The sequence below is a fragment of the Pipra filicauda genome, unplaced genomic scaffold (assembly GCF_003945595.2).
Source record: "Pipra filicauda isolate LSUMZ 115617 unplaced genomic scaffold, ASM394559v2 scaffold761_size107259_pilon, whole genome shotgun sequence".
In the NCBI taxonomy this organism is placed as follows: domain Eukaryota; kingdom Metazoa; phylum Chordata; class Aves; order Passeriformes; family Pipridae; genus Pipra; species Pipra filicauda.
Window position 1 is genome coordinate 1 of NW_024104933.1, and position 107,232 is coordinate 107,232.

At 60.5% G+C, this 107,232-nt stretch overlaps 7 protein-coding genes across 9 annotated transcripts; 4 read left to right on the plus strand and 3 right to left on the minus strand.

Moving 5' to 3' along the window:
- Positions 1 to 1,391: 1,391 nt before the first annotated feature.
- COL2A1 (collagen type II alpha 1 chain) lies at positions 1,392 to 21,979 on the plus strand (the record flags this gene model as incomplete). Its single annotated transcript, XM_039389735.1, has 52 exons — positions 1,392 to 1,533; positions 1,781 to 1,813; positions 1,908 to 1,940; positions 2,096 to 2,149; positions 2,281 to 2,382; positions 2,468 to 2,545; positions 2,717 to 2,761; positions 2,886 to 2,939; positions 3,027 to 3,080; positions 3,174 to 3,227; positions 3,365 to 3,418; positions 3,505 to 3,558; positions 4,360 to 4,404; positions 4,512 to 4,565; positions 4,699 to 4,743; positions 4,864 to 4,917; positions 5,044 to 5,142; positions 5,272 to 5,316; positions 6,320 to 6,418; positions 7,614 to 7,667; positions 8,081 to 8,188; positions 8,285 to 8,338; positions 8,452 to 8,550; positions 10,023 to 10,076; positions 10,186 to 10,284; positions 11,397 to 11,450; positions 11,604 to 11,657; positions 11,868 to 11,921; positions 12,051 to 12,104; positions 12,212 to 12,256; positions 13,084 to 13,182; positions 13,305 to 13,412; positions 14,012 to 14,065; positions 14,186 to 14,239; positions 14,328 to 14,381; positions 15,068 to 15,121; positions 15,288 to 15,395; positions 15,529 to 15,582; positions 15,661 to 15,714; positions 16,308 to 16,469; positions 16,565 to 16,672; positions 17,372 to 17,479; positions 17,648 to 17,701; positions 17,784 to 17,891; positions 18,291 to 18,344; positions 18,453 to 18,560; positions 18,710 to 18,763; positions 18,944 to 19,051; positions 19,144 to 19,432; positions 20,074 to 20,261; positions 20,562 to 20,804; positions 21,736 to 21,979. Coding segments are annotated over 52 exons (4,297 nt in total), but the record flags the coding sequence as incomplete, so codon positions are not given.
- A 2,778-nt stretch (positions 21,980 to 24,757) lies between these two features.
- TMEM106C (transmembrane protein 106C) lies at positions 24,758 to 29,113 on the minus strand. The gene is made up of 8 exons (XM_039389736.1): positions 29,100 to 29,113; positions 27,994 to 28,214; positions 27,777 to 27,840; positions 27,161 to 27,320; positions 26,917 to 27,057; positions 26,662 to 26,711; positions 26,292 to 26,345; positions 24,758 to 25,915 (listed from the first exon to the last, which is right to left on the minus strand). The coding sequence occupies exons 2-8, from the start codon at positions 28,184 to 28,186 to the stop codon at positions 25,801 to 25,803; spliced, it is 777 nt and encodes a 258-aa protein (XP_039245670.1). The 5' UTR covers positions 28,187 to 28,214; positions 29,100 to 29,113; the 3' UTR covers positions 24,758 to 25,800.
- A 6,374-nt stretch (positions 29,114 to 35,487) lies between these two features.
- VDR (vitamin D receptor) lies at positions 35,488 to 64,567 on the plus strand. 2 transcript variants are annotated; one of them, XM_027737317.2, is made up of 11 exons: positions 35,488 to 35,506; positions 37,929 to 37,995; positions 49,436 to 49,513; positions 51,007 to 51,157; positions 55,684 to 55,814; positions 60,976 to 61,160; positions 61,331 to 61,454; positions 61,606 to 61,777; positions 62,256 to 62,407; positions 62,670 to 62,786; positions 63,319 to 64,567. In XM_027737317.2, the coding sequence occupies exons 3-11, from the start codon at positions 49,450 to 49,452 to the stop codon at positions 63,576 to 63,578; spliced, it is 1,356 nt and encodes a 451-aa protein (XP_027593118.1). In that variant the 5' UTR covers positions 35,488 to 35,506; positions 37,929 to 37,995; positions 49,436 to 49,449; the 3' UTR covers positions 63,579 to 64,567. The 2 variants fall into 2 exon arrangements, with proteins under 2 accessions (XP_027593118.1, XP_039245671.1); XM_039389737.1 differs by lacking the exon at positions 37,929 to 37,995 and having other exon boundaries at positions 35,492 to 35,506.
- Positions 64,568 to 65,595: 1,028 nt separating this feature from the next.
- Positions 65,596 to 68,388, plus strand: MYG1 (MYG1 exonuclease). Its single transcript, XM_027737315.2, has 7 exons — positions 65,596 to 65,832; positions 66,170 to 66,282; positions 66,361 to 66,520; positions 66,871 to 67,020; positions 67,154 to 67,276; positions 67,580 to 67,761; positions 68,121 to 68,388. Exons 1-7 carry the CDS (start codon positions 65,596 to 65,598, stop codon positions 68,299 to 68,301), a joined length of 1,146 nt encoding a protein of 381 aa, XP_027593116.1. The 3' UTR covers positions 68,302 to 68,388.
- Positions 68,389 to 69,938: 1,550 nt separating this feature from the next.
- On the minus strand, positions 69,939 to 76,088 carry AAAS (aladin WD repeat nucleoporin). Of its 2 annotated transcripts, none has more exons than XM_027737313.2 (17): positions 76,075 to 76,088; positions 75,672 to 75,801; positions 75,265 to 75,392; positions 75,102 to 75,157; positions 74,880 to 74,971; positions 74,555 to 74,601; positions 74,004 to 74,102; positions 73,151 to 73,294; positions 72,898 to 73,018; positions 72,530 to 72,654; positions 72,254 to 72,314; positions 71,552 to 71,642; positions 71,097 to 71,190; positions 70,908 to 70,975; positions 70,717 to 70,798; positions 70,319 to 70,403; positions 69,939 to 70,215 (listed from the first exon to the last, which is right to left on the minus strand). In XM_027737313.2, exons 2-17 carry the CDS (start codon positions 75,792 to 75,794, stop codon positions 70,081 to 70,083), a joined length of 1,551 nt encoding a protein of 516 aa, XP_027593114.1. In that variant the 5' UTR covers positions 75,795 to 75,801; positions 76,075 to 76,088; the 3' UTR covers positions 69,939 to 70,080. The 2 variants fall into 2 exon arrangements, with proteins under 2 accessions (XP_027593114.1, XP_027593113.1); XM_027737312.2 differs by lacking the exon at positions 76,075 to 76,088 and adding an exon at positions 75,996 to 76,057.
- A 3,202-nt stretch (positions 76,089 to 79,290) lies between these two features.
- SP7 (Sp7 transcription factor) lies at positions 79,291 to 82,651 on the minus strand. Its single transcript, XM_027737311.2, has 2 exons — positions 82,598 to 82,651; positions 79,291 to 80,431 (listed from the first exon to the last, which is right to left on the minus strand). Exon 2 carries the CDS (start codon positions 80,319 to 80,321, stop codon positions 79,326 to 79,328), a length of 996 nt encoding a protein of 331 aa, XP_027593112.1. The 5' UTR covers positions 80,322 to 80,431; positions 82,598 to 82,651; the 3' UTR covers positions 79,291 to 79,325.
- A 7,307-nt stretch (positions 82,652 to 89,958) lies between these two features.
- Positions 89,959 to 102,692, plus strand: SP1 (Sp1 transcription factor). Its single transcript, XM_027737308.1, has 6 exons — positions 89,959 to 90,052; positions 91,149 to 91,243; positions 91,899 to 93,399; positions 100,360 to 100,528; positions 101,290 to 101,489; positions 102,218 to 102,692. Exons 1-6 carry the CDS (start codon positions 90,046 to 90,048, stop codon positions 102,532 to 102,534), a joined length of 2,289 nt encoding a protein of 762 aa, XP_027593109.1. The 5' UTR covers positions 89,959 to 90,045; the 3' UTR covers positions 102,535 to 102,692.
- The last annotated feature ends 4,540 nt before the right edge of the window (positions 102,693 to 107,232 follow it).

The window sequence follows — 107,232 nt, forward strand, 5'->3', positions numbered from 1 at the left end:
AATAAATTAATAAAAAATAAATTAATAAATAAATATCTTTATTAACGACAGGGGGATATATAGACATATTACATATATAGGTATATATATACATATATATATATATTTATATATCCCCTCGTCGTTAATAAATAAGTTTCCCACCCATGGATGGGCCCGGGAAGGGGGAACATCCATGGGGGAAGTGCAGGGAAAAGGCAACTTGATGCCCCCCCAGTCCCAACCCCCTGTGAGAGGGTTAAAAAAAAAATCACCTCGAGCAGTGGGGAAAAAAAATTCCTTTTTTATCCCAAAACCTGCAGGGGTTTGGGGTGGGGTTTGTTTGGGAAGGGGGAAAGGTGATTTTTTGGGGGGGGAAAGGGGTAAAGTGGTTTTTTAGTGTTTTTTGTAAGGGGTGGATTTTGGGAGGGAAAAGGGGATAAAGTGGTTTTTTAGTGTTTTTTGTAAGGGGTGGATTTTTTGGGGAAAAAGGGGATAAAGTGGTTTTTTAGTGTTTTTTGTAAGGGGTGGATTTTGGGAGGGAAAAGGGGATAAAGTGGTTTTTTAGTGTTTTTTGTAAGGGGTGGATTTTTGGAGGGAAAAGGGGTAAGGTTGGGGGTTTTTTTGGTGTTTTTTTGGGAAAGGGGTAAAGTGTTTTTTAGTGTTTTTTGTAAGGGGTGTGGTTTTTTCTGGGAAAGGTGTGAGGTGATTTTTTTAGTAGGTTTTTTTGTAAGGGGTAGGGTTTTTTTGGGGGGAAAAGGGGTAAAGTGGTTTTTTAGCTTTTTTTTTTAAGGAGTGGGTTTTTTGGGGGGGAAAAGGGGTAAGGAGGTTTTTTTGGTGTTTTTTTTTAAAGGGTGGATTTTTGGGGGAAAAGGGATAAAGTGTTTTTTTAGTGTTTTCTGTAAGGGGTGTGGTTTTTTTCTGCGAAAGGTGTAAGGTGGTTTTTTTGGTGTTTTTTGTAAGGGATGGGGGTTTTTTTTGGGGGGAAAAAGGGGGTAAGGAGGTTTGTTTGGCGGCTTTTGTAAGGGTTGGGGTTTTCTTGGGCGAGGGTTTTTTGGGTGTGGGGTGCAGGGGGTGATGCTGGGGAGGGGGTGGAGGGGATAACTTTGGACATCCAAAGGCTGTTCCTCACCCCAAAACTCACAGAAAACCTCCCCCCCAAGCCCCCTCCCCAAAAGAGCCACGACCCCAAACCCCCCAAACCTCCCCCAAAACCAAAAGTTGCCTTTTTTTTAACCCTTCCCCGCCCCAGCTGGAGGGGTGGGAAGGGTTGAGCCCCCACCCAGCTGCCCCCCTCACCCCAAAAATACCCCTCAGAGCCCCCCTCCCGCGTGCTGGCCCCGCTGCACCCCCAAAACACGCCCTGCCAGCGCTTCGGGGGAGCCCCCCGGGCCCCCCTTTTGGCCCCACAGCCCCCCCCCAAGGAGCACCAGCACCCCCCCGGGATGGAGAAGTCTCGTGTGTCCCCCCCCCGACCCCCCCAGCCCCCAAACCCCCCCAGCACTAATTTCTCTTTATTTCTTTGTTTTCCCCACAGGGCAGCCCGGCCCCAAGGTGAGGGGATCCCGGGGGGGCTCGCCCCAAAATTCGGGGGAGGGCTCGAGGCAGGGGGGGGGTTCTGGGGGGGGGGGGGGTGAGCCCCTCGGGGGGGTCGTCACCTGCTGGGGGGGGGTTGTCACCTCCCGGGGGGGGGTTTGTCACCTCCTGGGAGGGGGGATTGTCACCCCTTTGGGGGGAGTTGTGGGGGGACAGAGGGATTTTGGAGGGGGGGTCTTGTCTCACCCCCTGCTTTGCCTTGCAGGGGCAGAAGGGTGAACCCGGTGACATTAAAGATGTGAGTGTGGGAGACAGCCCCAAAATTTGGGGAGGGGGAGGGAAGGGGAAGGTCTCGTGTCTCACCCCAACCTTGTGTCCCCCCCTTCCCACAGGTCGTAGGACCCCGAGGGCCTCCGGGACCGCAGGTGGGAGCGTTTCCCGCATTGCTGGAATATTTGTGGGGTTGGGGGGGGGGGGTTGAGGGGTGGGAGGAGGGGGCGTGGGGGGAGATCTTACCCCCCTCCTCCTCCTCCTCCTCCTCCTCCTCCTCCTCCTCCTCCTCCTCCTCCTCCCCCCCCAGGGCCCGGCAGGCGAGCAGGGACAACGAGGGGACCGCGGCGAGAAGGGGGAGAAGGTGAGAGTGTCCCCCCACCCCCAGCAGCGCCCCCACCCCACCCCCCCGGAGCTGTGGGGGGCTGCAGAGAACTGTCCCGCTGTCCCACTCACCGCACGGATGACACCCACCCCCTTTTTTATCCCCCTCAGGGTCCTCCCGGTCCCCGGGGCAGGGATGGAGAGCCCGGCACCCCCGGCAATCCCGGCCCCCCCGGCCCTCCCGGCCCTCCCGGCCCCGCCGGGCTCGGTGGGGTGAGTATGGAGGGGTTTTTGGGGCGGGAGGAGGGGATTTTGGGGGTCCCGGCGCGCTCAGCCCCCCTCCCCTCCCCTCCCGCAGAACTTCGCGGCGCAGATGGCGGGGGGCTTCGACGAGAAGGCTGGAGGGGCTCAGCTGGGCGTCATGCAGGGACCCATGGTAAGGCCCCCCCGGCTCCACAGGACCCCCCGAAACCCCCCCTGCACCCCCTCACACACATCAGCGATGGTGGGGACCACCCCCAGTTTGGGGGATCCCCCTGCTGTGGCAGGTGATGGGGGGTGACCCCCCCCTCTGTGACACTGTTTTTTCTCCCCCCCACCCCCCCAGGGCCCTATGGGACCCCGTGGCCCCCCCGGACCCTCCGGCTCTCCCGTAAGTAACCCCCTCCCCACCGGGTTTTGGGGTCTCTGGGTGGGCACCCCGCCCCCCCACCCCCTCCCACCGATGTCACCACCTCTTCCCTCCCCCCCCCCGCTGATGCCACCGTCTCTTCCAGGGGCCCCAAGGATTTCAAGGCAACCCCGGTGAGCCCGGCGAGCCCGGCGCTGCTGTGAGTGCCCCCATCACCCCCCCCTTCCCCCCAGGGACCTGCCACCCCCCAACTGCCACTCACCCGCTGTCTCTCTGTCCCCTTTAGGGTCCCATGGGTCCCCGGGGACCACCAGGACCTCCTGGAAAACCCGGAGACGACGTGAGTGCAAACCCCGGCTGAGAACGGGCAGCTCGTTGCAGCAGTGGCCATAAAAGGTGGTTTTTATTCCCCTCAAATCTCGTTTCCCTGCAGGGTGAGACCGGCAAACCCGGCAAATCCGGCGAGCGTGGCCCCCCCGGCCCCCAGGTGAGTCTGGATCCGGCCCCCCCATGACAGGGACCCCCCGTGTGTCCCCCCGGGACAGGGACCCCCCATGTGTCCCCCCCGGGACAGGGACCCCCCGTGTGTCCCCCCCTTCACCCCCAATTCTCTTCCTCTCACAGGGCGCTCGTGGCTTCCCCGGGACCCCCGGGCTCCCCGGAGTGAAGGGTCACAGGGTAAGTGAGTGTCCCCCCCCTTGGGCCCCCAGTGCCCCCCTCACCCGGGGGCACGGAGGGTGATCCCCCCCTTTCCGTGTGCCCAGGGATACCCCGGCTTGGACGGCGCCAAAGGAGAGGCGGGAGCTCCTGGAGCCAAGGTGGGTGTGGGGTGACCACCCCCGTGGTGTTGGGGCTGGGCAGGTGACCGGCCAGGTGACCAGCCAGGTGACCAGCCAGGTGACCGGCCAGGTGACCATCCCTGTGGCATCAGGGCTGGCCAGGTGACCATCCTGGTGACCATCCCAGTGGTGTTGGGGCTGATGGAGTGACCATCCCCATGACATCAGGGCTGGCCAGGTGACCATCCCGGTGACCATCCCAGTGGTGTTGGGGCTGATGGAGTGACCATCCAAGTGGCCAATGGAGTGACCATCCTCATGGCGCTGGGGCTGAGGGAGTGACCATCCCAGTGGTGTTGGGGCTGATGGAGTGACCATCCCAGTGGTGTTGGGGCTGAGGGAGTGACCATCCCAGTGGCTGATGGAGTGACCATCCCCATGGCCCTGGAGCTGATGGAGTGACCATCCCAGTGGCTGATGGAGTGACCATCCTCATGGCACTGGGGCTGAGGGAGTGACCATCCCAGTGGTGTTGGGGCTGATGGAGTGACCATCCCAGTGGTTGATGGAGTGACCATCCCCATGGCCCTGGAGCTGATGGAGTGACCATCCCAGTGGCCTCAGGGCTGATGGAGTGACCATCTCTGTGGCCTCAGGGCTGGGGGAGTGACCATCCCAGTGGCTGATGGAGTGACCATCCCTGTGGTGTTGGTGCTGATGGAGTGACCATCCCCATGGCCCTGGAGCTGACGGAGTGACCATCCCCGTGGCCTCAGGGCCGACGCAGTGCCCACCCCCTCGGTCACCCCCGGCACTCACCCCCTCTGTCCCTCCCCGCAGGGCGAATCCGGCTCCCCCGGCGAGAACGGCTCCCCCGGCCCCATGGTGAGTCCTCGGGCTGCACAAAGGGGAAACTGAGGCACGAGGGGGGTGGAAATTGGGGGTGGGGGGTACAGCCCCCCCGAGCCTGACCAGCCCCCGTGTCCCCCCAGGGTCCCCGCGGGCTGCCCGGAGAGAGAGGACGTCCCGGCCCCTCCGGTGCCGCTGTGAGTGTGACGCTGCCCGTGCCCCCGGTGGCACCTCGGTGGCACCCTGGTGACACCCCCATGTCCCCCCCGCCGGCAGGGGGGTCCCCCCGCGGTGCCCCCCGTGCCTCACACCACCACCATCTCCCCCCAGGGCGCTCGTGGCAACGACGGTCTCCCCGGTCCCGCCGGACCCCCCGTAAGTCAAGGGCTGCTCGGGCCCTCCCCGGACCCCGTGTCACCCCACGGGGGGCACAGCGGGGTCCCCCAGGCCCCCCCCCAAAGCCTGGGCAGACCCTCACACTCCTCTCGCCTCCAGGGACCCGTCGGCCCAGCTGGAGCTCCCGGCTTTCCCGGCGCCCCCGGCTCGAAGGTAACGGGGACGGGGCTGACCCCGGGGATGGAGGGGGGGGGAAACTCGAGGCACAGCACCCGCTGTGACCCCTCACCCCTCATTCCTCCCCCCAGTGACCCCTCACCCCCTCGTTCCTCCCCCCAGGGTGAAGCTGGTCCCACTGGAGCCCGAGGTCCCGAGGGTGCCCAGGGCCCCCGCGGCGAATCCGGCACCCCCGGCTCCCCCGGCCCCGCCGGCGCCCCCGTAAGTGCCACGTCCCACGTCCCCTCCCTGGTGGCTTCGTCCCGGCGTTGTCCCCTGCCCCGGGAGCTGTCCCTGGAAGGGGATTCGGGGGAACTGAGGCACGAGGAGCTCAGCGGTGTCTCCTTTTAGGGTAACCCGGGCACGGACGGCATCCCCGGAGCCAAGGGCTCGGCGGTGAGCGGGGTTTGGGGACAGGGGTGGGGAGGGGAGGGGTGTTCAGAGACCCCCGGAGAGGTGCAGGGTGAGGAGGGGCTGCTGAGGGTTTGGGGGTTTGGGGTTGGGATCTGGGGGACACAAAGGATTTGGGGTCGTGGGGCACCTACGGGGGCAGGAGTTCGCTGGGGGCTGGGGGGAAATGGGGTGGTGGGCTGGGGGGTGCTGGGGGCTGGGGGACACTGGGGGGGCACTGGGGGGGCACTTGGGGGTGCTGGGGGATGTGGAGATGTTGGGGGACACAGGGGGGATGCTGGAGGACATGGGGATAGTGGAGTGACCCTTGGGGGATGCTGGAGGACACTGGGGGGACACTGGAGGACACTGGGGGGACGTGGGGATGCTGGGTGGCACTGGGGGGATGCTGAGGGACACTGGGAGACACTGGGGGGATGTGGGGATGCTGGGTGGCACGGGGGGGATGCTGGGGGACACTGGGGGGATGCTGGAGGACACTGGGAAGATGCTGAGGGACACTGGGGGGATGCTGGGGGACACTGGGAAGATGCTGGGGGACACTGGGAAGATGCTGGGGGACACTGGAGGATGCTGGGGTACACCGGGGGACATTGGGGAGATGCTGGGAGACACTGGGGGGCATGGGGATGTTGGGGGACACTGGGAGAATACTGGGGGACACTGGGAAGATGCTGGGGGACTCTGGGGGACACTGGAGGACATTGGGGAAATGCTGGGAGACACTGGGGGACACGGGGATGTTGGGGGACACTGGGGGACACTGGGGGACACTGGGGGACACCGGGGGCTGCAGGGACAGTGTGGGATGTGAGCTGCTGGGGGACAGGAGGACGCTGGCAGGGGGACAGTGGGGAGGGACAGGGAGAGGACAGGGAGGACAGGGGGCCATGGGGGGACACTGGGGAGGGACAGGGGGAGGACGGGGAGGACAGGGGGCCGCAGGGGGGACACGGCCGTGCCCCCTGACGGTGCCCACTGCCCTCAGGGTGCCCCGGGCATCGCTGGTGCTCCAGGTTTCCCCGGCCCCCGTGGCCCCCCCGGCCCCCAAGGAGCCACCGGCCCCCTGGGCCCCAAGGGACAGACGGTGAGACAGAGACCCTTCGGGTTTTGACCATTTCCTTCCTGGTCTTTTACCCCTTTTCCCCATTATTTTCCCGGTTCTCCTCATTTTCCCCAATTTTTTCCCCTTTAATCCACATTTCCCCCCTTTTTCCCCTCTTTTATTTCCATTCTCCCCCTTGCTTTTTCCCCTTCCACCACTTTTTTTCCCTATTTCCCCCTCTTTTGTTCCCACTTCTCCCCTTTTCCCTTTTCCTCTCTTTTCCCTCATTTTCCCACTTTTTTCCCCTTTCCCTCCATTTTCCCCCTTTTTTTCCTATTCTGCTTCCCTCCCCTTTTCCCCTTTTATTCCCATTTCCCTTCCTTTTTTCCCTTTCCGCCCCTATTTCCCATTTTCCCACAGGTGGGATGGGATGGGGATGGGAACATGTGAGAGGACTGGGATGAAGATGGAGATGAGGAAAGGGATGTGGACAAGGCCTGGAGAACACACCAGGGATGGGGAGAGGAACTGGAAAACACACACCAGGGATGGGGACAGGAGCTGGATTACACACCAGAGATGGAGATAGGAGCTGGAAAACACACCAGGGATGGAGAGACAGGAGCTGGAAAACACACCAGGGATGGAGAGACAGGAGCTGGAGAACACACCAGGAATGGGAACAGGACCTGGATTCCACAGCAGGGATGGAGGATAGGAGCTGGAGAATGAAGACAGGAGCTGGAGAATGGAGATAGGAGCTGGAGAATGGAGATAGGAGCTGGAGAATGGAGATAGGAGCTGGATTCCACAGCAGGGATGGAGGATAGGAGCTGGAGAATGAAGACAGGAGCTGGAGAATGGAGATAGGAGCTGGATTCCACAGCAGGGATGGAGGACAGGTCCTGGAGAATGGAGGCAGGAGCTGGAGAACACAGCTGGAGAACACAGGGATGGGGACAGGAGCTGGATTCCAGAGCAGGGATGAAGGACAGGAGCTGGAGAACACACCAGGGATGGGAACAGGAGCTGGAGAACACAGGGATGGGGACAGAACCTGGATTCCATAGCAGGGATGGAGGATAGGACCTGGAGAACGCAGGGATGGGGACAGGAGCTGGATTCCACAGCAGGGATGGAGGATAGGACCTGGAGAACGCAGGGATGGGGACAGGAGCTGGATTCCACAGCAGGGACAGGGACACTGGCACCTTGTCCAAACCCCCTCTCTCCACAGGGAGAACCGGGAATCGCGGGCTTCAAAGGCGAGCAGGGACCCAAGGGTGAGACGGTGAGTCCAGCACCGAGGGGGGGCCGCACCCGGGACCCCCCACCCCGGGCGGGGACTGGGGCTCGTCCCCGTCCCCATCCCCGTCCCCGTCCCCGTCCCCGTCCCCGTCCCCGCGGCGTCTCCTCGGCGTCTGCCGGGGCCCGTCCCCCTCGGGAGGCCCCTCGAGGGGCAGCGTCCCCCTCCCGCGGGGGGACAAAGGGCCGCTGTGTGCGCGCCCCGTCCCCCCCCCGCGGGGACATTCCCCCCTCGCTTCATTAACCACCCTCAATGCCGGGGCTCCGCGGGGCCCCGGCGCCGCCGGGGCTGGGGGGGGCACGTCGGGGGGCTCCTGCCCGGGAGGGGGGGGGGGACGGCTATGGGGGGAGGAAGGCTCCCGGTGACCCCCTTGTCCCTCCTCTCCCTCCCCCCCGCAGGGCCCCGCGGGACCCCAAGGTGCCCCCGGGCCGGCGGGCGAGGAAGGCAAGAGAGGAGCCCGCGGCGAACCCGGCGCTGCCGGTCCTTTGGGACCCCCGGGAGAAAGGGTGAGTGTGTGTCCCCCCTATCCCGCCCCGAAACCTCCCCAAAAATCCTCCCCTGACTCCCATCCTCCTCCTCCTCCTCCTCCTCTTCCTCCACAGGGCGCTCCCGGCAACCGCGGCTTCCCGGGACAGGACGGGCTGGCCGGACCCAAGGTGGGGGGGTCGCGGTGGGGGGTGGGCGGGGGTCACGGGGGTCAAGGGGGGGGGGGTTTCCAGGGCGGGGAACACCCCCTTGGACCCCCGGAGTCACCCCCAACCCCTCGCAGGGCGCTCCGGGCGAGCGCGGCCCCGCCGGGCTGGCGGGTCCCAAAGGAGCCACCGGCGACCCCGGACGGCCCGGAGAGCCCGGACTGCCCGGAGCCAGGGTGAGAAACGGGGGGGCCACGGGGGTGGGGGGCACTGGGGGGGAAGCAGGGGGGACAGGGGACAGTGGGGACAGTGGGGACGCCAGTGGGACCCGCTGGGTCAGCAAGGGGGGGCTTCGGGGTCAGTGAGGTGCTTTTGGGGTCCATAAGGTGCTTTTAGGGTTAAGATGCTTCTGGGGTCAATGAGGTGCTTTTGGGGTCAATGAGGTGCTTTTGGGGTCAATGAGGTGCTTTTAGGGTTGATAAGGTGCCTTTAGGGTCGATAAGGTGCTTTTAGGGTTGATAAGGTGCTTTTAGGGTCGATAAGGTGCTTTTAGGGTCGATAAGGTGCTTTTAGGGTTAAGATGCTTCTGGGGTTAATAAGGTGCTTCTGGGATTAATAAGGTGCTTTTGGGGTCGATAGGGCACTTTTAGGGTTGATAAGGCACTTTTAGGGTCGATAAGGTGCTTTTAGGGTTAAGATGCTTCTGGGGTCAATGAGGTGCTTTCGGGGTCAATGAGGTACTTCTGGGGTCAATGAGATGCTTCCAGGGTTGATAAGGTGTTTTTAGGGTCGATAAGGTGCTTTTAGGGTTAAGAGTCAATCATGTGCTTTTGGGGTCAGTAAGGTGCTTTTGGGGTTGTCTGAGGTGCTTCTGGGGTCAACTAGGTGCTTTTGGGGTCGATAAAGTGCCTTTGGGGTTAATAAGATGCCTTTAGGGTTGTCTGAGGTGCTTTTGGAGTCAAAGAGGTGATTTTAGGGTTGTTTAAGATGCTTTTGGGGTCAATGCAGTGCTTTTGGCCTTGGCCATGGTGCTCTTTGGCATTAAGGTGTTTTCTGGGGTTGGGTCAGTTGCTCTCTGGTGCTAACCAAGAAATCCTTTGGGGTTAATTAAGATGCTCTTCGCTAATTAAGATGCCTTCTGGGGTTAAGACACACTTGGGGTTCACAAAGATGCTCTTTGGGGTTGGATTCTTTTTGGGGTCGGGTGCTCTTTGGGGTCAGATCCTTATTGGGGTCAGATCCTTTTGGGGATTGGACACTCTTTGGGGTTGAATCCTTTTTGGGGTTGGATCCTTTTTGGGGTTGGATCCTTTTTGGGGTTGGATCCTTTTTGGGGTTGGGTGCTCTTTGGGGTCAGACGCTCTTGGGGTTGGATCCATTTTGGGGTCAGATCATTTTGGGGTTGGGTGCTCTGTGGGGTGGGACACTCTTTGGGGTGGGACACTCTTTGGGGTCAGATCCTTTTTGGGATTGGGTGCTCTTTGGGGTCAGACACACTTTGGGATTGGATCCTTTTTGGGATTGGGTGCTCTTTGGGGTCAGACACACTTTGGGATTGGATCCTTTTTGGGACTGGGTGCTCTTTGGGGTCGGGCGCTCTTCGGGGTGAGCAAAGACGCTCTCTGGGGTGGTGGGGGTTGGGTAGACCCTTGTGCCCCCCCCATGAGGGGTGCCCAGCCCCCCCCCAGAGCTCCCCTGTCCCCTGCAGGGCCTCACGGGCCGCCCCGGTGACGCCGGTCCCCAAGGCAAAGTCGGCCCCACCGTAAGTGAAGCTGCAGGTGGGGGTGTTGGGGGGTGGGCAGGGGGCTGGGTGGGGTGTGGGGGTCTGGCACAGGCGCCCCCTGACACCCCCTCCCCTCCCCTCCCCACAGGGTGCCCCCGGCGAGGACGGGCGCCCCGGCCCCCCTGGCCCGCAGGGTGCCCGTGGCCAGCCCGGTGTGATGGGATTCCCCGGCCCCAAAGGTGCCAACGTGAGTACTGAGCCCTGTGCCCACCCAAAAATGAGCACTGAGACCTGTGCCCACCCAAAAATGAGCACCGCCACCCCTTCCCACCCAAAAATGAGCACTGAGCCCTGTGCCCACCCAAAAATGAGCACTGAGCCCTGTGCCCACCCAAAAATGAGCACTGAGCCCTGTGCCCACCCAAAAATGAGCACTGAGACCTGTGCCCACCCAAAAATGAGCACTGAGACCTGTGCCCACCCAAAAATGAGCACTGAGACCTGTGCCCACCCAAAAATGAGCACTGAGACCTGTGCCCACCCAAAAATGAGCACCGCCACCCCTTCCCACCCAAAAATGAGCACTGAGCCCTGTGCCCACCCAAAAATGAGCACTGAGCCCTGTGCCCACCCAAAAATGAGCACTGAGCCCTGTGCCCACCCAAAAATGAGCACTGAGACCTGTGCCCACCCAAAAAAAAAAAATCGAGCAACTGAGTAACCCTTGTGGCCCACCCAAACTATGATCACTGAGGACCTGGTTTTCCCCACCCAAAAAAAATGAGCACTCCACCCTTTTCCTCCCAACACAAAAAAAATGGAGCACTGCCACCATTTCCTTCCCCAAAAAAAAAATGAGCACTGCCACCCATTCCCTCCAAAAAAATGAGCACTGCCACCCATCCCTCCCCAAAAATGAGCACTGCCACCCATCCCTCCCCAAAAATGAGCATTGCCACCCATCCCTCCCCAAAAATGAGCACTGAGACCTGTTGCCACCCAAAAATGAGCACTGCCACCCCTTCCCACCCAAAAATGAGCACTGCCACCTGTTCCCACCCAAAAATGAGCACCGCCACCCATCCCTCCCCAAAAATGAGCACTGCCACCCCTTCCTCCCCAAAAATGAGTATTGCCACCCATTCCCACCCAAAAATAAGTACTGTGACCTGTTCCTCCCCAAAAATGAGTATTGCCACCTATTCCCACCCAAAAATGAGCACTGCCACCCATCCCTCCCCAAAAATGAGTGCTGCCACCCATTCCCACCCAAAAATGAGCGCTACCACCCATTCCCACCCAAAACCGGGGCCGCAGGGGCACAGAGACCCCCTCGGTGCCACCTCTGCCTCTCCCTAGGGCGAGCCTGGCAAAGCTGGTGAGAAGGGCCTGCCCGGTGCCCCGGGGCTGCGGGTGAGTTGTGTTCCCTCCCTCCTTCCCTCCCTCCCTCCCTCCCTCAATTTTGGGGGGCTGCAGCTCCCCGAGGCCTCTGCAGTGCCCCGGGGGGGGAAGCCGAGGCAGCAGCTCCGTGCCCGGAGCTCAGGGGGGGTTTTCCCTCCTCTGCAGGGGCTCCCTGGCAAGGACGGTGAGACAGGAGCTGCCGGACCCCCGGGACCCGCCGTGAGTGAAACGGGGGGAGATCGGGGGGCTGAACCCCCCCCAGAGCTGGGCAAAGGACCCCCCCGGCTCTGCTGGGGGTGAAGCCTCTGCAGTCGCTGCCCTTGGGGGTTTTGGGGCCCTCCACGCCCCCGGCTCTGCCCAAAAGCTGGGGGGGGGGGAAGCCCCGAGCCCGAGGGGTTCGGGGGTCCCTCAGCACCGTCCTTCCCGCAGGGCCCCGCGGGAGAGAGGGGAGAGCAGGGAGCCCCCGGACCCTCCGGCTTCCAGGTGAGCACGTGGGAGGGGGGGCTCTGGGGGGGCTGGGGGTGGGGTGATGCTCGTGGGTGGCCCCGAGCCCCCCGTCCCTGGTGGTCTCGCTGCCCCCCCCGTGCTCACAGGGCTGCTCTCCTCTCCCAGGGGCTGCCCGGGCCACCAGGTCCCCCCGGAGAGAGCGGCAAACCCGGAGATCAGGTGAGACCCCCCCTTTTCCTCCTCTCAGGCTGCAAAGGGGGGGGGGTCAGAGCCCCCCAGCACCCGCCAGGCCTGACCCCCCAATGCTTGTTCCCCTCCTGCCACAGGGTGTTCCTGGAGAAGCCGGAGCGCCCGGTCTGGTTGGTCCCAGAGTAAGTGTCACCCCCCCTCCTGGCTGGGGGGGACTGGATCCATCCCATGGGGGGCTTTGGGGGTCTCCAGGGGGTTGTCAGGCCCTGGTTGCTCCCTTCCAACCCTGGTTACATCCTCCCAGTGTGCCCCAGCACCCCCCCAATGTCCCCCAACATCCCCATGTCCCCCAGTGTCCTTCAGCATCCTCCCAATGTCCCCTTGTCCCCCACCATCCCCAGCATCCCCCTCAATATCCCCCAACATTCCCTTGTCCCCCAGTGTCCCTCAGTATCTCCCCAATGTCCCCCAGTGTCCCCCAACATTCCCATGTCCCCCAGTGTCCCCCAATATCCCCCCACTGTCCCCGACCACATCCATGTCCCCCAGTGCCCCCCAGCATCCCTCCAGTGTCCCCCAATATCCCCCCAATGTCTCCCAGCACATCCATGTCCCCCAGTGTCCCCCAGCATCTCTCCCATGTTCCCCAGCATCCCCCCAGTGTCCCCCAACATTCCCATGTCCCCCAGTGTCCCCCAATATCCCCCCAGTGTCCCCCAGCACGTCCATGTCCCCCAGTGTCCCCCAGCATCCCTCCAGTGTCCCCCAATATCCCCCCAATGTCTCCCAGTACGTCCATGTCCCCCAGTGTCCCCCAGCATCCCCAGCACCCCCCAGTGCCCCCCAACATCCCCCCCCACGTCCCTTCCACGGCCTCCAGCTCCCCCCCATCCTGGTGGCCGGTCCCCCTGGGGGCACCGCGGGCTGGTGGCCCGCCCGCCCTCCGCGGGGTCAGCGCGTTGTCACCTTTCCCTTCCCCTTCCTCACACCCTCCCCCCCCTCCCGGCAGGGCGAGCGCGGCTTCCCCGGCGAGCGCGGCTCTCCCGGTGCCCAAGGGCTGCAGGGACCCCGCGGGCTGCCCGGGACCCCCGGCACCGACGGGCCCAAGGTGGGTGACAGCGGGGACAGCGCCCGGTGCCGCCGGCAGGGCTGTGGCACCGGGGTGGGGGGTGTTTGTCAGCTCGGGGCGGGCTCGGCACCCCAAAAACCGCCCCCTCCGCTCTGCTTTAGGGTGCCACCGGCCCCGCCGGCCCCAACGGCGCCCAGGGACCCCCCGGGCTGCAGGGGATGCCCGGGGAGAGAGGAGCGGCCGGAATCGCCGGTCCCAAGGGAGACAGGGTGAGTGGGGATGCCGAAAACGAGCTGAGGGGAAAAAAAAACAACAACTCCAAAACAATTTAACTGGAGATGAGACAAGAAAAAAAGGATTTAACCCAGTTACAAGACACGCACCCCTCTGTTTATAATACTGCCTGGCCAATCCCAGATTTTTCCACCCTCTGGCTTTTGCCCTGGTCCCACCCCTTGGGAATTAGGGCTGGGGTCTTTAAAACCCTTTTCTTCATCATCTTTGTCATCTTCGGGGTACAGGGGGCACATGGTCACCCCGTTCTTGACTGTACTCTTGTGATTCAGGCCAGGATTAGATATCCTCAAACAGGAGAGGTCTGTCTTAAGGAGAGACTAAACATTTCTATTGGAATTCAGGGGTATTGATACGGGGAATTGGGGTAAAAGGGTTGTGGTTACTGTGCTAAGGGTAAGGGAATAAATGCTGCTGCTTCTAAAATCTGCCTCTGCTGTGTAACTGCTTATAAAAATCAGAAAAATCAAAAATCAGATGGACCTTAAGGCATCAGTGCTGGGCGCTGGGAGGGGTGTGATGAGTGCTGTCGGGTCTCGGCTCATCTCACCCTGCCCCCCGTGTCACCCCACAGGGAGACGTCGGCGAGAAGGGCCCCGAGGGAGCCCCCGGCAAGGACGGCGCCCGCGTGAGTGGGACTGGGACGGGGTGGCGGCGGGAGAGGGGTGGCACAGGGGTGGGACGGGGGGGTGGCTGCTGGGGGATGCTCCGGGGGCCTCACTCACCCTCCTCTCCCTCCCCCCCGCAGGGTCTGACGGGTCCCATCGGCCCCCCCGGCCCCGCCGGCCCCAACGGCGAGAAGGTGAGAGAGCCCGGGCAGCCCCTCGGCTGCCCCCGAGCCCGGGAGACCCCGCCCGGACCCCCCCGACTCTCTGTCCTTTCTTTCCCAGGGTGAATCCGGCCCTCCCGGCCCCTCTGGTGCTGCCGGTGCCCGCGGTGCCCCCGTAAGTGCCACCCTGTCACAGCCCCCCCGGCTGCTGGTCTTTGTCCCTCATTTACCCCTCATTTACCTCATTTACCCCCTCACTTACCCCTTCATTTACCCCCTCATTTACCCCACCATTTACCCCATCATTTACCTCATTTACCCCACCATTTACCCCATCATTTACCCCCTCATTTACCTCATTTACCCCACCATTTACCCCCTCATTTACCCCACCATTTACCCCATCATTTACCCCACATTTACCCCACCATTTACCCCATCATTTACCTCATTTACCCCACCATTTACCCCCTCATTTACCCCCCTCATTTGCCTCATTTACCCCACCATTTACCCCCTCATTTACCCCCCTCATTTGCCTCATTTACCCCACCATTTACCCCCTCATTTACCCCCCTCATTTACCTCATTTACCCCACCATTTACCCCCTCATTTACCCCCCTCATTTGCCTCATTTACCCCATCATTTACCTCCTTACCTCATTTACCCCCTTTACCCCCTCATTTACCCCCCTCATTTACCTCATTTACCCCATCATTTCCCCCCCTTATTTACCCCCTTTACCCCCTCATTTACCCCCTTTACCCCCTCATTTACCCTCCTTTACCCCCCTTTACCTCCTCATTTACCCCCCTCACTGACCTCCTCCCCCTCACCCACCTCCCGTCCCTCCACACAGGGGGAGCGTGGAGAGCCCGGAGCCCCCGGTCCCGCTGGATTTGCCGGACCCCCGGTGAGTATTTGGTCCTGGTGCCCCCAGTTTGGGTCCCAATACCCCAGTTTGGGTCCCAGTGCCCCAGTTTGGGTCCCAATACCCCAGTTTGGGTCCCGGTGGCCCAGTCTGGGTCCCGGTGCCCCCAGCTTCAGCTCCCCCCTCTGAGAGCAGCCCCTTCCCCCAGGGCGCCGACGGGCAACCGGGTGCCAAAGGCGAGCAGGGAGAGCCCGGGCAGAAGGGTGACGCCGGTGCCCCTGGTCCCCAAGGCCCCTCTGGGGCCCCTGGCCCACAGGTGGGTACAGCCAGAGCCCCCCGAAACGGGGGTGAACCCCCTGGGGGTCCCTTTCCCCTTGAAATTTGGGGAACCCCAAATTTCACCCCCCACCCCCTCCCGTGTCTCTCACTGGTTTTCCTCCTCTTCCCAGGGTCCAACTGGTGTAACTGGTCCCAAAGGAGCCCGGGGTGCTCAAGGACCCCCTGTGAGTATTGGGGGAAGGGGGGGGGTGTGGGGAAGGGGTTGGGAGGGGGTCTGAGCCACCTTCCTCCTCCTTCCCCAGGGAGCCACCGGATTCCCCGGAGCTGCCGGACGCGTCGGACCCCCCGGCCCTAACGTGAGTTGGGAGCAGCCAGGATCCAACTGGGGGGGCAACTGGGGTCACTGGGGGGAAACTGGGTTCACTGGGGGGCAATTGGGATTGGTCAGGGCAACTGGGTTCACTCTGGAGGAAACAGGGATCACTTGGCAACCGGGATCACTTGGGAGCAGCTGGGATCACTTGGGGGCAACCAGGATCACTTGGGAGAAGCCAGGATCATTTTGGGGCAACTGGGATTGCTCAGAGGCAACTGGGATCACTGGAGGGGCAACTGGGATCGCTCAGGGGCAACTGGGATCACTAGGGGGGCAACTGGGATCGCTCAGGGGCAACTGGGGTTGCTCAGGGGCTACTGGGTTCACTTGGGAGGAAACAGGGATCACTTGGGGCAAGTGGGATCACTGGGGGGAAACAGGGTTCACTTGGGAGCAGCCAGGATCACTTAGGGGCAGCCAGGATCATTTTGGGGCAACTGGGATCATTCAGGGGCAACTGGGACCATTGGGGCTTTCCCAGGGCTCTCCAAGCCCGGGAGCCCCACAGGATGAGGATAACGCAGGTGGAAAAGCCTCTTCTGTTGGCACTGAACCCCACCTTGTCCCCCCCAGGGTAACCCAGGCCCCCCCGGGCCCCCCGGCTCCGCTGGCAAGGACGGTCCCAAGGGCGCTCGAGGCGACGCCGGCCCCCCGGGCCGTGCTGGGGACCCCGGGCTGCAGGGCCCCGCCGGCCCCCCCGGCGAGAAGGGAGAGCCCGGCGAGGACGGTCCCGCGGTACATTTTGGGGGGGGCACCTCCCTTTCTGCCCGTTCGGGGCCCTGCCACCACCCCCCTCCTGGCTCTGACCCCCCGGCTCTGCCTTCCCCCAGGGTCCCGACGGGCCCCCGGGTCCCCAAGGCTTGGCAGGACAGCGCGGCATCGTCGGCCTCCCCGGGCAGCGCGGGGAGAGGGGCTTTCCCGGCCTGCCGGGGCCATCGGTGAGTGCTCACCCCCGGGGTCATTCCCTGTGTCACCCCCTTTGTCACCCCTAATTTCAGCCCCTTCCACCCCCAGTGTCACCCCCAGTGTCACCTCCCGTATCACCCCTAATTTCAGCCCCTTCCATCTCCTCTGTCACCCCCAGTGTCACCCCCTTTGTCACCCCTAATTTCAGCCCCTTCCACCTCCTCTGTCACCTCCTGTGTCACCCTCTGTGTCACCTCCTGGGCTCAGCCCCTTCCATCCCCTGTGTCACCCCCTGTGTCACCCCCCCAGGCTCAGCCCTCCACCCCCTGTGTCACCCCCTGTGTCACTCCCTAATTTCAGCCCCTTCCACCCCCAGCATCACCCCCTCTGTTACCCCTAATTTCAGCCCCTTCCATCTCCTGTGTCACTCCCTGTGTCATCCCCTTCTACCCCCAGTGTCACCCCCAGTGTCACCCCTAAGTTAGCCCCTTCCACCCCCTCTGTCACCCCCTCTGTCACCCCCGTGTCACCCCCCGTGTCACCCCCCGTGTCACCCCCTTCCACCTCCCGTGTCACCCCCAGTCTCAGCCGCCTCCACCCCCTGTGCCCGATGGCAGCAGCCGCCTCCCCCGGGAGCTGCTGGAGCTGCTCCTTTGGGGGCATTTCCCGGGGGAAGGGCTGTGCCGGGATCTCCCTCTCACGGATCTTGTCCTCCCTTCCCGTTCCTCCAGGGCGAACCCGGCAAACAAGGAGCGCCCGGCTCTGCTGGCGACCGAGGCCCCCCCGGCCCCGTGGGTCCCCCCGGCCTGACGGGTCCCGCTGGAGAACCCGGCCGAGAGGTGGGTGGGGAGGGGGCACAGGGGGCAGCCCCCCGCCCGGGTGACCCCCGTGCTGCCCCTTGTGCCCCGTGCCCCTGCCCATCCCCGACACGGGGCTCCGCCCTTGGATTTTGGCTCGGAGAGGGGAGTTTTCACCCAGCCGAGCCTTGATTCCTCCTCTTCTCCCAGGGAAATCCCGGCTCTGACGGTCCCCCGGGAAGAGACGGCGCGGCCGGAGTGAAGGTGGGTTTGCCGTGAATTCCCCCCCACGCCCCCCGTGCCCCCAGTCCCGCGGCTCTGACGCCGCTCCCGTGTCCCTGTGCAGGGCGACCGAGGCGAGACGGGGCCCGTGGGTGCCCCCGGTGCTCCCGGCGCTCCCGGCGCTCCCGGGCCCGTGGGTCCCACCGGCAAACAAGGAGACAGAGGCGAGACGGTGAGTGCCGGAATGGTGGGTCTGAGGGGTTTTTTTGGGAGAGACAGGAACCACCCCGAGGGCAGGTCGGGGAAGAGTTAGGGAGTCACTGGGGTGGGGGAGCCAGGCGGGTGCCTTTAGTGCCCGGCAGGGATTCAGGGGTGCCCTGAGCAGCTCCGAGCACCTTCCTGAGGATTCCTGAGCGCCCTGCTGGGGCTCTGCCTGGGGGGCTGTGAGCCCCCGGAGCTGGAGCAGGGAATATCTCCACTTCCAAGGATCGTTTGGGTGTGATGCTCCAGCTGAGGGTGTTTAAAGACGCTGATTCCCAGCGGTGGGGCCGGTTTGGACACCCCCAAAGGCAGAGAGCACCCCCTGCCCGCAGCTTCTTCTGCTTCTGACCACGCTCTTTTCTCTCCCCAGGGTGCACAAGGTCCCATGGGTCCCTCTGGCCCTGCTGGCGCTCGGGGGATGCCGGTGAGTGATGTGGGACAGCCGTGGGTCATGTCAGGTGGGAGTGTCACCCTCTGGCAGTGGGGGTCTGCCACTCCCAGCCTGACACGGCCCCCCCCCCTCCCCTTCCAGGGTCCCCAAGGGCCTCGTGGTGACAAGGGCGAGACGGGAGAGGCTGGAGAGAGAGGGCTGAAGGGCCACCGTGGCTTCACCGGGCTGCAGGGTCTCCCTGGCCCCCCCGTAAGTGCTGGCGTGGGGACCCCGGCCCCCCACGTCTCCCCGTGGAGCTGGATGTGGCCACGGGCAGAGCCCCGAGCCCGTGTGAGGCTTTGCTGGGGCTGAGCACCCCCTGATGCCAGGCTTAACCATCACCCCCCCTCCCTTCTCAGGGTCCTTCTGGAGACCAAGGTGCTGCTGGTCCCGCAGGTCCCTCCGGTCCCAGGGTAAGTCCTGGGGGGGAATGAGAGGAAAAGGAGTTTGGGGGGTTGAGAGGAAAAGGAATTTGGAGGGGGTGAGAGGAAAAGGAGGCACCTCTGTCCTCGAGCCCCTGCCCGGGTCAGCTGATGGCAGGAGCTGAGGGCTGCCCAGCACCTTCCCTGACCTCCCTTTTGGGGCTCTTTCAGGGTCCCCCCGGCCCCGTGGGCCCCTCTGGCAAGGACGGCTCCAATGGCATGCCCGGCCCCATCGGCCCCCCCGGGCCCCGCGGGCGGAGCGGAGAACCCGGCCCTGCGGTGAGTGAAAACCCCCGGGATGGGCAGGGGAGGGGGGGTCCAGCTGCCAGGGCAGCCCCCCAGGACGGGATTGCATCTCCTTCCTCTCGCAGGGTCCTCCTGGAAACCCGGGTCCCCCCGGCCCCCCCGGCCCGCCCGGCACCGGCATCGACATGTCGGCGTTCGCGGGGCTGGGCCAGCCCGAGAAGGGCCCCGACCCCATCCGGTACATGAGGGCGGACGAGGCCGCCGGGAGCCTGAGGCAGCACGACGTGGAGGTGGACGCCACGCTCAAGTCCCTCAACAACCAGATCGAGAGCATCCGCAGCCCCGAGGGCTCCAAGAAGAACCCGGCCAGGACCTGCCGCGACATCAAGCTCTGCCACCCCGAGTGGAAGAGCGGTGAGGGCTCCGCTCTGCGGGGACCAGGGACCCCCAGGAACAGCCTGGAGTTGTGTCAGGGGTGGGGTGGGGTGGGGTGGGTGTCAGGGAAAGGTTCTTCCCCCAGAAAGTTGTTGGCACTGACCAGGCTGCCCAGGGCAGTGGGCACAGCACCGAGGAGGGTTTGGATGATCCTCTCTGGGACATGGGGTGACTCCATGCAGGGCTTTGCAGGGCTGAGGGTTGGACAGGATGGTCCTTGTGGGTCCCTTCCAACTCAGATTCTGGAATTCTGGGATGGCCTAGAGTTGTGCCAGGGCAGGGTGAGGTTGGATCCCAGGGAAAGGTTCTTCCCCGTGAGGGTGGGTGGGCACTGACCAGGCTCCCCAGGGCAGTGGGCACAGCACCAAGGCTGCCAGAGCTCCAGGAGGGTTTGGATGCTCCTGTAGGGCACAGGGTGGGATTTTGGGGTGTCCTGTGCAGGGCTGAGGGTTGGACTGGATGATCCCTCCCAGCTCAGCGTACCCTGTGAAATGAAAAAGAGCCTCCTCCTCCTCCTCCCCCGTCCCTCTCCCTCAGCCTCTCGCACTCAGCAAGGCCAAGTCGGGTGCTCCAACCCCCAAACCCCCAAACCCTCACCCCACCCTTTGCCCTCCCTGCAGGAGACTATTGGATCGACCCCAACCAGGGCTGCACCTTGGACGCCATCAAAGTCTTCTGCAACATGGAGACGGGCGAGACCTGCGTGTACCCCAACCCCAGCAGCATCCCCAGGAAGAACTGGTGGACCAGCAAGGCCAAAGAGAAGAAGCACGTCTGGTTTGCAGAGACCATCAACGGCGGTTTCCACGTGAGTGTCCCCCCGGGGCTGGGGGTGGAGGTCGAGCAGGGGGGTGGAGGTCGAGCAGGGGGGTGGAGGTCGAGCAGGGGGTGCCCAGTTGGAGGGTTGGGGTGTCCTTCCTTGGGGTGAAGCTGACGGGTGTCACACGAGGCACTGGCTGACCCAGAGCACTGCACTGAAAGCTTGGGGTGGGGGCAGTTGGGATGGGATGTCTGCAGCCACCCGAGGAGGCAAATTACGGGAGGCCCCTCGAAACGGCGCCGCTGCAACACCCTCAAGGGCTCCAATGTCCCTCCTCCCCCCCTCCAGTTCAGCTACGGTGACGAAGACCTGGCCCCCAACACCGCCAACATCCAGATGACCTTCCTGCGCCTCCTGTCCACCGAGGGCTCCCAGAACGTCACCTACCACTGCAAGAACAGCGTGGCCTACATGGACGAGGACGCGGGCAACCTGAAGAAAGCCCTGCTCATCCAGGGCTCCAACGACGTGGAGATCCGCGCCGAGGGCAACAGCAGGTTCACCTACAGCGTCCTGGAGGACGGATGCACGGTGAGCCCGCGCCAGGGCCGGGGTGGGAGCTCCAGGCTCAGGCAGAGGTGGTAGAAAGCAAAGCCTCGCCGGGGAGTCTCGAGGCACGGGCAGGAATCCCTTCTCAGGGAGGGATCTCGGTGCAGCTAAACCCAGCCTTAGCCCCGGGGTCGTGTGAGTGGTTTAAATTGAAGGAGTTTGGAGGTTGTGGTGGAGCCGCTTTTGTCCCGTGGGTTTTAAGGCTTTTTTTTTTTTTTTTTCTAAAAGTGAGTGATTTGTTTTATACGAATGATCAGACAGAAGATCTCAGACAGAACTATTCACCACACCATATAAACACTAAAAATCTCTACTAGTAGAGTATAATACAGTATAATGTAGTAGAGTATAATAGAGAGTATAATATTATACCTTGCTAGTAGAGTACAATATGAGGTAGTACAGTGCACTGTAACAAAGCAATTGTTGAAGCAGTCATATTAAAGCTGGAAAAAAGAAATAATTATTAAGTAGAGGTCTGACCCAGACCAAGGGAGATCTCTGCTCTCAACCCTGAGGAGTGACCCTGCAGGGCGTCCCCAGCCAAGGGAGGAACCTCCACACATCCACCCCAAAAGGGTTATGTCAGAGGAACCTGACTGGGCTTTTCTAGGATAAAGTGGTTGACTGCCAGTCACACCTTTCCAGGCCAGCCACCGGTTTATCTGTCAAACCAGACTTCAAAAAGCAGGGTGTGTATTCAAATTGATGAACCAGGGTGATTTTAGCATAATTAACACCAAGACAACACCCTGACTCCAGCAGCTGATTGGATTTTAGGTCTTCTCGGGGCGGGTCTATCCTGCCACAAAGATGATGATGATGATGATGATGAGTTGGAGGGGGTCAACCTGGAGGTTTGGGGGGGGAGTTTGGGGGTGTCTAATAACACCTTTGCTCTGGGTCTCCCCAGAAACACACCGGCAAGTGGGGCAAGACGGTCATCGAGTACCGGTCGCAGAAGACCTCGCGCCTGCCCATCGTGGACATTGCACCTATGGACATTGGGGGAGCCGAGCAGGAGTTTGGCGTAGACATCGGCCCAGTCTGCTTCTTGTAAAAACAAACAAAACCACAAAAAGAGGATTGTTTTATCTGTGCGTTCGTTCGTCGGTTGCCGTTGCGTTGTGGTGTTTTGTTTTGGGCTGTTTTTTTTTTTTTTGGGGGGGGGGGAGAGTTTGTGTTTTGTTTCGTTCTGGTTTGGTTTTTTTTTTTTTTTTTTTTTTAAATCCAGCCCGACGCCGTAAAACTGTAAAGAAAAAAAAAAAAACAAAGAGAAGACCCAACAAACTGAACCCACCCCAAAGGAACCTGAGGAACTTCTCAATCTTCTCTCTCTCTCTGTCTCGTACGACTTCTGCACTGAAGGGCTGCAACGACCCCCCCTCGACTCACGCCCGTCCACCGGGGACCACCCACCTCATGCCTGGGCAGGCTGCGAAATCAAACCAATATTTATTTATTCTCTTCCTGTAAGACCTATTTTTTGAAGGTCAGGTGGAGGTGGGAATGTAACCGACCCTTCCCTGCCGAAGGGATGTCGCCAATCCAGGTAGCACGAATCCCCTCCCGTCCCCGTTTCCCTCCGTGTATCACCAGCAGGAGTGTTTTAATTGTATGATAACGACACAAAAAGGAAAAAAAAAGAAAAAAAAACAAACAAAAAATGGTGCTATTCTTGTAAAACAAGTCTGTATTTTTTAACATCAGTTGATATAAAAAAAAAAAAAAATACAAAAAAAAAAAAAACAACTTTTGGTGGAAAGTACAAAGTGGAGCCGGGGTTTTGTTTTCGGTGTGTTTGCTGCGTCCGATCTCCTCCCTCCCCCTTTCTCAGCCTGGATAAAGGAAGGTCTGAAAGAACCATGAAACGGTTCAGGTGGGAAAAAAGAACCTTTAAGATCCTCATTCAATGCTCCAACTTTTCTGGGTTGGGGCTACTTCACATTAAGGGGGGGGGGGAACCCAAAAAACCAAAAATAAATCACCCAAAAAAAAAAAAAAAAAAAAAAAAAAGGGGGAGAGAAAAAGAAAACCAAGTTAAGGGGAAAAAAAAAAATCTTGAAACCCCAGGAGGCAACACAACACCCCCAAGGTTCCACCATGGGACTTCCTGCCCCACTGCACCCCTGAGCTCAGAATATCCTGGGACTCTGTCACAGAACTGGGGCCACCAGTTAAAACCAGTAAAAGCTGAGGGGAGCAAATCAGTCTGACCGGGGGGAGGGGGGGGGGGGCTCCTGCCCACTCTCCCCACAGGTTTTTGTCCCGTTTTTGTGGGTGCAAAACCTCCCAATTTGGGGGCTATTTTGCAGTCTCGGAAGTGGGAGAGTCCGGGGCCGTCGCCTGCGGCTTTTAGGGCTTCATAAAAAGTCACCTCTGTAAATCCCTCTCCTGCTCAGGCTGCTAATTAGGAGGAAAAGTCTCAGAAGTGGAGGTTTTTTTTTTTTTTTAAGCTGTGTTGGAGAAAAGTCAGCCCAGTGACCCCGAGGAGTTACAAACCTGCAGGACGGAAGGGGCAGCTCCGGACCGGGCAGTTCAGGAGTTTCAGGACGGTCCTTTTGGTTAAAAACTCAGATTTTTTTTGTGTGTGTTTCCGTTGGTGGCGTGTGGGAGCTGCGAGGATTTCGGTTAGAGAAATTACGACTTCAAAAGGATTTTAAAAAAAAAAAAAAAAAAAAAAAAAAAAAGCTCCCATTTCGGGGCCCTGATCTGGGTTTGAAACACAAACCCAGCCGGGAGCTGCTCCCAGAGCACCTGAGGCAGCTTCCGCAGGGCTGGGATCCTTCAAAAACGTTGGCAGGGGAAATTCATTAAGGGGGATTGGAGGATTAAGGAGGATTTTCAAAATAAAATGGCCCTTTTAAAGGCCAAGTGCTTCGCCACATGACCCGGGGGGGGCTCCCCTAATGATGGCAGCTCTGGCTGCCGGCCCTCACCCAACTAATTCGGGGTCAAACCCTTCTCCTGCTCAGCCAAGCAGCAAGTTTGGGGGTCCTGCTGAGGGGGAACAGCCCCAAAATCACCCAGGCTGCTTCTAGGATGTGAGCATGAGGAGCGGGAGAAGGTGGGTTTGGGCTGTGGCTGAAGTGGGAGGAAGGTGGGAAAAGCAAGGAGACCCTGAGCAAGGCAGGACTGAGCCCAGCCAGGCTTCCAGGAGCAGGGGGGAATGAGAGGGATAAAAAGCAAAGCTTGTGATTCCTTCGTTTTCCTCACAAAATAAAACAACTCATCACAAATCGAGGGGTTTCCAGAATTCGGGGGGGAGAAGCTCATGGGTGAGGTGACCAGAGAGGGAGGGTGGGGCCACAATTCCAGCTGGGAATGGGTGGGTGGCTTTGTGTCTCCCTGGCTGAGTTTCTTTGCCTTCATTCCCCCAAAACCTTGGGCTCATCCCCAGAGAGTCCACAAAGGTGGTCAGAGGGATGGAGCAGCTCTGGTGTGAGGAGAGGCTGGGAGAATTGGGATTGTTCAGCCTGGAGAAGAAAAGGCTCCAGGGAGAGCTTGGAGCCCCTTCCAGAACCTAAAGGGGCTCCAGGAGAGCTGGAGAGGGATTTGAGACAAGGGATGGAGGGACAGGACACAGGGAATGGCTTCATACTGGAAAAGGGGAGATTTAGGTGGGATATTGAGAAGGAATTTCTCCCTGGGAGGGTTGGGAGGCCCTGGAATGGGTTTCCCAGAGGGTGCCCCATCCCTGGAAGTGTCCAAGGCCAGGTTGGAGCCACCTGGGATAGTGGGAGGTGTCCCTGTCCATGGCAGGGGGTGGAAATCAAGACGAGCTTTAAGCTCTCTCCTAACCCAGGCCATTCTGGGATTCTGTGAAAAAAAAACCAACAGTGAAAGAACAGGTATTTCTGGGCAAAAAGACAAGAGAGCAGTCACAGCTCTGGGACAAAGCCAGACCTTCTCCTCAAACAAAGGACAGCACAGGGTAACATCCAACTCAGGTTTAATCAGCACAACTCAGCTCCACTAGGCAGAGATCTCACTGCTTAAAGAAGAAAGCAAGGTGTGTTTTCATGTCCCGGTCACACAAAAATCGAGCATCCCTCTCTGAAAAGGGGCCTGATCTGCTCCCACACCCCCCGGGCGGGCAGACAAAGGGGCAGGGCACGAACGGGGGCAGCTCCCGGCGATCGAATTCCAGCGAAAACTCCCGAGGGACGAAACTCTCCGGGCTGCGAGTCCCCAGCAGGGCTGCGGGGGCAGAGCTGCCACATCGATTTGCTCTCGGGAGGCAGCTGATAGCGACCGTCAGGAATGCGCCGCTCCCGGCAGGGAAGCCTTGGAAGCCCAGACTCCCACAAAAATCGGTTTAAATCCCTGTTTGCCTGCGGTGGAGCACAAGTACAAAGCAACACACCGAGCTGCACATGCCCTGGTTTCAAACCCCTGCAGGGGGGGAGGAAGGATCAGAGGAGGAGGAGGAGGAGGAGGCGAGTCCAACACAGACCCTCACAAAGGCAGGCGGTGCTCGGGGGTTTCTCAGCTGCCAGCAAACCAAAACCACCGTGGTTCCAAAGGTTTTGATTCTTTTGCCTCCTTTTAGTGCCCGTGGCAGAGGCAGAAGCTTTCCCTGCACGTCCCTAAGTGTGAAGTGTCCCTTGGGATCCAGGCCTGCTCCGACACACCCCAGTGACACGCTGCCACTGAGCAAGGAAGGCAATAAACCCACTGCAAGAGAACCTGGAACACCCAGCAGTGCCAAGCTTCCAAACAGGTGCAAAACACTCGAAATCTCTGGGATTTCAGAGCCTGAAGTTTCCCTGAAGTCCAGTTTCCCTACCCAAAAAAAAAGCTGTTTCTCCAGAAGCGAAGGGAAGGCTTCGTGGAGGGACCCGTGTCCTGCACACGGAGGGTTTCGTGGGCACATGGAAGGGCTCAAAAGGCACCCAGAGCTTCCAAGTGCCTCCCACCAGGGTCACTGCTGCCAGTTAAAGGTGTCTGTGCCCTTCTAGAAGTCCCAGCCGTGCCTTCAGGCTGCCCCAGGTGCCAGGGGGTCCGTGGAGTTGGAGCTGCAGTCCACGTACCGGTACCGCTCCACGGAGCTCTGGGTCGTGTGTCCCACGTAGGAGAACTTCACCGAGCTCCTGGCAGGGGCAAGAGCAGTTCAGAGCAGGTTTAAACTCATCACAACAACTCCTCTTTCCCCTCCCCTCCCCCTAAAAAACCTGCAGAACCCCTCAAGGTTTTCCTGGCTGTGGTGGGCAGGGATGTGCAGGGGTGGAAGTGCAGCCTCTGGAGCGCAGGAGAGCTCGGCACACGGAGGGAATTGTCCTCCCTATCCCACATTTCACCCACTGTGTCAACTGGCCTGGATTAACTGAGGCAAGGCTGGGGTGTTTGCCAAGCAGGATTTTCTCTTTGCACCCCAGACCTGCTGTGGCAGCAGTTCCCTTTGGAGTTCAGGAGCCAGGAAGGTTGGGAAGAGAGCTCCAAGCAGGGGGAGCGCAGAGAACCACCTACCTCATGAAGACCACGATGTTATGGACCTTCACCTTGGGGTATGTGCAGAAGGAACTGGAAGACACCAAAGAAGTGGGTCAGCAGTGGGTTTCTCAGCAGCCAATAATGAGTTATAACTATTTTTTATAATTATATTTACAGTTATTATTACCACAATAATTTCTCATTGGTGTTGACTCAAAACCACATCACAACACCCTGACAAAGGGCATTTCAAGTGATTTTTTTTTTTAGCAAACAGCTGCTTTCCAGGAAGTCAGTAGAAAAACCGGGTCCTTTTCAAACCCCAGGTTACTTTGCAAACTGTAATAAAGGCACCTTCAACCCCGCTCTCTTCCCCAGCCCCATACAAGGAGTAGCAAATCCTTACTACACGTAGGAGAAGGCTCCACCCAGCTCTGCCTTCACAGTAAAATTCACCTGTAACAGATAAAAGATCATTTATGTGCAGCTCGAGCACTCCTTCAATCCCCCTGGTTTTTGGGGGGGATTTCCCACTTGCTGATGCCTTTGGGGCCGCCCTGGCCAGGAGATGTTGGGCTGAGCAGAGCTCTGGGGGGCAGCTCAGTGCTCGCTCGTGGTGGTGGCCCAGGTTTCCCCCTTGACCTTGGGGGACAGGAATTACCAGTTTGTCACTCAGGGGCGGGATGCTGGAGACGTTGGTGACCTGCTGGGTGCCCACCACCGTGTTCATGTACTGCACCTGGCTGGTCAGGCTGGCCACTGCCACCGAGTAGAAGTTGGAGTTCCTGATCCTTAAGGTGGCCTGAAGGGAGAGGAGGAGGAGATGTGGACAGCAGGGACCTTCCCGGCGGCTCAGCTCCAAGTCTGCTCCCCCCCAGGACACACAGACCCGTGGAAAACTTTACCGTGATGGCCAGAAGGACAGCGGAGTTCTTCCTGTCAAACCACACCCGAACCACTTTGATCCCATCATCCTCCACCAGCACCGAGTGTGGGAAGAGGAAGAAAACCACCAGCCCGGAGACCAGGAGGCAGAGCAGCACCGAGAGCAGGACGTAGAGCTTCCTGGGAAAAGGCAGGGAAGGGCTCACCTGCCGTGCCCTTCCGTGACACTCTGGATCTGACAAGCACCCACCACCTCGGCACAGACACAGAATTCCTGCTCTGACGTTTTTCGGTACCTGAATTGCTCCAAAACCCACCCCTCTCTTTTTAAGCAGTTTATTTTCTGGCACTGAGTAACCACGGTTTGTGCCCCCCCCCCGTTTCCCAGCTGGGGGGTTTTGCAGATGCTCTAAAGAAGCTTCAGTGAGTAGGATCGTTGTTCCCACACTCACCCCACAGTGGGATTTCACGGGAAGGATTCAAAGTTACACCTTCAAACCGTGTTTGTTGGCGTGTGGGGATGAAAACACCCCGCCAACGTGAAGGAGAAGCTGCAGACGGGGGTGAAGGGTTTAGTTGCAGCAGTAAATGATATAAAAAGAGCCCTGTTTGTAAACACTCCCTCTGTGAACTCACGTTCTCTGGGGACGAAGCCGTTGGTCGCTGTAGGGGATCAGAGCCACCAACTCATTCACCTGCTCTGGGAAGCAAAAGGGAAGCAAAGGGAAGCATTATCCCATCCCACAGGTCAAATAAATGACATTTTGATGAACGATTGTATACAGAAATGTATCATTTAGAATAAAAACGATGTAATAAATCATTTTAAACAAGCCCAGAGAGGAGCAGTCACCTGTGGGGATGCAGCCAGTGCCTTGGCAAGTGGGACAGGTGATGCTGTCCTGGCCTGTGAATTCCACGTAGGGGAACTCGGCAATGTCTTCCACACGGTCCTGGCTGTCGAGTAAATCGTCATCCTCCTCCTCAGCTGCCTTCCTCTGCCTCGGGGCAGCGCTGCCGGCGGGGAGGGAAAGCACAGAACCCATGGCAGCTGCTGGGGGAGGGTCCCTTCACCTGGACACAGAGACAGCAGGAGCGATTCGGGTCAATAAATGGGTTTTTAACTTGCTTGTGGCCAAGGAGAGCACACCCTGAACCACAGTCCTCCAACAGCCTCACACAGAGACCCCCCCCGGGGGTGCAACACCCACCGCAAAGAGCCTGCCTCTGTCCCCAGGGGGGTCCACAGAGCCCTGGAAAAAGGGACACCCCACCCCGGGACATCCCACCCCGGGACATCCCACCCAGGGGGCTCATTCCCAGGCCCTCAATGCAGGGACACCCCCCCAAAACCCAACGGGCTCCACAGACACACCTACAGCCCCCAGGACCCCCAAAGGAGAGGCAAAATCCCCCTCCCCAGACAGCAGCATCTTCGCAGACACACACCCCCCCAAAATAAGAGGTACCAGGCCCGCCGACACCCCCAGAAACCCTCAGAGACCCCCAGACCCCATGACAGGGCTACCGACCCCCGGGAACCCCCCGGGACCCCCCTGGGACGAGAAACACCCCCAGGGACCCCCAGACGGGAACAGTCCCTGGTACCGACCCCTGGAACCCCACTGGGACCAGAAACACCCCAGGGACCCTCAGACCCCACGAGAGGAACCGTCCCCGGTCCCGACCCTCGGGAGTCCCCTGGGACCCCCCCCAGGACTAGAAACACCCCCAGGGACCCCCAGACAGGAACCATACCCGGTACCGACCCCTGGGAGCCCGCTGGGACCAGAAACATCCCCAGAGACCCCCAGACCCCAGGACAGGGCTATCGACCCCCGGGACCCCCCCGGGACCCCCCCAGACCCCAGGACAGGCCCCGTCCCCGGTCCCGACCCCCGGGACCCCCCCGGAACGTCCCCTCAGGTCCCTCCGCCAGAGGGCGCCCCCCACACACACCCCGCGCGCGCCCCGGCCGCCGCCACAGCCTCGCTCCCGCGCGCAGCCGCCGTCGCTATGACAACGGCGCGATGCGCCGGGGGGGCGGAGCCACCCCCGCCCCCTCCTCCGAGCCAAGCGCAGGCGCACAGCGCGCGGGGCGGGGTGGGCGCGGTTCCTCAGACCGCACCCGCCTGGCAGTCGCCACGCCCTCTTTCCGGAATGGGCGGGGTTTTGCGAGCCCCGCCTGGGCGTGGTGCTCCTCTAACGCGCACGCGCCGATTACTGGGGGGCGGTGCCCTCGCCACCATCCCTGGGGCGCGGCTGGGAGGCGTGTCCATTGCTGCGCGTGCGCGAAACCCACGCGGGGTCCCCGAGGGCGGGGCGGGGCGTGTCTTGGGGCGCATGCGCAAAGCAGGCTGTGCCCTTCCCGGCTGCGCATGCGCAAGGGCAGAGGGATAGGGCGGGGCCAGGGCTCGAAAGAGGCGGGGGCATTGTGCGGGGGCGGGCCCAGGACGTTAGGGCGGGGCCAGGGCGCGGGGGGCGTGGCTTGTCCCAGTGCGGAGGTGCTGGGACCAGTAAGGGGCCAGTACGTGACCCACCCGCACCAGTACGGGTGTACCGGGACCAGTATGGGACCGGCCCGGCCCAGTACAAGGGTCCCTGGACCAGTACGGGACCAGTATAGGACTGGCCTGGCCCAGTATTGGGAGGGCTGGCCCCCAGTGTGGAGCCCCCACAGCCCAGTTTGAAGGACCCTGTGCCAGTATGAGCCATCCCACACCAGTATCGGGACCCCACCCCACCAGTTTGAGGGCACTCCTCCCAGTATGGAGCATCCCCACACCAGCTCCCACAGGGAAAAACTACGGAAAACCCCCAATTCCCCCTGAATTCCCCCAAAACAGCCCTATGGGGTCCCTGCCCTGTGCAGGCAGTGCCTGATCTTTGCTCCATCTCCCTCCTCAACTCTCCTGACATTTTTATTTCCTATTTTTCCCAGTTTTTTGGCCGGTTTGGGGGGAATAAAATTCCAGCCAGCCTTTTCCTCCTATCCCCAATAGCTCCAGGAGAGGAACAAATAACCCCCCCACACCTGGGCCAACATTTCTTTCCTAAATCCTCTCCGGGGGGGTGTTTTCCCGCCTCAGCAGATGGGAGAACGTAGTGGAAAACTGAATTCCTTCCCCTCACAATCACCCGAACCATCAAAATCAAGTTTCAATGAATGAAATATTTCAATTAAATGTTTCCAGAGGCATCGGAGCTGCTCTCCAATGGAAACTTTTTACAGATCATTTATTCTCTCCTTCCCAGGAGCAAAGTGCCAGGGGAGGGGAGGAATTCCTGGCTCACCTTCCCTGCGGGAATTGGGAGTGTTGTGGGCTCTGGAATGTCGGTGCATCCCAAGGAAGGGGCTGGGGGCAGGATTGCTCCCTTTCCAGAGCTGTTTCCCCCCTTACCCCCCCAAAAATCCAGTGGGGACGAGTGGAAAGGGGGGAACAAACACCTACTTGCCCTCCTCTCCCCCCTCCAGTGGGATTGTGCAGCCACTTCCAAGGAAACCCGTTCACCAGGATGGAGCCAGTGTTGGATCATCGCCAGGAGAGCCCTTGGGGGGAGCGGGATGGGGGGCTGTGTTTGGGCTCCCCAAAATGTTGTGTTTGGGCTTTTGGGGGGCTTTCTTTTCCCTTGTCTTTGTGTCCCTCAGGGATACCTGACACCCCCTTCCCCCGGGGCAGGGAGCTGGAGTGGGATCATGGAATCAATCATGGAATCATGGAATCCCAGGCAGGGACACCTCCCACTATCCCAGGGGGATCCAACCCGGCCTTGGACACTTCCAGGGATGGGGCACCCTCTGGGAAATCCATTCCAGGGCCTCCCCACCCTCACAGGGAGGAATTTCTTCCCAAAATCCCACCTAAGTCTCCCCTTTCCCAGCTGGAAGCCCCTCGTCCCAGCCCTCCTTGTCCAAAGTCCCTCTTGGAGCCCCCAGGGAAGGAAAACAGCCTGGAAAGGTCCTTCCAACCCAAACTGTTCCATGATCTCATGGAAATAAACAGGTGGGAATGCAGGAAAAGCTGCTCCAACCTGGAATAATTGAGGGGAACACCATGGAATCATGGAATGGTTTGAGTTGGAAGGCACCATTCCATCCCTGCCGTGGGCAGGGACACCTCCCACTATCCCAGGGGGATCCAGCCTGGCCTTGGACACTTCCAGGGATCCAGGGGCAGCCACAGCTCCTCTGGGAAATCCATTCCAGGGTCTCCCCACCCTCACAGGGAGGAATTCCTTCCCAGTATCCCATCTATCCCTGCCCTCTGGCAGTGAGAAGCCATTCCCTGTGTCCTGTCCTTCCATTCCTTGCCCCAAGTCCCTCTCCAGCTCTCCTGGAGCCCCTTTTTGGGTGGTTTGGGGAGGTTTTGGTGTGTTTGGGGGGTAATTTTGTTGGGGTTTTGGGGTGTTTTTGGGGTGATTCTGGGGTGATTTTGGGGGTGTTTCGGGGGAAGATGAACCCCTCCTGTGTCCCTGCACAATTCCTGGTTCCTGTGCAGCCACAGGGATGGGAGGGAGAGCAGAACAGAGCCAGGATCTGGCCCCCATTCCCTTGTGCAAGGTGGATGGAGGGCAGGAGAGCAGCAGGAAAGCTGCTGGAAACAGCTCCAAGGTTGGGAGAGAGGGAGGAAATCAAACCCCTCACCAGCCACAAGCCTCCCCCATCGCCTGGGGCCCAAATCCGGGGCTGTGGGGAAAGGTGGGGTTGGCAACAGGGGAGGCTTTTGTGGGATTGAGGAGCTTTGGGAGACATTTGAACATTGAAACACAACCCAGCAGAGCCAGGACAGGGATGTGCAGCTTCTCCCGGGCCAAGTCACCCCGGTCCCACCCACAGCCCCTCTCCCCACCCTCCCAAAACCACTTCTGCGCCACTAAATTGTCTCTAATGAGCTCCCATTTCTTCCCAGACGTTGTTTTCCCTCATTAAAGCCATTTGAAAACAGTTGTGAAGCTCTTTAGGCATCATCCCCACGCAAACAGGAGCTGCTGAACCCGCTGCTCGGGGCGGTGATTGCTCTGCGGGGGGGGCTCATTTTCTCCAGGCATTTTGGGTTTAGGGGACACTTGATCAACCCTGGGGCTTTCTGGAAGCATTTCTCGCTGGTTCATTCAGCCCTGCTGGTGGCTGCATCCCAGATTTCGGGGATTTTGAAGGCGGAAAGGGGAAAAACTGCCGAACATCCCAAGTTTTTTAGCCTGGGGGTGCCCAGGTGATGGAGCAGCTTTGGGTTGGGGCTGCAAAACCTGAAGTTGCTCAGCCCAAACCCCCACAAAGTTTGACTCACATCACCAGTAATGGGATTTTGGAGGGTCAAGGGTGGTGTTTGTGATCCGTCTTTGTCCCAAACACCGACAGGTCCTGCAGGAGCAGCCGGATCCAGGTGTCCTGTGGGTCCTTGGTCCCCAGGGATGTGAAGCCCTGGGCTCTGCGGGGCCACTTGCAGCAGCTGGAGGGCTTTGACAGTTGTTTTAAAAAGAATTTCACTCAGCAAAAAGATGTTCCCAGAGCCTTTTACGGGATCAAGACCTTCCAATCAGACTATCAAACCACGTGGGTGTTGAGCTATTTGGTATCTTAGCCTTAATCAGAGGTGACAACAGCCCAAGCACAGCAGCTACAGGGAAGGATTTTCAGTCACAACATTCACTGTGCAAACCCCCAAAAGTTGATCCAAAACCAGAGACAGTCAGGTTTTTATTCAGAGGCCGACTGACACCTTTGCTCAGGGTTCAGCACTTTCACACCAGAATCCAAACTGGATCTTTTGTCGGGGTATCAAACTCAGTACTTGCACTTATGGAGACAGATGAAGAGATGTTGTGTGCATTTATCCTGAATCTTTGTCTTCAGGGAGGACAGTGGGGGGTGAGAGGAACAAAGCACAAACACAAGAAAACAAAATGGCTCTATAAAACAGCCTATGGGGAAAAAAATAGTGCCACGAGTAGAGCTGAATAACCAGCCCGTGCTGAAAACTCTGGGTCCGAACAATAAAAACAGCAAATATTAATTGTGTGCATAATATTGATCCTTTCATCCTATAAAATCCTAAAGCCCCTCACAAGCACTAGGCACGGGAATCCATGGAACTCCACCAGGGACCTGCCAGGACCCCTGGTGTGATAAACTGAGAAAATGATTTGGGCTAATTAAGAGAAAACAGTGTAAGGTCAATATGACCCGGAGAGAGAAAAGAAAAACAAATTGTAAAACTTAATTGGGCCTCTATAAAGAGATAAAACAAGTTACCTCCCTTTTACCTTGTGTAAGATTTATAGTGAAGGAATTTTGTTTAGTTAGCTAGATAATAGCACCTTTCTTAAAAATTTATAACTTTGTATAGATAACAAGCAAACATCTGCTGAATGTCTGACTTAACCATATGTAATGTTTATGCTTATGTATAATTAATATTCGTGGATTAGTTGGAAATAAATGTAGAACAACTGTCTTCTTTGGGTGTGACAGGCGTTGGGAGTTGTTGAACCCCCTCCCTGATCACCCAGCGCTGAAATTGCTTTTATCATATAATAAATTCTAATTGGAAATCACCCGACTGGGTTTCTATTTCTCACGCCCGGGAACACTCAGGAGCTCTCTCCAAGCTGCCGTCAGAGGGAGGGTCTGCAGGGCACGGGCTCGGACCCCCAAAATGAGAGGAGGGGGCCGAGCCCAGCGGGCAGGAGGGGTGGGTTTGCCAGAGCATTCCTGGGATGGGGGAGACCCCCCCACAGCCCCCCTCGTGCCCCTGAGACCTTCCAATCCTTCCCCGCAGACCCCCCGAACGGCCCCGGGGACCCGGAACGGCCCCTCCGGGGGAGCCACGTGCGATCTCCCGCCACACCCCCCGGCCACGCCCCCCATGGGCGGGGCCGCGCCCGCCGCCAACCCTACATGGTGCTGGTGGGCGGGGCCGAGGCTGTGCCGCGCTGGCATTGGCGGGGCGGGGCCGAGGGGGCGTGGCCAGATGGGGGCGTGGCCAGATGGGGCGGGGCGAGACCCGCCGGTTCCCGTCAAAAGGCGGCACCGGGAAGGTGGGGGGGGGGGCGGCGGCGCCGGGAGCGAAGGTACCGGGGAGGGGGCACCGGGAGAGCTGGTCCGGGGCAAACCCCCGCTCCGTGCCCGGTCTCGGCGGCCGCCGTGGCTCGGGCGGTCACCGGGACACGAGGGGCGGCTGTTCCTGCTCGAACCGGGGGGACCTGGGTGGGTGCGGGGGGCACCGGGACCGGGAGATCTGGGTGAGGGGGGCCGTGGGTGCCCCCCCCGTGATCGAGGGGACACGGGCACGGGGCACTCCCGGGTGCCCGCTGTCCTTCTCCCTCCCGGTTGGAGAGTCCCGGGGCGTGCCCCGAGGTTTGGGGGTCCCGGGGAAGGGGTACGGGGGGTGTGCGGGGCTGCCTCGAGGTTTGGGGGTGCCGGGGGAGTGTTGAGCCTCCCCGGTGAGCTCCGTGTGCTCCCTGGTTTGGGGTCCCACGTGGGCGCGGGGTTTTCCCGCTGTTCCCCAGCCGGGTTTTGGGGGTCCTGTGTGTGTGTTTGAGCCCCCCGGTGCTCCGTGTCAGAGGCTCGGGGGTCCCGTGTGATCCCCCCTCCTGCCCACTGCCTCCCCTCGGCTGGAGGCTCTCAGGGCTGTTAAGGGCTTTCCCTGCCAAAAAGGGGGTCCCCAGGAGGGTTGGGGGTGTCTCTGTCCCTCTCAGCCTCTCTGTGGCTTCCGGGGGTGGCTCCTGGTTTTGGGGTCCCCATAGAGCTGTCCGGGCTCAGCTCTGGCCACCCTTTGCTGGGCCCAGAAATGAGGGTTCACCCTGGAGATTTGGGGTGCCCTGGGGTGGGGGGTGAGTGTGTTGGGGGTGCTTTCCTCTCCCCCCTAAATTCTGGCTGGCTTTACCCTTTCCGGGCTGGCTGGTGATTCCCTCTGGGGTCGGGGTGAGGATGAGGATGAACTGGACCCAGTCACACCCCCCACGTGTGAACCCCCATTTCCCCCTCTGAGCCCCTTCCTGAGCATCACCACGTCATGGGAAGCCACCTCTGTCCCCCTCCCCATGTCCCATCCCTGTGTGTCCCCTTTTTGGGGGGCTTTGAAGCTTGTGAATTCCCTGGGTGCTGTTGGGGTGGTAACTGGTGGCTTAGGGTTTCCAGCCTGTTCCTTACCTGCTCTCTGACTCAGAGAAGTGCCCGATTAATGATCAGCTTTTGATGCACGTTAAAATTAACCTCCCAATTCAGTATTTTTTGGGGCAGACTGGGGGGGCTGAGACCCCGCAGTGGCACTAATTGTACTCTGTTTGTAATTCCCCAGTGACTTTCCATCCGTTGGAGGTGGGACTGCCTGGATCAGCGAGTTCCCAGCACAAAGAAGACAAAGGTATGTGGGGGGGTCTTCCTGAAGCTCCTACATGAGGGACCTGGGGGTCCTTCCCTGGGTCAGGACTGAGCCCCCCAACCTTTGGGGAGTTGTGGGGGGCTGGTGAAGGGCAGGTACAGTGGCTGTTTTCTGGGCTGAGCTGCTCCTTCCTCTCGGTTTCCTCCTCCCACCCCCCCTTTTTTTCATTTGAGCCCTTCAGCAGTAAAAGTTTCTTCAGAAAGTGGTTTTCAGGAGAAGCAGCGTTTTTGTGGCGTGTCCTCCTCCCACAGAGCCTGGGCAGTGACTCATCTTCCTCTGAGCCCTGGGTTAAAGGAGCACCAGCCATGTCGGGGACACGTGTGTGTCCTCTCAGGGGAGACAGACAGACAGACAGACAGACACCTCAGTGTCCTGTTCCTCTTCCTCGGTGCTTCCTCCACGCTGCTCTGGGCTCTTGAGGGGCCTCCGTGATGGTTGGGAGGAATTTTTAACCTGCTCTAGGGGGGGGAGGAAGTCGAGGCTGTAATTACTCATTCGAATAAAACCTCTTCTGCCTTCCCTGAAGATGTTAAACCAGAGTTAAACCAGGCCTGGGGGGGGGGGGTTTAAAACCGAGTTCAGTTGGGTCTTCTTGTTGTGCTCGTGGAAGTGGGTTTAACTGGGGGGAGAGAGGGGGGAAAAGGTGCCAGGCTGAGGTTGGGCAGCTCTGTGCTGGCACGGCACGGCTTGGCCAGCCACCCCTGTGGCACCAGGGACCCGAGGAAGAGGAGAGAGGAAGGCCTGGCAGGTGCAGGAAGTCTCTGTCCTGTCTGCCCGGGCTCTCCCAGGGTGTGAACAGATCGCTTGGGGGATCTCCCAGCGGACAAAGGCACAAAAAATAGGTTTTTCACCAGGCAAAGGATGTGCCTCGGGTCGGTTGGGTGTTTGTTTTCCCCCCCTTCCCGCTTAAAATGAAATAACTGGATAATCCAGGCTCTTCCTCCCTTTAATAACTAACCCTGGGCAGGTGCTGCCCCTCGCTCTCCGTGGGCAGAGGTGCCCTCAGCAATAATTTTTAACCTCCTGTGGCTGAGCCAAAGCAGAGCCAGCCCGGCCCAAACTTTCTATGGCTTGGAGAGAGGAAATGCTGGAATGGAGGGAAAAATCCCAGTTAAAGGGGGTCTGTCTTCACCTGCTTGTGTCGAGGGAGCAAACATGGGATGCTTGTCCCCTGTGCTGGGGAGGAGAGGCAGTGGTGTGGACTCACAGCAGTTTTGTAAAGCTTGGGATTAAATAAAACACACACACCCCAAAAAAAGAGAGAAATGCAAATGCAGCCACTGCTTAAAATGAATATTTTGACCTACAATCGACTGCTGAGCATTAAGGTGTTAATTCTGTGTATAAATTAATGTATTTATTAATATAATTAATAAGTTGATATAAAGTATTTATCAATAAATTAATATAAATTTATTTATCAATATAATTAATCAATTTATATAAATTCATCTATTAATATAAATAATAAATTAATATTCATTCCTAGAAATAAATTAATATAAATGAATAAATTAATGTGCTGGTTCTGTGTATAAAATAATATATTTATTGATATAATTGATAAATTAATAAATATTTATTAGTATAATTAATACATTAATATAGATTTATTGATATAATTACTAAATTAATATAAGGTCATAAGAATAATATAAAATAATACAAATTGATACATTAATATAGATTTATTAATATAATTACTAAATTAATATGAGGTCATAAGAATAATATAAAATAATATAAATTAATAAATAAATGTGTTAATTCTGCGTATAAATAATGTGTAAATCCCTGTGGGGAGAATCCCTCTGGTTTGGGCTTTTTGAGTTGTATTTTGGCTCTGGAGGGACAACTGGAGGCCCAGCTGAAAATGGACTTGGAGAAGCTCCTTGTCACAGGTCCCTTCCAGCTGAGCTGTCCTATCTAAACGTGAAAACTCCCTTTTTTTTGGACAAGAGCCGTGTGCTGGTGCCTGGGGGGCAGCCCCAGCTCCTGCTGCCGGGGCCGGTGGAGGGAATGGTTCAAACCAAGGTGTGAGGGGAGCAAAAGTCCGGGGAGCTGGGGAAGGTGGAGACTCTGAGGCTTTAAAGTGGAGCTTCTCGGGGGTGACCCGAGGAAGGAGAAGCCGTGGCTGGGGGGAATGGGCCAGGAGAGCTCAGAGTGGGGCAACAGGGCGTTCCCAGCCCCCCCGACCAGCTTCCAGCTCCATCTCCAGCTGCTGACTCAGCTGCTCCTCAGGTACAGCTCCCTTATCTGGGCTGGTTAACGGCAGAATCAGCACAAACCTCGCCTCGTGCCAGCCGGGCTTTGCCTCTAATTCATGGAAACGGGGTGTAAAAGTGATGAAAAGCAGTACTTGGGACCTTTATCTGTCCACCTGAAGCCGTTTCCTCATTGCCAGGAATCCATGGGGTCTGCCCAGGCCCTGCTGACGTGACTCCTGAGCTCCGCGGGTCACCGGGACGCCGGTGAGTGACTGTCCCGTGCTGGGAGCCCTCGTGCCTCCCTGCCCTTTCTCCCGAGGAGTTTTTGCTGCTTTCCCGAGGGTTCCCACACCAGAGCCCGTGTTCTCCCCGTGCCTTTTCACCCCGTCTGGGAATGCCGTCCCGCTCCCGGCTCCCGTGCAGGTGCTGCCCCGATTTCTCAGTGCCAGGCTGCCCCCCACGCCAGCTCCTGCTTCCTCAGTGCTCCCACTGCTCCTCCCTGCTTGGGCAAGGAGCCTCCCACCATGGGCCAGCACGAGGCAAGGAGGGAGGGGATGGTTTCCTCACCCACCTCGGGTGGGTTCCCCACCCACCAGGTGAGGGACGGGGGCTCTGGGGGGTCTCTTAACCCTTCTGTGCCCTCCCCAGGGCTGGTGCTGGCAGGGAGGGTTCCTCAGAAGTGCTCCTGCTCGGGAGGCAGATAAGCTGCAGTCGGGTCTATATTTAGACTTGCTTAGTTCTGCAGAACGTGCCGTGTCCTTGAGCTCACCTGGGCGTCCCCAGAGGGGACAGCGAGTCCTGGCTGCCACGTGCTGCCCTGGGAAACACCAGCCGGGGAGCGCCTGCCTCCCTCCCCGTGCCCCTTGTGCCCCCTTGGCCTGGAGGTTTGGTTCAGCTCAGTGTTATTTGTCGCCAGGTAAAGAGGTTTTTGTTGTTGTTTCCGTAGCCCGGCTTAGGCTGAGTGTGAAGTTGCTGCCCAGTTCCCAGTCCTGAGCTTAAATGTCTGGTTTGGGAGTTCTTCCCTGAGGAGGAGAGCCCTCCTCAACACAGTTCTCCTGGCGTGTTGCTTTCCTTCCCTGTTTTCTCCTGGCACTGTGGTGCAGGCAGCTCCTGTCCCCACCTCTGCCTGTGCTCCAAGGAGAGTCCACCCCTTCCTGAGGTTCTGCACTGCCTGCTTGGACACTCAGGGAGTTCCATGGCCTGGTCAGTGTTGGACAGAGGAGGAGAAACCTGGGTTTGTGTTCTGCTGCTGCCTAGGTGGCCTCTAGCACCATCCTCCTTGTTGCACGTAAAGGACAGGGCACAAAAATTGATGTTTTGGCCCTGTTTGATGCTTGAACTATGAACTCTCAGGGTGGGCCTGGGGTCTGTACCAGGCCCTTGCACACCCAGGGGCTCCTGCGGTGCCAGAAATGTTTCCTGCTGCTCATTTCACCTGTCACAGGTGGTGGAACTTCAAACCACTGAAGGCTCTTGTGACAAAGTGTCTGTGGCTGGTGGTGTGACCTCGGCTGCACGAACTTAAGGGAGAGGATGAGGTGGGATCTGAGGGATTTGGGTGCCCAAATCCAAGGGTGATGCGAGACCCACTGGTAGGAAGGGGTGAGCAGCTCAGGGCTGGTGCTTTGCAGCCTCCTCTGCTCGCAGACCCCTGAGTCAGAGCACGGAAAACACCTTTTCTGTGTCTTCCTGCAGCCCAGGCTGAGCACTGTGTGCTCCAGGGCTGGAGTGGGATTGCTCCAGGGCTGGAGTGGGATTGCTCCAGGGCTGGAGTGGGATTGCTCCAGCTCACTCCTGGCAAGGAGAAAAGCAGAATTACCCGGCAATTTCTCGGGAGAGAGGAACCACTTTAAACCCTGTGCTCACCCACTCGCTTCCTCAAGCAGCAGGAAAATTGCCAGGGAAGGAACAGGGCAGGGCATGGCTCTGCCTCGCTGTCACGTGCCCTGCCTGGGCCCAGCTCCCCATTTACCTGTCAGCTTGTCCAGACAGGTGGGAGAAGTAGAGACCTGGGAGCCAACTCCTCCTCGTCCCACTCCTGGGACAGGGAATTGCCCTCCTGCCCTGGGAGAGCAGCCCAGGGGCTCAGCAGGGCTCAGCCTGGGCAGTCTGGCCCTTCTTTGGGGTCCCTGATCTGCAGCAACAGGGCTGTGGTTCTGCCCCAAAACCTCGAGGAAAAGCAGCAGTTAATGGGAAGGTTTAACACTCACTGGGATTGTTTTACCTTCCACCTCCCTGGTGAGGGGTGACACAGGGATGTCCTCTTGGTTTGGTCTGACTTCTGGGTTTTCTCCTTGCTCTTTTTTTTTTTCCCCCCTCCTTCTGGCTCGGGGGCTCTCTGTTAATCCCTGGCTGCTGCATTTCTAGTTGTCCTTTAATCAGCTGATAAAGATCTGCTGGAAAATCGCTGCTGGTGGCTCTTAAGGAGGCTGGAATTGCTTGGGAAAGCTTGGGCTGGAGGGAGGTGTTGGGGGGAAAGGTGGGAGGCAGAAAGCAAAGAATTAATGCAAGTAATGAATGAGAGGGTGTCACTGCACCGAGCTGAGCAACCAGAGCTTGTGCCCAAGGCAGGGATTGTCTCTGAGGAGCTGGGAGTCATCTCATCCCTGGGGATGTTCACCTGCAAATACTCCTGGCTCTGGGATAACCTTGGAGATGACATGACTCGGGGGGGGGGTTTCCCTCCTAAATTGGGAATATCCCACTGTGAGGCTCCTGCTCTGTCTCTTCAGTGAAAGTGGGTCCTGGATACACTGATTTTTGAGTCCAACCTTGCCCAAAATCTGCTCATGCTGTAACTTCCCACTGGAACACAGGAGTGAGACTTCCAGTCCTGTCGTGCCAGATTTTGGGAGCTGGTTTTTTTTACCCTCAATAAGAGTCTTGCAATGCCACTTCTTGTTTGCTGTAGTGCCAAATTCCTGAGAAATCTGTTGGTGGGGAAGCCTCCTGCCTTTATCTAGGCCTTGCAACAAGGGCTGGTCAAGGCTTGTGTGTCTGTGGTGTTGGTTTAGGGTGACTAATCCATCACAAATCAACCTCTCTCCGTCTCTTCCTGCTGCTCCAACTGCAGCTTTCTCCATGTCAGGATTTCCCCACCCTCAGAAATAAAATGTCTTACAACTAATTAAGAAATAACTGAGTGGAAATGCTGTAGCTGGAGCGGCCAAATAGATGCAAGGGACTTAAAAAAGTGAGGTGGGTTTGGGAGTAGCTTGGACACCCTGCAGCAAACATCTCCCCACAGTCTGCTCCCAGCACGGCTCAGCCAAAGCCATCAGGGCTCTGTTTCTGGGAATGTTGTCCCTCTATCACCTGGAATCCTCGTAAATGGGTTTATTGTGTCAAAGGCCACTGGAGCAGGTCGGCAGCCTCAGAAGGGCCCTATCTCTGAGCCTCTCGTTGATCTTTCCCACGTCCGTCGGGACTTTGTGAATCCCAAGACCTTGAATCCTGGACTCTGGGCTGGTTCCTTGCACAGAGAGGAGCTGGAATATCCCGAGTTGAGAGGGGAACCACGAGGATCATCCAGTCCAGCTCTGACCCCAAAAGCCCACCGGGTGTTTTCCAAACCCTCCCGGAGCTCTGGCAGCCTTGGGGCTGTGCCCACTGCCCTGGGGAGCCTGGTCAGTGCCCACCCACCCTCTGGGGGAAGAACCTTCCCCTAAAATCCAACCTCAACCTCCCCTGGCACAGCTTCACGTTGTTCCCTTGGGTCCTGTCGCTGCAATATCAGATAGTCCTGACATCCAGGTGCTGCTGGAGAGCCTGGCCTGGCTTAACACGTGCTTTAGGCAAGGTTTAAATTCCCCTCCTCAGCCAAGTCCCAGTTCCTCTCCCAAATCCGGGGCACGCCTTCAGATTGCTGTGTCTAGGGCTGCTTCTGTAGCATTTTGCAGCTTAATCAGCTGGAGTTTTCCCCTCCCATCTCCAGCAAAAAGCCCAGGGTGGGCTGGAGGTGCTGAATGAACTGGTTTCAGTGTTCAGGTTGCTGGGGGTTGTGTGCTCCCGGCGTGGTTTCCTCTCTGGAGGGCGACAGAGCGAGAACCTGTTTGCAAATGTTTTCGAAATAGGGGAGAAGCTCTGAAGGAGTGTGGTATTTCCCACATGTAGGGACAGCTCCCTTCTGTCGGCCTTTCCTGGATTTTTTGGAATAGGAGAGGAAAGGACTCCTTGGGTGCCCTTACCTTGGAATTGGTGATTGGGAAACAGAGGCACGGGCGAAGCCCGGGAGCGATTTGGAGCCAGAGGAGGGGACGGTGGAAACCTGGGAAGGGCTCAGGTGACCCCAAATGTCACAGGGGGGGCATCTGTGGAAACAATTGCTGCTCTGGCTTCGTTGGGGCAGAGTTTTCCCTCTGCCCTGTCCTTGCAGTGCCCTGCAATTAGCTGGGTGCAGTGGTGGTGTTCCTGGGAGGCAGAACGACGGGGATATCAGCCTGGGAATCGTGTTGACTAAGCTAAAGGTGGAGTTTCCATTGGAAATATTAGCTTGGAGCAATAACTCCTGGTGATAAGAAGTGAAAATGAGGGAGAGGGGGACAGCTCTCACGTGCTGCTCCTGTCTGCAGCTAAAATTGAAGGGGTGGGAGAGGCAGAGACAGCAGAGGAGTTGTCAGATCCTGCACACAGCAGCTGGTGGGGGTTTGGTGCAGAAGCTGGAAATGCCCCCGTGCCCGGCCAGCTCTGCCATCCCTCCTGGTCGCTGTCCTGGAGCCCTCTGAGTTCAGGCACAGACCCTGCACGTGGAATTCCTGGTCTTTAAGTTCCAATCCAACCTCAGTGGGCAAAGGCAGCTCTGGCTGTGGCTGCAGGGAGCGGGGATGTGCTGGGAAATGAGCGTCCACTGCGTCCACGTGAGGAACAAACAGAGCAGCAGCTCCTCCTCAAGTGCCTTTGGTAGCTCCAGACTTGCTTTTCATTTTCTCTGGGATGTTTTTCGTTGGTAGGTCCCAGAAGCAGCTTAGTCAGGGCCCTGTGGGTGAGGCTCAGGCTGAGCTGCCCCAGCCTGTGGGAAGTCATAAAACATGGAAAAAAACCCTCAGGGGGGCAAACTCTTTCTGTACTTTGTCCCTCCTTCTCTCCTGAGCTAATGAACACTCAGGGCAGGGTCAGTGCTGGCTGAGAGCATGAGCAGTGTCTCCCAGAGCAGCTCTCAGGGAGCTCTCTGCAGCGTCCCCTTCCTGCTCCAGAAACGTAAAATTGTAAATATTAAAGCTTAATATCAAATATTAAGGCTGGAAAAGCCCTCTGAGATCATTGAGTCCAACTGCTGCCCCAGCACTGTCGTGGTCACCACTGGCCATGTCCCCAGGTGCCACATCCATGGGGTGGTGGCACTTCCAGGGGTGGTGACCCCACCGCTGCCCTGGGCCAGCCGTGCCAGGGCCTGGGACCTGCTGTGGCTTCGTAGGGATGAGAATTTGGGGTGCCTGGAGAGGTTGGTTCCCCTAAATCCAGGCAGGGCACCCTGCAGGCTGCCTTGGTGAGTCACAGGGGGGCTGGATGGGGCCGGATCCTTCCTGTGCCCCTGGAAACCTCAAAGCTGGATCGTCCCCTTCCAGCAGCCGCTCCAGCCCTGGGTCACGGGGACACACGGACACCAGTGCAACGGGCTGTAGGCCCAGAGTGTGGAACTCTGGCTGTAAATGCAGCTCTGCTGAGTTAGTCCAGCCTAACATCTCCCAGCTGCCTTTTCCCCTAAACCACAAACACAGGCAGCAGCTTCCGAGTGGAAGGGAACCAGCCACGGCTTTCATGACCAACATCCTCCCGCGGCTGCTCAGGAAATGAGGCACCCGTGGCCTTCCCCAGGGATCCCTGGCTACTTTTTAGGCTGTTGTTCAGCCTTAATGCATTGGGAAAGGGTTGCTGTGTGTCCGTGGCTCATGGACTGGGAGGCACGAGGCCTCTTGCCTCGGTGGAAAGACTGTGGGGTTGCAGGCGGGGATCTCTGCTGGGAGAATCCCTGGAAAAGCAGGAACCTGTGTGGTTAGTTGGGGTTTCCTCCCCCAGGGTGTGTTCAGTGGGGTGGTGGGCTGTGCCCTGTCCCATTTGAGGCACAGGGGGGTGTCAATCCAATGGTTAAATTTGACTTGTGTGCAGTGCCAGCCCCAGGGGGACGGCTGGAATGGAGAGGATAACGGGGTCTGTGGAGCCCAAATCCCATGGCTGGCCTCATCCAACACCTGGGACCCCCACCCCTCTTGTGCCTGAACTCAGCTTTGCCAGGGCTGGGAGCTCATGAGTTGCCAGGCTGGTTTTTCCCCCTGCTGTGCCCGTCCCGGGGTGCCCTGGCACGGGCACGTTTGATCTGCCCTGCTCTTTGCTCCATCGCTTGGCAAACCTTCACCCTTCCCTCTCCTGGCTCTCCTGGCTTTACCTCTGGAGCAGCAGAACGTGGAAGGTTGAAATGCAGCAGCCCCTTCGCTCCGTGGGGGTGTCAAGGGGCAGGTTTAGGGCCTTGTGTGTGGTCAGGGATTGTTTGGGAGCTGGTTCCAAAGGACCATCCCAGAATATCCAGAACTGGAAGGGGCCCCCACAAGGATCATCGAGTCCAACTCCTGGCTTGCACAGAACAGCCCCCAAATCCCACCCTGTGCCTGAGAGCATTGTCCAAATGCTCCCTGAGCTCTGGCAGCCTTGAGGCCGTGACCGCTGCCCTGGGGACCCTGTTCCATGCCCAGCGTGGATGTTCCTCCCCCCTCTGGGTGAAGAACCTTTTCCTAATATCCAACCCAACCCAGCTTCGTGCCATTTCCCCCACAGAGGGGGGTTCACACAGGGAGGAAGAGCCCCCAGTCAGGAGCTCTACTGAAAAGCCCACTCAGGAAACCCAAAATCCCGACGGAGCCCTCGGTGACTCCACGCCGGAGGATGCTCCACCCTTCCCAGTGCTGGTTTCTCCCCAGTTCCCATGCTGTGGTGCCCACAGGCCCCTCACCAGCGTTGGAACTGGCCGTGTTTCAGGCTGGCTCTTGTCTCCTGGGCTGTGTTTGCTCCCCAGGGCAGGGCCAGGGGTCTGTGGGCGCTCCTGCTATGCCGCAACTGAGACTTCCCTGGGTTGGTGCTCTTATCGGTGCCAGTGGCCTCTGCTCGGGCTGGGGTGTGCCAGGCTTGCTCATCCTGCTTGGCAAAAGGTCTCGAGACCTGCCCCAGTGTCTGCAAGCTCTTGCATCAAGTTGGTCCAGGGAGGATGTGTGTGCACGGCTCGTGGGGCGGAATGAGGGCAGAGCCCGAGCCGGGCTGGGGCTGAATTTCCCCTTTCCCTCTTCCCATGGCCAGCCAAAAACAGCCCCAACACAGCGAAGATGCGCCAAGGGAAGCTCTGCCAGCCCCCTGTCAGCGTTGCTGCCGCGTGAAAAGTTGCTTTCATTTCTTTGTTGAAGGGCAGTTTGACAAAGGACGCGTCGCTCCCGCAAAAAAATCCCTTGTCACAGCAATCCAGCCGAGGTGCCAGGGGGGCCTCCCGTGGCTCACAGGTCCAGGGGGCTCGAGGAGCGAGGGCTCTGTTTGATTTCTGTGGTTTGAGTGACAAATGTGGTGCCAGCGAGGAGTCAGGTTGGAGGCACTTTTGAAGCGGTGCCCGAGCCGTAATCTGGAAATCTGTTTACTTCGTTCCTTCCAGTCGGGGCAACAGCACTTGCAAATATTTTCTGCTTTTTACCTGCACACGTAAGGGTTTGTTGCCTAATTGCGTCGTGAGATCTTACAGAGATCTTTTGCTAATGTGGCAGAGAAGGGCTTGTAAAGGGTTTGTAAAGGGTTTGTAAAGGGTTTGTAAAGGGCCGGGTGGTTTTTCTGCCCGGCAAAGGCGCCGAGGGTTTGCCCCGTGGCCCTCGTGTTCCTGCCGTGCCCCAGCTCCCTTGGCCCCTCTCCCAGGTCGTTGAACAGGCTTTTCCCATCCAGGTTGGATGGAATTTGTGCCTGGACTCCAGCCCCCAGCTCCTGTCTTGGAGAGGGAGCAGCACATTCACCTGCCCCGCCTGTGTTTGCTGGGGGATGAGTCCCTGTGCCTTTGGATGGGGGAGGCTGGGTGTGTTTGCAGGGTCTGCAGCCCCTGCAGGGTCTCCTGGTGGCTCTGACACCTCTTGGAGAGTAGTTTGGGAAGGGAGGGACCTTAAAGACCACCCAGTCCCACACCCCTGCCGTGGGCAGGGAGCAACTTCCACTAGACCAGGTTGCTTCAACCTGGCCTTGAACACTCCCAGGGATGGGGCTTCCTCTGAGAAATCCATCCCATCCCCTCAGCATCCTCACAGGGAGGAATTTCTTCCTAATATCTCATCTAAACCAGCTCGTGGAATCATGGAGTGGTTTGGGTTGGGAGGGACCTTAAAAATCATCCTGTTCCAAACCCTTCCACTATCCCAGGTGGCTCCAGTCTGTCCTTGGACTCTTCAAGGGATCCAGGGGCAGCCACAGCATCTCTGGGCAACCTGTGCCAGGGCCTCCCCACCCTCCCAGGGAGGAATTTCTTCCCAATATCTAATCATCTGTACAGAAATATCGAATCATCTGTAGAGAAATATCCAATCACCCTTTACAAAGGAGTCAGGAAGGGCGGCATCGCTGCGTCGATGATCCTGGAAACCCAAACCTGGCTATTTGGGGACTGTCCCTCTCTTCCCTTCTGGTTTCCCAGACTCTGGAGGTGGCAGTGAGGGGGCCCTGTGCTGCTGGGGGGTCTCAGAGGGCTCAGAGCACACCTTGCTCTGTCTGCTCTGCTGTTTGATCTTCGCTGCCGGGGGCTGTGGCTGCTCCTGCTCCTTCCTAACCACATTACTGGGAGCACTGGTGGCTGTAATCAGGTTCAGTGTGTCCCCAGGCTCACTCACTCCCACCCCACAGAACATTTAGGGAGCCCCCAAGGGCTTGATTCCTCCCAGGGAATGAGATTAGCTCCCGTTCCTCCGAGAGGGATTCTTTTTTTCTCTTTAAGTCTTTCCGACCTTCCTGACAGTGATGTTTGTGGCTCCTTTGGTCCTCACACTGGGGCAGGCTGGGAGTGTCTGGGCTCCCTGGGGGTGGGAATTGTCACCTTTCCATGCCTGCGTGGATGTGCCTGGCACGGAGCAGCCTCTGCCCGTGGTCTGGGGGCGTGAGGGGAGGGTTTCACCCCTAATCAAATCCACGGGGGAAGGGGTGGCATGAGCTGACTTGCGTCAGGGAACGAAAACCTGCCGGTCCCGTGGCACCACCAGCCCTTGCCAGGTCTTGCCCAGCTCCCGGGAAGCTGCAGCCACTCCAGGTCTTGCAGGGAAAAAAAAAAGTGTTTCTTCCAGCCTAGGAGCGGAGGTGAGGGGTGGCACGAGGGATGTGGCAACCCGGGGAGCTTCCCCTGCACAGGCTGGTGCTGAGCTGCTCTGGGAACTCCCACTTTTTTTCCCAGAAAGCTGTCGGTCCGCTGCCTAATAAATCTCATGGAAAGCAGCTCAATAACAGGGCTCTGGGGAGCTCCAGAAGGAAATGGTTTAATTGTCTTTTTTGAGGGGGAAAAGGGTTCCTCGAGTGCCGCAGCCGCGTCTTATGAATGGGCCAATTTTGACTGGAAAAAAAAGCTTTTTTTTTTTTTGTTTTTTTTAAAAAAAAAAGGCAAATTCGTTGCCAGAGGCGCTGAGAGGCTGAGGAGCATCGTGTTGTTTTGGCTGCGTGGTGTTAATTGAGTGTGAGCCGGGGGAGCACAAAACCCTCCCTGGGAGCGAGCGGCCTCTCCCGCAGAGCCCGTGGCAGCACGTGGGGAGGTTTTACTGGAATTTCACAGCGTTTACTGGGATTTCACGGGCTTTACTGGGATTTCACAGGCTTTACTGGGATTTCACAGGCTTCACTGGGATTTCAGCCCCCAGCCTGGTCCTTCCAGCCCCGTGTGGGGCTTCGCTGGGGCGACAACGGGGCGGCTGCGACTTCGCTCTCAGCAGCCCCGAAACTGGTTTGGCCTCTCTGGTGCTGCTGGGAAGAGCTGAGCCCTTCGAACACTTAATTATTCTGCTTCACTTCCAAGAAGTGAAGGCTTAAATGTCAGGTTTAATGACTGAGCAACCTTTCCTGGGGGTGGAGGGAAACTCCCCTGTCTCTCCTCCCGCGCTCTGACGTCGCTTCCATCCCGGGGCTGAGTAACATTTCCCAAGAAGCTGGAGATGGTCGAAGCAGCCCCGTCATCCATGTGGGAATTGCATTTGGCACAGAGCATCACCACCAAACCACCTGCTGCTTTTTCACCCCAGAGCTGGAGGTGTGACGAGGCAGGGGGACACCTGGGAGGGGGTCTGTCTTTTCCTGGGAGCTTCCTCCAGGCAGCACCGACCACCAGGACCCCTCTCTGAAGGTGCCAGCACCACTGGCCGTGCCAGTCTTCAGGGGAGGAAACTCCAAGCTCCTGGAGCAGCTTTGGGGGCATCTCCAGGGTTACAGGGCTGTGGAGCCTTTGGGCTCTGTGTGGCAGCTCTGCTCTCCCCTGGCAAGGCCCAAGAGCACTCCAGGCTTCCCTGGGTCAAGCAAGAGCTTTGCAGTGAGATTTTAGTTGTAGGGTCGTCCTCTTTTTTTCCCCCAACTCCTTTTTGCTCCAGACTCACTGTCTGGAGTTGCTGAGTGACTGATAAAGGGTATTTTACACAGGGCAAGTCCAGCACCTGCCAAAGCCTTTTGAAAGCAGCTGAGATGCAGCGAGGCAGCAGCTGCCTCAGCCCCTGTGGAGACAACATTCAGCCAGGTTTTAAACCAGAAAAAAAAGAGGTTTTCTGGGTGCCATCAGCGTGGAGAGATGCTCTGCATGGCCAAGGGAGCAGGTTCCCATCCAGGTGCTCAGCAGGTGTTTTCCCAAGGTGTCTCTTGGCCCTGTCCTCCAGCACAGCGCTCGGGGGGGACACAAAACCCCTCAGCTGAGGCCGGTGTGATGAGCTGCCTGCCCATGGGATGTGGGTTTCTCCCCTTGCCTTGGCCCTGCGTTGTGGCACCATCATCCTTTGGGTCTCTGAGCTCGTGCTGGACACGGGGGTGACCCGAGGGACCGAACCAACCCATCGCCTGGTGTGAGAACAGGTCACCCCCAGCTCGAGGAGGAGCTCAGGGAAGGCAAAGCACCCTGAGAAAAGCTTTTTCCTGCCTCTGTCCCAGCCTTCTTGGCACCCTGGGAAAAATGGGTTGTTTCAGCGTGGCGTTTCCCAGAGCTGCTGAAAAAACAAAATGATGTGGAAAGGGAGGCAAAACCTTCCCCTTGGGATGCCCAGGTGATTCCACAGGTTTTCAGTGGGCACGGAATGAGTTTGCTGTGTTTGCAGCAGCCACCCAGCTCTGCCTCCCCTCGAGCCCCCCGCGCTCAACAAGCTGGATTGTGAGATTTAAATCGATAGGAAATTATTCCTGAAGGTAAAGAAACACCTCTGGAGCACCTCTCACTCTCCTCTCCCCTTCCTGTGCCCCTTTGTTCTCCACCGTGTTCCTCGGGCTCCCGTGGCAACCCCAGCACGCAGAGAGGGTGGCTGGGAGCTGGGATATCTCCTCCTGGATCTGGGCTGAGGAGGTGGTGTGGGAACCAGACAAGTGGTACCTGAGCTGGCAGGATTATCTGGGAGATCACCCCACCCCGGACACGGTGCTCTGAGGGGCCGGAGCGGGACCGGGGCACACTCAGACACTCCTTGAGTCACCGACCTCGGGAAGGTCTGGGGCTGGCTCAGCTCGTGTCCTGTCTGCCTTTTTTTAGGTGTGGGTGGCTCCATGTCCCAGCTCCAGAGCTCCTGGGACGTGCAGCAGCGGAGCATGGCGTATTTTCCAGATCCAGGTACGGGATGTTCTCCTCGGGGTTGGGTCTGTCTTTTCCTGGGAGCTTCCTCCAGGCAGCACCGACCACCAGGACCCCTCTCTGAAGGTGCCAGCACCACTGGCCGTGCCAGTCTTCAGGGGAGGAAACTCCAAGCTCCTGGGGTTGCTCTGGGAGCATCTCCAGGTGCTGCAGGGCTGTGGAGCCTTTGGGCTCTGTGTGGCAGCTCTGCTCTCCCCTGGCAAGGCCCAAGAGGACTCCAGGCTTCCCTGGGTCGAGCAAGACCTTTGCAGTGAGACTTTAATTGTAGGATTGTCCTCTTTTGTTCCTCTCAACCCATTTTTGCTCCAAACTTGCTGTCTGGAGTTGCTGAGTGACCGATAAAGGGTATTTTACACAGGGCAAGTCCAGCACTAGCCAAAATCAGCAGCTGAGATGCAGGGAGGCCTCAGCCCCTGTGGAGAAAACATTCACCCAGGCTTTAAACAAAAAAAAAAAAAGGTTGCATGATGCTCCCGAATCAGCTCAAAATTTCTCATCCCGAGATGCACTGAGGGGACAACTCTGTCCTCTGTGAGGGGGAACTGAGGCACAGGAGCTGCTGGGAGCTCCCAGGGTGAGCTGAGCTGCACCCACAGCCTTGGTGTGACCTTTGCCAAGATACGGCACCAGGAAGACTTTACAACCTTTATTTGCCTGGTGCTTTTAGTGTTCCTAATAGACAGATTTCTGCCAGCGGATATCACAAGCCGGGGAGAGTCTTTTAAAAGCTCTGTTTAATTCTCATTCCAGCGATCTGCCCTGGGAGCACTATTTCCTCCCACCCTCATTTACAGCCCTGTGAGGGATTTTTTTTTTTTTTAAAAAAAAAACAATCTTCATTTTGAGTCATGTTCAGGTTATTTTCTCACTTACGGGAGCTGGTGCCGCTTCCTGTCAGAGCACGAGGGAAATTCTCTGCTGCATCTGGGCTGTGTCACCTCCTGCCCTGGGGTTTTAGGGCCGGTTCTGCTCCCCCCCAAGGCTTTCTGGAGGAAAAGGGGTAAAGGAAACCCTCAGGGCGTGGGGTGAGCTGTAGGAGCTCTCCCACAAAGGGCTGTGAGTGTGTTCTGTGGGGTGTGGGGAGGGGGATCAGCCCTGGTTTTAGGGGGGACACCAACAGGCAGGGCAGTGGGCACAGCACCGAGCCTGCCAGAGCTCCAGGAGCGTTTGGATGATCCTCTGGGGCACAGGGTGGGGGTTTGGGGTGTCCTGCACAGGGCTGAGGTGCTCCTTGTGGGTCCCTCCCAGCTCAGCACACCCTGTGATCCCGTGAGACCCGGCTTGGTGGTGGTGGGAGCCCCCGGAGCCGGAGGGGACACGAGTTGGGGACGCGAGTTCCTCCCGCCGAAGCCAAGGCGAGGGGGAAAAAAAAACCCAAAACCCCAAAAATCCTTTATTTGCATCTAACCGGCTTTTTGTATCGCTGTGATAACAGCTTGACAAAATAAACCCCTGGCTTTGATCCCCCCCAGACATGGAGCCCGGGGCTGCCAGCACGTCCCTGCCCGACCCCGCCGGCGACGGCGACCGGAACGTGCCGCGGATCTGCGGCGTCTGCGGGGACAGGGCCACCGGCTTCCACTTCAATGCCATGACCTGCGAGGGCTGCAAGGGCTTCTTCAGGTGAGAGGAACCGGCAACGAGGCGCTGGAAAGCGGAGCCAGGGCCTGGGGGTGCCCCGGCAGCCAGGAGGGCCAAGCGTGTCCTGCCTGGGGGGGCATTGTCAGGTGAGGGAGGGGATTGTCCTGCTCTGCACCTGCCACGTTGGGGTGTTTGGGGCACCAAAGTGTAAGATTTTAAGTCATTAGAGAGCATTGAAAGGAGGCCACGAGGGTGAGGAAGGGCCCTGAGGGGAGGGGCTGAGGGCAGTCGGTGTGTTCAGCTGGAGAAGAGGAGGCAGCATTTTGGTGAAGGCTCAGTTTGACCCCTGTCCCAGCGATGCTCCAGGACTGACCCATCCTCATGGCAGTCCAGGGCACTTGCATCAAGCGAGAGAATGACTAATTGCTGGTGAAATGAAGGCACCTGATGATGATGATGATGATGATGATGATGATGACGTGGGATGGGCTGGGAAGGGCCTTGCTCAAGTGTTCTGCACCAGCAAGGCCCGGTTTACACCTTTGAGCTGGGCTCTTGCAGGGCTTGAACTTCTGCAGCAAAGCCATAACTCCTCCTCTGGCAGGAATTTGGGGGTTTTCACAGATCACAGTTTTCCGTGACCTGTTCTCAGCCACGGTGGCTCTGAAGTCACCAACCAGGTCACCACGACATTTCCCCCAATTCCTGCTGCTAAACTCTTCTTTCAGGTGCTCTCCCCTGCTCTGCTCTGGTCTCCCTGCCACCTTCCCCATCCCTGTGGTGACAACAGGCTGGCTTTGGACCCCTGGAATGGCCAGTGCCCCTTTCCTGAGCATGACATGGCTCTTGTACCCCCCCTCAAACCCCATCTCTGTTGTCACACCCCTGGAATCGTGCAGGACCCTCACCTGGGACAGTATTTCTGAGCAGACACCATTGTGTGCCAAGCTCTCCTCCCTAGCCAGCCCTTCATGCCCCAATCAAAGCCTTTATTTTCAATTTAAGGCTCTTGCTACTTTTTAATCTTGCTTTCCAGGCACGCTCTCCCCAAGCCAGGTCTTGGTGTGTTCCCCTCTTGTTTACACTGGCATCTTTACACGCCTTTTTCAACCCCTGAATTAATTAATTCTTGCTGCTGCCACAGCATTGAAGTGCTTTCTGCTGCTGGGAGAGCCTGGACACTAAAACTGCCCCAGGGAAGCTGTGCCTCCCTTTGCTGCCTCGGGGTTTATAACACACTGCGTCCACTCGCTGGTTTTCAACTCCCAGCTCGCGGATCTTTGAGAAAAACCTCTGCCCTGGTATCGATTTCTGGGCACTCCCAGGGCTGGCAGAGGGTGAGCAGCTGGGAATATCGTGGGAATATTGAACCCAGGGGCTGTCTCCCAGCTTTTGCTGGGTGAACTCTGGCTGTGAGGTGACTCTCCCCCTCCCTGGGCCGGGCTGGGACCGGTCCTGCCGCGCCTGGAGCCTCGTGCGGGTGGTGGAGGGACAGGACCTGAGCCTTGGCTCGTGGGGGTGGCAGCAGAGCTGCTGCAGGACCCCCCTGGTGGCTCTCACCTCCCTTGGGGACATACCTGGGACACGGTTTCCCCCTGCTCAAAGTCCCCCAGGAGGTCCTGGGTTTAATGACCCTGTTAATTAGGACTTTATTGGCACCTCCAGGCCCACGTAGCCCTGGGCACAAACAGGCTGTCGGCTCTGCTGGCTTCAAAGTCCAGTTGACTGGTGATGCCAAGGGCAACAGGGACCTTTGATTGGGCTCTGCTGTTTGCTCAGGAGCTCTGAAGCAGCACCTGAGCCAGAGGGATTTATTCCACGGCCCCTTGGCTGAGGCTTCCGTGGCTTCCCTGGTTCCTCCTGCAGGTTTTCCCCACTTTCTGCCCCCGAGGTGGGCATCCCGAGAGCTCCAGGGAGTTCCCCTCACCAAGGGGTGACCTTGGGAGCTCTGTCCCCATCTCCCACCCCCAGGAGCAGCCCCCACAACCTCAGAGCTCTGCCAACCCCTCAGCCCCGGGCGAGCTGGCTCCCACCCTCGGGCTGGCGTGGAGCAGGGAGGGAGCCTCGTTATTTTTAGCAGCCTGGGATTCTTAAATGAGCCTCGAAATGGCCGGTTCTGGAGCTTTATAAAAACACACACGGGAGCCAGACGTCGTGAGCTCCCGCTGTGGGTCCGGCTGCCCCTCCCCAGCCCTGCTGGTGTCACTGGGGGCCCCTGGGAGCCACCAGCCGGGACCTTGGAGGGGCAGCAAAGCAGCTCCTGTGCCCTGGGCTCGCCTAAACTGCAATTTTCATTCCAAACCCATAATGTTGGCCTGCCCTTGGACGCGGGACATCTTTCCCTGCCCGAGGGCCTCGTGTTTCTCCGGCTTGTTTGTGCATTCCCCAGCCTTGCCCTGGGCTGTGGGGGAAAAGATGAGCTGCCTGCTGGCCCCAGAGGCTCATAAACACAAGTTATTTCGCTCAAAGTGGGTGATTTTTGGGACGTTCAGCTCCAAATCCTGACTTGCCCTCAAGCTGAGCCGTGTTTGTCCCCGTTCTTGGGGCAGCAGATGTCCTGCTGATCTTGGAAAAAGGGGAAACCCTGGGGAAAAGCTGAAGTTTGCCAAATTGAGAGCCAGTGGCTGGGTGAAACGGGGATTTCATGGCGTGAGGTGAGTCAGGGAGGGCTCTGACTCCTCTATTAATTTTCCTACAAGCGTTTATTCATGTCAGGTAAAGGGAGAGCAAAGCTTCTTTGTTGGCATCTCCCTTTCTAAAATAGCCTCTAATTACATGCTGCTGGCTCTGCAGCCCGAGGACATATTTTATATTTATATTTATATTTATATTTATATTATTTATACCCTCCCTGCATGGGGCCGGTCAGGGCTGGGGGTCCCCTTGGTGCCTCCCCTTTGGTGCAGGGGTTGTGCCCCATCAGCTCAGTCTTGCAGAGGGGTTTTAGTGCCCCAGGAGGGGCTCTTTGTGGCAGGAGACTCCTCATCCTCGTGCTGAACTCAGCGTTGACTTGGTGGCAGATTTCGGGATTCACGGAATCCCAGAGCGGTTTGGGATGGGAGGGAGCTCAAAGCTCATCTCGTCCCACCCCTCTGCCTTGGCCAGGGGCACCTTCCACCATCCCAGGTTGCTCCAAGCCCCGTCCAACCTGGCCTTGGACACTTCCAGGGATGGGGCATCCTTTGGGAAATCTATTCCAGGGCCTCCCCACCCTCACAGGGAGGAATTTCTTTCCCAATACCCCATCTAACGCTGCCCTCTGGCAGTGGGGAAGCCATTCCCCCTTGTCCTGTCCCTCCAGGCCCTTGTCCAAAGTCTCTCCAGCTCTCCTGGAGCTGCATCTCTGTCCTGTTCTTCCCCTGGGAACATCCCCACTTTGCCTTTGCAGCCTGGCAGCACCCAGGGCTTGGTTTGCCTCCGTTCCAAATCACCTCATTTAAACCCAGGCACCTTTAGAAACCTTCCCAAACGGAGAGAGGAGCTTTGCTCACTGAGGAACTTTATCCAAGGCCAAGTGACATCTCCAGAGGCAAGGGAGAAACTGCCCTTTGGATGGAGCAGCTCAGCTCTGCCTGGAAAGTGCCATTTTAGAGCCTCTCACCCTGCTGCAAGGCCCTCCTGGGAGCTCTGGCTTTGCCCCTTTGCCTCGGAAGATTCTGGCTCTGCCCCTTTGACCCTTTGCCTTGGAAGATTTTTTGGCTTTGCCTCTTTGACCCTTTGTCCTTGGAAGATTTACAGCCCCGATTGCAGCGGTGGGTGAACATGGCACAGTGTGGTTTTGGTGGAAGAGAGGCTTGTTATTTTAAGTGTTGTTTCTCTTGTATCCTGCAGTGAGATTTCTTTCTCCTGCACACACAAACATGTGCTCCAGCCAGTTATTCCAGCAAAGCCAGGCTTAAAGGTGGGTAAATGTTTAATAACATGGCCCCCACTCTGCTCTCTTTTGTTGCTGGGGGGGTTTCTCTGCAATCCTTCCACCCATCTCATGGCCTTCAAAATACCTGTGCAGATCCAGAAAGCTGCTTTACCTGCCAGGTTGGACAGGGCTTGGAGCAACCTGGTCTAGTGGAAGGTGTCCCTGCTGGAACAAGATGGGCTTTAAGGTCCCTTCCCACCCAAACCATTCTGGGATTAACCTGTGGTTGAACCCCTTGGCTGTGTCCCTGTGAGAAGTTCTCCTTCTCCACACTGTCCAGCAGTGCCTGAACCTCTAGCTCAAAGCTGTAGATGCACCCAAACATGTGCAGCCTCTCCAACTTCACAGAATCCCAGAATATTCCCAGCTGGACGGGCCCCACAAGAACCATCAAGTCCAGCTTTTAAGGGAATGGCCCGTAGGGGGGTTGGCCCCACACCTTTGGGTGCTCTACCCAGCTGAGCTCATCTCAGGGTCTTCTCTTGACCTTCTCCAGCTGAACACAGCCAGGTCAGAGACACCCCCAACAACCCCTCGGCAGCATTTTGCCGTCCGGGAGCCGCGTTCGTCCTCCCGTCTCCTCCCGAGGTTTGGAGCGGCCTCTTGGAGAGCCAAACCGGGGCTGACTGGGTGTTTTTCTGCCCCTCCCCAGGAGGAGCATGAAGAGGAAGGCCATGTTCACCTGCCCCTTCAACGGGGACTGCAAGATCACCAAGGACAACCGGCGGCACTGCCAGGCGTGCCGGCTCAAGCGCTGCGTGGACATCGGCATGATGAAGGAGTGTGAGTACGACCCCGGGGGACATCCCAGCTCCAGCTGGCCATGCCCAGCTCCCTCTCCGTCCCCAGGGCTGGGAAGGGCAGCACAAAACCTGGACACCCTGCCGGGACTCGAGGGGGCTGCAGAGGGCAGCAGATGTGGTGGGTTAATCATCTGAGAGGAGCTCGTTTAATGATCCCTGTGGGCACTGGGGTGATCCAGGAGCTGCTTTTCCCAAGGCCAAGTGGCTTTTCCCGGCTCTCGAGGGGCATCAGCTTTTTGTGAGAGTGTCCAGGGAGGTTTGTGGTCGATGCCTGGGCACACTGGTTGATTCTGTTGCGTCTTGAATTCCTCGGGTCGTGCTCGAGGGCCTCTCTCTGCACGCCAGAGGGTGATGGTAAATCTGCTGGTTAAATTTTAGGCGTGAGTTTGGGTTTGATTGTGGGGTTTAGACAGAAAAAAACACCTCCTGACACCTAAAGATTATATCCATGCCTAAAATATATCAGTTTTTATCAGTTACTACACAAAGACATTTTTCTGCGTGTTTTGGATTTGGGCAGAAAGTTTCCTGTATCCTCTCTGCTCGGAGCAGAAAGTAGGTGTTTTTGAGACTGATATTTGTGGTTATTTTCCCCCATCAGTTCTCTCTCAGAGGGGCAGTCCTGCAAATTCCAGTGGACTTGTGTTTTTCCTTACCCTTTGTGTCCTGTGTCTGAGCAAAGAAATTAATGTTCGTTGGTTCTGAATTACAGAGTTCTCGTTCACTAATTAGTGTTCTATCTATTGGTTACTGATTTCTCACTGCTTATGTTAGTTAGTCCACACTTTTAGTCATTTTAGTATCTTTTTTTTCCACCTGTAGGGACTTTCCAACACAAAGGCTGAGTCTTTGTTGGCCTCTTCTTTATCTTCTGCTTTCTGTAAGATGTCCTCGTGGTCCATAAATTCTGCATTCCAGATGTCCAACTTCAACAATCCATCTTTCCCTCCCAGGCTTTGCACGTCGGAGCAAATCAGAGTTAGTTTATCAAAACCTTAATTTAAATTAAGACTTTAATTAACTTCAATTAAAACTTAATTTTCCCGAGCTGTGTTCCCACAAAAGCACCTTGTGACAACTTTGCTTAATGCTGACTAAGAGTAATTTAAGAATAGCATAATTAATATCTATTGGTTATGATTAATTAAGACAATGAATTAGAAGTTAATTAAATCCATTAACTAAAATTATTAGAAAGTTCTGTCCTTTCCAACAGAGCTGGATTGTGTTTTCCTCCTCTGTAGCTCTGGGCTCTTTTTTTTTTGGGCCCTGCCATGTGGGTCCATCCAGCCACGTGCACAGCAGAGTCTTAAGCAAACAGCAGAGGGAAGTAAAGTAGTTTTTAACCCAATCCAAACACGCTAATGTTGCCCAAATATTTATTTTCCTCGGCTTTATTTATGGATAAGCAGCTTTTAAAAACAAAATGTGTTTGACGTGCTCCCCTCCTACGTCGCACGAGCTCTCCACGTCCCGGCTCCTCGGGAGCAGGTCGGTGCTCAGGGGGTGTTCAAACCCAACAACAGCTCCTGCTGGGAGACCGTGGGCAGGGGTGTCCATGGCCCTGGAAGATGGAAGGGGTGCTCCTTGCCTCGTGTGCTGAGCAGGGAACAAACAGTGCCACCGAAAGCCTCCGGGTCCTTGGGGAAATCAGAACGCGGAGGGGTTTGCAGGGAAGCAGCACCTAAATATTCCACGGTCCTAAAGATCCCTGATGAAGAGAAAAATCCCTGGATCTTATTCTTTTGAACCAGAGGGGGAGAAAGGCCACACAGGGCACCGTCTGCCCCCGAGTTTTGGGGAGCACGAGGAGCCCGTGGTGGGCGCTGGTTGTGCAACTCGTTCAGGGCTCGTTTGGAGCTAATGAGGGAGACTTTTGACCTGCACTAATTACTCAGGGCAGGCTGGAGAGTGCCTGGGCAGAGATGCCAAGCTGTTTGCTCCAGGTGCCAGGGACAGGCGTGTTCTGCACGGGAGTTAACGTGTAAGTGACCCCGTTAGCAAACCGTGACTGGATTAACCAAAACCAACCCCCCGGGACTAAAAATAGCCTTCCATGGACTTTGCCACCGGACACTGCTGTTATTTTTAGATGGAATAAGGCATCTTGAAGCTTTTGAGGGGGTTGGTGTCTTCCACAAGGCTGTTGTTTGTGTTGTTTGGGAATGTCTGTGTCGCTCTGGAAGGCAGGTCTCCAGCCTGGGGATGCCTCTGGCTGTCCTGTTCCCTTCCTGCTGCTTTTTCCTGGGATGATAATGATAATTCCTGGCATGAATGGGCTGTAAAGCAGGGCTGAGGGTCTGGGGCTGGTCTATCCCACCTGCTGGTTTAGGTGGCCAGAAAATGGGGGGGGGGGGGGAATTACTCCTTCCCTTTTTCCAGCAGCCTGGAGCTGAGGAAGGGACACCCATCCCTCGGGGGCTGGATCCACACCGTGGGGTGTTGGATGGGCTCCCTCAGGGAATTCACCTCCCAGTGTCTCTGCCCCTTCTCCCCCAGCCTTTAACAGCTCCTGTGTTCTCAGTCTTCACGTGTTCTCCAGAGAAGGTGGTGCCACTCAACCCTCAGCACCCCTTATCCCTTTTCCAAGGAAAAGGCTTGCTGGGATGTGGCTGGAGTCCTGAGCAGCTGGTGCTCAGCGCCCTCCCCACGAGGTTTGATTTATGATCTCAGGGCTGAAAATCCCCAGAGGGGAGAACAAAAACAGAACCAAACCAGCATCTCACAGCCAGGGAGAGGAGCAGAAGTGGGAAGGAATTTCCCTGGAATTTCCCCAGATGCTCAGGAGGGGAATGGGGAGCAGGAAGGGTTATGGTTGTGTAGGGTGAGGGTGAGCAGGGAGGGACACAACCTCTCCTCCTCTCCTCCACTTCCCAAAGAGGTGGTGGCCCTCAAAGCCAAGACATCCCTGCTGCTCTAAGCATGGGATGTGTTATTCCCGAGCCCGGGAGTCGCTGCCAGGCTCCGGCACTCCCAGATGTTTCCTAAACTTCCTTTTTCTTTTATATTTGGCTGCTCTTTCCTGCTTGATGGAGCCTTTGTGCTGCTCCCTCCTCCCCCCATCCTGCAGCACTTCCAAGCCCCTGGTTTTGGCCAGGGGTGCAGAGTTGGATCCTCACCCTGTATCCCTGTATCCTCGTGCTCCACAATCCCAGGGGTGTTGGCCGTGGCTTTCCCTGCTGCCTTGTGGCGTCTCCACAGAGGGCCAGTGTCTGGCTGGACGTGATGGGCAGATGTTATCTCGGCCTCCACACGGATTTGGGGTCAGGGCAGCCCACAGAGGCTCAGCCACGGCGCCGGCTGTGCCAGGAGTCTGTGGCTGGATGGCTCTGGCTCGGCGCTCGGAAAGCTTGGAGCTGGGATGGGAGCTGGGATCTCAGGGCAGGTGTTGAGCCGCTTCCCAGCCCTGTATTCCCACTCCCATCCTCCCGTGAGTCCAAATAAGCACTGAATCCTTTTCCCCAGCACTTTATAAAGCAGTGGAGGGGGGGGTCACTGCACTGACATCCCTCATCCATGTTATCCCTGCTCCTGTGGGGAAGCCGGTTCCTCTGGCACGGAGCGTTTCAGGTTTGCTGCTAATCACCAGAAACAGCTCCTGCCAGGCTGAGAAATGCCACTGCCAGACTGTTGCCAGCCTGGTTGAGGGCTGGATTCCCTAAAAGAGGGTGGGAAGTCCCAGGCTGACTTCCCTGGCAGTCTTGCCCCAGCACAGAAACATCCTTATTTTTCCATTCCGCTCTGAGGATGCCTTCTAATGGTCCTGGGATCATAGAATAGTTTGGGTTAGGAGAGGCCAATAGAGGTCATCTAGTCCTTGCAGGATCCCAACTTTGCCTGGTGTAACCTGCAAGAATCCCCTCTGAGGCCCCGATCCTCGGGACACTTCCAGCACCGCGGCCGCAGCCAAGGGCTCGGCTTTGCCCCATCCTCCTCCTCAACCCCACACGTGGCTTCCCCCACCAGTTCCTCCCCATGCCCACATGGATCTGATGCTTTTGTACGAAGAACTGGGAGGGGGGATGGCAAAACTCTTGATTTCTCTCCCCGAGCAGTCGCGCCGTGCCCCGCGGAGCCGCCGTAACGCGCCCGCGGCCGAGGTGACCTTTCAGCTCTATCTGCTCATTCCCATCTCTCCGAGACCTTCTGGTGCCCTCTGAGGTTGTGCAAGTTTGAAAAGGGATCGGAAAAATGCCGTTGGCTAAAGGAGCAGGGACAGCAAACAGCTCCTTGCCTGGAGCCCCACGGCTGCAGCTCCCTCCGCCCTCCGCCAACCTCTCGGCCCAAATTCCACCTCGACTCGCCCAGAGTCAAATCTCCTCATGCAGGGCAGGCTCAGCCACCTCGGCATCAGATAACACGCTTGGGGTTTTCTGTAATGCCCTGGTGAAAGGGCTAATAACAGCCTGAGGAAGGGGAATTGCTATTTTTAGGTGGATGTGTGTTACCAAGCGCTTTCGGGAGCGGGCGACGCGGCTACGGGGATGGAGGTTGAACCCAAGAGATCTCTGCAGCTCCCTTGTGCCTTTCTTCTCTTTCAGCCCTCTCAGGCCACTCAGGTCTCCAAGCTCTTTTTTATAAAGTTAAGATTTGAGTCCAGATTGCCTGTGGCTGGTTCCCATTGCCTAAATAAAGGGGACAATCGCCTCGGAGTCCAACCTTTGGCTGCTTCTGAGGACCATCACCCCTAACAAAAGCCATAAATACCCACCCCTGGGAGTGGGGGGTGTTTATGTGTGCCCTTAGCTTAAACATAAGGTTAGAACTCCCCCGGGGATGCTGCAGAAGTGCTGCTGGATACCCAGGGTGGCAGCTGGGGCCGAGCAGAGCTGCGCTGGGCACTGGAGCTGGGCGAACCCACTGACCCGAGTCTGGCGGGATCAGGATTTCTGTCACCTGGAAAGCACAGAGCAAACAGCGAGGGAGCAGAGCGGGCGTGTGGCAGTGCTCATGTGGCCTTATCTCACCCAGCCCTTGCCTAAAAGCACCATAAACTGCCAGGCAGTGACCCGGCAGCCGAGGTGACAGCGGGGTGGGGTCGATGCAGGTTCAATGACTGATTATCCAGGCGATGGGGACACTCTCTGCCGCAGCCTGGGGTTGCTCCAGTCCCTGTTTCTGCCCCTTCCCCTGCCCCACAGTCATCCTGACGGACGAGGAGGTGCAGAGGAAGCGGGAGATGATCCTGAAGCGCAAGGAGGAGGAAGCGCTCAAGGAGAGCCTGAAGCCCAAGCTCTCGGAGGAGCAGCAGAGGGTCATCGACATCCTGCTCGAGGCCCATCGCAAAACCTACGACCCCACCTACGCCGACTTCTCCAAGTTCCGGGTACGGCCGGGCCGCCCCCGCCCCCATGAGGGCTCCAAACCCCTCTCACCCCTCAGAGAGGAGTTAAAAATCCCCCTGCGGAACCCTCGCTGCTCGTGGCAGCAGGTGAACAACCACCACGCGTCTCCCCTTCCCTGCCCCGTTCCTCACGCCCTGCCCTTCTCTTCCAGCCCCCCGTGAGAAGCCACCCCAACAACAGGGGGGCAACAAAGTCCTCCTCTCTCCTCACCCAGGACCTGTCAGAGGAGGATTCCACTGATCTCTTCGGCTCCGATGCCTTCAGCACATTCCCAGGTACCACACTCACTTCCCTGGGGGTGACGGGGGAGAAATGCAGTAGTTTGACCTAAATCTGACGCTTCAGACCCTTGTTTTACCTCCTGTGGCTGTAAAACCCTCCTGGGGGTGTTGCACTGTCAAGCCCTGAGTGTCTCCCTCTCTCCAGAGTCCGTGGAGCCCCGGATGTTTTCGAACCTGGTCCTCTCCGAGGAGAACGACGAGAGCTCCTCCATGAACATCGAGTTCTCCCAGCTCTCCATGCTCCCACACCTGGCTGACCTGGTCAGCTACAGCATACAGAAGGTGATCGGCTTTGCCAAAATGATCCCGGGATTCAGGTGAGACGTTTGCTCCCAGGTCTGGCGTCCAAGGTGGTTTTCCACTCTTGGGAATCCTGTCCTGCCCTCCACAGCCAGATCATGTTCTCTGCTTCCCCTTCACAGCTGTCCCTCGGCTCTGTCCCCTTCCCAGGTCTGTTCCTACTTTGATGTTTTCTGTCTCTGATGTTTCCTGTGGTTCTCCTCTCCTCTCTTTCCAAACTCTGGAAAATTCACCCAAACTCTGTCAGCGAAACAACTCGGGCTGCTGCACCCTGAGGGGTTTGTGAAGGGCCCTCAGGTTCTCTTTCACTCCAGGCTGGTGCCCAGGGCGTGGACAAATTCACCTGCAGGAACTCCTGACACAGGAACCGTGGGGAGGGAAGAGCTGGGCTGCCCCAGGATGGGGTGACCGATGGGACCCTGACAGGGGTGGTGGTTTCTGTCCCTCTGCTCGTGGACAAGTCTCACCTCAACCTCCCCCCCCCATGTGGTGCAGGGACCTGTCAGCAGAGGACCAGATTGTCCTGCTGAAGTCCAGTGCCATCGAGGTGATCATGCTGCGCTCCAACCAGTCCTTCACCCTCGAGGACATGAGCTGGACCTGCGGCAGCAACGACTTCAAGTACAGGGTCAGCGACGTCACCCAAGGTAAAGCTGCCAGACCCTCCCCGCTAAGGAATCTCATCCCAGCCTTAAGTTCAGGCACAGAAATCCCGTGGGTTTTTCCCTGGAAAGCCATTCCCTCTGCACCCATCAGAAAAGGTGCTGGACCCTGCCCTGAACCTCTTGCACTTGAGGATTTGAGGGCCAGCGTTAAGAACAGGGGTGCAGGTGGCAGAGCAGGACCTTAAATCTCCGTGGGAGATCCTCTTCCAGAGCCAGCCGTGCTAAAGGTCCGTTCTCTTCCCAGCCGGCCACAGCATGGACCTGCTCGAGCCACTTGTGAAATTCCAGGTTGGCTTGAAGAAGCTGAACCTTCACGAGGAAGAGCACGTGCTCCTCATGGCCATCTGCATCCTGTCCCCAGGTAGGACCTGGCCAGGGGTTGGCGTGTCCCCAAAAAAAAGGGTGGGAGTCACCTTGAATACTGGGGGTGGTTTTGGGCACCGCAGTATAGGGAAGATATCGAGCTGTTGGAGCATCCAAAGGAGGGTAACAAAGGTGGGGAAGGGCCTTGAGGGGCTGAGGGTACTCGGTGTGTCCAGCTGGAGAAGAGGAGGCTGAGGGGAGACCTCACTGAGGTCTTCAACATCGTCAGGAGGGGCAGAGGAGGGGCAGGGACTGAGCTCTGCTCTGGGGAGAGCAGGGACAGCACCCAGGGAACGTTCTGGAGCTGTGCCAGGGCAGGGTCAGGTTGGATCCCAGGGAAAGGTTCTTTCCCCCGAGGCTGGTCGGGCACTGCCCAGGCTCCCCAGGGCAGTGGGCACAGAGCTCCAGAGTGTTCAGATGATCCTCTGGGGCACATGGGGTGACTCCTGGGGGCAATTGAGGGTTGGACCGGACGATGCTTGGCGGTCCCTTCCAACTCAGCACCTCCCGTGATCCCTGGTGTTCCCCAGACCGCCCGGGCGTGCAGGACACCTCGCTGGTGGAATCCCTGCAGGACAGGCTCTCGGAGATCCTGCAGACCTACATCCGCTGCCGGCACCCGCCCCCGGGGAGCCGCCTGCTCTACGCCAAGATGATCCAGAAGCTGGCGGACCTGCGGAGCCTCAACGAGGAGCACTCCCGGCAGTACCGCTGCCTGTCCTTCCAGCCCGAGCACAGCATGCAGCTCACGCCGCTCGTGCTCGAGGTCTTCGGCAACGAGATCTCCTGACTCGGGTGTCCCGGGGAGCTGAGCCAGCCACGGGGAGAAGGGAGAAGCCAGCCTGGCTTTTCCCGAGCTCCCGGGCAGGAGTTTTGTACCTTGGGTTTGGTTTCGTGCTCCTGGAAGCCCTGCTTTGTTTGCAGGTTGGCAGGGATGGACCCGGATCCGTGTGGTTTCCCCACCAGGAGCAGCTTTCCCTGCTGTCTGTGCGAGCCGATTTATCCCTTTATGGATGTTTTGAGGCTGGGCTGCCTCAAATCCCTTCTTTTTTTCACCTGGACAGTGGGGCTGGTGGGAAGGAGAAGCACTTGGGGTGGTTTTGGACTCAGGGCACCGCTGACCATCCTCTGCTCCCACCCTAAGTCCCGCAGCACTCGCCCCCTGCCCACTTCCAAAGGGAGATGCCAGTGGGATTGAACACCCCGAGTCCCAGCCAGGAGGGGCCGTGTCCCCACGGGTGACCGGCTCAGACACATCCCGGGTGCCACCGTTGGACTGGGATGGGCCAGAGGTGGCTGAGTGAGCTCAGAGAGGGGGAATTTGTCCTCAGCCCCCAAAGGAAAGAGCTTTATTTGCATTCCCAGCACTGCCTGGAGGTGGGGGGAAGGGGAATCTCTGGGTGACTTCCCTCCCCTTTGGAGCTGAACCCCTCTGTTTGATGGGATGACAACCCCTGGGATGGGGCAATGGGGAAACAACCCTCAGGATGGGGGAACAACCCCCAGGATGGGGAAACGACCCCCGGAATGTCGAGGTGACCACGGTCCCAGCTCGGCTTCCTCCCCCTGCCGTGTTCTGTGTCCTGCTGGAAGCAGCCCTGGAGGCAGCTCCGTGCCACTGTCCCGACCCGGGGCCGATGGAGTGAACCCCGGGAAGGGGGATTTGAGATTTGGGAGCTCCGGGAAGAGGCGTCACAGCCCCCCGGGCCGTGCACAATGTCCGGAGGGGCCCCGGCTCCCGGCGGCTCCTGCTCCGGCCAATAAACTCCTGCTTGGGCAAATCAACACAGCCCCGGGCTGGCCTGGGGGCTGCGTGTCCGTCTGTCCATCCGTCCGTTCCTGCGTGTCCATCCCGCTCTGTCCGTCTGTCCATCCGTCTGTCCGTCCCTGTGTGTCCATCCCAGTGTGTCCATCCGTCCATCGGTCCCCGCGTGTCCCTGTCCGTGTGTCCCCGTGTCTCTGTGTCCCTGTCCTCGTGTTCCTGTCCCCGTGTCCCTCTCCCCGTGTCCGTGTGTCCGCGTCCCTGTCCCTGTCCCCATGTCTCTATCCGTGTGTCCCTGTCCGTGTGTCCCCGTGTCCCTGTGTCCCTGTCCCCATGTCTCTATCCGTGTGTCCCTGTCCGTGTGTCCCTGTCCGTGTGTCCCCGTGTCCCTGTGTCCCTGTCCCCATGTCTCTACCCGTATGTCCCTGTCCGTGTGTCCCCGTGTCCGTGTGTCCCTATGTCCCTGTCCCCATGTCTCTATCCGTGTGTCCCTGTCCGTGTGTCCCTGTCCGTGTGTCCCTGTCCGTGTGTCCCTGTCCCCATGTCTCTATCCGTGTGTCCCTGTCCGTGTGTCCCTGTCCGTGTGTCCCCGTGTCCCTGTGTCCCTGTCCCCATGTCTCTACCCGTATGTCCCTGTCCGTGTGTCCCCGTGTCCGTGTGTCCCTATGTCCCTGTCCCCATGTCTCTATCCGTGTGTCCCTGTCCGTGTGTCCCTGTCCGTGTGTCCCTGTCCGTGTGTCCCTGTCCCCATGTCTCTATCCGTGTGTCCCTGTCCGTGTGTCCCGTGTCCCCGTCCGGGTCCCTCTGTTGTATCCCCGCATTCGGCCGCCAGGGGGCGCTATCTCCACGAAGCGGTGCGTTGGCCCCGCCCCCTTTCGGGGTTAGCCGTGACCAACTGCGCATGCGCGAGGCGGGGTTTAAATGGGGCTAGAAACCGGGGAGGCGTGGCCACACATGCGCGGGAGAGGCATCGCCGCGTGCGCGTTGCCGGGGGCGGGATGGGGCGGGGTCTGTGCGTTGAGGGGGCGTGTCCGGGGGCGGGGCCATGCGCGGCCTCTCCCGCGCCGTCCGGCTCATGGCGGGGACCGGGGTCGGGACCGGGATCGGGGGCTCCGGAGGCTCCTCCATGGCCGGGATCGGGCCCGGGGCCTCCGTCGCCACCGCGGCCGGGCAGAAGCGGCCGCGTCCCGAGCCCGCCCCGCTCATCGGCACCCACGACGGCACCTTCCACTGCGACGAGGCGCTCGCGTGTTTCCTGCTGCGGCTCCTGCCCCGCTACCGGGTACGGTCCCGGGCTCCATGCAACGGCACCGGCACCGTGCGCTGCCGGGGCCCGGCTCCCTCCTCGGGGCTCCCCCGTGACCTCGCTCGGGGCTCCCAGTCCCACCTGCGGCCACCGTCGGGTCTCCCGGACCCGCGTGGGGGTCCTTGGGACCCACCCAGTGGCTGCTCGGGGTCCCGCCTGGGGGTCACCCTGAAGCCCCTCCTCGGGGTCCCTTGTCACCTGGGGCTCACCCTGAAGCTCTCAGCCCCTCCTCGGCGTCCCCGGGCCCCGGGGGCAGCTCTCGGGGGTCTCCGGTGCTCCGGGGGACCCTCACGCTCCGCGTGCCCCCCGGCAGGACGCGGAGGTGGTGCGGACGCGGGACCCCCAGCGCCTGGCCCAGTGTGACGTGGTGGTGGACGTGGGGGGCGAGTACGACCCCGAGCGGCACCGCTACGACCACCACCAGAGGTGAGACCCACCCCCGGCCCTCCCGCTCGCACAGCGGCGTCCCCGGGGGTCCCTGGGGCTGACCCAGGTGCCCTGCAGGTCCTTCACAGAGTCCATGAGGAGCCTCCGGCCCGACAAGCCCTGGAGCACGAAGCTGAGCAGCGCCGGGCTGGTCTATTGTCACTTCGGCTCCCAGATCCTGGCGGCGCTCCTGGGGCAGCCGGAGGACGGGCCCGTGGTCACGGCGCTCTACGATAAGGTACGGGGGGCTCCGACCCCCCCAGTGCCACAGCTCTGCCCAGGGCTGCTCCTTTTGGCGGGGAGGGGGTGTCACCCCACAGGAGATTCCAAGAAAGAGGCGACCGGTTTGTGGCAGCTACTGGTGGGTGGTTGGGCTCTGCTGTGCCCCCCAGTGCTGCCCCCATTGTCCCCCTCTTGCCTTCCCCCCATTTTCCTCCTCCTGTCCTCTCACTGTTCCCTCCTTTGCTGTCCCCTTCTTTCTCCTCTGTCCCCTCACAGTCCCGTTGTCCCCTCACTGTCTCCTCCTGTCCCTCCACTGTTCCCCTGCTGTCTCCATTGTCCCCTCACTGCCCCCCCGTCCCTCCCCAGCTCTACGAGAACTTTGTGGAGGAGATCGACGCCATCGACAACGGGATCGCGCAGGCGGAGGGGGAGCCCCGCTACGCCCTCACCACCACCCTGAGCGCCCGCGTGGGGCACCTGAACCCCCGCTGGAACGACCCCGACCAGGACACCGAGGTGGGCACGGGCACCGCGGCCCCTTGGGGACACCCGGCTCAGGGACACCCAGGATGGGGACACCCGGCTTGGGGACACCTGGGATGGGGACACCCAGCTTGGGGACCCCCCTGACTCCCCATTGTGCCCCCAGGCGGGGTTCAGGCGGGCGATGGAGCTGGTGGGGAGTGAGTTCCTGGACCGGCTCGACTTCTACCACCGGGCCTGGCTGCCGGCACGGGCGCTGGTGGAAGAGGCTGTTCGGCGCCGCTTCGAGGTACCACCCACTGATCTGGGGGGGTCTGAAAGTGGGGGGGCAGCTCTGGGGTGTGGGGAGGCCAAATGGCCTCAGTATGAACCTCCCTGCATGGCCCTGCAGCCCCCACTGTGCCCCACACAGGGCTCTGTACCCCCAAACAGGGCTCTGCACCCCCACTCTGCCCACCCTTCTCCCCACCCCATCCACACCCCCCTATGCATGTGGGGGTCTCTGAGCCCCAAGGGGTGAAGCTGAGCCCCGGGGCCATTTGGGAGCTCTGGGGACGGTCCCCCAGAGTGCCCGTGGTGTCCCCCCTCCCAGGTGGACTCGAGTGGGCAGGTGCTGGAGCTGCCCCAGGGCGGCTGCCCCTGGAAGGAGCACCTTTTCCAGCTGGAGAAGGAGCTGGCCCTGCCCAGGCCACTCCAGCTCGTGCTGTTCCCAGACCGGGGTGGGCAGTGGCGGGTTCAGAGCGTCCCCACGGGACCCCACACCTTCCAGAGCCGGTGAGACCCCTCCCCTCACACTGTGCACCCCCACTCTGCCCCCCTGTACCCCCCCCACAGCTCTGCACCCCCATTCTGCCCCCCTGTACCTCCACTCTGCTCCTCCTGTACACTTCCCCACAGCTCTGCATCCCCCACTCTGCCCCCTGTACCCTCATTCTGTCCCCCTGTACCCTCACTGCCCCTCTCTTTACCTCCACTCTGCCCCTCTGTATCCCCCCCACGGCTCTTCACCCCCATTCTGCCCCTCTCTGTACCCCTACTCTGCCCCTGTACTCCCATTCCACCTCCCCTGCACCCCCCCCTCTGCCCCCTGTGCCCCCCCCGTTTGTCACCCACTGTCCCCCGTGTCCCCCCAGGCTGCCCCTGCCCGAGGCGTGGCGGGGGCTGCGGGACGAGGCCCTGTCCCAGCTCTGCGGCGTCCCCGGCTGCGTCTTCGTCCACGCCAGCGGCTTCATCGGCGGCAACCGGAGCCGGGAGGGGGCCCTGGAGATGGCACGGCGGGCACTGCGGCACGGGGGGGGCACGCAGAGCGGGTGAGCCCCCCCTCCCATCGCCATCACCCCAAAAGGGACCCCCCGGCCCAGCGCGGGGGGTTCCAGGGACAGCTGGGACTGTTCCTGTAATGGGATCGCAGCGAGATGCTCCGAGGGACCTGCCGGGGTGGGGGGCAGCCCCCCCGGGGTGGCAACGTGCCCACCACCCCCGGCACTGGAGGGGCACCAGCCCAGTCAGAGACTTGCTGGCTCTGTTTCTCTGGGGTTTGCTCCCGTTCCTGTATATACCCCCCCCCCCCCATTCCGAGGGGTTTCCAGCACCAGTAAAGACCAGTGTGTGCCCAGTGGATGCGCTATTGGGGGTCCCAAGGGGGTGGGCAGGGCTGGGGGTTGCTGTGAGGTGGGTACAGCCACGGGAGCCAGTGCCTCCCCTCGCCCTCTCCGCCCCGATCTCGCCTATCAGCCGCGGGGGGGGGGGCACAGAGCCCCCTCTCCCGTGCCACCCATCCTCCCGTGCCACCCGTCCTCCTTCCCGGGGCAATGCAGGCAGCCTGGCTGCTCCTGCTGGCGCTGGGGCTCCCCGGCCACTGCCGGTGCCCAGGGGGGGCCCCCCGGGCGCTGCCCCCCCACAACGAGACGCTGGGCGGGGCCGGGGGGGCGCGGGCCCCCGACGCGGTGGTGCTGGTGGCCGTGGGGGGGTGGCTGGGGGCCCTCCTGCTCTACGTGGGCCGGTTCGTGCGGAGGAGCCGGGCGGAGACGCGGCTGCACCTGGAATACCTGCGGGCACTGCCCCTGGAATACCTGCGGGCACTGCCCCGGGGGGAGGAGGAGGAGGAGGAGGAGGAGGAGGAGCCGCTCAGCACCTTCCTGGGAGGCAGCACCGGGAGCAAACCGGGCAGTGCCGAGGGGTGAAGCCCCCCCGGTGCCACCCCAGCAGCAGCGGTGGGTTCATCCCCCAGTTTTTCTCCCGGGATCCTCCTCGTGCCTGTGCAGCCCCACGGAGGGGCTGCATGCAAGGGGGGTGGGGGGGGCTCCCTGTCCCACCTCGGGATTTGAGGAGCATTTTGGGGGTCCTGGGGGAGGTGGGGGGTTGGGTTGTGGGGGTGAGCAGGGATCCTGCACTCTCCCCATTATCCCTGTTATTGCAGTGTAATCCCAGGGATTAACCATATGTAATCCCGGGATTTATCCACGCTGCTTCCCCCTCCATTAATCCCTTCTCTGGGCGGGGGGGGGGTCCATCTGCTCCCCCCCCACCCTTTGGTGCTGGTGAGGGGGCTCACGTGGGCTGGCACGAGCACCCCGGGGCCCCTCCAGCCCTGCTCACAACCCGACTGGGCTCAAGTTTGGGGGTTTATGGACCCACAAGGGTTTCGGTTCACTTTGGAGGGCTGTGCCCACCCACAAGGCAAGGCCCGGGGGGCTGTGTGTGCAGCCAAGGACCCCGAGCCCCCCCTGCCCTCACCTTTCCCCAAAATGCGGCTCTTTAACCCCAAAACAGCAGCCCTGGCCCTGTGGGCTCACCCCAACGGGCTTCAGCAGGGGGAAGTTCTGCAAGTTGACCCTGAGCTCTCTCTGACCCCAAAAAGCAGCTCTGGAGCACCCTCAGACCCACAGAACTTCCAGAACTCACCCCATGGAAAACTCCCAGCCCCCTCAGGGTGAGGAAAGAAGAGGAGAGGGAGGAAAGAGCGGCCTTTATTCGATGCAGACTCTGGGAGACCCCCTGTGCTCCCCCAGGGGTTGAAGGCAGCCGAGGGTCCCGGGAGGAAGATGAGGCTGCCCAGGGAGGGAGAGGAGCCACCAAGGCCCTGGGCTGGGGTCACAGCTCCGAGAAGAGGGGCTGCTCCCTCACACTGGCCACGACGGGGACGGGGCTGCGGCGGGGGCTGGCCAGGGGCACGTGGGCACTGACGAAGAAGAAGGGGATGTGGCTGATCTTCCCCGAGGACCAGCACTGGAAGGGAAGAGGACACAGAAGAGAATGAGGGTCCAAGATCCCAGACACCTTCCCCCCACCCCGTGTCAGACCACCCAGCACCAAGGGAGGATTGACTCACCACGGTCAGGAGGGCTCCTCGTGGGAAGCAGGGGTGGAAGGCGATGATCTGGGGCTGGGCACCGCGCTCGCCCCGCACGAACCCGCTGGGGGGGGCAGGAGGAGCCACGGTTATGGCACAGCCACAGAAACACCACACTGCCAGGGCCAAGTGGAGACACCCGGGACCTGATCAGATGCACTGGGCAAGGGGCTCGAGGTGGATAATGGCCAACACAGCCCAAACACGACGGGATTCGGAGGTAAAACGGTGCCAGGCCCTGAAGCAGCACGGGATGGGGGTCTCCCCACGGTGAGGAGGGGCTGCTCTTCCCCACCACACCCCCCAGGGGGGTTAAAGGTACTCAACGAACCCAAAACCTGCTGCAAGGAACCCACCCAGTGCCCACAACCACTCACCAGGGCAGGAGCTCGAAGACGGGGCTGTTGCGGGTGCGGAACACGGCGATGGCCGTCTGGCTGCCCGGACAGTCGGGGTGTCCTGCAGGAGGGAGAGGGGCAGGGAGGCTTTCCTTGCTCCAGGGACACGTGGACAGGCCCCTCGGTGCCCCTTTTCCTTGCTGGAAGTGGGATCTTCAGGCGGGACTCACCTCTGATGATCACTGCGAGTCTCTCTCCAGTGGGGTCCCACACCATGGAATGCACCTCTCCTCCAATCCTGGAACCGGCAGGGAAGCCCCCAGGGTCGGGGGGCACAGACCCCCTCAGCCCCCTGGGTGTTCCCAGCACTGGGGGGCTGCTGCCCACCTCTGCCCCCCCAGGTGCCACATCAGACCCACCTCTCGTCCCCGTAGAGCGTCTCGAAGGTGGTCTCGGACAGGTCTGCCACGATCGAGGCTGTTTTGGAGCCCCCCACCTGCCCCTGCATCTCCCCTGAAGAGAACACTCCATAAATCCCACTGAATTGCCCAGATCTCCCCTAATTTATCCATTTCTCAGAGCAACGTGCTGGTATCCCATGTCTGGGATGGAGGACAGGGGACAGCAACCCCCAGGACTGACCCCTCTGCTGACAAACCCCTGAGCTGGCCCTGGACCCCCTCCCCTGCAAAACCCCTTTGTGTCCACACGACTGAGAGGCAACAGGAGGGGGGATAAACCCAACCCCGGGGATTCCGTGCTCTGGGAGACCCCCAAGACACCCCCCTGCATGTCCCAGGTCCCTCAGCCAGAAGTGAGGGACCACCTGGGCCCCACCCCAGCCCTTGGGAAGCCCCAGCTCGGGCAGACTCACCCCGGTACTCAGAGAAGGACAAGGAGTAGATGACGGACTCCCCCAGCACCGTGAAGAGCAGTCGGCTGCCGTCCGGGCTCCAGCACCCCGTCTGTGGCACAGGAAGGGTTTGCAGGGAGACTCCAGTGGGTCCAGGGACACCTCAGGCCTTTGTGGATGGCCCCTCCCCTGGCCAGGGATCTTTTGGAGCCAGCTGGGAGTGGGGGATTTTTGGTAAAACCCACCCAACGTGTCCCCGAGGGCCCTGGAGGTGATGTCTGCACCTCAAATCCTGGGGTCAGTTTGGGGCTACGAGACAGACACTGAGGGGCTGGGGTGTGTCCAGAGGTGGGAATGGAGCTGGGGAAGGGGCTGGAGAACTTGTGAGGAGCAGCTGGGGGGGCTCAGCCTGGAGAAAAGGGGGCTCAGGGAGGACCTTCACAACTCTGGGGAGCCAGGGAGGGGTCGGGCTCTGCTCCCAGGGAACAAGGGATGGGACAAGAGGAAACAGCCTCAAGATGCACCAGGGAAGGTTCAGGTTGGATACTGGGAAAATTTCCAGGGCTGTCCAGCCCTGGCACAGCTGCCCAGGGCAGGGTGGGAGTCCCCAGTCCTGGAGGGATTTAAAAGCCCTGTGGATGTGGCACTTGGGGACGTGAGACTCGACGGTCTCAGAGGGCTTTCCCAGCCTAAATGACTCCTTGCCTGAGGAATCCATCCTACCTGGCAGCGTCCTCTGATAGTGGGCCACCGCTCACACGTCCACATCTGAGCCTCCCACACCCTGCAGGGGACAGAACAGGGTGAATTCCTGAGATCTGCCCCAATCCTGCTGCTCCAGGAGCCCACAGGGTCAGACCCAGCCACCCACCCCCGTGCCCCTCTGCCCCCCCAGCAGGAGTGGGAGCAGTGAGGACACTCAGGATCCAGATCTGCTCAGTTTTGGGGCAGAAAGGAGGGCGAGGGCTGCGAGGGGAACAGGGCAGGCAGGGCACTCACCGGAACACGGCCGAGGGGGTGGCTGCCAGCACCTTGCTGCCATCGGGTGACCAGGCCAAGTAGGTGACACCACCACCCCCAAACCACTGCAGCTGGACACAGTTCTCAGTGGACACGTCCCACACCTGGAGGAGGGGACAAGGAAGGCAAACAGTGACACCAGAACGCCGACTGAGTGTTGAGGGGGTGTGTTTGGATTAGGGGACACAGAGCGATGCTTTCAGGTCCAGTTCAAATTCAGAGCTGCCTGACCCACCCTCTGTGGGAACAGCACCTGTGCCCAGCCCAGCTGTCCCTGGGTGACCCTCTGGGGTGCCCGTGGACCCCACATCCCCCTGGGGAGGCACAGCCAGCTCAGGGCTCCTCACCAGCATGGCCGTGTCGACCGGTGACGCCGAGAGCAGCCGCTCCCCGCTGGGTGCCCAGGCCAGGCTGGTGACAGGGCTGTGCCCTGGGTAGGACAGAACCTGGGCACAGCCTGATGACGGTCTGGAACAGAGAGAGAAACCTCCAGGAAGGGTTGGGACAGGCTGGCAGGACAGGCACCTGCCTGGCTTTATCCCAAAGCCAACCCCAAAGGGGGTCCCGATGGCAGGGCGGGGGGTGTGCGGGGGTTGTCACCTGGTGGAGAGGGAGGTGGGATCCAGGTGCCACACCAGGACACAGCTCTGGCAGGCCACGGCCAGGATGGAGGCACAGAGGGGCTTCCAGGCCATGGAGGCCACGTTCCTCTGCAGGCGATGCTTCAGCGAGGGGACGGTGGCACTGCCGGGGAGGGGACACATGTGACAAGGGCAAAACACGGGACCAAGAGCCTGTGGGCCATGCCCCAGTGTCCTCTGCCAGCTCTGAGCCCAGTGCAGGGGGAAAGCAGAGTGGGAAGGGGGGGTGTGCCCTGCTGTGCCCTGCTTCCCAGGCTGGGGGGAGGGTGTGGGGGGACAGGAATTCCCAGCCAGGTGACACCGGAGTGAGCCAGAGCACACCTGGTGCAATTGGCCTGAGCTGCCCCTGGCCCAGCCCTGGGGCAGGAGAGGGCCCGGGCTGGCCAGAAATCCCAGCTGGGAGAGAGGGCTGGAGCAGGGCAGCGCGGAGGGGGCCGCAGGACCAGCCGGCACAGTCTTCTCCTGAGGAGGGATTGGCATTCCCTGGGGGAGCAGGGAGACCTGGGGGAGAGAGGAGACTCAACGACGCTCCAAACACTGCTCTGCCTGTGCCCCCTTGGGCTGTGGGACCCCCCTTGGGCTGTGGGACCCCCAGGATGCCCCCAGAGCTACGGAGCAGGGAGGGAAGGGAAAGCCAAGGCTTCACTCAGGATCGTGCTCCAGGAAGAGCGATGGGAAAGGAGCAGGGGGGGGCTGAACGTGAGCCCACGTGGGCAGGAAGGCCAAGGGCACTGTGGCTTGTGGCAGCCACGGCGTGGCAGCAGGACCAGGGCACCCCGAATCCTGGGAGGCAGCGGCAGCTCCAGCCCCACCTGTTGGAGTTGTAGACCCGGATGGAATCGTCCAGAAGTGCCACAGCAAACTTGTTGGTGTGGGGGTGCCAGGCAAAGGCCCGCACGGGGCATCCGGCCCTGGAGGCAGGGACAGGGCAGGGTGAGGCTCCAAGCAGAGGTGCTGGCACCACCCAGCACCCCCCAGGCTGGCAAAGTCCCTTCCCAGAGCACCCGATGAAATAAAACTCCCTTTTCGCTGCTGGATGGGACTGTTACCTTGGGAAATTCCCCCATTCCTGGAAATTATTCCCAGGGCTCTGCCGAGGGGCTGGTTCCCACAGTCTGGGGTGGGAACTGGGAGGAATTTTGCAGTCTCTGATGTCATGTAACCCTGATTTCAGCACATCAGAGGCTTTGCCTCTCTCTGACCATCGGACACAAAGCAAGGCGGCCAGAGCCTGAGGGGAAATACTTGCCCTTAATGTGCCCACCCAAACAGGGCCCTCCTGTCCTTGTACCCCCACCCCTCTCCCAGCTCTGGGGGTGTCACAGACCCCAGAGATGGTGCTTTTGGGACACACAGGACTCACCAGTCCACGGCCTGGGAGAAGGCTGCAATCATGTCCTCACTGGTCAGCTGCAGGGGGGAGCAGAACACTGAGCTGGCAGCGAGGACTCCCAGTGCCCATCCCCTCTTTCCTCTTCCCCTACCTGGATTTTGGCCCCTTTTGGAGCGCTTTGGGCCCTGGGAAGGCGTTAGGGCAGCATTCCCCCCTCTTTGGTGGGGGAAGGAGCAGCGTTTGGAGCTGGGCATTGCCGGGAGGAGCGTTTTGGTGGGTTTTCAGCAGGGAAGGGACCACCCACCACCCCAACCAGCCTCCCCCAGCCCCAGGGATCAGGCCTGGAAGGACTCACGGAGAGGTGTGGGAACAGGGATCCGTGGAGCGAGGAGAGCCAGCGGCACACGGCCAGCGCGTGGCTCGAGCCCGTCCTCAGCCATCGCAGCCCTGGGGGGCAAAGCACCCTCAGCTGCGCCCACCCGCACCACGGGGGGCGGGGGTGGGGGCAGCACAATGGGAACAGAGAGATCTCAGACCCAGAGATCCCGAGAAATCTCCAGGAGCAGCCACAACTCACCCTCCTCCTCGGCGCTGGCCACCTCCCGGAGCACCCCGCAGAGCCCCGCGTCGCGCCTGCGGCCACAGCGGGGTCAGAGCCCCTTCAGCACCCCCTGCCCGCTTCTGGGGGGGCAGATCTGGCACTCTGGGGGGCACTTTTGTGGGAGGGGGACAGGACTCACCAGGCACTGAGGCAGCGCTTCCACGGGGACTCGCGGTGGTGGATGAAGGGCGGGCGGGCGCTGGGCTCCTGCCGCCCGTGAGCCTTGAGGGGCTCCTTGGGCAGGCTGAGCACGGGCAGGTCGGGCACCTATGGGCCCCCACAGCACCCCTGAGCACACAGCACCCCTGAGACCACCCCAGAGCACCCCTGAGACCACCAGGGACATCCAGGGGGTGCCATGGGGGGATAAGGAGACCCCCCAGCACAAGGGGCCAGAACTCCAGCCACAGCCGAGTGGGATAAATGTGTCACCCCCCCAGAGGCTGGAGGGGGGCTGGCATAGCTCTGGGAGGCAGGGGGGCCCAGCCGGCCCTGGGGGTCTCACCTGGCTCTGGGGAGGAGGAGGGGGCACTCCGGGGGTCTCACCTGGCTCTGGAAGGACAGCGGGAGCTGCTCGCTGAGGCGGCCGCAGACCAGGGCGTTGTTGAGCTCGTACAGGGTGACATCCCCGGGGGGGGGCGGCGGCGGGAACAGCCCCAGGGTGCACATGGTGGGTCTGGGAGGTGGGGAGGAACAGAGGACGGGGGGTGAGAGCTGCAGCCCGCAGAACTCACCGGCTCCAACCCCGCAGCCCCTCACCCACCCACCCACAGGCAGGGCGCTCCCCGCTCACAGCCCCCGGTGCCCCCCGTGTCCCCCCACACCTTTCACCCCCTCACAGCCCCCGGTGCTCCCCGTGCTCCCCCTCACCTTTTCTCCGTCACAGCCCCCCCAGTGCCCCTAAGGCTCCCTCACCGCCCCCAACCCCGCCATGTTTGTTCCCCCTCACCCTTTTCCCGTTCCCAGTTCCCGCCCTCGGGGCCGAGGGTGGGGGGGGGGGCATTAAAGGGGCAGCGGCCCTGGGATGGAAAAGCGCAAAAGCGGCACGCAGCGGGTGGGCGCCCAAATCCCCGATTTACCTCCGCGTTGGCCGCGAGATTCATAGTATCCCCTGCAGAGACACCCTCGCCGCCCAGCTCCGGTGAATTAGGGGCTCTTCGGCTGTAGCGGGGGCTGATATAATGGAGGGTCACCTTTACAGTCGTTGCCCCTTTAAGGAAGGCGGAGCCCCTTCCCCTGGCGGGGCGGGGTAGCGGCGCGTGCGGCCCGAGGGTCACGTGGTGCCGGAGCGGGGCTTGGGGGGGGCACCGGGAGCGGGACCGAGACCCCCGGGACATCCCCGGGACATCCCCGGGGCATCCCCGGGGCACCCCCGGCTCCTGCACACCCTCCCGTGGGGTCCTGGGGCATCCCTGGCTCCTGCATCCCCCCTCGTCGGGTACCGGGGCAGCCCCGGCTCTTGCACCACCCCCGGGTCCTGCCGCCCCCCCGTGGGGTCCCGGGGCATCCCCGGGTCCTGCAGCATCCTCCCCCCCGGGGCACCCCCGTGTCCTGCAGGGGGTCTCATATCCTCCATCCGCGCAGGACCCTCGGGTACCCCTCCGGCTCCTGCACCCCCGCGTCCTTCGGGGGTCTCCATGTCCTACACCCCCCACCACGGGACCCCCGCCCACCTCCGCGTCCTACGGGGGTCTTCGTGTCCTGCACCCCTGAGTATCCCTCGTGTCCTGCACACCCGGGCACTCTCGGCTCCTGCAGCCCCCACCCCGAGCACCCTCGAGCCCTGCACCCTCTTCGGGGTCCCCGCGTCCCGCACCCCCTTTCGGGGGTCTTCGTGTCCTGCAACCCCTCCCCGGCGTCCCGTGGGTGTCCATGTCCCCACTCATCCCACCCATCTCTCATGGGTGCCTATGTCCCCCCTCCTTCCACGGCTCCCGTGGGTGCCGAGCCCCCCGTGCCCCCCCCTTGGCTCCCTCCCAGCCCCTCTCCCGGGGGCTCCCGCTTTTATTCTGTTTATCTCCGTGTTTTCCTTAGCGGCCGCAAGAGTTATTTTAATTTTCTCAGGATATTAAATAAAGGCACGGGGTTGGTTTGGGGGGGGCTGCGGCGGGGGGCCCCACATTCCTCACCCGTTACGGAGCGAGCGGGGTTCGATAGGAGACGACGATTTGGATGGCGCCGACATCAGAGCCACCGCAGGGGCTGGCGTGGCCCCGCGGCGTCCCTCGGACCCCCCCAAATCGACCCTGATGGGGCAGCGAGACAGGAAAAAAGCTGGTGGTGCCGCCGGAGTGTGTGTGGGGGGGTCCCCGGTGGGGTTTGGGGGGGCGGGGGTCGTTGGATGGGGTTGGGCTCTGTGGTTTGGGAGGCTCCGGGCGGTCGAGCCCTCGGTGGCCGCCGGGCCGGGGTTTGGCTCGGGGAGGTGGCTGGTTGCCCTCGTTGGCACTGGCCCACCCACGGCGAGAGGCAGCGGGGGGGGGGGTTCTTTTGGGTGGGGAGAACCCCGAAAAGAGCAAGCCTGTGTCGCTGGGGGGGGGGGGGCTGATTTGGGGGGCTATAAGGAGGGCTGGCCCCCTCCACCCCGAATCCTCCTGGGAGCCCCCCTGGGGACAGCTCTGTGTGGTGGCACTGGGCTCTGGTCACCCCGCTGAGGCTGCCGTGCCTCAGTTTCCCCGCCCTGCGTGGAGGGACAGCGTGTCCCCCCTTTCCCTGGGGACACCTGGGGCCTGGCCAGCTCTGCCGAGCCATGGCCACCGTGACTCACCCGTGGCTGGCACACGTGGCCGTGGCCCAGCCACGCTGGCACAGGGACCTGCTGCCATCCCTGTCCCCGTGTCCCCCCCCGAGGGCAGTGGGTGCCAGTGGCTTCCCCCCCACACACTTTGTGCTGGCACAGGAGCCCGTTTCCACCTCCTTTTGCCTTTTTCCGTGGCTTTTGGGGATTTTTTTTTTTTTTTTAGGAAAAGCCCCAAACCAGGGCTGGGCACATCAAAGGGCTGGCGGGAGCCCAGGGCACGGGGAGGGGAGTGGGGTCCCCGCCAGCCCACAGAGCCCAAAATTGGGGTGTCTTTGTTAGCACGTGGCCCTGCCACGTGCCCCAGCACTGCCACGTGGCTCCTGTGGCCACGGGGAAACTGAGGCACGAGGCTGAGCCAAGCAGGGGCCGTGCGCACACGCGTGTTCCTGTGCACACATGTGTTGGGGCACACGCGTGTGCAGGGTCAGGCTGGTGGGTGGAGAAGCCCCGACGGGTCCCCAAAAGCAGCTTGAGGATGTCCCTGTGAATGGGGGCAGACTGGGGGACACGGGGGAAGACTGGGGGACAGGGGGACAGGGGCTATTGGGTCCTGGGGACACACGGCCGTGGGGACAGGGGGACATGGGGCTGTGGGGACACGGGAGAGATGGACACGGGACAACAAGACATGGGGACATGGGACTGAGGTCCTGGGGACACGGGACACTGGGGTCCTGGAATGGGGAGAGGGACATGGGACCATGGGGACCCAAGGTCCTGAAGCCACAGGGACACAAGGACAGGGGACCACAGGGTTACAGGGACAGACCAGCTGGTCCCCAACCCCACTCCTGTCACCCCCAGAGGGGAGGACATGGTGACCCCGAGCAGGGCCATGTCCCCCCCGTGCCTCAGTTTCCCTGTGAGCCCCACAGAGGAGGAGTGTGGGAGGAAGCTGAGCCCATCCCTGTGACGAAGCCACCCGGCCTCAACCCCGCAGCCACAGGAGAAGGGGGGGGCCCGGCTCCACTCTCAATCCCTTTATTGCTGTTTTTTTGGGGGGGCAGGCAGCTAAAAAAGAGGGGGGGGCACGTTACATTAGCACCGACGAACCGGGTGTGCTAACGAGGCTGGGGGAGGGGGCAAACCCTGTCCCTGAGTGCGGGGGCACGAGGCGGCCGGTGGGGCTTTGGGGGGGCGAGAAGGTTTTGGGGGGGAGGGGGGAAAGAGGAAGAGAAAGAAGGGAGGGGTCTCACCTTGACACCCCCCCCAGTGAGCCCCAGAGCGCTCGGAGAGCCCCCCCATAATTTAAGACATAAATTACAATGGCTAACGAGGAGCTGGGAAGGAATTGGGAGGGGGGGGAGGAGGGGGAGATTTGGGGAGAAGTGGGGGTGGGGGCAGCACCCCATAATAAATATCCCCAGTGGCGCGGAGGAGGATGAGGATGGAGGATGAAAGGCTCAAATCTCCAACAAACTCCCGGCCTCGGGACTCCCGGCATCTTTGCCGGGAGAGGCGGGCGGCTGGCGGGGGGACGCGGCGGGCGGGGGCTGCTCGGCGCCGGGGGGCGGCTTGGGGGGGCCGGGGTCCGCGTGGGTCTTCTGGTGCTTGCTGAGGTGGTCGCTGCGGGTGAAGCGTTTGCTGCAGAGCAGGCAGGTGAACTTCTTCTCGCGCGTGTGGGTCCGGACGTGCCGCTCCAGCTCGTCGGAGCGGGTGAAGCGCTTCCCGCAGAAGAGCCAGTTGCAGACGAAGGGCCTCTCGCCCGTGTGCCAGCGCAGGTGAGCCTTCAGGTGCGAGGCTTTCCCGTACACCTTCCCGCAGCCCGGGATGTGGCAGCTGTGCACCGGCTTCCTGCGGGCCCCCCCGGGCCCCCCCAGCCGCTCCAGCTCCTGGCAGTTGGGACAATCGCACGCCGGGCGACCCCCTAAGGAGCCGCCGCGGGGACCCTTCGGGGCCTCGCCCGGGTTGGGTTTGGGGGCGGGGGGCGCGGCGGGGGGGTTGGTGTAAGGCGGGGGGTTCAGAGCCCCGAAGTCGGAGCCGTAGGTGGGCAGCGGGGGGCTGAGGGTGGGCTGGCCCTGCAGCGAGCCCTGCAGCCCCTCGGCGCCCGCGGGCCCCCCCAGCCAGCCCCCGTTGGGGTGCACGTCCCACCAGGAAGGGGCCGCTGGCCCCGAGCCCCCCGGCAGCCCCCCGCCGATGCCGCCCTTGTACCAGGAGCCGTAGGGATGCGGCATCTCCAGCGAGGGGTAGACCCCCGGCAGGCAGTCGCCAGGGGGGTGTCCCTTGGCTGTCACCACCACGGGGGCTCCCAGCACCTCCTGGGTGCCGGAGGGGGCCGGGAAGGGGTGGCCGAAGGGGCCGTAGTCGGGGCCGTAGGGGCCGGGGGAGGCCTGGGGGCTGGCGGAGGGCGAGAGCAGCCCCGGGGCGCTGGGGAAGGCGGCGGCGTAGGAGTCACCCATGGGGGCGGCGCTGGGAGCACCCCGAGGTGTCGGGGGGCGGCGGTGGGAGCACCCCGAGGTGTGCGGGGAGGTGATGTCAGCGGGGGCTCACGGCCATGGTGCTCAGCAGCCTGCGGGAGAGGAGGAGGGGGTGTTAAGGGTGCTGGGGGGCACCGTGTTCCACGGGGTGACCAGTCCCGGGGGGCACCCAGTGTGCCGGGGCACTCGGTGCAAGGGGACGCCCAGCACTGGGGGCACCAGTACTGGGGCAGGGGGCACCCAGCAGCGCCCACCCCTCCAGCTGCCCCCAGCCCCTCGTGCCACCCCCCACCCCCGATGCTCCCCCTCCTCTTTGCCTCAGTTTCCCCCCGCAGAGCTGAGACCACCCCATGTCCCCCCAGCCCAGCCCAGCGTCACCCTCCCAGGGGCTTCTCCAGGGGCTGATAGGGGGGTTGTGCTGGTGGCTGCCCCCCCACCCACGTCCCCCCGCCCCCAATCTCGGCTCCTTCTGCCTTTATGGCCTTTTAATCGAATTACTCTGCGGCCTCCCCCCTCCCCAGGCGACTTCCTCTGCTTTTATACCCGTCATGGCTTTCAGCTGCGCGGGCTGAGCCCCCTCACCCCCATCACCCCCAGGTCTCCCTTTACTTTAATTTCTTTTTTTTTTTTTTTTAAATTTATCCCTTCACCCACTTTGTGGCTTTTTCAGCTTTTTTTGTTTGATTTTTTTTTTTTTTTTTAGGGTGTCCCCCCACCCCCCGCCTTCCTTTTACCGTGGGTTTTGCGCCTATTTTTACGCCGGCCCCGGGCCGCGGCCGCAAGCGCGCTCCCGGTTTTCCAAGGATAACAAGGGCCAGGCCTGTGCCCCGGGAACGCTGCCCTGCCGCGAGAGCCGAGGTAATTAAAACCAGGGCGAGCGGCAAACGGAGGCGCACGCTTAAAATAGTGTCAAACTCCCATAAATCAGCTCCGCTTGCGCCGGGAAATTAGGAGCAGGGAAGGAGCCCCGGGAGCTGCGGGCTGAGAACGGCACAAACTCGCTGCAGGAGTGGCTGCTACACGCGGTGACAGCTTGGTGGCTCCTGCTGTGTCAGGGACCTTGAGCCCTCCTGTGTCTCCTCCTGGGAGGGAGGGGTTCAGCCCCTGCTCTGGGGGTCCCCAGTCCTAAATTCCCAAACCCTTGTCCCTGATCCCCAGTGTCCAGTTCTTGGTCCCCAACCCCTTGTCCTGATCCCCAAGTTCCAGTTCTCCAATCCCTTGTCCCTGATCTCCAGGGTCCAGTTCTCAGTCCCCAGTTCCAGTTCCCCAATCCCTGTCTCCTCATCCCCAGTCCTTGGTCCCCCAAGTCTCCAGTTTCTTGTCCCCAAACCCCAGCCCTTGTCCCCAGTCCCACGTCCCCAAACCCCAGCCCTTGTCCCCAGTCCCACGTCCCCAAACCCCAGCCCTGGTCCCCAGTCCCAGGTCCCCAAACCCCAGCCCTGGTCCCCAGTCCCAGGTCCCCAAACCCCAGTCCTGGTCCCCTACATCCAGGGACACCCCTAATCCTGGACCTTCTGCTCCGGGTGGACCCGTCCCCAGTGAGGGGGCAGTTTGGGGTGAAGGTGGCACTCAGCACCATCCCCCTGTCCCTGTCCCCCCCCCGGGGTCAGCAGGGTGCAGACCCTGCTGGGGCAGGGGACACACGTGTCCCCTGGCACAGGGACCGTGGGGGGATGCTCAGGCCCCACACAGGTCCCAGTCTTTGGGGGGTCCTATATCCCGAAGGTCTCTCCCATCCTGGAGAAGGAATGGGTCCCATAACACAGAGTCCCTGGCCCTGGGGGGGGGGGGTCCTTGTCCCCGGCGGGGGATCCCCCATCCCGAAGGGTCCCTGTCCCTGGGGAGATCCTCCATCCCAAAAGGGTCCCTGTCTCCAGAGGGGGATCCCCCATCCCAAAGGGTCCCTGTCCCTGGGGGGGGGATCCCCCATCCCGAAGGATCCCTGTCCCTGGGGGGGGATCCCCCATCCCAAAGGGTCCTGGTCCCAGGGGAGGGTGGTCCCCCATCCCAAAGGGTCCCTGTCCCTGGGGGAAGATCCCCCATCCCAAAGGGTCGCTGTCCCCAGAGGGGGATCCCCCATCCCAAAGGGTCCTGGTCCTGGGAGAGGGTGGTCCCCCATCCCAAAGGGTCCCGGGGGAGGGTGGTCCCCCATCCCAAAGGGTCCTGGTCCTGGGGGAAGATCCCCCATCCCAAAGGGTCCCGGTCCTGGGGGAGGGTGGTCCCCCATCCCAAAAGGTCCCGGTCCCTGGACTCCTTACCGCGCTCCGGGGTCCGTGGTCCAGGGATGCCGGGGGTGGGTCCCGCCGGCGGGGATGCCGGTGCCGGTGTCCCGCGGTGCCGGTGTCCCGGGATGCCGGGGCTCGGTGCGGAGGGAGGGAGGGAGCACCGCGGCCGCCGCCCGCCCCGCTGTGCCGCTGCGGCGGGGCTGGGCCGGGCCGGGACCGGGGCCGGGAGCGGGAGCCCGGCCCCGAACCGCCCCCCGTCGGGGGGGGTCGAGGGCGGGGGGGCCGGGGGAAGGGGGAAGGGGAAGAGGAAAAGGGAAAGGAAAAGGGGAAGGAAAAGAAGAGAAAGGGGAAAAGAAGGGAAGGAGTCTGAGCAAAAGGAACGAGGAGATGAAAGAGGGGATGAAATTAGGGAGGGAAAAAAAAAAAGAGAGAAAGGAAAGAGAAGAGGAAGAAGGGGAAAGGAAAAATAGGAAAGATGGAAAGGAAATGAAAAGGGAAAGGTCAAAGAGAAGGAAAAGAAAAATATATAAGGAAATGGAAAAAAAAATGAAAGAAGGAGGCAAAGAAAAAGTTGTGGAGAGAGGAAGATGAGGAGGCTGAAAGAGAGAGGGGGGGCTGTGGGGAAGAGGGAAGGAGAAGAGTGGGGAGGGGGAAGGAAGGGAAAGGAGGGAAAAGAAAAGGGGAAGAGAAAGGAATTAAGGAGAGAAGAGGAAATAGGGAGGAAAAGGGGGAGGGAAAGAAGAGGGGGGAGAAGGATAGACAGCAGGAAAAGGAGAAGGAAGGGGATGGGAATGGGAAAAGTGCTGGAAAGGAGGGAAGGAGAAAAGCAGAAGAAGGAACAGATGAATGGGGAGGGGAAAGAGCAGAAAGGGACAAAGGGAGAAGGGAGAGCTGAGGCACCCCTGGGCTCTTACCCCAAAAGGTGCCAGTAGGATGGTGCAGGGATGGGGATGAGGGTCTGGGATGGGGTTGGGGACAGGGATGGATGGGATAGGAATGGAATAGGGAGAGGAACCGAGCAGGGATGAAGACAGGACCAAGCATGAACTTGGAGATCCCAGGGATGGGAATGGAGCAGAGATGGAAATAGAACTGGACCCAGGATGGGAATGGGTGGACCAGGGATAAGGATGGGATAGGGATGGACCAGGATGGGGAGAGGAGGGGGCCGGGAATGGGGATGAGAGGGGCCTGGGTTGGAACTGGAGATACCAGGAATGGGGTCAGGAGTCAGCGATGGGCTGAGGATGGAGCAGTGAGGGGGCTGGGGGGACCAGGGATCAGGGTCAGAGAGTGGCAACACAGCTGGGGGGGACGGAGATGGGGACAAGGACAGGGGACATGTGCCAGGAGCAGGACTGGAGACAGGGCCATGAGTGGCCCTGGACATGGGGCTGGGGACCCCCTCGTGCCTCAGTTTCCCCTCCATTTAGGGATTGTTCCAACCACTCTTTTTCCACCCCACTTTCCGTTTTCCCCCCTTTTTCTTTTTTTTTTTTTTCACTCCCCTTTTCCTTCCCATTTCTTTTCCCTTTTGCTGTTCGATTTCCCTCTTTCCCTGTTTCCCCCCCGCCGTGGCCGGTCGGGAGCCAGCGGGGCCCTTTCCCAGCCCTGACTCAGGGCTTTCCGCTCCGGAGCCGCCGCCGGCGCCGCGGCCGCCGCCGAAGGCCACAACCACCGGCCCCCCCCTCGGCCCCCCCCTCTCTGGGGCTTCCACTGCCCACAAACTGGGAGCAAAGTGGGACGGCCGCTCCATCCCTCCTCTTCCTCAGCCAGCGGCGGGGGCGGGGGACACACACACACACACACCCCACGGGGTTTTTTGGGGGGCACACCATAAGTTTTTTTTTCTTTGGGGGGGGTGACTCCCACCAGCGTGGACCGCGAGGCTTCGGTTCACCAAAGAGGGGGGGTCGGGAGCTGCCCCAACGCCTGGTGCCCAGATGGGGGGTGTAAATTGGGGTGGGGGCCTCCCCAAGGCTTGGGGGTGGTGGGGACCCCTCTGTGTCCCCCGGGACCCTTCAAAGCCGGGCGGCCGCGCGGGGGGGGCGGCGGCGGGGGCTGATTACAGGGCGGCGCCGGGCTCGGCCGCCCACGGCCCCGCGGCCGCGCCGGGCCCCCGCAATTACCCGGTATTTATACCCCGGCCGGACGCCGGGTCCTCGCGGGGGCGGGGGACACGAAGCGGGGGGGGCTCCTTCCCCCGGGGGGGCTCGGCTTCGCTCCGTCCGCTGACCCCCGGCAGCTCCACGACCCCTCCTCCATCCCTCCATCTGCCCGTCCTCCCCTTCATCCCTCTTTCTCTCCTTTCTCCATCCCTTCTTCCCATCTCTCCTTCCCTCCTTTTGACTGATTTACCCCCATTTTTCACTCTGGCTCAGAGTCCGAAGTGAGTCCCCCCACCATGACACGAGTTTGGGGGGTCTCAGCAGGACGGAGGTTGCAGAGCTGGAGTCGTCCCCGTCCCCATCCTGGTCCCCAGGGCCAGGGGACACCCCCACCTAGTGCAGGGGTCGCGGCAGCCCCCCCTTACCCCTCCCGTGGTGACAACGGGGGCTGGGCCGGGGGCACTGCAGCCCCTCAGGAGGGAGCAGAACCAGCCCCGAATCACTGCCGTGTGTGCACGGGGGGCACTGGAGGCACTGGGAGCACTGGGAGTGGGGAGCACTGGGAATGGGCACTGTGGGCACTGGGAATATTGGGAGCGGGCACTGGAGGCACTGGCAATGGGCACTGAGGGAGCACCGGGACTGGGTCCAGGCAGGCACTGGGAATGCAGCACTGGGGGCACTGGGAATGCGGTTCCCCACCCGCACAGCACAGTGTCCTCCTGCCCTGCTGTCCCCAAGCCCCCCTATTCTGCCCCCAGCCCCCCGCCCCGGCTGCCAACCGGGACCACCGGGGGGGTGACCCCCGGGGCCCCCCCCGGTCTCCCCCCCACTCCCGGCGGAGGCCCCCGTGTTCCCCCGTCCCTGTGTGTCCCCCCCCGCCCTCTCCGGCCCCCGGATGTTTCCCTTGCGGTCGGAGGCCCCAAAATAGCGCAGCCCCCGCACTGGGTGCGCCGGCCACCAGCGCCCACGGGCCCCGCGGGCCGGGGGGGCCTGGGGGGAGGCTCCGAGGGCTCGGAGCGGGGCTGAGCCCCCCCCCCCAACGCTACCGGGGGGGGGACCCAATTGTTCGGGACCCCCCTGGGATCCCATTGATTCCCCACCCCCCCGGTTTCAGCCTCCCCACAGTGGGGGATGGAGGGTCCGCGGGGACTTGTTGGGTGTGGGGGCACAGGAGGAGAGGGAGGACATGGGGGGGGACATGAGGGGACATGTGGGGATGAGTTTGGTTGCAGAGGAGATCGGGGGACCCCATGGGACCGCGGGGGAGCCGGGGGGACCCATGGGATCATAAGGCACCCATGGGGACATGGGAGAGTTTGGGGGGACATGAGGGGACACGGGGGGACCCACAGGCACCAGGAGCACCTGGAGGGGACCCGGGGATGTGGGAGGACCTGTGGGGACAGAGAGGGACCAAAATAGACAAGGGAGAGCCCGGGGTGGGGTGGGGGGTCCCCACACACGGGGAAGCCGGGGCGGGGCGGGGGGGCCCGGGGCTGAGCTGTGCCCACGCCCGCGGTGTTTCCTCCCACCCTCTAATTATCCCGGGAATTATCCCTGGAAATAACTGCGGGGGCCACGGGGGGACAGGGTGGGGGGTGGAACACGGGCACGACCTGGGGTGTGGGGGGGGGCCAAGGACGGCCCCCCGGGATGGACAGACAGACCCTGGGATGGCCGGACAGACACCGGGGGGACAAAATGGACCCGGGGGGGAGGGGGGACAGGGGTGAACCCCGAGGGGGGGGACAGGGGTGCACCCGGGGAGAGAGTGGTGGACCCCAGCACCACGGGGACCCCAAGTCCGCCCCCCCCGTCCGTCTGTCCCCCATCTGCGGTGTCCCCCCCGTGCCGGGTGTCCCCCCTGCCATGTGGCTCCCATTGCTCTGCGGTGCAGAAGCCACATCAAAGCGGTGGCAGCGGCAGCCGCGGGGGCGACACTGGGGGCCTGACCCCCCCTCCAGCTGCCAAAGGACCCCCCCAGGTTGCCAAAAGGATCCCCCCCCAAGCTGCCACGGTGCCCTGTGTCCCCCCCCTAAGGTGCCAAGGACCCCCCTATGGCAATCTGGGGGACCTCCCATGTCCTCCCAATCCCTGTGCCCCCCCATCAAGCTCCCAGGGAGCCCCCCCAGGATGTCCTGTGACCCCCCCAAGCTTTCAGGGACTCCCCCCAGCCCTGAGACACCCCCCTATGATGTACTAGGACAACCCCCCCCAAGCTGTCAGTGATCACCCCCCCGGCCCTGAGCCCCCCCAAGCTGCCCTGGGTGCCCCCCAAGCTGCTCTAGACCGTGTTGCCTCGGGGCCCCCTCGGGCCCCCCCAGGCCCTGTGACCCCCCCCGCCCGTCCCTGTCCCCGGGCCGGGCCGCGCTGGCTCGCGCCGCGCTGCATTTCTGCGGTTCCCAACCCAAAATTGCTGGGAGTCGCCCGGCGTCGCCCTGATTCCTCCGCGGCCGCGACCTGCGGGGGGGCCCGGGGGGGGCCCGGGGGGACGCTCGGGGAGGGGGGGACCCGGTGCAGGGGGAGGGTGGGCACCCCAGGCTGTTCCCGCTGCCCCCCTTGACTGGCCCCAGTGCTCCCGTTCCCCCCAGATTGGTCCCAGTGCCCCCTTTCCCCATCCCAGTGCCCTCGATCCCCCCAGACTGGTCCCACTGCCCCCTTTCCCCATCCCAGTGCCCTCTTTCCCCTCCCAGTTTGCCCCATACTGGTCCAAGCCCCTGTTCAGGGCCGTGTCCTGCACTGGCACGGCCAGTGTGAGATGGGCACAGGGATGGGGACAGGGACAGGGACAGGGTTGGGGACAGGGCAGGGAAGGGTTGGGAACCCTGTTGGGGAAAGGACAGGGCTGGGGACAACCCTGGGGACAGAGCAGGACCCTGGTTTGGAGACCCCACTGGGGATAGGACAGGGCTGGGGACCGGACAGGACAGGGTTGGGGACAGGGCAAGACCCTGTTGGTGACACTGTGGGGGACAGTGTAGGGTTGGGGACAAGGTTGGGGACAATGCAGGACACTTGGTGACTAGATAGGGTTGGGGATGCTGTTCGGGGACAGGACAGGACACTGTTGGGGACACTGTTGGTGGCAGGACAAGGCTGGGGACACTGCTGGGGACAGGACAGGGTTAGTGCCATGTTGGTGCCACCCCTGTCAGTGCCACTGTTGGGGACAGGACACCGCTGGTGACAGGAGAGGGTGGGGGACACTGCCACTCCTGTGCCCCAGCTGGGGACAGGACCCTGTTGATGACACGACAAGGTGGGGGACAGGGTCGGCGTCGGGGACAGGACAGGGTTGGTGACAGGACACCGTTTGTGTCCCTGTCCCTGTCAGTGTCGCTGTCGTTGCCCCTGTCACAATCCCTGTCGGTGTCGCTGTCCCTGTCGCGACACGGCTCCTTTGGCGCCCCCGCCAGGCGACAGGACAGACCCGCGCCCGGGGCGGCACCGACGGGCTGCGACCACCAGGGGGGGCGGGGGGGGGCACTGGGGTTACTGGGGACACTGGGGAGGGGTCCCATGGCCGGGGGGGTTATTTGGGAGGGTCCAGACGGGAGGGTAATGGGGGGTTAATTTGAGGGGTTAACTGGGGGGTCCCGATGGGGGGTAACAGGGTTTGGGGTCCTAATGGTGGGAGTTACCAGAGAGGAGTTAGTGGGATGAGGATCCTACTGGGAGTAACGGGGTGCTGGGGGCGAGGAGGGCTAAAAGAGGGGGGTCTTTGAGGGGGGGTCCTGCGGTGACTCTCTCTCGGGAGACAGAGCGGGCAGGGGGCTGTGAGCCCACCCTGGGCAGGTCTGGGGGGACAGGACGGGGACAGGACTGGGACAGGACAGGCAACAGGACTGGGATAGGGGATAGGACCTGGGGACACAACAGGGACAGGACAGGGACAGTTTGGGGACAGGACGTGGGATCGGGACAGGGACAGTTTGGGGACAGGGCCTGGGATCAGGACAGGGACAGAACCAGGGGACAGGACAGGAACAGGGAACAGGACCTGGGGACACGACAGGGACAGGACAGGGACAGTTTGGGGACAGGACGTGGGATCAGGACAGGGACAGGGGAAGGACAGGGAACAGGAGCTGGGGACATGACAGGGACAGGCTGGGGACAGGATCTGGGATCGGGACAGGTGACAGGGCAGGGACAGGTTGTCCCCACGCCCCTCGCTCTGCAGGGGGGTTTATTTCCCCTGGTCGGGGTGGGGGAGGACCGAGCCCCCGAACTGAACCAGCCCCACCGGGCCGAAGCCGCGGGACCTTCCCGAGGCCGAGAATTGGGCCAAAAGCACCAGGAAATGGGCAAATCACAAAGGGGGGGGGGGAGGGGGCGGTACCTCCCGCCCCGTTCGCCACCAAACCCCTCGATTTTCGGCAAAAATGGAGGATTTTTGCTGAAAACACCCCAACCCCCGTTCCCAGGGCAGGGGCGGCCTGGGCTGGGCGCTGTCAGGACAGGGCTGGGCGATGTCGCGACAGGGCGCCGGGGGTGCAGCAGGACCGCGTCGCAGCGCCACGGCGGCTGTCGCGACAGGGCCGAGACGGCTCGTGGCGGGGAAAGCGGAAGGGGAGGGCGGCGCAGAGCCGCGCACGGCCCGCGGTACTGAGGGAAGTCGAGAGCAGTCCCGGGTCTGTCTAGGGGTGCCCGGGGGGGTCCCGGCCCGCTCTGGGGGTCCCGGGCGGCTCTGGGGGTGCCCGGCCCTGCCCAGGCCCAACATGGCGGCTCCCCCTCCCTCGGCGGCGCCGTCACCCCAAGGCCGCGCGGCCCCGCCTCCCCGCGGCGCCCATTGGCCAGTTTGAGACCGAGCGGCGCTCGGATTGGCGCGGCGCCCACGGCTTGCGAGTCGCCATTGGTCCACACGCCCGTCACTCCGGGAGCACCGCCCCCACCGCGGCGCGGCCGGTTGGCGCCGGTTACCCGCCGGTCCCGCCCCCCCGCGTCCTATTGGCCGACGCGCACGCCCGTCACCGCCGCCGCGGCCGCTCCCGTACGGGGTCTCCCCGCGAGCCCGCGCGGGCGCCCATTGGCCGGCACCGCCCTCCCCCCGCCCCCCATTGGCCACCGCCCGCCGCGCTCCCCCTCCCCCCTCCCCACAGGGGGCGGGGCCGCCGCGGGGGCGGAGCCCTCCCCGCCCCTCCCCCGCGCGCGCCAGGGCCGCCCTCGCCCGCCATTGGCCGCGCCGCCCGTCGCTCTCGCCGCGCGCGGCGCCCATTGGCTGCGGGGGCGGGCGGGGGGCGGGGCGCGGGGCCGCGGCTGCCGCGCGCGGCCCCTCCCTCGGCAGCCCCTCGGCGGCACCGGCGGGTTCGGCCGCTCGCCCGCCCGCGCCCCCGCCCCGCCCCGCGCGCCCGGCCCGGCCCCGGCACCATGAGCGGTAAGGACGGGCCGGGCCCCGAGCGCCGCGCGGGGCCCCGGGCTCTCTCTCTCACACACACACACACAACGCAAGGCGGGCGCCGCGCCCGCCCGCTCGGAGGGGCCAGAGGCGGCCCCGCCCCGCCGGGCCGGGCCGAGGCCCCGCCGGGCCGGGCCTTCGCCCCGCGCCGCGCCCGGGGGGGAAACCTGCCCTTTGGGGGGAGGGACCCGGGGGAGGGGGAAAAGCCTCGGGGGAGGGACCGGGGGGCAGGGATGGGGAGGAGGAGGAGGGGGCGGCGGGGAGGGCCCTGGAATCGTGGAGGGGGTCCCGGGGGATCGGGCGTGGAAGGGGGGGAGAATGGCGGGGGCAGGGTGTGAGCGCAGGTACCGGTGGTTCCCCCCCGCCCGCCATTCCCGGGGAAGGCGCCCGGCGTGGGCGGATGCGGGAGCCGGGGCGGGGGGGCCCGGGAGGGGGGGCCGTGGGAAGGTGCGAGCGGCGGGGGGAGGTCTGGGAGGGGGGGTGTTCAGGGGGTTCGACCCCCCCACACCCAGCGTGGGAGCTGGAGGAGACCCCGGTAAAGGGGGCTTGGGGTGTGGGCAGGGACCCCCAGGGCCGGGGTGCGGGGTGGCGGAGGATGAGGAGGCTCCTGAGCAGTGAGAGAGGAAGGATTTTGGGGGGAGAAGGGACGGGGCGGGGGGAGGGTGTCACAGGGAGCGTGGATGGGGGGGGCAGTTCCAGCCGGGGCATCCCGTGGGCTGGATCCACGGTGCGGGGAATCCCGGGGTGGATCCACGGGGCTGGGGCAGGAGGGAAGGGAAGGGAAGGGGGAGGCCCGGGGAGGACCTCGATGGAAGCCAGGGAGTGTCCCGGGCGGCTGGGGAGGAGCTGGGCCCTGGAGCGGGGCCGGGTCCTCCCCCCCCTGTCCCGCTGCCAGCTCCCCTTTGGCAGCTCCCTCCGCTTCCCAAACCCCTTCCCACCGGCGCTCCGGAGCACCTGGTGTGTGTGTGTGTGTGCCCCCCCATCCCCAGAGCCCTGCCCGGCTCTCCTGCTCCTCGTGCCCCTTCCCCTGCCCCAAAATGTCTGTAACGCGGGCTGTCGTTCCCCTCCCGCGCAGACCAGGAGAGCCCCGAGGAGATGTCGGCGGTGAAGCCCGACAAGGGCGAAGGCGACGCCAGCAGCACCAGCAGCGCCGGCGGCGGGGAGGCCCAGGTCAGTGCAGAGGGGGTGTGGGGGAGGACGACCGGCCCCTGCCCGGCTCTGCTCAACCCCGGGGAACTCGTGGCAAAGTCCAGGGGCCGGGCCGAGGTGTTTGCTGGGCCCGGCCGAGCGTTGCGCCGGGGGGAGGAAGAGGAGGAGGGGAGGGCGAGCGCTGCCAAGCCTGCACCGCCCGGGGCTTCCCCTCCTCACCGACACGCAGTTCCCCTGCTCCCAACAACACCATAGCCCCCACTGGCCCTTCTCCAGGTCGGGGGAGCCCGGCAAGGACCGGCCTTCCCGGGGGTTTGTTCTGCTGCAGGGAGATTTCCCGGCTCCGGGGTGGAGGAGCCGTGTTCTCTCGCCTTTCCCTCCCCTTTCCTCCCTCCCAGAGGGCTTTTCCCTGTGGGTTCAGGCCGTCCCGGCCTGACAGCGCTCTGCCTGGCAGTTGTATTTTTCCGGCTATGGGTGGGTTCGCTCAGGAAGGAGTGTTTATCTTTTCCGAGTACGCTCCTCCCTGCTTTCTCTTTTAAGTTTTTTTTGTTTCCCTTTTTTTTTTTCTTTTTTTTTTTTTTTTTTTTTTTTTTTTTTTTTTTTTTCCATTTCGGGCCTGCCCCTGGGGCCGCCTCCCTCCTCCTCCTCTCGGTGTAACTCCTCCTCTCCTTCCCAGGAGTCGCAGCCCTCCCCGCTGGCCCTGCTGGCAGCCACCTGCAGCCGCATCGAATCTCCCAACGAGAACTCCAACAGCTCCCAGGGCCAGCAAGGCGGGAGTGGGGAGCTCGACCTGAACGCGGCCGCCGCCCAGATCGCCCAGTCGGCCAACGGCTGGCAGATCATCTCGGCGGGCTCCAGCACCCCCACGGGCTCCAAGGAGCCGGGCAGCAACGGCAGCAATGGCAGCGGTGACGCCTCCAAGAGCCGCCCGGTGAGCGCGGGGCCGTACGTGGTCACCTCCGCCTCGGGCCTGCAGAACCAGCAGGTGCTCACGGGCCTGCCGGGAGTCATCCCCAACATCCAGTACCAGGTGATCCCCCAGTTCCAGACCATAGACGGGCAGCAGCTGCAGTTTGCCACCACCCCTGCCCAGGTGAACGTGCAGCAGGATGCCTCCGGGCAGCTCCAGATCATCCCCGGCTCCAACCAGCAGATCATCACGAGCCGCGCGGGGAGCAGCAACCTCATCGCCATGCCCAACCTGCTGCAGCAGGCAGTGCCCATCCAGGGCGTGGGCCTGGCCAACAACAGCCTCTCTGGGCAGACCCAGTACGTGGCCAACGTGCCCGTGGCCCTGAACGGCAACATCACCTTGCTGCCGGTCAACAGCGTGGCCGCCAGCCTGGCGCCCACGTCCCAGACGGGCACCCTGAGCAGCTCGGGCTCCCCGGACAGCAGCTCCCAGCCGGCCACCTCGGGTGCCACCAGCAGCTCTGCCAGCACGGCCTCGTCCCAGGCCAGCTCGGGCGCCTTCTTCACCAACGCCAACAGCTACTCCACCACCACCACCACCAGTAACGTGGGGGTCATGAATTTCTCCACCAGCGCCACGGTGGGAACCAATTCGCAGGCACAGACGCCCCAGAGGGCCAGCAGTGTCCCGAGCTCGGACTCCCTGCAGAGCCCCGTGTCCGGGGTGGCTCTGCAGCCAGGGCAGCAGAAGGAGGGGGATCAGAGCCAGCAGTCACAGCAGCAGCAGCAGCAGATCCTGATCCAGCCCCAGCTGGTCCAAGGAGGGCAGACAATCCAGGCCCTCCAGACCGCCCCGCTCTCCGGCCAGACCTTTGCCACTCAAGCCATCTCCCAGGACGCCCTGCAGAACCTGCAGCTCCAAGCTGTCCCCAACTCCGGCCCCATCATCATCCGCACGCCCACGGTGGGTCCCAACGGGCAGGTGAGCTGGCAGACCATCCAGCTCCAGAACCTGCAGGTGCAGAACCCCCAGGCCCAGACAATCACCTTGGCCCCCATGCAGGGAGTGTCGCTGGGGCAGACGGGCAGCACCAGCACCACGCTGACCCCCATCGCCTCCCTCCCCAGCGGCACCGTCACCGTCAACGCTGCCCAGCTCTCCTCCGTGCCGGGCCTCCAGACTATTAACCTCAGTGCCTTGGGAGCATCCGGGATCCAGGTGCACCAGCTGCAGGGGCTGCCCCTGGCCATCGCCAACGCCCCCGGTGAGTGCTTTGGTTCCTGTTTGTAGCCAGGCAGAGGAAGGTGAGGGGGAAGTGGCGTCACCCGGCCGGGTTCAGCCACGTCTGGGCCGTGCCAGGGCTGGGCTGGGGGTGGTCGGTGCCAAATGGAGTTGGCATCTGGGCTGGCTTCCTCCCTCGGGAGGAAGTATGAAAGCTCTGTGGATCACCACAAGGCACTAAAAGTCTTTTTCTGGGGGGGAGTTTCTGAGCTAATTAACTCTTAGGTTGAGTGAAGAGGGAGGAGGTGGCTGTGAGGGGGAAGGTGGGGGGACAAAGGGGATGTGTGGCTTTGTGTGAGGCCACTGTCCTGCCCCGATGGCCACCCAGGGGGTCTTGGGTCAGGGCTGAAGGGAGAACCCAAGTCCAGCTCAGCTCCTCAGCTGAGCCTGAGGAAAGAGTCAGGGCTGTAGAAAACTCGGGATTAACTGAAAACCCCGTCAAAACAAACACAGTCACGAAGCCACGGGGAATTTCCACACAGGGGAGGAAGAAAGAGCATAAAGTGAAGTGTCCGGGTGCTGCTGCAGGACACCATGACCTCCTCGTGGGCACAGGGCACCCTGCTCAGATCCCCCTGGATCTGTTCCATCGCCTCCCACTGCCCGGGAAGGGGGGACATGTGGGTGTGGGGAGTGAGCTGGAGGCTGCTTGGCTTCCCTTGGAGGGGCCGTGCCTGGAGTCCGAGGGGCCGTGAGCTCCCTCCGCGGAAGGAATCGGTTCTGGGAAGGCTCTCTGCTTGCTTTTCCACTGTTTTCCTTGGGGTTTTTTTGTTGGTTTTTTTTTTTTTTTTTTCTGGCTCTGGCTAAGAGGGCTGTTGCTGGATTTAGTCACAGCTGAGAGGCAGCAGAAAATGTTGCTCAATCCAACTCGTGCTCCCCTCTCGCGAGAGGCGGCGGCTGCTGCTCTCCCGGGGTTGTTTTGCAGCATTATTTTGGGCTGTTGCTACAGCAGCTTGGCTCGCAGGCATCCACGGGTTACTACAGCCCGGGATTAGCCTGATCCTTGGATTTCCCCGAGCAGAGAGACCCGCGAGGGGCTGGACCCGGAGGGGGCTGACGCCCGTGGCCTCTTTGATCCGTAGGGATGCAGGGGAGAGTTGGGGGTCTGTGTGTGGTTTCCCCCCGTGCCTGGGGCTGCTCACGCCGAGGCCGAGCTTGTTCCTTGTTTTGAAGGCGCTGGAGAAACGCATGGGCGAGTCCCAGTTCCTGTATTCGTGCCTGGCTCTGCCCCCCGGAGGTGGGACAGGGAGGAACGTTCTAGAGACCACCCATCCAACGCGCTCACGCTGGGGAGCCGCCACCTCCTCCCCCTCCTCCTCCTCCTTCTCCTCCCCCTCCTCCTCCTCCTCCCCCTCCTGCTGCTGAACAGCAGCGTGTTCAGCCCTTGATCCGCAGTGACGAATTCCCAGCCTGGCTCTGCCCCAGCCCCGAGGACGCGAAGTGACGCTCACAGCTCACGCTGCTCACAGCTCACGCTCTGCCATGACGTGCTGACATTTGAAAAGCCAGAGCAGGGGTTCCAAGCGTTTTTTTGGGGGGCACCCAGCTCGGTGGGATGGTCCGGGAGGCTCCTGGGATGAGATGGTGGAAGCTGCGGCCAGGACAAGCTTCCTGGTGCCGATCCAGTGACAGGATTTACGTGGTTTGACTCCAGGCTGGAGGAGTTTTTCTCCAGTCAGACGTGGCAATGGGTCCCTTTGTCCCCCAGCCCCTCTCCAGGGGGTGCTGAACCCCCCCTGGACCTGGGTCCATCCCACCAGGGGCTGTGAGTGTGGGTCCCTCCCAGTGGGAATTTGAGAGAGCAGTTTGTTCCCAACACTGCCTGTCGTCCAAATCCCTGAGCGTTTTCCATGTGGAGCCTCCCCAGCGGTTGTGAGTTCGCCCCACATGTGCTGGAACTTTCTGCTCGAGGCGAAGAGTTGGGAGGGATTTTTGTAGCAGAAAATGCTCCTCTGTTTCCAGGGGAGGAGAATGGAAAACGAGCCCCAGGCTTGCTGGGCAGGGGAGACTGTAGCTGGTCTTGGATCCTGCAGCGTGTTGTGGGGTGGTGGGTAGGAAACAGGGGTGCGTGGCAAGGGCTGTGGTGGTCCCAACTGTCCCTCTGGGTTGGCAGTGCCACATCTCCTGCCCCTTCCTGCAATCCTGCCAGAGCTCAGCTCATCCTCCTTGGGGTCTGCAGCCTCTCCGTGACCCCTCTCCTGACCCCACTCTGTGGATGGGGGGCTGTGTCTCCCAGCCCTGCAGGAGTTCAAGGGCACTTGCTGGTGACATTTCTGCTTTTAACTTTCCTTTTGGCAAAGGAAAGAGCCCCCCCCCAGGCGAAAATGACACCCAAAAAGGGCATTAAAACTCAGCTTTTTTGCTCCTGGGCGTGAGGCAGAGCCGATGGAACTCAGCGTCTGTGCTAATGAGGTGGCTTGAAGGCTGATTCCTCCTCCTCCTCCTCCTCCTCAGCCGGGCTGGAAGGAGGCACAGGAAGGTCTGTGACTGTCAGGGGCTGGTATGTGGGCGAACAGGCCCTGCAGCCGGCTCTGCTCCGAGGGGAAGGCGCCCACAGAGCCGGGGAGGGGATTTCCTGGGCTGGCAGTGCCCCAAAACCTGCCCCGGGGTTGGTGCCAGCGCTCCCCACACGGGGCGGGCACCAGGCCTGGCCTGGGTGAGGGACGGGGGCTCTGGGGGTGTACTGGGCACTGGTGGGGGCTGGAACACCGGGACCCCTTAGTGGGGCTGTGAGCCAGGAGAGCAGCGTCACCCCAAAGTCACCCCAATGTCACCACGAGCCCGCTCAGGGAGGGGACGTCCTGCATGGGCAGAGGGGGGTGGCAGGGAGTTTGTGACACCGGGGTTTCTCTTCCCCTTTTACCGTAGGGAGGAGGAGGAGGCTGTTCTTAGCTCCATATCCATGTAGTGCTGGTGGCTCTGCCCTCGTGTCCCTGCCCCTGGCAGAGCCCTGCTGCCCCCATATCCCTGCCCCTGGCAGAGCCCTGCCTGGCTGAGGTGTGTGCTGGGTAAACCTGGCTGGCGATTTCCCCTGAGCTCAGCTCTGGAGTTAAACCCCCTTGTTTTGGGGGGCACTAAAGGATGTTTGATCCTAGGGGTGGATGGAGCTGGTGGGTGCCCAGAGCACTGGTGGGACTGGGGGGGTGCCCCTGCCCAGGGATGTGTGGGCAGGATGAGCTCCTTTCCAAGGCTCAGGATGGAGGCTGTGGGAGAATCGAGCAGTTGGACATCAGGGCTGTCCTGAAAGGAAAAAAACCTCCACAGGGGAAGTAACCCTTGGGAATGTGTTCACCAAAGACATCCTGGCTCTCTGCTGCCACTTTGTCCTTCCAGGGCTCTTCCCAGAGTCAGGCCACTGGCACAAAGACCTGATTGTTTCCTGTTTTCTGTTTTTAAGGGCAGCTTTGTAGCAGGGCCTTGATGAGACAACTGCATGGCATCGAGTGTGGAGGGGAGGGGAAAATGGGAATCAAGCCCTGACAGGATCTCTCCGTGACGTGCCGTCGCTTTGTTTCACTGCGCCCATGACATCACGTCAGAAAATAGTCATATTGTGAAACTTCCTCCTCTAAAGTCCAGCTGGGCTGGACTTTACATCCCCTCTGGATTCCTTGACTGACCTCTCTCCCTGTCGTTTACAGGAGGACGGACACAAATCCCGAGAGATCCCAGGGTTTGCTTGGGAAAAGGGGATGATCCCGACAGAGGCTGTGTTAACACAGTGCAGCTTTGTCCCGGGGAAGTTGTACCCCACAAAAAATCCTGGGGCTTCATGGGGCAGCCCTGATCCTCTGCCTCCTGCTTTTCCTTGTCTTTCTCCTCCTCCTGCTCCAGGCCAGGGCTCGGCTCGGGGCTGGGAGCGGGTTGGCAGCCGCGCCGGTCGGACGGGTCGGGTGCCGCTCACCCACCCCGTGACTCCTCCCGGGAGAGGTTCCTCTCCCGGCTCCGGCCCGTCTGCCGGGCCCTGATCTGCCCCTTTCTTTTATCTGTGCCCACCCCAGCCCTGCTGGAGCCCCATCCTTATCGCCCCGTGCAGGAGCCGCAGCCTGGCTCCCGGGGCTGGGGGAGTTTCCACGTGGCTCCTTTCCAGAGAGTCGGCTCCCACCTCCAGCCGGCTCCCCATCCCATCCCAGGATGCCTGGGTTAGATGCTGTGAGTGATACGGGCACAGATTCCTCCTCTGTGGAGGGATGTGATTAAAAACTCGGGATCTGTGGCTCGGAGAAGCATCTGCCCTCGGCTGCAGTGGGCGAGAGGCATCCGGAGGTTCAGGTGCAATGGGAGAGGCCTGCTGGGCTTCTTCTCCCATGGGAATCGCCCTTGTCCTCCTTCCTTTCATACTCCTCACTCAGGGATTTTTCTCTTTACCTCCCCTAGTGGTTTTGGGGTGGTTTGATGGAACCTGCCTGTACTATGGTGCTCTGAGTGCTTTCGCCCCAGTGAAGGCTATGGCAAGACCAGAGGCTTCATCCCGGTTTTGTGACAATCCAGACAGGAATTAAGAGAGCAAAGGAGCTCTGTCTGTCAGTCTGCAGCACGACAAAGGTGTGTGGCAAGTCCTGGAGGATTCAGGGATGTCACGAAGTGGACGAGGTGATTCCCTACCTCACTCTTAACCCATCAGCTCCAGCCCTATTTATTCCCTCTCCAAAGGAAGTGTCGTTTTTCGTGACGCACAGAAACCTCTGGCAATTACAGGAGTTGTCCAACTGGCCGGTGACTTCTCAAGTCATGAACCCCCAAATTAAAGCACAATTACTCGAAGGGCTGCAGGCTCCCAACCTGCCCCATCCTCGTGCAGCCGGGCCCTGTGTTCCCTGAGCTCCGAGGACTCGCTGAGGCAGAGCTTGGCTCGTTTACATCAATGAGCTCCTAGTGCAGATTAACTCATTTTGCAAATCACTGAGGAAATCAGATGAGTCAAAAAATCAAGGGGATGTCACTCCAAGCCTAGTTTTTGTCCCTTGGTGCAGCTTGGTTGTCCTTGCTCTCTGTGTGGAGCGGCTCTGGTGTGTCCTGTGGGGAGAGCAGTGAGCAGACACCCTGAAAAACGGGGAGGAAAAGGGGAGAATTTGAGTTGTGAGCTAGAAAACGTGAGTTTTTGGAGTTTTTTTCCAGCTCACTCGTGGCTGGCATCCATCCCAAGGGGAGACATGCCAAGAGGTTGAGGGTTCCCTGGGTTTTCTTCCCTTTCTTTTTGCCTTAAAACTTCCTTGTGCCTGGAAGCCACGTCGTGCATGGTGACAACTCCCCCCCCTTGTCCTCTCCTGCCTCTGCCCTGGCACGGCTGCCAGCGGTGCAGAGTTTGCACAAGGAGCCCTGGTTTGTTGGTTTTGGGTTTTATTTCCAGCTCTTCCCCTTAAAATGAACGTGGGGTCTGTTTCCCCTTTCCTGAGGTCGGCTGGGGTGGATGTGAAAGCTCCTCTCTCTCCTCTCCACCGGGCATTTCTCGCCTCCTGTTAGTTTGCTAAATAAAGCGACCCAACCGAAGCTTTTTTCCTCCGAGCAGCAGGTAGGAGACAAGGAAGGCCTTGTCTGGAGAAAATTCCCAAGCCAAGGCTCCGGGGTTTGGGGTTTTTAGTGGGAGATCAGCAAACTGCCCCGTTTCTGGGGGGTCTCAGAGGTCCCCATCCCGTGCTGGCAGAGCAGGGCTGGGTTCAGGAGCCAGGATCAGTTCCTATCTCCCACCTTCCTAAAGTCCCTCTTTCCTCCCCAGGCTTTTCCAAGGATTAACCCCCCCCTCCTTGCTCCATGAATATATTTTTGCAGGGCTTTGCTGACCTGAGCATGGAGCAGGGGCCTGGGAGCCTCCAGGGAAGCTTTAGTCTTAGCAGTGATGTGTATTAGTGGGGATAATAAACATGAATTATCCAGCTTTCCCCTGAACCTGCCATATCCTGGAGACTTGGGCTCTCCTGGTCAGTGAGGGATGATCCCTGCACGTCTGGGATCTGCCTTCCCTCCCCATCATGTCTTTATACCTTGATGAGATGCAGCCAGAGATTACCAGCGGGAGGATTTGGGTTTGTTCCCCTCCTCCTGACGTGCCAACAGGCTGGAAAACGCCGCGTGGGCTTTTGCATGTTTGAGGATTGAAGCCATTCCAAGGCGTCAGGGCTGGATTCTCGCCCTCCCTGGTGTATTTTTGGGAGAGAACGTGTGTTTTCTCCTTCCTTTTTCCAGCAGCTCTTCCCGGCTGGGGGGGGAATCTCTAATCCGTGGCTGCAACAAGCTGTCGGCGTTGGCTTAGAAAGCTTAAAACCCCCTCCCTGGTTCCCTCCATGCTGGGGTTTGACTGTAAACACATCCCAGGAGCTGGAGAAGGGGGGCACTGGAAAGATTTTGTCCTAAAATTGCTAAACTGGAATGTGGCTGCTGAGGTACAGGAGGGCTCAGCCAAAGATCTCCGGATGAGGCTTAAAATTGTGTCACCATCAGAGGGACAGTTTCCTCCTCCCTGGGGTGGCATCAGGCAGCCAGGCCTGGCCTGGGACAATATTCCTGTGCATCCTGGGGCTCTGGGATGAGGGCTGGAGCCAGAGCTCCAGGTCACAGGCTGTGGTTCAGCCCAGTGTTTCCCCCTTCCCTGAGTGACCAGAGGGGACTGAAGGGGACCATCTGCAGGGATATATGGATTTTACGTGTGCTTTGACACGGGATGCTGGGGCATGGACACGTGATGACATCCTGGATGGCATCCCAGCTGCTCCCTATGCCCTGTGACGTGGGCAGAGCCAAGTCAGGCTCTGCTCCCTGGTTGGTGCTTTGATCTGGGATTGCTTCGGTCCTTGACAGCAAAGGGCTTGCCCAGCACTGCCTTTTTCCCAGGAAATCTGGATGCCTGTGCCCTCGGGGGCAGAGCAGGCAGCCCTAATGCCAAACCTCCTCTCTCCCAGGTGAGGAACCTGCCATAACTCTCATGGAACCTCCCATTCTCTTCCAGGTGACCACGGAGCTCAGCTGGGTCTGCACGGTGCCAGTGGGGACGGGCTGGGGGACGAGAGCGCGGCGGTGGAGGAGGGAGAGACCAGCCCCGACCCCCAGCCCCAGCAGGGACGGAAACCACGGAGGGAAGCCTGTACCTGTCCCTACTGCAAAGAAGGAGAGGGCAGGTGAGCTGCTCCATCAGGGATCTGGCATCCCCAGTGGAATTATTTAGCTTGGAAGGTGCCCCTGAGGTCACCAAGTCCAGCTGTTTCCCCAGTACTGCCAAGGCCACCACCAACCCATGTCCCCAAGTGCCACATCCCCATCTTCACCTGGGCACCCCCAGGTCCTTTTCCAGCTTTCCAGCTGCTGTTGCCCATCCCTGGAGTGTTCCATGGGGCTGTTGTGACCCAAGGGCAGGACCCGGCCCTTGGCCTGGTTGAACCTCACACTGTGGGCCTAATCCCACTGATCCCGTGGCTCTGGCCAGTCCTGATCCCTCTGCAGAGCCCTCCAGCAGATCCACATCCCCCCAGCTCAGTGTTACCTGTTTTAAGGCAAAAGAAGAGAGAAGCAAAACCCAGGAGCCCCCCAACCTCTCGGCGTGTCTCCCTTTGGGATGGATACCAGCCACGAGTGAGCTGGAAAAAACCTCCCAAAACTCACATTTTCCAGCTCACAACTCAAATTCTCCCCTTTTCCTCCCCGTTTTTCAGGGTGTCTGCTCACTGCTCTCCCCACAGGACACGCCGCAGCTGCTCCACACAGAGAGCAAAGACAATTAAGCTGCACCAAGGGACAAAAACCGGGCTTGGAGCAACATCCCCTTGATTTTTCACTCATCCAGACTTTTCTTGACTCAGACGGAGCAGAGCTCAGTTCTCCCTCCAAGGGACGGGTTTAACTCTTCCCCCTTCTTTTTTTTTTTTTTTTTTTTTTTTTACAGGAGCTCTGGGGATCCAGGTAAAAAGAAGCAGCACATCTGCCACATCCCGGGCTGCGGGAAGGTGTACGGGAAGACCTCTCACCTGCGGGCTCACCTGCGGTGGCACACGGGCGAGAGGCCCTTCATCTGCACGTGGGTGCTGTGCGGGAAGCGCTTCACCCGCTCCGACGAGCTGCAGCGGCACAAGCGCACGCACACAGGTAGGGCCCGGGGGGCTGCTGGGGGTCATGACACTCCAGGGAATCCTGGAATCTCCCGGTGATATCCGCCCCCGACTCCCGGCCTCGTGCGGGACGGCCCCGGCGACGCCCCGCCCGATCCCAAAAACCCAAACCCCCGGGTTGTGCAAACCCCGAGATGAGCTCAGGAGGTTGGTGGTAACACCGAGGTTGTGGGTTCAGTCCCTCGCTCAGGAGTTGGATTTTTGATGATCCTCGTGGGGCTCCTCCAACTCAATATTCTGTGAAGTTACATCTCTGAAATGTTCCTTGAGCTCTTGCATCCCCAGGGAGCCTGTCCAGTGCCCCACCACTCTTAGGTAGAAGAATCTTTTCCCAAAATCCCATCTAGCTTCCCCATCCCCCCCAGGGTCCCTTAACCCCTCTCCCTCCCAAGTGACCCCGGCCAGGATCCCGAATTCCCAACTCCAGGAGCGCTGTGCAAACCCTGAGATGAGCTCAGGAGGTTGGTGATAACACCGGGGTTATGGGTTCAGTCCCTCACTCAGGAGTTGGATTTGGTGATCCTTGTGGGGCCCTTCCAGCTCAGTATTCTGTGAAATTACATCTCTGAAATGTTCCTTGAGCTGTTGCATCCCCAGGGAGCCTGTCCAGTGCCCCACCACTCTCAGGGGGAAGAACTTTTTCCCAAAATCCCATCTAGCTTCCCCCCAGGATCCCTCACCCCCCCCTCTCCCTCCCTTTCCCAGGGGAGAAGAAATTCGCCTGCCCGGAGTGCCCCAAACGCTTCATGCGCAGCGACCACCTCTCCAAGCACATCAAGACCCACCAGAACAAGAAGGGAGGTGCCACCAACGTGGCCATGAACGTCTCGGCCGTCCCCATGGACACGGCGGCCTCGGCCGAGGGCAACGGCGGGGCCACGCCCTCGGCCCTCATCGCCACCAACATGGTGGCCATGGAGGCCATTTGCCCCGAGGGCATCGCCCGCCTGGCCAGCAGTGGCATCAACGTCATGCAGGTGGCCGACCTTCAGTCCATCAACATCAGCGGCAACGGCTTCTGAGCCCGGAGCCGCCGGAGCCGCCGGAGCGCGGCGTCACGGCGAGGGGCCCTCGGCGCCTCCAGCACTAACCCCCCGACCAGGATCGCTGCCACCTCCGGGGCCGCCGACCACATTCGAAGGCCAGAGCTATATATATATATTTTTTAATTTCGGCTTGACCTTATTATTATTATTATTTTTGTTTTTGGCCCTTTCCTTTCCCCACTCCTTTTTTTTTAATGATCGCATTTTTTCCACCCCCGCATCCACCCGTCCCCCCCCTGTTCCCTCGCATATTCAATTCTCCCCCGCCTTCCCTCACCCACCTCTGTCAGCACCTCCCCTTTTACCCTCTTCCCGTTCTCCATCCGCCTGTCCTCCACCCCGCCCCGCCCGAGTTTCCTTCGCACTCTGCATCCGCCGCTCTCCTTCATGCCTTGGTAAAAAAAAAAAAAAAAAAAAAAAAGAAAGGAAAGAAAGGAAAAAAAAATTCCGTATCGTTAGCAAAAAAAGAAAAAAAAAAACTCAAACAGAACAAAAAAAAAACCTGACAGAGATCCGACAAATTTACGACACACACAAAAAAAAAAAAAAAAAAAAAAAAAAAAAAAAAAAAAAAAAAAAAAAAAAAAAAAAAAAAAAGAGAAAAGATTCTATATTATTATTATATATATAAAAATATGAAATGTGTTTGTTTGAGAGAGGAGAGAGATGTTGCTGCGACCATGGCGTGGTCCCTTTGATGCCTTATCCTGGAGCAGGTCGTCCCTCTGGGGCGGTTCGGACGGTGCCCGAGCTCTCCTTCCCTTCCTGGATTCCATTTTACATCATAATCCCTAAAAATCCCCTGACCCCCCTCACTCCCCCTCCCCTTCCTCGGGCTGTCGGATGCTTTGCTTTGAGGTGATTCTGTAATTCCTTTCTTTCGGGGGAGATTCCACTGGATTTTTCACCCTTGTACTCCCACTGCCCTCCCCTGCCGGCACTGGACCTTGGCGGGTTTTCCTTTGGATCTTTGTTTTTTACCAGCCCTTTTCTTGGCAAGGATCCCTGTCCCGTGGGAGTGGAGCACTGGGATCCCTGTCCTGTGGGAGTGGAGCACTGGGATCCCTGTCGTGGGAGTGGAGCACTGGGATCCCTGTCCTGTGGGAGTGGAGCACTGGGATCCCTGTCGTGGGAGTGGAGCACTGGGATCCCTGTCCCGTGGGATCAGAGCACTGGGATCCCTGTCCCGTGGGATCAGAGCACTGGGATCCCTGTCCCGTGGGAGTGGAGCACTGGGATCCCTGTCCCGTGGGATCAGAGCACTGGGATCCCTGTCCTGTGGGAGTGGAGCACTGGGATCCCTGTCCCGTGGGATCAGAGCACTGGGATCCCTGTCGTGGGAGTGGAGCACTGGGATCCCTGTCCCGTGGGAGTGGAGCACTGGGATCCCTGTCCCGTGGGATCAGAGCACGTGGAGTCGCTCCGACAGGGGGTCGTGGGCAGAGGGGCTGAGACCTGGCCAGGACCCTCTCTGGGGGCAGTTGGAACCTCCTCAGGGGAAATGTTGATTTTTTGTTTTTAACAGCCAACATTGGTCTTAAGAATAATAATAATAATTAGGAAAAAGGAGCATCTGCAGAGCTCATCCAGCCCGGAGCGAGGGGGAAGCACCGGGATGGCACTCGAGGGTTTTGTTGTGGCACTGCTTGGAGGTGGCTCCTAAAAAAGAAAAGGGGTGTTTGGAAATGGGGTACAGTTCAGGAAAAACCTTTTTGGTGTTCCAATATCCGGCTCTTCCCGCTGTGGGAGGGCCAGGACAGCTCAGTCCTTTCCGTTCTTCCTCCCACACCCTCCTCTTCCTGCCCCGGATGATATCCGTGCTCCCTGCGTTGGGAACAGGCCAGGGGGGGTTGATTCCATCCCAAAACAGGGTGGGATATGGGATGTGGATCCCAACCTCCCCCCCCTCCTCTCCCTGGAGGCTGCAGGGAGAAATCTTGGATTGTTTCCAAGCAGCAGTTTTGGGGTGAGCTGAGCAAGGAGTTCAGTCTGAGCTGGAGGGGGGAGCAGAGAGTGGGGTGGGGGTCCCAGGAATGACCCTGGGATGTGGAACTATCCTGGCTCTGGGGATGAGGAGGGCGCTGAGCTCGGGGGGAGGGTCCCAGAGTGCTGGACGGGCCTGGGGCCATCCCTGTTTGCGGTGTTGGGGTCGGTGTGTGACCCTCTTGCTCTTGGGGGTACAGAGGGGAGGACCCCGGTGATCGCCCCCTGATCCATAAATCCCACCTGCCTGGGATATCCTCCCCCCTTCAGGGCTTCTGCTGGGGCATTTTCTACAAAGAGGTGATTTTTTTTTTCCCTGCCTGGGAATAATCTCCGTGGCATGAGGAGAGTGGCCACCCCACCCCTGTGCCCCTGGGACACCCCACTCGGGAGATATCCCCACCCCTGGGGACACCCCCCCCCCTGGGGTGTCCCTGCTCCTGGGACACCCCCTTTTCCTGGGAGATACTCCAGCAGAGCCAGGACCACCAAGTGGGTGCTGTGGCAGTGGGGGCTGAGTTGCCAAAATCCCTTTGGGAAACCCTCTGGAGAGGAATTCAACCAGTGCCCCGTGTCCCCCTGCTCTCGGAGTTTATCCACACTCAGAGGCTTCCCAGGAGCCAGAGACCCCCAGATCCCACCCCCCGGGGTCCCCCAGCCAGCCGGGGCCAAACTGTGAAGCGTGACTGTTTTTATTTTGGGGTTTTTTTGTAAAAAGCAAAGGCGGCAGAAGCTCTGCGGGGAGGGGGGCTCAGGGCCCGGCCCACCCCCCTCACCCCCCCTCCATCCCCACTCTCTCTCTCTCTCTCTCGATATCTATTTTTGCATTTGTATATTTTTATATAGGAAACTTTAAGCATTTGTATTTTAATACCCTGTGAAGCACTATGAGCTCCCCCCCCCCTCCCCACCCACCCCAGTGCCTGGAAAACCACAAAGGATTGGGAGAAAACAAGGAGGTTTCTTAATTTAATTGTCAATAGATGATTTCTCCTCCCCCCCCCCAACCTGTTTACCCCCACCCAGGGGTGAGGGGAAGGTCCTTGACCCCCACCCCACCCCAAGCCCAGCTCTGCTCCATCCCAGCCCCCCCCCATGCCCAGCAGGCCCCCCCCCATGCCCAGCAGGGATCAAGTGCCAAACCCGCGCCCGGACCCTCGGCGGGGGGTCGGGCTCTGCCAGGGGTGTTGTGTTGTTTCCCCCGGATGTTCCCCGTGTCCCCCTCCTTCCCCCCCCCCATGATGTTCCTTGTGTCCTGCCCCCCCCCCTTCCCAGGTGATGTTCCCTGTTGTCCCTGATGGAGTTTAACTTTCCTATGGAAACGCCGCTGGGGTGTGGGGAGGGAATCCCGGGGGACCCCAGGGTGGGCTCTGCTCAGCGCCTGGGCTGCTCCCCTGTGTTTTTGGGGGGGGATCAGAGGATTTTGGGGTGGGGGGGGGACACCACCAGCCCTGCTCCCGCTGCCAGGGGGGCAGCTGGGCCTGATCATCCCCCTTTGGGCTCTGCAGCACTGGGGTCCCTGCCCTGCTCCCAGCACCCCCCAAACCCCCCCCGGCAGCCCCCCCCCAACCCCCCCAGTCATTCCCGGGGACACACACACACAAACGTGCCTTGATAAAGGGGTGACAGGTTGGGGACGAGTCCCCCCACTCCCCTCCTGCTCCCCCCAAAGGGGTCGGGGGGCTCTTGGGGGTGGGGGCTGTCCCCAAGGCTGCCCCCATCTCCCAGCTTTAATCCACTGTCACCCCTTCATTCCGGGGGGGCCGGGGCCGGTTCTCTATGCAGTGGGGGGGGGTCCTGGGGGGACTGCCCCCCCCAAACTGGCAATAATTCTCTCCCTGTTTGATCTCGTCCCATCTCTGTTCTATTTTAATTTGGGGGGGAGGGGGAATTGGTTTTTACGAATCCGGTGGCTGATGTCATAAAACCCCCAAAAGATTGATTTTTTGGGGGCGATTTTTTTGGGTCCCAAAGTGCTATTTTTTTGTACAAAAGACTTAGATGAAAATTGTTAGTTTTGGGGGGCTCCTTTGTAAATGGGGAACGACGAGTTCTTTTGTAATAAACACGAGTCGCTGGCGTTGTCTGGAAGTCTGCAGGGGGATTGATTTTGGGGGGGGTTGGGTTGATTTGGGGGTGGGGGAGGCACAGCTGGTTTTATGGGGGGTCAGGGGTGCAGTCCCCTAGAGGGAAACTGAGGCACGGCACCAGTGGGACTGTGGGGACAGGGGACACTGAGGCACAGAGCTCGATTTTGGGGGTGCTGGGGCTGTGGGGATGAGGGAGACTGAGGCACAGAGCTCAATTTGGGGACTGGCAGTGCCTCGAGGGGGTGTTGGGACTGTGGGGACAGGGGACACTGAGGCACAGAGCTCAATTTGGGGAGTTGGGGCTGTGGGGACAGGGGAGACCAGGGCACAGAGCTCAATTTTGGTGGTCTGTGGCTGTGGGGACAGGGGACACTGAAGCACAGAGCTTGGTTTTGGGGAACTGGGGCTGTGGGGACGGGGGACACTGAGGCAGAGAGCTTGATTTGGGGACTGGCAGTGCCTTGGGGGGGTGTTGGGGCTGCGGGGGGGCGGGGGGACTGAGGCACAGAGCTCGGTTTGGGGGGCTGGGGCTGTTGGGACAGGGGACACTGAGGCACAGAGCTCAATTTTGGGGGGCTGTGGCTATGGGGACAGGGGACAC

Coding starts and splice junctions, on each gene's coding strand:
- MYG1 (XM_027737315.2), top strand. CDS start 65,596: ATGCGCGGCCTCTCCCGCGCCGTCCGGCTCATGGCGGGGACCGGGGTC. Junction 66,283..66,360: donor CGCTACGACCACCACCAGAG/GTGAGACCCACC, acceptor GGTGCCCTGCAG/GTCCTTCACAGAGTCCATGA. Junction 67,762..68,120: donor CCCCACACCTTCCAGAGCCG/GTGAGACCCCTC, acceptor GTGTCCCCCCAG/GCTGCCCCTGCCCGAGGCGT.
- TMEM106C (XM_039389736.1), bottom strand. CDS start 28,186: ATGGGTTCTGTGCTTTCCCTCCCCGCCGGCAGCGCTGCCCCGAGGCAG. Junction 27,841..27,993: donor CACTGGCTGCATCCCCACAG/GTGACTGCTCCT, acceptor TTTGCTTCCCAG/AGCAGGTGAATGAGTTGGTG. Junction 25,916..26,291: donor AACATCGTGGTCTTCATGAG/GTAGGTGGTTCT, acceptor TGCCCCTGCCAG/GAGCTCGGTGAAGTTCTCCT.
- AAAS (XM_027737313.2), bottom strand. CDS start 75,794: ATGTGCACCCTGGGGCTGTTCCCGCCGCCGCCCCCCCCCGGGGATGTC. Junction 70,404..70,716: donor GTCTTCGAGCTCCTGCCCTG/GTGAGTGGTTGT, acceptor TGCCCCCCCCAG/CGGGTTCGTGCGGGGCGAGC. Junction 70,216..70,318: donor GAGGAGCCCTCCTGACCGTG/GTGAGTCAATCC, acceptor CTTCCCTTCCAG/TGCTGGTCCTCGGGGAAGAT.
- SP1 (XM_027737308.1), top strand. Junction 91,244..91,898: donor CCGGCGGCGGGGAGGCCCAG/GTCAGTGCAGAG, acceptor TCTCCTTCCCAG/GAGTCGCAGCCCTCCCCGCT. Junction 100,529..101,289: donor TGCAAAGAAGGAGAGGGCAG/GTGAGCTGCTCC, acceptor TTTTTTTTACAG/GAGCTCTGGGGATCCAGGTA.
- VDR (XM_027737317.2), top strand. CDS start 49,450: ATGTCCCAGCTCCAGAGCTCCTGGGACGTGCAGCAGCGGAGCATGGCG. Junction 51,158..55,683: donor GGCTGCAAGGGCTTCTTCAG/GTGAGAGGAACC, acceptor GCCCCTCCCCAG/GAGGAGCATGAAGAGGAAGG. Junction 55,815..60,975: donor CATCGGCATGATGAAGGAGT/GTGAGTACGACC, acceptor CCTGCCCCACAG/TCATCCTGACGGACGAGGAG.
- SP7 (XM_027737311.2), bottom strand. CDS start 80,321: ATGGGTGACTCCTACGCCGCCGCCTTCCCCAGCGCCCCGGGGCTGCTC.